Source organism: Pogoniulus pusillus, chromosome 15 (assembly GCF_015220805.1).
Source record: "Pogoniulus pusillus isolate bPogPus1 chromosome 15, bPogPus1.pri, whole genome shotgun sequence".
In the NCBI taxonomy this organism is placed as follows: Eukaryota; Metazoa; Chordata; class Aves; order Piciformes; family Lybiidae; genus Pogoniulus; species Pogoniulus pusillus.
The window spans coordinates 3,681,740-3,825,918 of NC_087278.1; the positions used below are offsets into that span (position 1 = coordinate 3,681,740).

Consider the following 144,179-nt stretch of genomic DNA (forward strand, 5'->3'; position numbering starts at 1 on the left):
GCCTCGTCCAACCTGGTCCTGAGCACCTCCAGGGAGGTTGTGGAGCACAGAAGCACAGAATGTGATCTTTGATCACATTCTGTGCTTCTGTGCTCCACAACCTCCCTGGGCAACCTGTGCCAGGGTCTCACCACCCTCACTGCAAAGAACTTGTACCTAACATCTTATTTAAACCTCCCCTCTTCCAGTTGAAACCCATTACTCCTCATCCTGTCATTACAAGACCTTGTAAATAGTCCCTCCTCAGCCCTCCTATAGACCCCCTTCATATTCTGGAAGGCTACTCCAAGGTCTCCTTGAAGTCTTCTCTTCTCCACTATAAATCAATCCAAGCTAAACCAATCCTGATTTTGGAAGCTCTTTTTTACTGCAGGGCTTGACCTTGAAACTTTGGTGTGAGGAAGTTGTAATCAGAGGAGTGTATACAGAAAGATGAGATGTGTCCACCTGGCCCTTTGGAGATTGGATGGGTGGTTGAATTACTCACCCCTTTGACTCAACCCATCTGAAAGAGTTGTGTGCAGCTCCAGGTAGAGTAAGAATCTGTGCTCCCTCCCAGGGCAAGCAACTGGATGCGCAGCAGCTCTTGCTGGAGATGAGCAAACAGAAGTCTGTCAGCCAAGCAACGATGGCAGAAGGCTTTCCTCAGCACTCTTCTTCCTTCCAGGTATCTCATAAGGCCCAGAAGATATTACACATTTGACAAAGGTCAGGATTCTGGCAGGTTTTGTGTGGTACTTTCTATTCCTGTAAATATCACACATGTTTCCTGGATTAATCAAGAGGCAGCTGCTTCATCTGTTCACTGCTTGCTTCTAACCACCTGAAGAAGAGAGACACATGCATGTATCTATCTATTTATAGATTCATAGAATCATTTAGGCTGTGAAAGACCTCTAAGATCAAGTCCAACCACTAACGCAACGCTGTGAAGTCCACGTCCATGAGCACCACATCTACACCTCCTAAATGCCACTTCCACCACTCTGCTGAGCAGCCTGTTCCAGCCTTTGACAACCCTATCAGTGAAGAAATCTTTCCAAATGTCCAAACTAAACCTACTCTGGTGCAACTGGAGGCCATTTCCTCTTGTCCTGTCCCTAGCTAGTTGGGAGAACAGACCCACACCTCCCCACGACCTCCTTTCAGGTCTTTGTAGAGAGTGCTAAAGTCTCCCCTCAGCCTCTTTTTCTCCAGGCTAAACAACTTTAGTTCCCTCAGCTGCTCCTCATAAGACTTACACACTTACAGACTTTCCACCAGCTTTATTCTCTGTGTGGACATACTCCACCACCTCTTGATGGCTGCAATACTGGAACATATCTTGATGTTGAGATACTGGAAGGTGTCCAGAGAAGGGCAACAAAGCTGGTGAGGGGCCTGGAGCACAGCCCTGTGAGGAGAGGCTGAGGGAGCTGGGGGGGTGCAGCCTGCAGAAGAGGAGGCTCAGGACAGAGCTCATTGCTGGCTACAGCTACCTGAAGGGAGGTTGTAGCCAGGTGGGGTTGGGCTCTTCTGCCAGGCAAGCAGCAACAGAACAAGGGGACACAGTCTCAAGCAGTGCCAGAGGAGGTCTAGGCTGAATGTTAGGAGGAAGTCTTCCCAGAGAGAGTGATTGGCATTGGAATGGGCTGCCCAGGGAGGTGGTGGAGTCACTGCCCCTGGAGGTGTTGAAGCAAAGCCTGCATGAGGCACTTAGTGCCATGGTCTGGTTGACTGGATAGGGCTGGGTGCTGGGTTGGCCTGGATGATCTTGGAGGTCTCTTCCAACCTGGTCCATTCTATGATTGTTTAGGGCTGGGTGCCAGGTTGGCCTGGATGATCTTGGAGGTCTCTTCCAACTTGGTTGAGTCTATTCTATTCTATTCTACTAATAGTATCTTTCCATGAAAAGAGTTACTCATCAAATCATTATCTTCAGCTCTTTAGGGAACCTCTGCCTCTTCACACAAGAATCTGTGACTTTAGGTGTTTGAACTCTGACAACTGTAGCAGAGCCTAGCCCAGATGTTGCTGCAGGTAAGGGATGGAAATATCTTGACTCACCAGCCACGCTGGATAAGGACAAGAGGACCAGAGCATCACAGTTTGCAAGAGCACTACAGTTTGCATTGCAACCCTGGACTCTGAAGGGTCAGGCAAGTACAGAGGTACAGCTGAGCCTAAGGGCTGACTGCCTGGGCTGGCCTCACTGATGCTCACTTGAAGTAGCTTGAAGCTACTGCAAAGACAGCCATGACAGCACAGGGCTTTGGATGGGCTCTGCATGAGCTGCCTGAAAACCTGTGAAAAGGCTTAGGTCTCTGTGCCAAGCTGTTGTCAGTGCTGCTTGTGCTCTCCCAGTGAAACAGTGCCACTCAGCTAACTCATTTCATCTGGGTTCAAGCACGTCTCTAGAGACTGCAGTCAGAGCAGTGGCTGTGGAGCAGAGCAATCCCAAGGATGTGCACATCTAGGGCTTGGGGTTTCAGTTCTGCTAATGAACAAAACAGGACATGAAATATGGAAAACTTGGGTGGGGATTGGCTGATTTCACAGAATCACAGAATGTCAGGGGCTGGAAAGGAGCTCCAGTCCAACCCCCCCCTGCCAGAGCAGCAGCACCTAGAGCAGATCACACAGGAATGCATCCAGGCAGGTTTTGAATATCTCCAGAGAGGGAGACTTCACAAACCCCTGGGCAGCCTGTGCCAGGGGTTCTGCCACCCTCACAGGTTAAAAAATCCTCCCCATGATTAAATGAAACTTCCTATGCTTACATCCATTGTCCCTTGTGCTGTCACTGGGCATCACCCAGCAGAGCCTGGCTCCAGCCTCCTGGCACTCACCTGCACACACTGATAACCACTGATGAGGTCTCCTTCAAGCAGCACAGCCCCAGCTCCCTCAGGCTCTTCTCATAACAGAGCTGTTCCATTCACTTGATCATCTTTGTGGCTCTGCACTGGGCACACTCAAGCAGTTCTATGTCCCTCTTGAACTGGGGGTCCAGATCCGGACACAGTGTTCCAGATGTGGCCTCAGCAGGGTAGAGTTAGAGGGGCAGGAGAACCACTCTCAACCTACTAGCCACAGCCCTTCTAATCCACCCCAGAGTGGCATTGCCCCTCCTGGCCACAAGAGCACACTGCTGGCTAATAGTCAGCCTCACATCCACTAGGACCCCCAGGTCCTTTGCCCTTCACTGCCTTCCAACAGGTCAGTGCCCAACCTACACTGACACCTGGGGTTGTTCTTTGCCAGGTGCAAGACTCTACACTTGCCCTTGTTGAACTTCACTGCAACTTTTCACCTCTGCTATCCTGTCTCTGTCCCTACCCTGCCAGTTTCCCCTCTTGTTCCCTTCACAACCTCTAGTTTTTAGAACAATGCACTCCCCAAGCCACACTTTTTCACTGGTTCACATCTAAGATTCCATAGTCCTCTATATCAGGTGGTTCTGAGAAGTCACAGACATGAGAATCCAACATTTGGTCTCTGACAATTGTCCCTACATTCTCCAAGCTGAATTTCAGCCAAGAGTGTTTAATCTCCAAAGTGGACAGAAAAAAAATGAGTTGAGATACCTGCAGAAGGGCTGCTGGAAATTGTTTGGCTTCTCTGTAGAGTACAGAAGAGGAGAAAACATCTTCCCTAGTCCTCATGTGATAGATGGTATGAATCTCACTACAGCAATCAAATATTCTGGCAGCATCTGAAGATGCATGACAGAGTCTATCATTTATTATTTCTTCATCCAGTCACAGCCATCATGAGATTATAAAGTGAAATTTATGTAGATCATATTTGGAGAATCACCCCAGCCAAGCATGGGGGCTATTTATGCTTGATCTATTAATGAGAGAACTCACTTGGCAGGCACAAAATCAGCCAAGAAAAACATATTTCACTCCTTTCTTGCATTCTAGACTTCAGAGAGTATCTACAGGCAGGAAAGTTTCAGAGCTTTAATTGTTTGAAGCCCTCATGAGAGAATCAGGCAGGGTTGGAAGGGACCACAAGGAGCAGCCAGTTCCAACCCCCCTGCCATGCCCAGGGACACCCTACCCTAGAGCAGGCTGCACACAGCCTCAGCCAGCCTGGCCTCAAACACCTCCAGCCATGGGGCCTCAACCACCTCCCTGGGCAACCAATTCCAGCCTCTCACCACTCTCCTGCTCAACAACTTCCTCCTCACCTCCAGCCTCACTATCCCCACCTCCAGCTTTGCTCCATCCCCCCAAGTCCTATCACTCCCTGATAGCCTAAGAAGTCCCTCCCCAGCTTTTTTGTAGCCCCCTTCAGATCCTGGAAGGCCACAAGAAGGTCACCTGGGAGCCTCCTCTGCTCCAGCCTGCACAGCCCCAACTCTTTCAAGTCTGTGCTCACAGCAGAGCTGCTGCAGCCCTCTGAGCATCCTCCTGGCCCTGCTCTGGACACTCTCCAGCATCTCCACAGCCCTCCTGTAATGGAGGCTCCAGAACTGGATGCAGTACTCCAGGTGGGGGCAGAGGAGAGCAGAGGAGAGCAGAGGAGAGCAGAGGAGAGCAGAGGAGAGCAGAGGAGAGCAGAGGAGAGCAGAGGAGAGCAGAGGAGAGCAGAGGAGAGCAGAGGAGAGCAGAGGAGAGCAGAGGAGAGCAGAGGAGAGCAGAGGAGAGCAGAGGAGAGCAGAGGAGAGCAGAGGAGAGCAGAGGAGAGCAGAGGAGAGCAGAGGAGAGCAGAGGAGAGCAGAGGAGAGCAGAGGAGAGCAGAGGAGAGCAGAGGAGAGCAGAGGAGAGCAGAGGAGAGCAGAGGAGAGCAGAGGAGAGCAGAGGAGAGCAGAGGAGAGGGGGAGAATCCCCTCCCTGGCCCTGCTGGCCACACTTCTGCTGCTGCAGCCCAGGCTCTGCTTGGCTTTCTGGGCTGCAAGTGCACACTGCTGGCTCCTGTTGAGCTTCTCCTCCAGCAGCACCCCCAAGTCCCTCTCCTCAGGGCTGCTCTCCAGCCACTCACTGCCCAGCCTGCATTTGTGCTTGGCATTGCCTCCACCCAGCTGCAGGACCTTGCACTTGGTCTTATTGCACCTCCTGAGCTTGGCTTGTGCCCACCTCTGCAGCCTGTCCAGGTCCCTCTGGCTGGATCCCTGCCCTCCAGCCTGGCTGCTGCACCACACAGCTTGGTGTGGGCAGCAACCTTGCTGAGGTTGAACTCAGTGCCTCTGTTCATGGCACCCACAAAGCTGTTGAACAAGACTGGTCCCGGGACTGATCTCTGAGGGCCTCCACTTGTCACTAATGCATTGTTTCAGAAGGGCAGGAGGGAAGAGCAGGAGGGCAGAGGGCACACCTTTCTCCTGCTGATCACAACCCCCTCCTTGGCAAGCTGGATCAACATGTGCACAGGACGAAATGGGGAGATGAGGTTCAGCTCAAAACCCTCTTTCCTTCTCTTGCTTTGTACTTCTCCCTTTTGCTTGCAAAATCTTTGTGCACATCACACAAAACACCAAGGAGAGGAAGCCCTCTAATGGAAACAGACACATCTCCATGGAATTGTTAACTGGTGATGCACAGGAGGTTTGAGTGCACTCATCCATCCCTGCCTATCGGGATACAGTTTATATAGCCCGCATGAGATTTCACTGTGTGGTTTTATCCTGCCCCTCTTCTCAGCAGCCTTACCCCACACAAATCCTTCCTCACATGATGCAAGATGACACTCTTTCTATGTGCTGTCCTGACTGATTCTTCACATAGCCACCAGGCAGTTACTGACTCTTTCTTCCCCTCAAATCAGACCCCAATGGGCCATTGCTTTCTTACTCCCATTCAGGTTTGGCTGCCTCTCTCCTCCTGCTCTCTGCCTCTTGCCCCAGCAGGCTGGGGTGACACTTAGACTGTCAGTGGCAGCAGAGAGCACTGTTTCAGGTCACAGCAGTGACCCTTTTTTGCTTCCTTTCATACATGAGTGGAGCCATGTGATTCTCTCCCAGCAAGCCATAAAGAAGCTGAAGCACCAGATGGACTGATCTAGCACCAGTCACACTGCACTTCAGTCCTACCATCCTATCCACTACCCCCCCCCCCCCCCCCCCAGCAGTAGCTTTATGAACTGGAACAAAAATATGATGAGTCTTTGAAGCCTCCTGACACTGCAGTCCTGGCTCTCTCCTTGCCTCTTGCATGCTTTCAGGTTTGCTCAGAATGGAGCCTGAGATCTGTGCCATGAACACGTTTCAAGGACTCAATAAGGGCAACACATTGCTGCAGCAAAAGCAAGGAGAAGGGCAGCACAAAGAATCATAGGATGTCAGGGGCTGGAAGGGACCTCGAAAGATCATCTGGGCCAACACCCTGCCAGAGCAGGATCACCCAGAGCAGATCACACTGCAACACATCCAAACAGGTCTTGAATATCTCCAGAGAGGGAGGCTCCACAACCCCTCTGGGCAGCCTGTTCCAGGCTCTGTCACCCTCACAGGAACAAAATTCTTCTTCAGGTTCACATGGAACCTCCTCTGCCTCAACTTCCACCCATTGCCCCCCTGTCCTGTCACTGGGCATCACTGAGCAGAGCCTGGCTCCAGTCTCCTGGCACTCCTTACATATTTATCAATGTGAATGAGGTCAACCCTTAGTCTCCTCCTCTCCAAGCTAACAAGCCCCAGCTCCCTCAGGCTCTCCTCATAAGGAAGATGTTTAACTTTCTTCATCATTTTTGTGGCTCTGTGCTGGACTCTCTCAAGCACCTCCTTGTTCTTCTTGAGTTGGGGGGACCCAGAACTGGACACAGTGCTCCAGATGAGGCCTCAGCAGGGCAGCACTGAACAGAGAAGAAAGGGACAGTGCATTGGCAGAATCACTGTCAAGGCCATTAAAAAGCAGCAAGTGAAACAAGCAAGGGAGAAGTGTGGATTTTCAAGAGGGAACCTGAGAACTATTAGTAAACCTGGGACTAAGCTTCTGCTCTGCTAATCTGGACACTGGTGGTGGCAAAGGCCCCTAAGCAAAGCTCCAGAGGAAGGAGTCATCTGCAGTGTCCAAAGAATCACAGAATCACCATAGAATCAACCAGGTGGGAAGAGACCTCCAAGATCATCCAGGCCAACCTAGCATCCAGCCCTAGCCAGTCAGCCAGACCATGGCACTAAGTGCCCCAGCCAGGCTTTGGCTTCAGCACCTCCAGGGATGGCAACTCCACCACCTCCCTGGGCAGCCCATTCCAATGCCAATCACTCTCTCTCTCAAGAACTCCCTCCTAACATCCAGCCTAGACCTCCCCCAGCACTGCTTGAGACTGTGTCCCTGTGTTCTGTTGCTGCTTGCCTGGCAGAAGAGACCAACCCCACCTGGCTACAGCCTCCCTGCAGGCAGCTGCAGGCAGCAATGAGCTCTGCCCTGAGCCTCCTCTGCTGCAGGCTGCACCCCCCCAGCTCCCTCAGCCTCTCCTCACAGGGCTGTGCTCCAGGCCCCTCACCAGCTTTGTCACCCTTCTCTGGACATGTTCCAGCACCTCAACATCTCTCTGCAATGGAGGAGCCCAGAACTGGACACAGCACTCAAGGTGTGGCCTGAGCAGTGCTGAGCACAGGGGCAGAAGAACCTCCTTTGTCCTGCTGCCCACACTGCTCCTGAGCCAGCCCAGGATGCCATTGGCTCTGCTGCCCACCTGGGCACACTGCTGGCTCATATTCAGCTCCTCTCTGCCAGCACCCCCAGGTCCCTTTCTGCCTGGCTGCTCTCAGCCACTCTGGCCCCAGCCTATAGCTGCTGCTTGAGGTTGTTGTGGCCAAAGTGCAGAACCCTGCACTTAGCCTTGTTCAGTCTCATCCCATTGGCCTCTGCCCACCCATCCGGCCTGGCCAGGTCCCTCTGCAGGGCTCTCCTACCTTCCAACAGCTCCACACCTGCTCCTGGCTTGGTGTCATTTGCAAACCTACAGATGCTGGACTCAATCCCCTGGTCCAGACCATCAATAAAGATATTGACCAGGACTGTGCCCAGCACTGATCCCTGGGAAGAGAGCTGGTGCAAGCACTGCTGCATGCACAGAGCATCTCCCCTGACCTCACCAGCTTACTGCATGCCACCAGTGACTGACCCCTTTAGGAAAGCAGTGCCCACCCATCTCAGAGGACAAACCCAGGCCAAAGCACATTTGGCAGCCTGCTGGCTTTGCCTGTCTGGAAGCTGTCTGGAGACAGCAATTTATCCCTGCAATGTTGGGTTTTTTTCCCCTCTGCTTGATTGGCAGACCAAAGATTAGGCCCCTTCCAATAAATTTCTCTGAGAATACAAATCCTAATTTGCTGTTTGTTAAATGCTTAACTGAAGTCTGAGGTGACTGCTTTAAAATCAGGCTGCTAGAATAGATGCTGTCAGGCATCCAGGGGCTCTAGAGAATGGCTCTTCCTGACAGCAAGCCGAGATGCAGACAGTCACTTTTTAATACCATGCTGTGAAAAGCTCACCCCTCAGCCCAGCCTCCTGGCTTTTATTTGCAGTAAACAGCAGAGCCTGGCCCTATGCTGTGGCTATGACTCCATTCTGCTTCCTGAGGTGCACTTAGCAGCAAGAGGGCCAGCGTGGGGGTGCTTTGTGCTGGCCACTAAAGAGGGTTTGCGGAGGAAGACAGGGAGAGAGAGAGAGGCAAATTCATTGGGTTTAGGGGGTTGGCAACAACATGGGGGGAGAAAAAAAATGAAGTCATTTTTGGGTTTGAAGTAGGAAGAGAGAGGTGTGGTACAAGCCAAGGACATGCACTTGGTTGCTGCTATGGCCCCTCCTGGTAGAGGAAGACATAGAGAAGCTCCTCAGTCTCCCCATCGCTCCATGGATCTCTTTCCCAGGGAAAATAGAACAGGTTATCTTTCCATGAGGAGCTGACTGAGCACTTTGATACAGACTTTGAGGCTTTCCTGAAATCTTATGCAAGTTTAAAAGCTTAGGAACTATGTATCTGGCCTTCCTTGCTGTACTGATAGCTCTATGAGCCAAACCCTGGTGGTCCTTTCCAACCACAGTGATTCACAGTGATCAGATGCTGTGCTGAGGGATTTGGTTTAGTCAAGGACTTGTCAGAGTGAAACTGATGACTGGACTCAAGGATCTGGAAGGTCTTTTCCAATCTAAGAAATTCTGTGACTCTGTGGATCTGTGATTCTGTGAAACCCTGTGCCAAGGATTTGCACCCCAAGGAAGTGAACAGCACTTCAGTATTTGCCTAGCAGGGAAAGCACAGCACTAAGATTATACTGATTTTCCAGTAAAGGTAACAAAACAGCCTCTCCATGTGTCCATTAAAGCAAGTTCCCAGTGGTTTTCAGAGCTGTAAGCCACATATTAGATATTTCCTACACTTAGAATCATAGAATCAACCAGGTTGGAAGAGACTTCCAAGATCAGCCAGGCCAACCTAGCACCCAGCCCTAGCCACTCAACTCGACCACAGTACCAAGTGTCTCATCCAGGCTTTGCTTCAACACCTCCAGGCACGACGACTCCACCACCTCCCTGGGCAGCCCATTCCAATGCCAATCACTCTCTCTGCCAACAACTTCCTCCTAATATCCAGCCTAGACCTCCCCTGGCACAACTTGAGACTGTGTCCCTGTGTTCTGTTGCTGGTTGCCAGGCAGCAGAGCCCAACCCCACCTGGCTACAGCCTCCCTGCAGGTAGTTGTAGACAGCAATGAGCTCTGCCCTGAGCCTCCTCTTCTGCAGGCTGCACACCCCCAGCTCCCTCAGCCTCTCCTCACAGGGCTGTGCTCCAGGCCCCTCACCAGCTTTGTCACCCTTCTCTGGGCACCTTCCAGCTCCCTCAGCCTACCTTCATAGCTGTATATATTGTAAATACCTGCTTGTACATTGTGCTAAGCTGTAAATATAAAGCTCCATTCTCATCTCCAGCTCAACTGAGCCTAGTTTGGGTGATTTCATAAGAGTGGAGGGGGCAGGTAACCCCCAAACCATCACATCCTTACTTTGGCACCCAACGTGGCACCTGTTCAGGAAAAGGAAACTGTCACTAAAAGGTTGCCTTATTGGTTGCCTTATTCTACCCTTCAGGAGGACTAAAACTGGCCTATGAGAATGACAAATTTCCATACATCTCTATTACAGTGCTCTCTCCTAATTGGTATTGATCTTCCCTGTGGTACATGGAACACAAGAAATTATATCTGAGCTAATACAAATGGGAAGCAGAGAGAAAAGATTGACACCAAAGGGGGTCGTGGGAATGGGTAAGGGCTGCTAGAATGTGTTTGTTCAGCAGCAAGGAAAAAAAAAGTACAACCCCAAACATGGTTTTTCACAAGAGAGGCAAGTATGAAACTGTCTGAGATTGAAACTGAGAGGATAAATAGCTTTACCAGAAGAGAAGTAGAATAAAATATGGAGCAAGGGGGGTAAAATGATACAGTTAAGAGCCTCTAAGGAGGAAGGACATCTTTTCAGTGAGCAAGCCAGGTGGGCAAGCTTTGGGAATGGACTTGGTTGGAAATGTAGCTCATGTCCAGTAAAATCAGATGAAGAGTAACAACTGACCTCAGTGCCAATGGAATGGGCTGCCCAGGGAGGTGGTGGAGTCACCATCCCTGGAGGTGTTCAAGCCAAGCCTGGATGAGGCACTTAGTGCCATGGTCTGGTTGACTGGCTAGGGCTGGGTGCTAGGTTGGACTGGATGATCTCAGAGGTCTCTTCCAACCTGGTTGATTCTATGCTTCTGTGAACTCCTCCTTGGCAGCTCAGAGGTTTAGGAAAGCAGCCTGGGTGTCCCAATTCTAATTTCAATTTCCCAGAGACTCCAATACAGTTGATAGAACCAATAACAATTTATAGGATGCCCTTCTCTCTTCCCCCATCTTTCCCAAAGAAAAAGGAATTAGATGGAGAGAGAGAGTGAGGAAAGGTAAAGCAGACCCAAAGAATTCATCTCACTGCAATTTGGAAGTTGAAAGAGGAAAAGTTTAACAATAAATAAAAGGTCTATGAGGTAAGGAAGTTAGAAAGGTATAGGGAGGGGAAACAAGACATAAAATAGGTAAATATACAACCAGATTTGATGGCAATGGGTTTGGTCTGCCTGTAGTGATGGCCACGTGGTGGAACAAGGAGCAGCTGGAAACAGGAATGGTGGTTGCTGGTGAGCAGGAAGGCAGGGGAGAGAGAGCAATAGGAAGTCCCCCTGCTTTTATGGCTCTTAGAAGGAAGGAGGAGTGGGCTAAACCACCATCACCTGGGAGTGTTCAGACCCACCCCTGGGGAGTGGTCAAGATCACCTGGGGTCAGGTTCAAGACCATTCCCCCAGGTGGGTTAACTCTGTACACTGTGCCAGAACCCTCCCAAGAAACACCCCTGCAGGGGACAGTGTCCTACAGAGAGGTAAGATTAGCTGAATTCCTGAGGTTAGCTGAAGCGTTCATGTCTTGGGCTTTTTGTTTCCTTGGTCTTGCATTCCCTTCAGTTTATGAAGTTCAGATCATCCTGAACTCCACTGTGCCAGGCAAGCTCAGCCACTCTCCCTCCTCTACATGCAAGCTGTGCTTGCCAACCCAATGGGCTGCATACAAGATGATGTTGTTTGCTAATTATGCAACCCCAAATGTATTTATCTTAGAATCATGAAATCATAGAATCATAGAATCAGTCAGAGTTGGAAGGAACCCCAAGGATCATCTAGTTCCAACCCCTCTGCCATGGGCAGGGACACCTCACACTAGATCACACTGTCCAGATCCTCATCCAGCCTGGCCTTAAACGCCTCCAGGGATGAGGCTTCCACCAACTCCCTGGGCAAACACTTCCAGGCTCTCACCACCCTCATGGTGAAAAACTTCTTCCTAACATCCAGTCTGAATCTACCCATTTCCAGCTTTGTTCCATTCCCCCCAGTCCTGTCACTCCCTGACATCTTAAAAAGTCCTTCCCCAGCTTTCTTTCAGGCCCCTTTAAGATACTGAAAGGTCACAATAAGGTCACCTGAGATCCTTCTCCTCTCCAGACTGACTGCAAAGAGCAGCAGGGAAGTAATTAATTAACAGTTGATACCTGCAGCTTCCTTCAAAGTGGGAGCAGCCATTTGTTCTGAACTGTGAGAGCTGCACTGCAGTGAAGATGCTCAGCATCCTCTGGGAAGCCTGCTCAATCACAGGCTTTCAAAAGCCTAGTCCCATCTTCCTAAGCAGAGCAGAGTAATAATGAGGCTCTCTGTCACTGTGTCATGCCAGAGCAAGGAGGGCAAAACTTCATTACGCTCCTTTGACTCACCTTCCATCAATGTGAGCGAGATAAACACAGGGATCCAACCTAGTCCCTCAGCTGCAAGGTGTGAAATTTAGTCCCTTGGTGGAAAGCTCCTCATTCTGCTCCAGCCAGTGTGGGGGAAGCCACTGAGGCAGCACAACCCTCAAACCTGAGCAAACTGAGCTGCAGACAACTTCTAACAAACCTCAGCCTTGAAGTGCAGGTCTTAAACTGAGAGGCTTTAACTTTTTTTGTCCTCTTTAACATTATTTAGAATCCTAGAATCGTTTTGTCCAGAAAAGAGCTCTAAGATCTTCAAGCCAATCTTTAACCTAAGACCTCCATGGTCATTAATCCATGTTCCAAAGTGCTGTGCCCACAGTCTTCTTGAACACCACCAAGAATGATGATGCCACTACCTCCCTGGGCAACCTATTCCAATGCCTGACCAAAATTTACATGTATTTATCCACAGCCTTTTGCAGTTGTGGAGCTTCTTGGAAGGTGACAGCCCAGCTAGACCACAGGTTTTGTCTCAGAAGCCTTCACAGGCTCACAGATGTCATGGGTTGGAAGGGACACAAAGACATCATCCAGCCCAACCTCCCTGCCAGAGCAGGACCACACAATCTTCACAGAATAAAAACTCAAGTACTTCACAGAATCACAGAACTGGAAAAGCCCTTCAAGCTCATCAAGTTCAATCATTGGTTTCACACTGACAAGTCCTTGACTCAACCAAATCCCTCAGCACAACATCCAATCACTGTGAATTGCTATGCTTGGAAGGGACCACCAGGATCAGCCAGTCCAACCTTCATCCCAGCAGCCTTCATCACCAGATCATAGCCTCAAGCACCACATCCACTCTCCTCTTAAACACCTCCAGGGATGGTGACACCACCACCTCCCTGGGCAGCCTGTGCCAGTGCCTGACCACCTGCTCAGTAAAGAACTTCCAACATCCAACCTAAACCTCCCCTGCTGCTACTTGAGGCAATTTCCTCTTGTCCTGTCATTAGTAATTGGGGAGAAGTAACCAGCTCCAGCCTCACTACAACCAGCTTTCAGATAGCTAAAAGTTTAGGTAGTTGTCTCAGAAACCTTCACAGGATCACAGATGTCAGGGGTTGGAAGGGACACAAAGAGATCATCTAGCCCAATCCCCCTGCCAGAGCAGGACCACACACTCTAGCTCAGATCATAGAGGAACACACCCAGACAGCCCTTGAAAGTCTCCAGAGAAGGAGACTTCCTGAGCTGAATTTGAGCACAGCCTGAACTGCCATCAAATAAATGCAGTTCTCAGTGTTTATTCTATATCCAACAGCATTAGGGCATGAAAAGTCTGAATTATTTCTCTTCTTGGCCAGGTAAACTTCAAAATCATTTCTGGCTGATATGAATATCAAGGAAACTGTTTTGATATGTGCACTTGAAAATGAGAAGTCCTCTTTTGCAAAGGAAAATGTTCTAAACCAAAAAGGTTCCTAAGGGTTGGAACAGGCTATGCAGGGAAGTGGTTGAATCACCTTCCCTGGGTGTATTTAAAAGCCACCTAGATATGGTGCTCAAGGATATGGTGCAGTAGTTGCCCTGGCAGAGTTAGAAAGTTGTTGGACCTGATGATCTTGAAGGTCTTTTCCAACCGTAGTGATTCTGTGTGAAAGGATTTCAAATCACAGAACCACAGAATGTCAGGGGCTGGAAGGGACCTCCAAAGCTCATCCAGTTCAAACCCCCCCCTGCCAGAGCAGGAGCATCTAGAGCAGATCACACAGGAACACATCCAGGCAGGGTTTGGATGTCTCCAGAGAGGGAGGCTCCACAAGCTCCCTGGGCAGCCTGTTCCAGGGTTCTGGCACTCTCACAGGGAACAAAAGTCCTCCTCATGGTTAAATGAAACTTCTATGCTTCAGCTTCCATCCATTGTCCCTTGTGCTGTCAGCAGGCATCACCCAGCAGAGCCTGGCTCCAGCCTCCGGGTACTCACCCTGCACATACTGACAAACACTGGTGAGGTCACCTCTCAGGCTCCTCCAAGCTAAAGAGCCCCAGCTGCCTCAGGCTCGTGTTTAAATGAAGCATCCTGTGCCTCACACCACTCCTTTTTGTGATGCTCCCAGGCCACAAGCAGTGACGATGCTTATTCAGGACCCAATTTGCATTTGCAAGACAACCATAACACTCTACTTCGGGTTATCACCTGTGCTCTAACTTTGCCAGAGCATCTCTCTAGTCTTGTCTTGTCTTGTCTTGTCTTGTCTTGTCTTGTCTTGTCTTGTCTTCTCTTCTCTTCTCTTCTCTTCTCTTCTCTTCTCTTCTCTTCTCTTCTCTTCTCTTCTCTTCTCTTTTCTCTTCTCTTTTCCCTTCCCTTCCCTTCCTCTTCCAATTTGCTTTGTTTTCCCGTTTCACTACCTTTCACTTTGCTATTCATTTCCCTTTGTTTTGCTTTGGTTCTGTTCCCTTCCCTTTCCTTTTGCTTTGCTTTTCCTTTCCTTTTGGTTTGCTTTTCTTTTCCTTTGCTTTTCTTTTCCTTTCACTCTCCTCTTCTCTTCTCTCCTCTCCTCTCCTCTCCTCTCCTCTCCTCTCCTCTCCTCTCCTCTCCTCTCCTCTCCTCTCCTCTCCTCTCCTCTCCTCTCCTCTCCTCTCCTCTCCTCTCCTCTCCTCTCCTCTCCTCTCCTCTCCTCTCCTCTCCTCTCCTCTCCTCTCCTCTCCTCTCCTCTCCTCTCCTCTCCTCTCCTCTCCTCTCCTCTCCTCTCTCTTCCATGCCTTTCCACTCCTTCCCTTCTCTTTTCCTCTTCTGTTCCAACAACCAATGCCATCTCCTGGCTGTGCAAGCCCTCGTTTGGTGGCTTTGACATCCAGCCATCAGAGGGAGCAACTGTTTAATTAGCAATCCCAGTTTGCCAGCCCTGCCAAGGCTGCTGCTGGCTGCGCAGATAAGAGGTCATTATGGAGCAGCCATGCAAGCCTTTTCCCCCCAGAGCTAGAGGAGGACACAACCATTAGCCAATGGCACAGAAAAATGGAACCTAGTGAGGAATGATTCTCAAGCCATTGTGAGGATCTGTCCAAAATAAAAGAGGAGGAAGGAAACAAAAGAAAGAAAAGGGGGGGGGGGAAGTGAAGTATTACCCATTAAAACAAAAGGCACCTCCCAGGGTGCAGCCCAGTCTGGGGTTCAGCTGCTACCAGTGAACAAGCAGAGCCCCCCCTGAGCCATTGCAACCTTGTATTGACTCCGGGGGCACCTGGTACTTGGTTTATTAGAGCTGGGTTGTTTGGTTGGGGGTTATTTAACAATAATAATAACTTAAATGCTTTTCAGAGAGCACTGCTGGTGAATTTTTGGTCTTCTTTTTAAGTGAGCATTTAACTGCAGATCTTATTTGGTCAACCAGTGGATCTGTGGCTCTCTGCCTATGTGCTAATATGGCAGCACCTTGTTAGTTATGAGCTGGAAAACCAAAGCAAGCCAAATCTTCCACCAGCATCACTAAGTTTGGTAGGCTTCTCTGGGGTTTTTTTCTTCCTAAAACAGGTCCCTGGCACTGCTTTGACAAGAAGTTTTACTCAAAGATTTGGTCTTCCTTAATACATACTGGGTTTAGGCATCTTATCATACAATCAAGCAGGTTGGAAGAGACCTCCAAGCTCAGCCAGCCCAACCTAGTAACCAGCCCTAGCCAGTCAACCAGACCATGGCACTAAGTGCCTCATCCAGGCTTTGCTTCAACACCTCCAGGCACAGTGACTCCACCACCTCCCTGGGCAGCCCATTCCAATGCCAATCACTCTCTCTGACAACAACTTCCTAACAACATCCAGACTAGACCTGCCCTGGCACAGCTTGAGACTGTGTCCCTGTGCTCTGTTGCTGCTTGCCTAGCAGCAGAGCCCAACCCCACCTGGCTACAGCCTCCCTTCGGGTAGTTGTAGACAGCAATGAGCTCTGCCCTGAGCCTCCTCTGCTGCAGGCTGCACACCCCCAGCTCCCTCAGCCTCTCCTCACAGGGCTCTGCTCCAGGCCTCTCACCAGCCTTGCTGCCCTTCTCCAAACACCTTCCAGCACCTCAACATCTCTCTGCAATTCAGGAGCCCAGAACTGGACACAGCACTCCAGGGGTGGCCTGAGCAGTGCTGAGCACAGGGGCAGAAGAACCTCCCTTGTCCTACTGGCCACACTGCTCCTGAGCCAGCCCAGGATGCCATTGGCTCTGCTGCCCACCTGGGCACACTTTTCATTTTCTTCTTCACTTCCAGGCTTCACTTCCCTACATCTGTAAACTCAGGTTTATTCTTTTCATGGCTGTGAAGAAGAAATTCAATACACCACTTCTGTACTTAAATATATAGAACCATGTGTAGAGACAGAAAGCTTTTTTAATTCCTGGATTAAGAGAATCATAGAGAACAGAAGTTTGATAAACACAGCCCCAATTACTCCATTTCCATATGTCTGTGTGTGTACATAGATATACAATCAGCTTTGTGCTCTCCAGCCTGACGTTTGCCAGATGAAGTCACACTCCAGTTAGAATCACAGAATGGTTTATGTTGGAAGGGATCTCAGAGCTCAGCCAGTTCCAACCCCTGCCATAGGCAGGGACACCTCCCACTAGAACAGGTCACTCAAGGCCTCATCCAACCTGGCCTTGAACACCTCCAGGGAAGGAGCAGCCACAACCTCCCTGGGCAACCTGTGCCAGTGTCTCACCACCCTCACTGCAAAAAAATCTTTCCTAACATCTAGTTTGAGTCTCACCTCTGCCAGTTTAAACCCATTCCTCCTTGTCCTGTCATTACAAGACCTTGTCAATAGTCCCTCTCCAGCCCTCCTGTAGCCCCCTTCAGATACTGGAAGGCCACTCCAAGGTCTCCTTGAAGCCTTTTCCTCTCCAGGCTGCAGAGCTCCAACTCTCTCAGCCTGTGCTCACAGCAGAGCTGCTGCAGCCCTCTAAGCATCTTGGTTGCCTCTTCTGCACTGCCTCCAACACTTCCATGTCCTCCTTGTGTTGAGAGCTCCAGAACTGCCCCCAGGACTGCAGGTGAGGTCTGAGGAGAGCAGAGCCAAGGGGCAGAATCCCCTCCCTTGCCCTGTGCCCACACTGCTCTTGCTGCAGCCCAGCACAGGGTTGTGTCTGGGCTGCACTCACACTGCAGGCTCCTGTTGAGTTTTGCATCACCCCAGACCCCCAGGTCCTATTCCTCAGGGCTGCTCTCAGCCATTCCCCACCAGAATGTATCCATACCCACACATCTGTGTATCCAGACCCACACATATGTGTATCCATACCCACACATTTGTGTATCCAGACCCACACATATGTGTATCCATACCCACACATTTGTGTCCCCATGCACACACATTTGTGTCCCCATGCACACACATTTGTGTCCCCATGCACACACATTTGTGTATCCATACCCACACATTTGTGTCCCCATACCCACACATTCGTGTCCCCATACCCACACATTCGTGTCCCCATACCCACACATTTGTGTCCCCATACCCACACATTTATGTATCCATACCCACACATTTATGTATCCATACCCACACATTTATGTACCCATACCCACACATTTGTGTCCCCATGCACACACATTTATGTATCCATACCCACACATTTATGTACCCATACCGACACATTTGTGTCCCCATACCCACACATTTATGTACCCATACCCACACATTTGTGTCCCCATACTCACACATTTATATCTCCTAAGAGCTATGGTTGCATGAAATGGAGAACTTTTAACAAAGCAAACTCTCTGCTCCTGAACCCTACTGTGGAAATGAATGGAGAAACTTTTCACAGAGCAGCCCCAACACTGCAGGGAGAGAAACTGGCTGCTGTCAAAAGAGTCCTGTGGACACTCATTTCTGCTTGCCTGGCTTTTTTGTTGTGGTGCAGCCACTGCAGAAAATAACCTGAGCAGGAGAAAAGGACCCTAAGATAATAAGACAAACTGCAAGTGGCCAACCCTGAGGAGAAGTTAGGTTTTATTTGGGTTTTCAGTCTTTCAGAGAAACCTTGCCTCCTACTGATTAAAGGCTTGTGTCTCTGGCTTCTCTAGAGCACAGCCAGGCTTTCCTGACTGCAAAGGCTGGCAGAGCCCTTAAAAACACCTGGGAAGGAGAAAAAGGGAAAGAAAAGTGGAGAAGATGCAAAAGGGGCTTGGGCAATGCAGGAAGCACCACCTAAGAAATTAAAATCGCAGAGAAAGCCATGGATAAAGTAAAACTGCATTGAAAAGGAGAAAGTAATCATCACATTGAACTTCTATTTCCCTTTATAATTGGTCAAATTGATTCCCTTCCTCTCCTGTTTGGTGATGTCCATGTTCAGCCCTGTTGTTTGATCCTATCTGTAGCTTCTCTGGCTCGCCTGCCTAGAAATACGATCAAAGGGCAGGTGTTTATCACTCTGCCAAGTTTCCTTTCACACAGGTTTATCGTTCTCCTTGGAGGCCAAGGACAGGGGAAATGCAGGCTCTGCCCAAGCTCACTTTATCACCCAAAGATTTCCAAAGAGAGCACTCACAAACAAGGTTTGGCTGCGTTCTTCCTGACTGACAGGCTGGAGCCGCTCTTTGATATCCACTCCAGCCAGTTCCCTGCTGATAAACCTGACCTCCAGTGTGCTGCTTTCAAACATCAATGCACACAGTATCACAGTATCACAGTATCACACAGTATCACACAGTATCACAGTATCACCAGGGTTGGAAGAGACCTCACAGATCATCAAGTCCAACCCTTTACCACAGAGCTCAAGGCCAGACCATGGCACCAAGTGCCACGTCCAATCCTGCCTTGAACAGCTCCAGGGACGGCGACTCCACCACCTCCCCGGGCAGCCCATTCCAGTGTCCAATGACTCTCTCAGTGAAGAACTTTCTCCTCACCTCCAGCCTAAATCTCCCCTGGCACAGCCTGAGGCTGTGTCCTCTTGTTCTGATGCTGGCCACCTGAGAGAAGAGAGCAACCTCCTCCTGGCCACAACCACCCCTCAGGTAGTTGCAGACAGCAATAAGGTCTCCCCTGAGCCTCCTCTTCTCCAGGCTAACCAATCCCAGCTCCCTCAGCCTCTCCTCGTAGGGCTGTGCTCAAGGCCTCTCCCCAGCCTCGTCGCCCTTCTCTGGACACGCTCAAGCATCTCAATGTCCCTCCTAAACTGGGGGGCCCAGAACTGAACACAGTACTCAAGGTATGGTCTAACCAGTGCAGAGTACAGGGGCAGAATGACCTCCCTGCTCCTGCTGGCCACACCATTCCTGATGCAGGCCAGGATGCCACTGGCTCTCTTGGCCACCTGGAAATTGTTGTTATTATTAATTAATTCATTTCAATCTTCTCCCATTGCTCTCCTCACCTTACCTCCACTCCACAGCCACTTTTGGGCAACAACATTGCGCCGGTGACCAAGCTGTGGCTGGTGGCTGTGTAAATCTTCTTATGCCTTCCCCAGAGGGGATTTCTTCCCCCCCCCCCCCCCCCCCCCCCCCCCACTGTGCTTTCTGGGTGGCATGGTCAGTTTGACATAACTAAATGCAAGTCATGTCTTCTGGGGACTCTGCAAAGATGCCAGCAGAATTTTGTGTTCCCAAGGGAAAAAGAGGAGAGGAGAGGAGAGGAGAGGAGAGGAGAGGAGAGGAGAGGAGAGGAGAGGAGAGGAGAGGAGAGGAGAGGAGAGGAGAGGAGAGGAGAGGAGAGGAGAGGAGAGGAGAGGAGAGGAGAGGAGAGGAGAGGAGAGGAGAGGAGAGGAGAGGAGAGGAGATAAAAAAAAGAAAAGAGAAAATAAGAGAAGGAAAGAGAAGAGAAGAAAATGAAGGAGAAGGGAAGGAGGGGAGGGGAGGAGAAGGAAGGGAAAGGAAAGGTGAGGAAAGGAAAGAAAGGAAAGAAAGGAAAGAAAGGAAAGGGAAGGGGAGGGGAGGGAAGGGGAGGCAGAAGATGTTGCTTGTAAGGTGTTTTTATGTTCCTGGATCTGAATGTACTTGAAGGGATGAAATTGGAGAACAGTTTAGATGTCTGTTTTAGGTTGTGGGTTGCTGAGGACATCTACTCCAATATGCTGTGTTTAGGAAGGGGTCCAAAGAAAGGAAGGTCAAGGTTGTGCATGTGGTCCCATCAGAAAGCAAAAACACCAGAAAGTGAGGCTAGACTGAAGCAAGCACTGCTGCTGCAGTGTGGGCAAGTGTGAAAATGCACCCTCCTGTGCCAGCCACCCTTACCTCTCATCGTTGTCTACTGCCAAATTCTTGGTGCTTGCTTTGTAGGAAGGGGAACAGATGCAGATGTGGAGCTCAGAATAAGTGCTAAGAAAGGCTTCTGAAAATCCACTCACAGCCTCCAAATATCTCAGACTCAGAAAAGCTGCTGCAGTTTAAAAGGTTGCAGAGTTAGATGGAAACTCTTTGGTAGCTTGCAATTTGAAGATTGCAGGCTTCTTAACAACACACCACAGGCTCACAGGATGTCAGGGGTTGGAAGGGACACAAAGAGGTCATCCAGTCCATCCCCCACCCTGCCACAGCAGGACCATACAGTCAAGCTCAGGACACAGGAGCACATCCAGACAGGCCTCAAAAGGCTCCAGAGAAGGAGACTCCACAACCTCTCTGGGCAGCCTGTGCCAGTGCTCTGGGACACTTACCGTAAAGAAGTTTCCCCTTGTATTGAAGTGGAGCCTCCTGTGCTGCAGCTTCCATTGCTCTTTGTCCTACCCCAGGGAGCAGTGAGCAGAGCCTATCCCCCCTCTCATGATGCCCAGCCCTCAGATATTGATAAACATTGGTGAAATCCCCTCTCAGTCTTCTCCAGAATAAGCAGCCCCAGGTCCCTCAGCCTCTCCTCATCAGGCAATGCTCCAGTGCCCTCACCATCCTCACAGACCTCTGCTGAACTCTTTCCAGCAGATTCCTGTCAATCTTCTACTGGGGAGCCCAAAACTGAAGGCAGTACTCAAGATGAGGTCTCACCAGGACAGACTAGAGGAGGAGAACCTCTCTTGATCTGCTGGACACACTCTTCCTAATACACCCCAGGCTCCCACTGTCCTTCTTGGCCACAAGGACACATTGCTGTGCCATGGGTAACTCTCAATGTATTGTTTAGGAAGCAGTGCATTCCCTGGGGAACACAGGAGCTACCTTCCTATGACTGAAAACACCATGTGCAGATCAGTACTGCAGCCCTTCACTCAAGGGACTTGAGCTTCTTGCCAATGTGGACTTTGCAAACTGCCTCCACCTTGCATCTCAAGAGAGATGTTGAGATACTGGAAAGTGCCCAGAAAAGGGTGGCAAAGATGGTGAGAGGAGCCTGGTGAGCCTCTCCCTGTGAGGAGAGGCTGAGGGAGCTGGGGGTGTGCAGCCTGCAGAAAAGAGGAGGCTCAGGGCAGAGCTCATTGCTCTCTACAACTACCTGAAGGGAGGCTGCAGCCAGGTGGGGTTGGTCACTTCTGCCAGGCAACCAGCAACAGAACAAGGGGACACAGGCTCAAGCAGTGCCAGGGGAGGTCTAGGCTGGATGTTAGGAGGAAGTTGTTGGCAGAGAGAGTGATTGGCATTGGAATGGGCTGCCCAGGGAGGTGGTGGAGTCACCATCCCTGGAGGTGCTGAAGCAAAGCCTGGATGAGGCATTTGGTGCTATGGTCTGGTTGATTGGCCAGGGCTGGGTGCTAGGTTGGCCTGGCTGATCTTGGAGGTCTCTTCCAACCTGCTTGATTCTATGATCATATCTAACCAGCCTCACGATCTTTCTTCTGCCAGGGCTGCCTCACGAATCCTCTTTGTACCACATAAATGGCTGGTGTGAGGGAGTTAAGGCTCACATACACTGTTTTGGTCTTTGCCACCTCATCTGAACTCTGCCATTTCAATGCTTTTGATCAGATTGAAACAAATCCTTGCAGTGAATCTTCTTTAAGAGGAGCCTGTTTGGTGAAAGCTGAGGGAATAAGCTAAGGAGTTAGCACACCCACTCAGCAGCTGATCTTGACACTGGCTCACACAAAAGTACAAGGGAATAAAACTGCCTCATTTTCTGCTAGTTTCTAGAGGCTTTGGGACGGTGGCTCATGGGATTTGCTTTGACACTCTGGCTGTCACAAAGACACTTGTGTAATCACTGCACATATTATCAGGGTTTAAAAGATTCATATTCTCTGCTCTTTCTTATTATTGTTATTATTGATTGGTAAAGGGCTGATTTTATTGAAGGCAAAGCAACTGCCTCAAGCTACTGAGTGAACAGGAAAAGGAATGCAGCTATGGGTAAAGGAAGTCTACTGGGTCCTCTGTGATAAAGTTGCAGGCAGGCAAAGCTGGGAGAGAAGGAACTTTCCTTCCAGACTGTGATGGTAGCAAGAAAAATCAGCTAATGATTTCAGGGAGCTCTCAAAAGCCTTGGAGCTTCCAACAGTAGAAATATTATGAAGGATGCACTGACTCTTCTTCCTTTTGCTTGCTTGATTTTTCAACCTGATGAGCCAAAATATGTTCAGGTTAATGAAATTCTGCCCTTGGAACGTAGATTGTACAAAGCAAAGTCAAAAGCGCTAATGGTGGCGTAGAAATGAGGTATTCAATCTGGCTGCCTGTGAGCTTAATTTCATTTCACAAGTGATTACTGCTTGTCTGCTCTCTGGTTTCTTAGACAGGAAGAGTCACCTGTTCATTTAGATTATAATAATAAGCAAAGTCTATATCTGATGTTATTCACAACTTGCTTTGGACTGTTAAATGGTCAACAGCTACCACGCAGCTGGAAGGAAACCACTTCCCTGTGTGATTCTTGTTTTAAAGGGAGAGAAGTGCTGTGGGTTTAATTTTAGTGATCCTGCTTGTTAAACATGAAAGGCCTGGAACACAAACCCTGTGAGGAGAGGCTGAGGGAGCTGGGGGTGTGCAGTCTGGAAAAGAGGAGGCTCAGGAGTGACCTCATTGCCATCTACAACTACCTGAAGGGAGGCTGTAGCCAAGTGAGATTGGTTTCTTCTCCCAGGCAAGCAGCAACAGAACAAGGGGACACAGTCTCAAGTTGTGCCAGGGAAGGTCTAGGCTGGATGTTAGGAGGAAGTTGTTGGCAGAGAGAGTGATTGGCATTGGAATGGGCTGCCCAGGGAGGTAGCAGAGTTGCCATCCCTGGAGGTGTTGAAGCAAAGCCTGGCTGAGGCACTTAGTGCCATGGTCTGGTCGACTGGCTAGGGCTGGGTGCTAGGTTGGGCTGGATGATCTTGGAGGTCTCTTCCAATCTGCTTGATTCTATGATTCTGATTTCTATGCTATGAACATTCAGCTAAAGGTGTGAGCTACGAAATTCCCAGGGTGAGGATGAAGAGTCAACAAAAGTTGCAACCATGCAGGGTCATTGAGTCACACATGAAACAAAGCCTCTCTGGCTCTGTCGAGGGGATGTGTTCAGTGGGCAATAAGCAGGTTAAAATAAGAGAAAGACTTCATCTCATTTTTTGTAGCCCTTGCAGCAGAGCTCAGTGCTGTGCAATGAAGCAGGAAGAGACCAGCAATATGAAAATCTTATCTGCAGAGAATTTGTGTCTCCAGGCAAACTCACTGCCCAGAAATGAAAGCAGGCATGTGTAGTTCATAAAGGGCCAGGGACCCCTTTTGATGAATAGATAATGGGGCTACATCAAAGTAGGTTCCTCAGAATTATGGAACACCAGATGCAGGTGTCTGTATTTTGGAGATTTCACTATGTGGGCTCTCCAGGGAGGTGGTGGAGTTGCCATCCCTGGAGGTGTTCAAGAAAAGCCTGGATAGGACACTTAGTGCCATGGTCTGGTTGATTGGATAGGGCTGGGTGCTAGGTTGGCCTGGATGATCTCAGAGGTCTCTTCCAACCTGGTTGATTCTATGATTCTTTGACAACATGAAGTCACAGTATCACAGTATCACCAAGGTTGGAAGAGACCTCACAGATCATCAAGTCCAACCCTTTACCACAGAGCTCAAGGCCAGACCATGGCACCAAGTGCCACGTCCAATCCTGCCTTGAACAGCTCCAGGGACGGCGACTCCACCACCTCCCCGGGCAGCCCATTCCAGTGTCCAATGACTCTCTCAGGGAAGAACTTTCTCCTCACCTCCAGCCTAAATCTCCCCTGGTGCAGCCTGAGGCTGTGTCCTCTTGTTCTGGTGCTGGCCACCTGAGAGAAGAGAGCAACCTCCTCCTGGCCACAACCTCCCCTCAGGTAGTTGTAGACAGCAATAAGGTCACCCCTCAGCCTCCTCTTCTCCAGGCTAAACAATCCCAGCTCCCTCAGCCTCTCCTCGTAGGGCTGTGCTCAAAGTCTCTGCACATCTGCAAGAGATCCTGCCTGCACCTCTGCAAACCTCTGTGCCAAGAGGAACCAGGATCAGGTCAGAGATCATCTGTCCCTTTCTCAGCACCTTGCTAGAGCCTGGGAAGATCTAGAAGCCTTTCAACAGCCATCAAGACACCAAGCAGTTCCAACACTGCCACAAAGGAGCCAGGGACTGTCTTTGAGTTCTACTCCACCACAGTGAGTAGCACAGACTTTCCCTCGGGCTCCAGGCTGCCTATTAGTAAGTGAGGCAGAGCCATTTTGTGGCTAAACCTTTTCCAGTTTTCTGGTTCTCCTAAGTGAATGAATTTATAGAATCACAGAATCATAGAACCAACCAGGTTGGAAGAGACCTCCAAGATCATCCAGTCCAACCTAGCACCCAGCCCTAGCCAGTCAATAAGCATCCTTGTGAAGCTTTCCCCAACCAAAATAGACCCCAAATTTAACTGGTTTGTATAGAGTTTGTGGGCAGGACTTTTTGGAAGTAAAATAACTACATTATTTCATATTCCCTGCCTCATTAATTGCCCCAGCTAAGTCACACCCTCATCATACAGAGTCCTCCTTATAGTCAATCTAAATCTTTCAGTTCAAAGTTGTTGTCCTTTGTCCTGTCCTTACAGGTCCTGATCAAAAGTCTTTCTCCATGGTTTCTATAAGCCCCATGTATATATTGAAAGGCAGCAATAAAGTCTTCCTGAAGCCTTCTCTTCTTCAGGCTGAACAAACCCAACTCTCTCAGCCTTTCTTCATTGGAGAGTTGTGTCCCCCTTCATGGCCCCCATCTAGACCTGTTCTAACAGATCCTCGTCTTTCTAGAGCTGGTGACCCAGCAGTGTTTCTGGTGGTGGTCTCACTAGGGTGGAGTAAAGTGGGAAAATCACTTTTCTTGTCCTGCTGGCCACATTTCTTTTGATGAAGCCCAGGCTACAACTGGCTTTCTGTGCTGCAAGAGCACATCACTGGCTCATACCAGCAGCATTAACCATTGGGAATGTGATCACAGAATCATAGAATCAACCAGGTTGGAAGAGACCTCCAAGATCATCCAGGCCAACCTAGCACCCAGCCCTAGACAATCAACCAGACCATGGCACTAAGTGCCTCAGCCAGGATTTGCTTCAACACCTCCAGGGACAGCGACTCCACCACTTCCCTGGGCAGCCCATTCCAATGCCAATCACTCTCTCTGACAACAACTTCTCCTAACATCCAGCCTAGACCTCCCCTGGCACAGCTTGAGACTGTGTCCTCTCCTTCATTTGCTGGTTGCCTGGCAGAAGAGCCCAACCCCACCTGGCTACAGCCTCCCTGAAGGCAGCTGCAGGCAGCAATGAGCTCTGCCCTGAGCCTCCTCTGCTGCAGGCTGCACACCCCCAGCTCCCTCAGCCTCTCCTCACAGGGCTGTGCTCCAGGCCCCTCACCAGCTTTGCTGCCCTTCTCTGGACACCTTCCAGCACCTCAGCATCTCTCTTGAATTGAGGAGCCCAGAACTGGACACAGCACACAAGGCATAGCCTGAGCAGTGCTGAGTACAGGGGCAGAATAACCTCCCTTGTCCTGCTGGCCACACTGCTCCTGATCCAGGCCAGGATGCCATTGGCTCTCTTGGCTACCTGGGCACACTGCTGGCTCATCTTCAGCTACTATCTACCAGTACCCCCAATTCCCTTAAATGATAAGAAGCTGTAAAATTCACCTTTCTATGCTTTACATGGGCATGCTTCCTGAAGCTATTTTTCTTGCATTTTCTTTTCTCCCCTCCTTTGAATCTTGCTTCCTTTCCACCTCTGCTTTTTCCTCTCCACTTATCACCTTTCCAACAACTTGGCCTCCATTAAAGAATGAGCTCTCATTTCTTCCTCTTCTAACATGTAGCAGCATTTTGTTGTAAAGGAGGTTTGTAAAGGAGGCATTTTCCTGCAAGGGAAAGTTGAGCCACCCAAGCAGACTGAGCTGCAGACACACACAGATAATAGCTGCTGCTCATCCTGATGACTTGATGAACTATCTGGAGTGATAGCTCTGCGATTTAGTATCACCGAGGCTTTGGGGGAAGATTACCACAATAATGGCATTCTTCTCCTAATGCTTTAAGCTCTTTGTCTCATCCAGGACGTGGGCAAAACAGGCTGGACCTGTGACTAGAGATCCACCTCATATCTAGCCACGGAGATTAAAGGTTGCCATCCTTTTGCATAAAGGTTAACTGTTAGGAGGAAGTTCTTCACAGAGAGAGTGATTGGCATTGGAATGGGCTGCCCAGGGAGGTGGTGGAGGCACCACCCCTGGAGGTGTTGAAGCCAAGCCTGGATGAGGCACTTAGTGCCATGGTCTAGTTGACTGGATGGGGCTGGGTGCTAGGTTGGACTGGATGATCTTGGAGGTCTCTTCCAACCTGGTTGATTCTATGATTCTATGTAGTTTTGGCTGTGTTATGAAGCTGGTAGTTGGGTAATAGTGACAGAGAAATTCCCTGGGAGTTCATCACTGCATTCTTTAGACCTCCTGGAAGATGCTCAGTCACCCTTGCAGCTGTGGAACTAGGAGGACAACTCATCTCATCCAGCAAAGTCACACAGCATGAATGTGGTAAGATGTGCAGGAAGCCCAAGCAGGAAGCCTTCAGCTTTTGAAGTGCTGCTGAAAAGCTAAATCCATCTTACCTGTCCAGAGGTAGATTTGCCTTGTCTCATGTGGAGCTTCTCATCCTTTTCTTTGGAGTATAGCAGGTAGACCTTGGAAACAGTGTTTGAAAAGTGCCTGTCTCCAAGGCAGTGTCTCAGATTCGATGACTCAGATGAACTAATCTGCTTTCCTTCTCTTTCGTGGGGGAAGAAAAATAAATGAGCAAAAGTATCCTGAAACCCCCAAATAAAATGTCTCAGACAGAGTGGAAGCATGGAAAGAAAGAAATAGGAAGACACCTGAAGACAAACACTAAACCAAAGGGAGCCTGAAGAGTTATCCTCTCTGTGCCAGCAGAACAGAAAGGGATAACAGTGGGGCACATGGGCCTTCAGGGCAACATCTTTGATAGGGAAGAAATGTAATTACTTCTTATCTTGCTTTCAGTAAAGCATTTGACACTGTCTCCCACAGCATCCTTCTGGCTAAACTGAGACAGTGTGGTCTGGGTGATCAGGCAGTGACATGGATTGGGAACTGGCTGAAGGAAAGAAGCCAGAGAGTCGTGGTCAATAGGATGGAGTCTAGTTGGAGGCTTGTGACTAGTGAGGACCCACAGGAGTCAGTACTGAGACCAGTTCTCTTCAATGTATTCATCAGTGACCTGGCTGAGGACACAGAGGGCACTGGCAGCAACTTTGCTGGTCACACCAAACTGGGTGGAGTGGCTGCCACACCAGAAGGCTGTGCTGCCATTCAGCCAGGCTTGGACAGGCTGCAGGGGTGGGCAGTTTGAAACTGGATGAAATTCAACAAGGGCAAGTATAGAGTCTGGCACCTGGGAAAGAACAACCCCAGAGATCAGGATAGGTTGGGGACTGAGCTGTTGAAAGGCAGCAAAAGGGGAAAAGGATCTGGGGGTCCTAGTGGATAGGAGGTTGAGCATGAGCCAGCAGTGTGCTCTTGTGGCCAGGAGGGGCAATGCCACTCTGGGGTGTATTAGAAAGGCTGTGGCTAGTAGGTCAAGAGAGGCTCTCCTGCCCCTCTACTGGTGAGGGGGCCCTGGTGAGGTCATGTCTGGAGTGCTGTGTCCAGTTCTGGGCCCCCCAGTTCAACAGGGACATGGAACTGCTTGAGAGAGTCCAGCACAGAGCCACAAAGATAATGAAGGGAATGGAACATCTCTGTTAGGAGTTGAAACTGGGGGAGCTGGGGCTGTGCTGCTGGGAGAAGAAGAGACTGAGAGGTGACCTCATCTGTGGTTATCAATATGTAAAGATGAATGCCAGGAGGCTGGAGCCAGGCTCTGCTGGGTGATGCCTGATGCCAGGACAAGGAAATGGGTGGAAGCTGAGGCATAGGAAGTTTCATTTAAACATGAGGAGGAATTTTTCTCTGTCAGGGTGACAGAACCCTGGCACAGGCTGCCCAGGGGAGTTGTGGAGTCTTTCCCTCTGGTGATACTCAAAACCTGCCTGGATGTGTTCCTGTGCAATCTGCTCTAGGTGCTCCTGCTCTGGCAGGACAGTTGAACTGGATGAGCTTTCAAGGTCCTTTCCAGCCCCTGATATTCTGTGATTCTGTGATTCTCAGTGTTTCTTACAGGCCTCATCTCTCATCCTAGTTATGTCAAGAATGCAAAATGGCAAAGGGAATTACTGGAAGCTGCATCTGTTCATTAAGGTATTTCACTCAGTTTCCTACACTCTGCTTTTCAAAAGCAACCAAACAGCCCCAGCCAAAGGTTTCCATTCTGCACACTGTTACCTGCCCCCCCAAAACACTTAAGAAAATCGCCCAGACTAGACTCAGTTGAGCTGGAAATTAGCATGAAGCTTTGTATTTAGAGCTTAGCACAAGATACAAGCAGGTATTGGCAATCTATACAGCTATAGACAAGTTAAAAGTAATACAGAACCACAACAGCCCTCCCAGAAACCAGAGTCCCCAGGAGGGGCTCTCAATCACCTTCTTCCCACCCCTCTACCTTACTCCAGACTTTGCCTTACATTCAAGCTAAGTTTGGAGGGTTGGCCAGGGGGATTAGGAAGCAGATGGACTATTCAGGCAGCAAGTTAGGTTAGAGAGAGAAGTGCAGCCCAAAAAGCCAGAGAAAGACTCCCTTATCTATGTTTATGTTCTTGTTTTTATACATCTCAGCAAGCCTATGAGTGCAGCAGACATCAGCATTGTTTCCTTTTCACAGCCTATCACCTAATTCTTCTCCCCAAAATATCCCAGCTAGGCTCAAATTAGCACACACAGAGAAATGGCAGAGGTATTCACAAAGCTACAATTTGTTTGCACAGGTTAGCTGGCACCACCCATGCCCCTGGTGATTAAATCTCAACTGCAAACCCTCTGCCATTGTGGTGCACTATAGATTTGAATCGTGCCCAGGTGCGTGTGTCGAGAGCACTCCCAGGCATGCCCATGTAGTTAGCATCCTTTTATTGATTCCTTTGCACTTAAAAAGTCACAGCTGCTTCCATTTCAGGAGATGCTCTAGAGTTCTTCTTTTAAAACAGTATGACACAGTTCAGTAGCTGGAATGTGCTGCAGAGCTGGGACTGCCAGATAGCTTGGGTTTAATTTTCTCTGCAGGAAAGAGTAATGGGTAACTTCTCAGCAGAGGAACTGTCACAAAGAAAGAGGGGGGAATAAAAGGCATATTTTGACTCAAGTCAAGATAAAAACTGAACCTCAAATTAAACAAAAAAAAAATCACAGTTCTATCTTTTGTAACCCTGTAAATTAATTTCTATCAGGATTTCTGCTTCCAATAAATAACAACAAATCTCAGCCACTCACCAGAGCTATTAAGACAACTCCAACTTGCCAAGACTTTTAGCATGTTGGTTTCTAGGAATTTGATTCAAATAGAACTTCTTAGATTGGAAAAGACCTTCAAGAGCATCGAGACCAAACATTGGTTTCACACTGATAAGTCCTTGGCTAACCCAAACCCCTCAGCACAACATCTCACCACTATGAATTGCTATGGTTGGAAGGGACCACCAGGATCAGCCAGTCCAACCTTCACCCCAGCATCCTTCATCACCAGACCATAGCCTCAAGCACCACATCCACTCTCCTTTCAAGCACCTCCAGGGATGGTGACTCCACCACCTCCCTGGGCAGCCTGTTCCAGTACCTGCTCAGTAAAGAACTTCCTACCAACATCATAGAATCAACCAGGTTGGAAGAGACCTCCAAGATCATCCAGTCCAACCTAGAACCCAGCCCTATCCAGTCAACTAGACCATGGCACTAAGTGCCTCATCCAGCCAACCTAAACCTCCCCTGATGCAATTAATACTACTAATATACTAATATATAAATACTAGTTAATACTCTCAAAATATCCTGTAAAGAAAGCACTCTAAGCAGAGAGTGCTGACATAGGCACAGGGATGAACAGCTAATTGGGCAATAATTGGCCAGCAGGGCAAGGGAGGAGATTCTGCTCCTTTATTCTGCTTTCCTGGGACCCCACCTGGAGCCCTGTGTGCAGTTCTGGAGCCCCCAACACAAGGAGGACATGGAACTGTTGGAGCCAGTCCAGAGGAGGCCACAAAGATGCTCAGAGGGCTACAGCAGCTCTGTTATGAGGACAGGCTATGAGAGTTGGGGCTCTGCAGCCTGGAGAAGAGAAGGCTTTGAGGAGACCTTACAGGAGCCTTCCAGTATCTGGAGGGGGCTACAGGAGGGCTCAGGAGGGACTACTCACAAGGTCTTGTAATGACAGGATGAGGAGGAATGGGTTTAAACTGTCAGAGGGGAGATTCAAACTAGATGTTAGGAGAGGTTTCTTTGCAGTGAGGGTGGTGAGACACTGGCACAGGTTGCCCAGGGACGCTGTGGCTGCTCCCTCCCTGGAGATGTTCAAGGCCAGGTTGGATGAGGCCTTGAGCAACCTGTTCTAGTGGGAGGTGTCCCTGCCTATAGCAGGGGTTTAGAACTGGATGAGATCCTTTCCAACCTTAACCATTCTATGTATTTCATTGCACTTTTGCATTCTACAATCTGCCTTCCCCAAATACCTTGGCAGTAACCTTCACACGTGTGAGTAATGGCTAGGGTGGGGGAATGGGGGGAGCACTCTGAAGCAATAGGAAGTTGAGCTCAGTGTTTTCCTTTGCTGGAAATGTTGAACAACTGGTTTTAGATATTCTGCTAGCATTGGAAGCAGGGATTTGGTTTTAATTAAAATCTCCTTTAAAAGTGATAGGAAAGGATTCTCTGGAAGGAAAAAAAAAAAGTATATATATTAAACAAAAAAAAGAAAAGAAAAGAGGAAAGAACTGGCAAATTAATTAACTAAACTAGAAGGTCAGTTTTAAAACCCTGCTGCAGACTAATTAAATCCTAGACACTGACATTTTTGGCTAAAAATTGCAACTCCAGTAATTAGTGTTGCAGGAAATTTCCATACGCCATCCTGCCAAATGAATGAGAGTAGTTCCTAATTGTTCCTGTAGGACTCCTTGCAAATAGCTGGGAGGCACAGGATCCTGTTGTAGGGAATGTGCAAAGACACCCTAGTACTTTTGTTCCAGTCATAGAGGCTCTCCAGGTCAGTTGTGAGAAGGAGGCAGAATGTTAGGAGCGTTGTTGTGATGGTTTGGATGTTACCTGCCCCCCACACTTAAGAAACTCACCCAGACTAGACTCAGTTGAGCTGGAAATTAGCATGAAGCTTTGTATTTACAGCTTAGCACAAGATACAAGCAGGTATTTACAACAGATACAGAAATACACAAGCTTAAAAGTAATACAGAACCACAACAGCCCTCCCAGAAACCTGAGTCCCCAGGAGGGGCTCCCAACCGCCCTTCCACCTTCTTCCCACCCCTCTACCTTACCCCAGATCTTGCCTTACCTTCAAGGTAGTTTTGAGGGTCGGCCAGGGGGGGTTAGGAAGCAGATGGATTAGTCACACAGACAGCAGGTTAGGTTAGAGAGAGAAGATCAGCCCAAAGCCCAGAGACAGCCAGAGACTCAACTGCCTTGTCTATGTCTGTGCTCTTCTTTTTATACATCCCCCCACAATGCAACAGAGATGTTGAGGTGCTGGAAGGAGCCCAGAGAAGGGCAATGAAGCTGGTGAAAGGCCTGGAACACAAACCCTATGAGGAGAGGCTGAGGGAGCTGGGGGGTGTGCAGCCTGCAGAAAAGAGGAGACTCAGGGAGGACCTCATTGCTGTCTACAACTACCTGAAGGGAGGCTGTAGCCAGGTGGGGTTGGGCTCTTCTGCCAGGCAAGCAGCAACAGAACAAGGGGACACAGTCTCAAGTTGTGGTGGGGGAGGTCTAGGCTGGGTGTTAGGAGGAAGCTGTTGGCAGAGAGAGTGATTGGCATTGGAATGGGCTGCCCAGGGAGGTGGTGGAGTTGCCATCCCTGGAGGCGTTGAAGCAAACCTGGATGAGGCACTTAGTGCCATGGTCTGGTTGATTGGCTAAGGCTGGGTGCTAGGCTGGCCTAGATGATCTTGGAGGTCTCTTCCAACCTGGTTGATTCTATTCTATTCTATTCTATTCTATTCTATTCTATTCTATTCTATTCTATTCTATTCTATCTCAGCAAGCACTATGAGTGCAGTAGCCATCACCACTGTTTCCTTTTCACATCCTATCATCTAATTCTTCTCACCAAACCATCCCAGCTAGGCTCAAAGTAGCACAGTTATAAATGATGATTACCGGAGCAGTCTCTTCCTCCTGTTGCCCAACACACTAATAAATACCGCTATTTAGGGAAGCAACCACTACTTAAATAGGGCAAGCTATTAGTCAAAAGGCTGTGAATAAATACATGCTGAACATGCAATTAAAAATCACTGCAGTGAACAACTTCGTTGGAGAAAACAAAAGGTGCTGCTAATTGTTTGATTTCCATTTGCACGCAGCTGACTGTGCAGAGGTATTTCCTTTTCTTATAATCATTAAGGGGTTGTTGGGTTGTTGTTGGGTTGTTGTTTTTTTTCAGGACTACTAAGGATTTATTAAATGTCAGGCAGTAAAATTAAAATGTCAGTAAATGACATAAGGGTCAAGTAGACTTAATAAACCTGAGCTGCATTGGCCCCCATTTATTTCCAGGTTTTCTTTTTCCACTGGAAAATGTGTTAAAAAATGTGAAGTTTTCTTTGGTTTGGCTTTTTGGGGTTTGGTTTGTGTTTTGGAGGGTTTTTTGGGTTTGTTTTTTTTTGTACAGCACATGTTCCTTTTGCATACAACAATGGGTGAAGAACTGGTTGGACGGCAGAGCCCAGAGAGTGGTGGTGAATGGTGCCACATCCAGTTGGCAGCTGGCACTGGTGGTGTGACCCAAGGATCAGTGCTGGGCACAGTACTGGTCAGTACCTTTACTGATGATCTAGACAAGGGGATTGAGTCCAGCATCAGTGAGTTTGCAGATGACACCAAGCTAGGAGCAGGTGTGGCTCTGTTGGAGGGCAGAAGAGACCTGCAGAGGAACCTGGCCAGGCTGAATGGGTGGACAGAGGCCAATGGGATGACACTGAACAAGGCCAAGTGCAGGGTTCTGCACTTTGGCCACAACAACCCCAAGCAGTGCTCCAGGCTGGGGACAGAGTGGCTGAGCGCAGCCAGGAAGAAAGGGACCTGGGGGTACTGGTAGAGAGTAGCTGAAGATGAGGCAGCAGTGTGCCCAGGTGGCCAAGAGAGCCAATGGCATCCTGGCCTGCATCAGGAACAGTGTGGCCAGCAGGACAAGGGAGGTTATTCTGCCCCTGTGCTCAGCACTGCTCAGGCCACACCTTGAGTGCTGTGTCCAGTTCTGGGCTCCTCCATTGCAGAGAGATATTGAGGTGCTGGAAGGAGCCCAGAGAAGGGCAGCAAGGCTGGGGAGGGGCCTGGAGCACATCCCTGTGAGGAGAGGCTGAGGGAGCTGGGGGTGTGCAGCCTGGAGAAAAGGAGGCTCAGGGCAGAGCTCATTGCTGTCTACAACTACCTGAAGGGAGGCTGTAGCCAGGTGGGGTTGGTCTCTTCTGCCAGGCAACCAGCAATAGAACAAGGGGACACAGTCTCAAATTGTGCAAGGGGAGGTCTGGGCTGGATGTTGTTAGGAAGTTGTTGTCAGAGAGAGTGATTGGCACTGGAATGGGCTGCCCAGGGAGGTGGTGGAGCTGCCATCCTCGGAGGTGTTGAAGCCAAGCCTGGCTGGTGCACTTAGTGCCATGGTCTGGTTGATTGGCCAGGGCTGGGTGCTAGGTTGACCTGGGTGATCTTTGAGGTCTCTTCCAACCTGGTCAATTCTATGATTCTAACAGATTAAGTTATTCAGACCTTTCTTCTCTTCAGAACCCTGTGCAAACTTTGCTCAGAGGGAAAAAGGCTGCTCCCATCTTGAGGGGCACTGATACAGAGTGGTGGTTTGAGCAGCTTTTCCCTTAATAAATCTGTCTCTTCAAAGAAAATGAAAATGTCAGGAGGAGAAAATGACCAATTTACCCCATAATTAAAATGAGGAAATGATAAATTACTGTTTCAGATGGGAAGCAACAAGAGATAATGCTGCTGTGCTGAAAGACCAGCCTGAAGGACCAGGCAGCCAAGGCGCACAGACCTCGCACGCGTGTCTGAAACGATGCTCTCAGATGGGCCAGCATCATCCCCTTGTTCCAGGGCACTGCTCCTTCCTATTATGTCCCTCTTTTATTCTCCACAGAAGTGGCATGATTAGCACTTGGAAAACTAGTTGACAGTCTGCTCTGTGGTTAGCTAAACTGGAAAATGCTCAGCAGTGTGCTGCACCATGTGAGTGGGGAGAGAAACTTTTAGAGTGGCTGCAAGTCCTGCTGGCCTAATGTCCTCGAGTCTCTGCAGTCAGTCTGCAGTTTCTTCTTTCAAAGACTAATGTGATGGTCTGTGACTGACTGCAGCAATCAAAGAGCATTCAGGTGCATGTAGAGAACAATTTTCTGGTTGATGTGTTCTTTCAGGTGAACTCATTCAGCAAAGTGACATTTCATATTTCTCTTAGAAAATTTCAGTGGGCTTTATTTTATTGCAGGTGGTGAATATGTGTCTTGCAGGCTACTGTTTCAGGCTCTATGCAAGCTTAAGTCCTCAGTCTGGACAGCAAGGGGATCTGATCTGGGTGCATAATGGCAGACAGACTCCATTAATGTTTATAAAGATGTCAAGGGTGAGTGCCAAGAGGATGGAGCCAGGCTCTGATCAGTGATGCCCAATGACAGGACAAGGGGCAATGAATCATAGAATCATAGAATCAGGCAGGGTTGGAAGGGAACACAAGGATCAGACAGCTCCAACCCCCCTGCCATGCCCAGGGACACCCTACCCTAGAGCAGGCTGCACACAGCCTCATCCAGCCTGGCCTTAAACACCTCCAGCCATGGGGCCTCAACCACCTCCCTGAGCAACCCATTCCAGCCTCTCACCACTCTCCTGCTCAACAACTTCCTCCTTATGTCCAGTCTCAATCTTCCCACCTCCACCTTTGCTCCACTCTCCCCAGTCCTGTCACTACCTGAGAGCTTAAAAAGTCCCTCCCCAGCATTTTTGTAGGCCTCCTTCAGATCCTGGAAGGCCACAAGAAGGTCACCTGGGAGCCTCCTCTGCTCCAGTCTGAACAGCCCCAACTCTCTGAGTCTGGAGAAGCCTGGAGCCTGGAATGGGTTGCCCAGGGAGGTGGTTGAGGCCCCATCCCTGGAGGTGTTTCAGGCCAGGCTGATCTAAGGTAGGGTGTCCCTAGGCATGGCAGGGAGGTTGGAACTAGATGATCCTTGTGGTCCCTTCCAACCCTGGCTGATTCTATGATTCTAAGTGGTCTGGCTTTGGGGATGCTGCTGCTAACGTGATGGGCTTCCTTTTCCTTGTAGAAATGTAGCTGGGGGTAAAGACAGTTCTGTGTTCCAGTGGAGAATACTGCACAACCAGACATCTGAGCAGAAATAAAGATAGAACCATGACTTAAATACTGACTTAAAATCCTGACAAGCCTGGGTAGGCTTTACAAACATACCTGGTTTTTTATGACTCGCTCAGCAGTGCTTTTCCCTTTGGAGAACTTAGTTCAGCAATGACCTCCACTGCCATCCATCACATCCTCTGCTAGGTCAGTGAGGCTTCATCCTTCCACAAAAGAAAAGAAACACTAAGCTGCAATGAAATTTCGAGTCTTCTGCTCTTGAGGCACCAAAAGGAGACCTTGCTCAGAATAATTCATGCATTTTCACAGTAAGTCCACCCTTTTTTGTTTACATCAGCAAGTTGGCAGCTTTGTCCTCTTAGAGAAAAAAAACTCTTCAGGCTCTCTGAATATTCTGGCAGAGGTGAGGAAGTCTTTGCTTTCTCTGTGCTTATCTATCTCCAGAACTGGAGTCCTACACTTCTTTAAGGATTACAACAACAACAAAAAAAAGGGGGGGGGGGAGGGATGGGGGGTGGAGTCTGTGATCTGCAGAGGTACAGGAGTCCTGGATTCAGGACCAAATTTGTGGTAGCAGCTATTTATCCACTGCCAAATGCTGCTGTTAACTTTGTTTAGCTGTCTCTGTAGACATCTTCGATGTGTCAGCAAGTTCTGGAGCCCCCAACACAAGTAGGGCATGGAACTGTTGGAGCCAGCCCACAGGCGGACACAAAGATGCTCAGAGGGCTACAGCAGCTCTGCTATGAGGGCAGGCTATGAGAGTTGGGGCTCTGCAGCCTGGCAAAGAGAAGGCTTTGAGGACACCTTGGAGTAGCTTTCCAGTGTCTGAAGTGGGCTCCAGGAGGGGTGGGGAGGGACTACTGACAAGGTCTTGTAATGACAGGCAAGGGGTAATGACAGGGCAAGGGGTAATGGGTTTAAACTGGCAGAAGGGAGATTCAAACCAGATGTTAGAAAGAAGTTCTTTGCAGTGAGGGTGGTGAGACACTGGCACAGGTTGCCCAGGGAGGTTGTGGCTGCTCTCTCCCTGGAGGTGTTCAAGGCCAGGTTGGATGAGGCCTTGAGCAACCTGTTCCAGTGAGAGGTGTCCCTGCCTACAGCAGGGTTTTAGCACCGAATGAGTTCCCTTCCAACCTAAACCGTTCCATGATTCTATGATTCTATGATTGAGGAATATTTGATTGGGGCACAGAACAAGGAAATGTTGCAGAGATCTGCAGTGCCACTCTAGGACAGGCACTTCACATCTCTGGGGTTTATTTTCTCAGCCCTAAATATCAATACTGATGCTAAAGCCATCCCTGCAGCATACACAGTATGTGTGTGATGAGGGTACCTATATTGTTTTCACAGGTTCTGAAGTTTGGGAGGAGGAAAGGAGAAGACCAAAGCAGGTCTTTGTCGTGCATGCTTTGTCCTCCAGCAGCTTTCAGAGCCCCACAGCATATTGCCATGAAAGGCCTGTTGTATCAAGCTGCAGAGCTTTCCAGCACAAGTGTGTATCTAACACAGACCTGGTGCTAGGCTAGCTGGATTTGGAATGGATATCTAAAATTGAAATGGACTTTCAATATCTTCCAACAGCAGCAGGATGCTGAGTAATTTACATCGTGCCTCATGCAGGCAGACAAATAATCCAGCACCCTGAATTGTGCATGCCACATGAAGAGTACTAAGAAGTAGTATGTTTGAGAGGAGAGCCTGGCAAACTCACTGAGCAGCTGTGCTTTGCTTGAGACAGAGTTCATCCTCTCTAAAGGTTTTGGAGCAGATGAAGCTGAGAAACTCTCTAATCTCTGTCATTACTTAGGTTTTCATGTTAGGCATTGTGACAGCTTTTCCTCCTTGTCATCAGGAGCAGAAAGCAGTGGTTGGTGCTCTCTGGTGAGACTGGAGCCATTTGTGGCAGGCTGAGCTTTCCCAAGTTAGTATTCAGGAGTCATACACAGTCGGTGCATGGAGAAGCGACCTCAAAAAGGTGTTGAGAAGGGTCTGGTGCAATGATGGGGCTCACCTTGTGCTTCTCTTGCCTGATAGTCAAACAAAGGAAGGGCAAAGCACTACTGAAATGTATTAATTTGTGGATAAACACACAAATAAAGCAGCTACTCAGGGCACTAACTGTTACAGGCAGAGAGACAATGCAATAAATCACTGACACAAAGAAATGCAGCAAGAGGCACTGAAGACTGAGAAGAATTTCGTCCCTAAATTGCAGCATTAATAGTGTTTTGAAGCTTCACATTCAAATTGCCTATTTCTGACACTCAGAATGCACATTAGGAAAATGATGCTTATTTTATGGTTCCTCATTAAAAGGAAGGGGATAAATAAGATGGAGTTTGGAGCTATAAATCTCTTTCATAACGAACAACCGATAAGCAAGCGTGGGGCAGGCAAATAAACGGATGGTGAAGGGCTGGTGTTAAAAATGCTTTTGTAATCTGGAGTATAAATGAGCAACTGTCTCATTTGATCTGGGATGAGTCATTTTTAGGAGATCTGAGTGTGATCCTGAAGGTGGGAGATGTTCCTATGTTGCTGGATAATGAAGAAGAGCCGGAGATAATAGAAAAGGTTATTTCTTTTCCCTCACAATAACTCAGGCATGATCCAATTATGCTATTTGTCTCCTCTTTGCTTGATTGCAATCCTGCATGCATTCCCCCCACCTGCAGACACATCATCTTTCCCCACCTAACAAGGCATAACTTCAGGTTGCCTCACACAGCCTGCCTGACACACTCGAGGGAAGGATCAGAAGGAACTCGCACATCACCGTGGCATTTAGTCTCACCGGGAAGGTCTTTCACCATCACCTGTGTGTAACTTCCCAGCCCTCATTAATGGCTGCTCAGTAGCCCTGCTGCTGCTGCTGGACTATTTGCATAGCATCTGCATTTATCTAATCTTTAGTTGTTGGGTTTTTTTAAAGGCTGCAAAGTTACAGCTCATTTGCAGGGCTTCAGGATTTGAGTATTAAACAAAAATGCAAATGCAGCAGTAAGCTCTTAATGAGATGTATCCAGCTCGGGGTTTTTTTTTGTTCAGCATTAACTCCATTCTTTATCTTGCTGGAGCATCCACAGGGTGAACTATTCATCATCTCCAAAACTTCATTTTATGATAGTATCAGCCACTGCCATGTATTTTACAACTTTAAATTCTAATTTTACCCACAAGTAGAATAATAATGATGTTTCATGCTGTCATTTATTGTCCAAAGGAAAATATCTGCCAAGAGAGCCAATGGCATCCTGGCCTGCATCAGGAACAGTGAGGTCAGTAGGACAAGGGAGGTTATTCTGCCCCTGTACTCAGCACTGCTCAGGCCACACCTTGAGTGCTGTGTCCAGTTCTGGGCTCCTCAATTCAAGAGAGATGTTGAGATATTGGAACAGTTTGGCCTGGATGATCTTGGAGGTCTCTTCCAACCTGGTTGATTCTATGATTCTATGATCCTATGACACACAAACATCACCTGAATAAGGCTGCTGTCTAATAACAGCCTGATTTTACTTGGTGAGTAATTGAACTTTGTGTACCTCTAGTCCACTCTCCTGGAATATTTATTTAAGAACCAGTTTCTGTTTTCCTGGAGCCCTAGGATATTTCTTAGCCTGTGCAATACATGTCCAGACAAGGGCAACAAAGCTGGTGAGGGGGCTGGAACACAAACCCTGTGAGGAGAGGCTGAGGGAGCTGGGGGTGTGCAGCCTGCAGAAAAGGAGGCTCAGGGCAGACCTCATTGCTGTCTGCAACTACCCGAAGGGAGGCTGTAGCCAGGTGGAGTTGGGCTCTTCTCCCAGGCACCCAGCAACAGAACAAGGGGACACAGCCTCAAGCAGTGCCAGGGGAGGTCTAGGCTGGATGTTAGGAGGAAGTTGTTGGCAGAGAGAGTGATTGGCATTGGAATGGGCTGCCCAGGGAGGTGGTGGAGTTGCCATCCCTGGAGGTGTTCAAGAAAAGCCTGGATGAGGCACTTAGTGCCATGGTCTGGTTGATTGGCTAGGGCTGGGTGCTAGGTTGGCCTGGATGACCTTGGAGGTCTCTTCCAACCTGGTTAATTCTATGATTCTGTGATTCTCTTCTGCCAAGCCAAAATGCAATGATACATTTTCTGTCTCAGTGCTACTTGATTGCTACTTGCTCTGACTTGAAAGATGATAAAGTCACAAGGTAAGGGAGATGCTAGTTCCACACACTTCTGGCCACAAAAGGAGTTTTGCTGGAAGCAATTTAGATGCCCTGAGGGAAATTTCTACCTTTGGAAGTAGCAAACATACAGCACATTTTAGTTCCTAGTTTTAATATTCTGAAATGAGTGGTAGAAATCAAACTTTTGCTCCCAAGAACAGGAGAGTTTAGTTCTCTGCTCATGACTGCAGTGTGGACACAGTCTCAAGCTGCACCAAGGCAGGTTTAGGTTGGATGTTAGGAAGAAGTTCTACACGGAAAGAGTCATTGCCCATTGGAATGGGCTGCCCAGGGAGGTGGTGGAGTCACCATCCCTGGAGGTGTTTAAAAGCAGGCTGGATGAGGCACTTAGTGCCATGGGTTAGTCAATTAGGAGGATTAGGTGATAAGTTGGACTGGATGATCCTAGAGTTCTCTTCCAGCCTGGTTAATTCTGTGACTGTGGATAAAACCCTGAGATTGGGCCACTGGATCACTTGTGAAGAAGCCTGTGTCTGGCACCTGGGGCTTTGCTTAGCTTCCAGGTGTGTGGCAACCCTCCTCAGAGCCTTTGCAGACATCCTTCACCTCTTTTCATGTGTGGGCTGGCTTGCCAGGGGTGAGGAAAAGGAACACAAGGGAGAATGGCTTCCCTTCTCTGCATCTATTAATGGGATTAGTTAGCTAGTTAGTTTGTTTCTCCTGAAATCCTAACTGTCCTGGGCAGAACAGCTTGTGGTTCTGCTTGTATGACTTGTCAGCACCATTCAGGATCACATCCTCTCCTGAACACTGCCAACAGCACCCATCTTCTCTCACAGAATCACTAAGGTTGGAAAAGACCTCTGAAATCATCGAGTCCATCCATCAACTCAACACCACCACACCCACTAAACCATGTCCTGAAGTGCCACATCTATGCATTTTTGGAACACCTTGAGGGATGGTGACTCCACCACCTTCCTGGGCAACCTGTTCCAATGTTTGGCCACTCTTGCAGTAAAGAAAGTTGTAGAGAGTAAGAATGGTAAGGGTTGGAAAGGACCTTGGGAGATCATTGAGCCCAACTCCCCTACCAAAGCAGGATCTTCTTGGGCAGGTGACACAGTAACACATCCAGGTGGGTTTGAAAGGGTCCATAGAAGGAGACTCCACTACCTCTTTGGGCATCCTGTTTCAGTGTGCTGGGCACCCTCACAGTAAAGACATTTTTCTGCACATTGAGGTGGAACTTCCTGTGTTCCAGTTGGTATCCATTGCCCCTTGTCCTATCACAAGACACCACTGAAAAGAGCCTGGCCCCCTCTTCTTGACACCCACCCTTCAGAGATGTATAGATTTTGCTATGATCCCCTTTCAGTCTTCTCTTCTCCAGACTAAACAGCTTCAGGTCTCTCAGCCTTTCCTCATCAGATGTTCCAGTCCCTTCATCATCGTAGAATCACAGAATTATAGAATCATAGAATAAAGCAGGTTGGAAGAGACCTCCAAGATCATCCAGGCCAACCTAGCACCCAGCACTAGACAATCAACCAGACCATGGCACTAGTGTCTCATCCAGGTTTGCTTCAACACCTCCAGGGACAGTGACTCCACCACCTCCCTGGGCAGCCCATTCCAATGGCAATCACTCTCTCTGTGAAGAACTTCCTCCTAACATCCAGCCTGTACTTCCCCCAGCACAACTTGAGCTCTCCTTTGAACACGTAGCTCTCCTTTGAACAATCTCTAGTATATCCCTGTCCCTCTTGTTCTGGGCAGTCCAGAACTGGACACAATAGTGCAGATGTTTTCTCACTACTGGATGATCTTGGAGGTCTCTTCCAACCTGGTTGATTCTATGATTCTGTGATTCTAAACTACTTCAACAGTCAGTGAAATACATCCAGGCACACAGCTGCAGTGGAAGAATAAAGCATTGGCAGTTAGATTGAGGTTAAGAAAAGATACAAACTAGAATCATAGAATCACAGAATGGTGATGTCCAAAGGGAGGGAGGGAGAACTAATTCCTGCAGTGTTGTTGAACAGAGTACACTGTGTGGGGAGCACATTGCCCATTGCCCTGCATGCCTCATAGCCACTTTCTGTTCACATTCATTTCAAGCAAAGGCTGTAAGCCTTCTGTAGTTTTTTCCCTTGCAGTTTTAAAACGTGTTCACAGCAGATGCTGAATTTTATATCCATGTTGGCTTTATTGTTAATGGGTTCATTTGGGCAGCAAAGGCCAAAACTTTGTCACTGTGACATCTTTTTATAGCAGCTTGGGTGCCTGTCTTGGAAAAGAGCAAAGTTTTGCAACCTCAAGTTGTCAGGCTTAAAACTGTAGACAACAAAGACTTCCTCAACGCATCACCTATAAAGCTGATACTGTAATATATATGGTAATCTAATAAATACTATAACATAAGTGATACAATAAAGATGGTAATATAATACAGTCCTGGGATGTTTAATCTTCTACAATTTCCTTGGATGCCACAATGTTCCTGAGTTTTCACAGTGGAAAATGTTTCTGAGTGGCTTGGCTTTATTGTTAGTTCATTTGCACTAAAGAATTACCAAGCTTCGCAAACTTCTTTGTAGCTCCCAGTGGAAGCAGGGCAATTATAAAGTTGTGCCAATTTGGCTTCTTAGCAGAAGGTATCTATTGGAAGAAAACAAATCTCTGCATTAGATTCCATCACGAGCAAACAAATGGTTGTAATTGGCTGTGTAATGAGGTGGCCTTTTGTGAAGTGTGTGCTTGGAAAGTTCGCTGCCGGAGCGGAGTGGAGCTCAGGTTCTGCACAGGACGAAGTGGTGCAGCCAAACTCCTCCTATAGAAGTACAGCAGGGCTAGGTTTCAGCTTTTGAAATGCTGATCGTTCATCTATAGCTTTTTATTAGCTGGTTAGCTGGTTTTAATAATTTGGAAGGCTCTCTAACAATGTTTTGCACTTGGGTGTTGTGTGTTGAAAAGGCCAACCTGTTACGCTGCAGTTACAGGTCATAGAATCATAGAATCATAGAATCAACCAGGTTGGAAGAGACCTCCAAGATCATCCAGTCCAACCTAGCACCCAGCCCTATCCAATCAACCAGACCATGGCACTAAGTGCCTCATCCAGTCTTTTCTTGAAGACCCCCAGGGACGGTGCCTCCACCACCTCCCTGGGCAGCCCATTCCAATGCCAATCACTCTCTCTGTGAAGAACTTCTTCCTAACATCCAGCCTAGACCTACCCTGGCACAACTTCAGACTGTGTCCCCTTGTTCTATTGCTGGTTGCCTGGGAGAAGAGGCCACCCCCCACCTGGCTACAATGCCCCTTCAGGTAGTTGTAGACAGTAATAAGATCACCACTGAGCCTCCTCTTCTCCAGGCTAAACAGACCCAGCTCCCTCAACCTCTCCTCATAGGATTTGTGCTCCAGGCCCCTCATCAGCTTTGTTGCCCTTCTCTGGACATGTTCCAGCACCTCAACATCTTTCTTGAATTGAGGGGCACAAAACTGGACACAGCACTCAAGGTGTGGCCTGACCAGTGCTGAGTTCAGGGGAAGAATAACCTCCCTTGTCCTACTGGCCACACTGTGCCTTTTAAAAAGGGGCTACATTGAATTGCCTCTTAAAGCAGCTGATTTTAAACATAGGTTGATGGTTGGACTTGATGATTGCAGAATCACAGGATGTCAGGGGCTGGAAGCAATCCTGAAAGCTCATCCAGTCCAACCCCCTGTCAGAGCAGGATCTCCTAGAATCAAAGATTGTTTCCAAAGGCCTATAATGCCAGGATGAATCATAGAATCAACCAGGTTGGAAGAGAGCTCCAAGATCATCCAGGCCAACCTAGCACCCAGCCCTTTCCAGTCAACTAGACCATGGCACTAAGTGCCCCATCCAGGCTTTTCTTCAACACCTCCAGGGACAGCAACTCCACCACCTCCCTGGGCAGCCTATATCAGATCACACAGAAACACATCCAGGCAGGTCTTGAATATCTCCAGAGAAGGAGACTCCACAACTTCTCTGGGGAGTCTGTGCCAGTGCTCTGTGACCCTTACAGTAAAGAAGTTTCCCCTTGTATTGAAGTGGAGCCTCCTGTGCTGCAGCTTCCATCCATTGCTCCATGTCCTATCCCAGTGAGCAGTGAGCAGAGCCTGTCCCCCCTCTCCTGACCCCCAGCCCTCAGTTATTTATAAACATTTATTAAATCTCCTCTCAGTCTTCTCCAGACTAAGCAGCCCCAGGTCCCTCAGCCTCTCCTCATCAGGCAGTGCTCCAGTCCCCTCATCATCCTCGTAGCTCTCTGCTGCAGTCTTGAGCAGATCCCTGTCACTTTTAAGCTGGGGCACTCAAAATGATGCCTCAGCACAGCAGAGTAGAGGGAGAGGAGAATCTCCCTTGATCTGTTTGTCCTTGTGCTGTCATTGGGCATCAATGATCTTAGAGGTCTTTTCCAACCTAAACAATTCCATTGTTCTGTGATTCTGTAACTTCAGATTTCCTAGGACACTATGTTTAAACTGGTGAATCTTACTCCAGCTTTGATGCATATCCATATCTTCCGGTAGCAGAGCAGCTCTCACCACCAAGGTTGTGGCACAGAATCATAGAATCAACCAAACTATCACCAGTATCTCAACATCTCTCTTGAACTGAGGGGCCCAGAACTGGACACAGCACTCAAGGTGTGGCCTGACCAGTGCTGAGTACAGGGAAGAATAACCTCTCCTGTCCTGCTGGCCACACTGTTCCTGATGCAGGCCAGGATGCCATTGGCTTTCTTGGCCACCTGGGCACACTGCTGGCTCATGTTTAGCTACTAGCTACCAGCAACCCCAGGTCCCTTTGTTCCTGGCTGCTCTCCAGCCACTCTGTCCCCAGCCTGTAGCCGCTGTTTGGGCTTGTTGCGGCCATAGTGTAGAACTCTGCCCTTGGCCTTGTTAAATCTCATCCCAACAATATTTTCCATCCCCACAATATTTTCCTAACCCTTTGTGAAATTTCTCTTACTCCCCTCCTCGTGATGAGCTTGGCTGGTAGCCAGCATCCAGCTCACAACACAGCAGAAGTGGCAGCACACCCACAGTGGCCAATTCCCTGCCGTCCCCAAGGTCACAGATGCAGACATGTCCATGTGGCTTGGACTGAGTGAAAGGAGGCTTTTAGGATATAATTAGAAGGCCTCAAAGCCCCATCTGCCCTGTGATTTTTGTTGATGAGGTAAGTGGTACAAATTTCTTGTATCACAGAGTGCTTCAGCTGTCCTTTTTACAGCGATGCTGAGCAGAGTAGATTGCCTTGGTGTTGGAAAACAAGTTCAATAAATGCACTGCAGAGTTTTTGTGCATCTGTGTGCCTGAGGGGAAGGTAGCTCTTACTGGAGGTCTTCTTGCCTCTCCACAAGCTCATCAAGATGAGCATGTGGCATCTCTCCATTTTATTTCAAGAGTACCTGTTCCTGTGGTAGCTAAATGCAACACCCATCATCATACTTAGCACTTAGCAGATGCTTTCCTTGACCTCATCTCTTCAAGCATCCAAGGTTCATTGCTCTCCTTTATATCCACTGCACATCTCAGGTGTGCAAAACTCCAGCTAAGCTTCTTGCCTGAAAAATGCACCCTTCTTTGCTTCACTAAGGTCTAGACACAGGTATGAAGTCAGCATTCAAGCTGAAAGACTGTTTGAAGCACTCTAATACTGAGTTGCTGTATTGCAGAATCACAGAATTGCTTTGGTTGGAAGAGACCTTTAACATCATCAAGTCCAACTGTTAAGCCAGCACTGCCTTGCCAACACTTAGCTACATCTCTTTAGCATCACACCTGCATATCTTTTAAATTCCTCTGGGGATGGTGAGTACAACAATTCCCTGGGGAAGGAGTAGCCCCAGTCTTACTGATAGAATCATAGAAGCAAGCAGGTTGGAAGAGACCTCCAAGATCAGCCAGGCCAACCTAGCACCCAGCCCTGTTCAGTCAACCAGACCATGGCACTAAGTGCCTCAGCCAGGCTTTGCTTCAACACCTCCAGGAACTGCAACTCCACTTCCTCCCTGGGCAGCCCATTCCAATGCCAATCACTCTCTCTGCCAACAACTTCCTCCTAACATCCAGCCTGTACTTCCCCCGGCACAACTTGAGACTGTGTCCCCTTGTTCTGCTGATGGTTGCTTGGCAGAAGAGACCAACCCCACCTGGCTACAGCCTCCCTTCAGGGAGTTGTAGACAGTAATGAAGTCATCCCTGAGCCTCCTCTTCTGCAGGCTGCACACCCCCAGCTCCCTCAGCCTCTCCTCACAGGGCTGTGCTCCAGGCCCCTCACCAGCTTTGTTGCCCTTCTCTAGACATGTTTCAATATCTCAACATCTCTCTTGAATTGAGGAGCCCAGAACTGTACACAGGACTCAAGGTGTGGCCTGACCAGTGCTGAGTACAGGGGAAGAATAATCTCCCTTTTCCTGCTGGCCATAGTGTTCCTGATGCAGGCCAGGATGCCATTGGCTCTCCTCAGTGAAAGAAAATGAAGCCACAATGATTTCTTTCTTTCTGGACAAAACTAACTCTGGAAAAAAACACTGATAATGGTTCTGTTTGCAGCACATATGCAGAGGTCAGTTGGTGCCAAAGCTATGGCTGCAATCTGCCTGAGGCTGGCACAAAGCTGCCTGAGCCAGCAGGACTCTTCTTGACCCCAGAAGTTCCAAAAGCAGCAGCAGCCCCTGTTGCAGCCCTGGTGCTTCAGGAAAAGCAGTAGGCTAGGAGTATCCTAATCTCTGTTTTGTGTAAAATCACTTCTACAGGAGTTGGGACTTTTTTTTTTCCCTGAGCCAGATATCTCTGAATTATTTACAGACTGTGCTAGCTTCAAAGAACCTCATTTGAGAAGAGTAGCAGGGGTTTAGGACCTAAGAAAGCAAGCACTGCTCCTGTAATCACTGTTCTAATAAACTCAAGAGAGTGAAACGCATAAACAGATGGGGCACAAAATATATTTTTGAGTCCAAGGAGTCTGTTGGTGTAAAACCCATGGAATGCTTCAAATATTAGTGGCAAAAGAAATATCAGTGCTAAAATTTTATAGTGCAGCATCATCTCTTCAGCATCAAAGAGGCAAGTATCTTTTTTACCTTGCAGTATGAATTAACCCAACATTTACTCGTGCACAACAGAATTGAAATGCTTGCTGAAAATGCTACATTGGAATTTTACATCCAAATGGATCACATTTAGCCTCTGTGAATCACAGAATCATAGAATCAACCAGGTTGGAAGAGACCTCCAAGATCAGCCAGTCCAACCTAGCACCCAGCCCAAGCCAATCAACCAGACCATGGCACTAAGTGCCTCATCCAGGCTTTGTTTCAACACCTCCAGGGGTGGTGACTCCACCACCTCCCTGGGCAGCCCATTCCAATGCCAATCACTCTCTCTGACAACAACTTCCTCCTAACATCCAGCCTAGACCTCCCCTGGAACAGCTTAAGACTGTGTCCCCTTCTTCTGTTGGTGGTGGCCTGAGAGAAGAGCCTAACCCCACCTGGCAACAGCCTCCCTTCAGGTAGTTGCAGACAGCAATGAGGTCAGCCCTGAGCCTCCTCTTCTCCAGGCTGCACACCCCCAGCTCCCTCAGCCTCTCCTCATAGGGTTTGTGCTCCAGACCCCTCACTAGCTTTGTCACCCTTCTCTGGACACCTCCCAGCACCTCAACATCTCTCTTGAATTGAGGAGCCCAGAACTGGACACAGTACTCAAGGTGTGGCCTGACCAGTGCTGAGTACAGGGGCAGAATAACCTCCTCTGTGCTGCTGACACCTGTTATCTCCAGCTCTTTGTCTTCATTTCAGCAGTCACAAACTCTACCATAAACCTTAAGGACTTTTCATATTCCATAATTCAATTTACAGCAGCTTCGGTTACCATAAGAAGTGCCCTTATAAAAATGACATCCAAACATTGCCTACATATTTCTGCACCATAAACTCCATGTGAAACTCAATGGGTTTTAAAGTCAATTCGAGATTCTCTGATTGGGAGAGGAGATCCAGCCTGGGAGCTTCCAGATAAACTGTGTTATTTCTGCACTTTATGTATCATAAAACTCGTGGAATAAGAACTTAAGTGGCAATTCTCCAGGGAAGTGTTTGGAGCCAGCATGCAGCATGTTCCTGTGTTGCTGCATTGCCTCGACTCTGCTGACAGAAAGAAAAAGATGTTTTTCTCAGGCAACTGAATGCAGATCTCTCAACAGTCCTACAGGGAATAGCTATTTATAACGCTGAGATGCCATTTTCAGATGGGTGCTTCTTTCTTTCTTTCTTTCCTTCCTTCTTTCCTTGTTCCTTCTTTCTTTCTCTTTCTCTCTCTTTCTTCTTTCCTTCATTCCTTCCTTCCTCCTTGCACCCCCTCCCTTTCTTCCTTCTTCCCTTCCTCTCTTTCTTCCTCCCTTCCTTTCTCTTTCTTCCTTCATTCCTTCCTTTCTTCCCTCCTCCCTTTCTTTCTCTTTCTCTTTCTTTCTTCCTCCCTTCCTTCCTCACTTCCTTTCTTTCTCTTTCTTTTTCCTTCCTTCCTTCCTTCCTTCCTTCCTTCCTTCCTTCCTTCCTTCCTTCCTTCCTTCCTTCCTCTCTTTCTTCCTTCCTTCCTTCCTTCCTTCCTTCCTTCCTTCCTTCCTTCCTCTCTTTCTTTCATTGTTTCCTTGACTCTTGCCTGCCTTCCTTCCTTCTTCTCTTCTTTCCTCCCTTCCTCTCTTTTTCTTCTTCCTCTCTTCCTTCCTCCTTTCCTTACTTTTTCTTCCTTCCTTCCTTCCTTCCTTCCTTCCTTCCTTCCTTCCTTCCTTCCTTCCTTCCTTCCTTCCTTCCTTCCTTCCTTCCTTCCTTCCTTCCTTCCTTCTTCCCTCCCTCTCTTCCTTTCTCTTTCTCCCTCCCTCCCTTCCTTCTTCCCTTCCTTTCTTTCCTTCCCTTCCTTCCTCCCTCTCTTCCTTCCTCCCTTCCTTTCTCTCTTTCCCTTCCTTCCTTCCTTCCCTTTCTTTCTTTCTTTCTCTTTCTTTCTCTCTTTTTCCTTCCCTCTTTCTTTCTTTTCCTTTCTTTTCCTGTTGTTTCTGACTGCCAGCAAATTGGACCCCCTGAGTATTTCATCACTTCCATTGTTGTCATTGTTTCAGGAGATAATCTTGAACTTCTGTTGAGCTATTAAGGCTGAAATCTGGACCAGTTTAATACCCCTTAGTCTCCAACATATCCGGTCAGTAAATACACAGCTGTATTGGTGACCAAAAAGCCCTCACCTGTGGGCAGCTGTAAACCTATTTACTTATCTCTCTCCTTAAATCCCTGCAGGGTGAAAGAGAAATGAAAGATGTCACAGCTTTCCCCCTTCCCCCCTCCACACACACACTTCTTCTTTTATTTGTGGCGCATCTGACCTGTACCTCAGCCCTTCAGTTATGATTTTATGGTGCACTATTTACTAAGCACAGGTACCAGCAGCCTACCTTGTACACTTCCAATCAAAATCAAAGGACTTGCTGTATGTCAGGGATATTCTGTTATTAAAGCCCAACGTTATTAGAACGTTATTAGTTTTGCTTTCCTTTCCACAGCAGAAATAGAAACGTGGCAGTGAGAGAAACTCTTCAATTATCTAGTGGTTTGGGGTTTTTTTCTTCTTTTTTGAAGGGCAGATCTGAGCCTTCTGAACCTTATCCTGTTTTCAGCAGAGTTTGCTACAAATAGGGAAGAAGTGGCTTGGCTGCTTGCCAGATGCTCCCGATCCAGCTTTAAGCACCCCTTCCCTCTCACTGGCTTTGTCTAGACTAGGATCTGTAGGGGGTTCACCTCCAAATGTTTGCTCACCCTTTCTGACGTGTGTGAAAATTCAAGCATTTCTGCAGCAGATTTCCTTCGACAAATACTGACCTGACCTTGCTGAAACTTCCCAGATGCCCGTGGTTACCGGCAGGCACTGAAACAGGGGCTGTGAAGGCACTGGGCGTTGCTGCCAGGAACCAGCTGTTAGTTCCTCTGCTGCTGAAAACATCACGGTGGTGCATTTTTCTGCCTCTGTGTGCAGCATCAGCTCAAGGTACCACTGAATGTGGTCCAAGCTACAACAGCAAGTACAGTACAGGGGCAGGTATATCATGGGCAGTGAGTATGGACATCACTGCACATCATTCAAAGCATCATGTTGGTGTGTTTTTCTGCCTCTGAGTGCAGCATCAGCTCAAGGTACCACTGAATGTGGTCCAAGCTACGACAGCAAGTATGGTACAGAGGCAAGTACATCGTGGGCAGTGAGTATGGACATCACTGCACATCATTCAAAGCATCATGTTGGTGTGTTTTTCTGCCTCTGAGTGCAGCATCAGCTCAAGGTACCACTGAATGTGGTCCAAGCTACAACAGCAAGTACAGTACAGGGGCAGGTATATCATGGGCAGTGAGTATAGACATCACTGCACATCATTCAAAGCATCATGTTGGTGTGTTTTTCTGCCTCTGAGTGCAGCATCAGCTCAAAGTACACTAAAGGTGGTCCAAGCTACGACAGCAAGTACGGTACAGAGGCAGGTATATCATGGGCAGTGAGTATGGACATCACTGCACATCATTCAAAGCATCATGTTGGTGTGTTTTTCTGCCTCTGAGTGCAGCATCAGCTCAAGGTACCACTGAATGTGGTCCAAGCTACGACAGCAAGTACGGTACAGAGGCAAGTACATCGTGGGCAGTGAGTATGGACATCACTGCACATCATTCAAAGCATCATGTTGGTGTGTTTTTCTGCCTCTGAGTGCAGCATCAGCTCAAGGTACCACTGAATGTGGTCCAAGCTACAACAGCAAGTACAGTACAGGGGCAGGTATATCATGGGCAGTGAGTATAGACATCACTGCACATCATTCAAAGCATCATGTTGGTGTGTTTTTCTGCCTCTGAGTGCAGCATCAGCTCAAAGTACACTAAAGGTGGTCCAAGCTACGACAGCAAGTACGGTACAGAGGCAGGTATATCATGGGCAGTGAGTATGGACATCACTGCACATCATTCAAAGCATCATGTTGGTGTGTTTTTCTGCCTCTGAGTGCAGCATCAGCTCAAGGTACCACTGAATGTGGTCCAAGCTACGACAGCAAGTATGGTACAGAGGCAGGTACATCGTGGGCAGTGGGCACGGGCATCACTGCACATCATTCAAAGCATCATGTTGGTGTGTTTTTCTGCCTCTGAGTGCAGCATCAGCTCAAAGTACACTAAAGGTGGTCCAAGCTACGACAGCAGGTATTGTACAGAGGCAGGTGAAAAGCATGGACATCATGCTCTGTTCTAGTGGGAGGTGTCCCTGCCTATGTCAAGGGGTTGGAACTGGATGATCTTTGAGGTCCCTTCCAACCTAAACCATTCCATGATCACTGCACAGCAAAAAAATAGTCTTTATGTGGGCTCTTTGATCAGCCCAGTCAAATTCATGGATGGGTTTTCTCTGATGTAGAACTGCAGGACTGTACCTAAAGCAAAAATCTGGGGAAGGAAAGCTCTCAGAGAGCATGAGCACACCCGTGGCAGCTGCAGAGCAGACTGTAAAAGCACACAAAAAGACATTCAAGGTCAGACTTGATGGGGTCCTGAGCAACCTGATCTAGTTGGAAATGTCCATGTTCTCTGCAGGGAGACTGGACAGGATAGCCTTTGAGGGTGCCCCCAATGCACTCTATGATTCTCAGGGATTCATTTAGCCACCTTTCATGCACACCCAGACTTTGAGCCTTCCTAAAGTTGTATTCAAAGCCTGCAAGTGCCCAGCTTGTAGAAGTGTAAATGTTAAGCTGAAGGTCAGTTTCCATGTTTTACTGTGAATTTTCTGGTCTTTCTCCTGAAAACATGGCCTGGTTATTAAATTCTTATCACAGCTACTTGTTCCTCAGTGTTAGAGAGTGTTTATAGCTTCTGCCCAACACCATTGCCCTTAGGAGGCTGGTACACAGGGAGGTGCTTTGCAAGGATGATGCATTAGGTTTTTCTTCCTTATGAAGAATCTCACTAATGGGAGTGGGGAGATATTTATCACTACCATGTAGAAACTTTCCTACCAAAGAAAAAATTGCTTGCTGACTACCAAAGCTGGAGGAAGAGAGAGAGATCTATAGAGGAGTAAACAAAGGAAGAGGGAGAGGCCAAGCCCAGTTGTCCTTATCCATTGTGCAAGCCACACTCATTGTTTTTGGAGTCCAAAGAGTTACGTAGCAGGACATTCTCCTGACCATCACCTACCTCATTTTTAACATACAACTTTCATGAGGCAATAAAGCTCCTGAAATATTCATAAACACAATTGCCTGCATTGCTTCCCCTCTGACATAACCTTCAAGCTGCTCGAGTGGAATTAGGTTTTGTTCTTGTTGCTGGCTGGCATAACACTTGCAAATGGTACTTAGTGGATTTGCTGAGGTGCAGAAAAATTGGTTCTGCAGAACACATTTTCACTCCAGAAGAGAAAGGGTGAGCCAAACAAGAGATAACTGCCCCTCCAACATGAAATGTTGGCTCATAACCTGCTTTGGACAGGTGGATGGATTCGTTGAATCTCTGCTGAGACAAAAACTTACCTGATTCTGACTCATTACCTTGACTTAATTAAGAGTTTAAAATTGTTGGAATATAGGCTGGATGTTAGGAGGAAGTCCTTCACAGAAAGAGTGATTGGCATTGGAATGGGCTGCCCAGGGAGGTGGTGGAGTCACCATCCCTGAACATGTTCAAGCAAAGCCTGGATGAGGCATTTAGTGCCATGGTCTAGATGACTGGCTAGGGCTGGGTGCTAGGTTGGCCTGGCTGATCTTGGAGGTCTCTTCCAGTCTGATTGATTCTATGACATTAAAAAAAGCAGAGGCAATAATTTTATCCTGGTTTAATTGGACTACAATTAAACTACTAGAAACAAAGCAGCCACCTTGGCATCACAGGCACAGAAATCATCAGGATGTTCTGCTGCCCAGGCAGGTTAGCAGGCTGCTGCTTTTTTGTTTTCTTGTCATTTGATTAGGTATTTAGAACAGAAATCTCACATTATCTTCCTTTCTCTCTCAGACCTGATGATTTTTAATACCTTTTCTTTTTTCCCATGGGGTCTGAAGCCTGAGCTCTTTTCTGGAAGAAAGGAGCAACCATTGTCCCTTAGTGACTATTCAGGCATGTCTGCAGCGTGTGTTGCTGTACCCAAATTAGCCTGACCTGAGATGCTGGTCAAGTTCTTGAAATACCATACACTCATTAGCTGAATTTAAAATTCACTGGTGGTGGTTTAATTTATGCAGGCCTTTTTTTTATGCACAGATATTTTTATATATATATATATATATATATATATATATATATATTTATCCTGATGATAACTGAAAGGCGAGAAATAGCTGGAGTGTGAAAAGTGTGACTGAAGCTCAGGGGATCTGAGCCCTCCTCCTCCCCACTGCCACTCATTTCTCATTAGACTTTTGAGCAAGTTATTTACATCTCTCTGCATCAGCTTCCCAGTGTGCATAAAGAAGATTTTTTTTTGTGTGCAGCTACTTCAGAATAATTCATTAATAACACTAATATTATTTCCTGCCTTCACCTGCATTGTTCCATTGGGATAAAGACTCTGTGCCTGCACAGTGACTGGTAGAAGAAACCTTATTTTAATTGGGGCTGTTTAATTGCTTGTGAGTATCCAATTAGTGGAAGGATACTAAGCCCTTCACTAGAGTCTGCATAAACTATCCTGCTAGGCACATGGATGTTGCAAAGGGGAACCAGCAACAGAAGAAGGGGACACAGCCTCAAGTTATGCCAGGGAAGGTCTAGGCTGGATGTTAGGAGGAAGTTGTTGGCAGAGAGAGTGATTGGCATTGGAATGGGCTGCCCAGGGAGGTGGTGGAGTCACCACCCCTGGAGGTGTTGAAGCAAAGCCTGGATGGGACATTTAGTGCCATGGCCTGGTTGATTGTTTAGGGCTGGTTGCTAGGTTGGCCTGGAAGACCTTGGAGGTCTCTTCCAACCTGGTTGATTCTATGGTTCTATGAACCTGAGAAAGATGAGGATTCTTCACAGAATCACAGAAATATCCAGGTTGGAAAAACCCTCAGGATCACCAAGTCCATCCTATAACCCTACTCTACCAGATACACCTTAAACCAAAGCCCTAAGCACCACATCCAAACCACCCTTAAACATATCCAGGCTGAGTGACTCCACCACCTCCCTGGGCAGCTCCTTCCAGTCCCTGACCACTCTCTCCATGAAAAACTTTTTCCCAATGTCCAATCTAAACCTCCCCAGCCTGAGCTTGAGGCCATTCCCCCTTGTTCTGTCTCCAACTACCTGTGAGAAGAGTACAGCAGCAGCCTCTCCACAAGGTCCCTTCAGTTAGCTGTAGACAGCACTGAGGTCTCCCCTCAGCCTCCTCTGTTTCACATTACCCATCCTCAGCTTCCTCAATCACTTCTCATCAGATTTATTCTCCAGGCCCTTTCCCAGCTTCCTTGCCCTCCTCTAGACCCACTCCAGCACCTCCACATCTCTCTTGCATTGTGGTGCCCCAAACTGAACACAGTACTCGAGGTGTGACCTCAACAAAGCTGAATATAAGGGGGACAATCACCTCTCTACTCTTGCTGGCCACAGCATTTTTAGTACAAGCCAGGATGCCATTGGCCTTCTTGGTTGCCTTCAGCTATCACTCATCACTCATCTGCCTCCATTCCACTCCCAATCTCTTCTTCCTATGGCAACTTAGAGCAAACACAGAGCTCACACATTTCCAGTTTCCATGCCACAACTGCAAGGAGCAACTACTTCTGCAGTGCTGTGTACTCTTCACTCTCCACAGGGGTGCACAAAACTGCCTCCCTTTGGAGTCCAGCGCCTCTCAGGCTTGGCCCTTTGGCAACTAATGGATGGCTTGAAAGCTTGCTAGGAAAGGTAGCTCTTCAGCACCGCAACACTTCTTCATTTAGTAGTTTGCAAGTGAGTTGTAAAAGATTTGCCCTGGAGACAGGGAAATGCAAATATAAATTAGATGGAGCACTAATAACATTACATTACAGAACAATGCAAAACGTTTTGGGCACCCCACAGAGAAGAAATCCATGCATTCCTCTCTGCATCATCTTTATGGAAATTTCTGTAAGCCTGCCGTTATTAAAAGAGAGTAGCAATTATTTCCTTCTTTGCTTCATCAGTTGCAGAGAGAGGAGGGGGGGCAGGGGGAGAAGCAGCCAGGGAATTCATTTGGTTTTTTCTTCCCCCTTCTTTTCTCTTTTCCTTCCATGAGCCTGTTGGAGAGCTCTCACACAACAGGAACTGAGAGTGTGGAAGCCTCCGGTGGTAGGAGACAGCAAGAAGGATGGGAGAAGCGGTGAACATGGTTACAGATGGGGCTCAGTAGGTGGAAGTAGTTAAGAGAGTAGCAGAAGCAAACAAGGTTGCAGCTAACAAGGCTACTGAGGAAGCCAAAGCTATTAAGATATGTTGACATAACATTTGCAAGCTTCACAGGGACCATCGTTAGAAATTAGGTTTAGTATTGATCAGACAGTTCAGCATCGAGGCCAGAGGAGAACTGGACACAAGGTTCTTTCCAAAATTGGCACTTTGGGTTCTGCCTTCTGATTAACACAGAAGAGCAATACCCTCCCCTGGTCTGCTGGCCAGCCTCAGACGCTGGGGCTGCTGTCTTTTTCCGGGGGCAGGCAGAAAGTTGCAGTCATTTGGAGCTGGTATAATCTGTCAAAACTGCAGCCCCAGCCATAACAAGGACATTAAAAAGGTGCCTGTGAGATGCAAGGTAAACCCAACAGGTCTGCCAACGCCAGCAGCTCCTTGCTAATGAGGCCTACTGCAAGCCTATCACTCAGGATGAAAACCTGCTGGCTGCGTGTTGCAAGGTGCACTGGGGAAAGGCTCTGGTGATAGAAGACATGGGAGAAAGCAGCTTGTGAGGCTCGTTAGATCAATGGGCATTCCAGCCTTGGATCCCAGATTATCTGCCCTCTCTTCTAACACTCACCTCTTGCTGTGCAATGCACAGGCCTTCCATTTTGGTTGGGTTTGGGGTTTTTTTTTTTCCCCTTTATTTTCCTCTCTTTTCTCTGTCTTTTTTTTTTCCTCTCCTTTTGTCCCAGCAGTTTCTTTTCATGCCTTCCCAGTAAGCACCACCAGAGCAGAAAATACCTGAGGTTTCTAAGGAAGCTGTAGGTAATTCAGTGCAGCAAAAAAAGATCCTCTGCCCAAACTGAAGGTTTTGCTGCCCTCTCTGCCACTTGGCAGCATTTAAATTCCCAAAGAAAATTGCTGCTGGCAGCTTGACAAGCACACAGGGATCGGCTGCTCTCACCACATCAAACCCCAAATAAAGCACAGCTGGCAGGGGGAGATGATGGTGATCCACCTCGTCCTGCTCCAATTGCGGAGGGACGAAACTTGCCACCTGCACTGCTGAGGCTGGCTGAGGTTTTTAACTCTGTCCCACTGACTTCAATTCCAGCCCCACACCTCCCAAGGGTGTGCAGGAGTCTGATGGCAATTTCTCTGCTGGCTTCCTCACCCTGCAAGAAAACAGCAGTTTGGGCTTCACTGCTGCCCCCCTGCTTGCAGTGCTTCTGGCCATTTGTTTGGTGTCTCACCATGCACAGTGCTGGCCTTGGTATCTCACCATGCACACTGCTGGCCTTGCTGTCTCACCACACACACTGCTGGCCTTGCTGTTTCACCATGCACACTGCTGGCCTTTGTGTCTCACCATGCACACTGCTGGCCTTGCTGTCTCACCATGCACACTGCTGGCCTTGCTGTCTCACCATGCACACTGCTGGCCTTGCTGTCTCACCACGCACACTGCTGGCCTTGCTGTCTCACCACGCACACTGCTGGCCTTGCTGTCTCACCGTGCACACTGCTGGCCTTGCTGTCTCACCACGCACACTGCTGGCCTTGCTGTCTCACCATGCACACTGCTGGCCTTGCTGTCTCACCACGCACACTGCTGGCCTTGCTGTCTCACCATGCACACTGCTGGCCTTGGTATCTCACCACGCACACTGCTGGCCTTGCTGTCTCACCATGCACACTGCTGGCCTTGCTGTCTCACCATGCACACTGCTGGCCTTGCTGTCTCACCACACACACTGCTGGCCTTGCTGTCTCGCCACGCACACTGCTGGCCTTGCTGTCTCGCCACGCACACTGCTGGCCTTGCTGTCTCGCCACGCACACTGCTGGCCTTGCTGTCTCACCATGCACACTGCTGGCCTTGCTGTCTCGCCATGCACACTGCTGGCCTTGCTGTCTCACCATGCACACTGCTGGCCTTTGTGTCTCACCACGCACACTGCTGGCCTTACTGTCTCACCATGCACACTGCTGGCCTTGCTGTCTCGCCATGCACACTGCTGGCCTTGCTGTCTCGCCATGCACACTGCTGGCCTTGCTGTCTCACCACGCACACTGCTGGCCTTACTGTCTCACCACGCACACTGCTGGCCTTGCTGTCTCACCACGCACACTGCTGGCCTTGCTGTCTCGCCACGCACACTGCTGGCCTTGCTGTCTCACCACGCACACTGCTGGCCTTGCTGTCTCGCCACGCACACTGCTGGCCTTGCTGTCTCGCCACGCACACTGCTGGCCTTGCTGTCTCGCCACGCACACTGCTGGCCTTGCTGTCTCACCACGCACACTGCTGGCCTTGCTGTCTCACCACGCACACTGCTGGCCTTGCTGTCTCACCATGCACACTGCTGGCCTTGCTGTCTCACCACGCACACTGCTGGCCTTGCTGTCTCACCACGCACACTGCTGGCCTTGCTGTCTCGCCATGCACACTGCTGGCCTTGCTGTCTCACCACGCACACTGCTGGCCTTGCTGTCTCACCACGCACACTGCTGGCCTTGCTGTCTCACCACGCACACTGCTGGCCTTGCTGTCTCGCCATGCACACTGCTGGCCTTGCTGTCTCGCCACGCACACTGCTTTGGCCTTAGTGTCTCACTGTTGTGGAGTCTCCAGAGAGGGAGACTCCACAGCCTCCCTGGGCATCCTGTTCCAGTGCTCTGTCACCCTCGCAGGGACAAAATTCTCTCTCAGGTTCCCATGGCACCTCCTATGCCTCAGCTTCCATCCATTGCCCCTGTCCTGTCATTGGGCATCCCTGAGCAGAGCCTGGCTGCAGCCTCCTGCACTCACCCTGCACATAGTTAGAAACATGAAGGAGGTCTCCCCTCAGTCCCCTCCTCTCCCAGCTAAGGAGCCCCAGCTCCCTCAGACTTTCCTCCTAAGATGTTCAACTTCCTTCAGCATGTTCGTGGCTCTGCGCTGGACTCTCTCAAGCAGCTCCCTGTCCCTCTTGACCTGGGGGGCCCAGAACTGGACATAACACTCCAGATGAGGCCTCAGCAGGGCAGAGCAGAGGGGAAGGAGAAACTCCTTCGACCTACTAAGCACAGCCCTTCTAATACAATGAACCTTATGGGGCATTTTTAAGCATCCCTTGGCTTCAGAGAAGTGTGGAGTGCATGGCTGGTACACTGGTGGCCACAGCCAGGAGCCAGGGAGGGGACAATTACTGGGGCTGAGGCAGCCACTTCCCTGGGGAACCCAAAGTGCCTCTGCCCACGAGCAGCAGTGATCACAGTATCACAGTATCATCAGGGTTGGAAGAGACCTCACAGATCATCAAGTCTAACCCTTTACCACAGAGCTCAAGGCTAGACCATGGCACCAAGTGCCACGTCCAACCTTGCCTTGAACTGCGCCAGGGATGGCGACTCCACCACCTCCCCGGGCAGCCCATTCCAGTGATGATTTACAGCTGAGTGGCATCAGGAAGCAGAAGGGGGACAAAGGCTGGCAGCTGGAGAGAGGCAGCCAGCATCCTCCCACCACCTCATTGTGGTGACACCACCAGAGCCTGGCCACAGAGAGGGCTGGGAGAAAGAGGCTCTTTAAGCGAGCCCATTCAATCCTTTATGTCTTGTCTCTCCACCCGCAGTGCTTCAGTGAGGAGCGGAGACTGCCCATAAATTGCAGCTTAAATCCGTAATACCTCTGCCCTAAACTGTCAGCAAATGGTTACAGGTAAAATAACCAGCCAAAAAAAAAAAGAGGAGGGGAGGGGGCTGGAGAAAGATTTTGATTGCTTCCAAAAGGTCTCTCTTGCAAGCTGCTTGCCTTTTACTTCAAAGGCAGTGCTGAAGAGCACTAAGAAGGCGTGGAGGAACAGAGCCCCCACGTTTGAAGTGGGGAGAAAACAATGCTTTAATCACCACTCCTATTTATAAAGCCATGTTTCCTACACTTTGTTTCAGAGTGTTTTATTCAGTACCTCTTCTGCATGCATTTCTCTTTTGCCTTTCTGGAAGATTATGCTAAATGTCAAAATGTCTCTTTGGGCTCATAAAACGATGCCATAATAAAGCATCATTTTAACTTAGAATGGGGTAAAACAACCTATAAAAGCAAAACTGGAGCATTTTGACATTAATTGAACAAGTTACCCTCCTTTCCTTAGCTCCAGCAGATGCATGCCAGCATCACAAATAAATAATCAAATAGATCAGGTTAGAGTTTATTATGGCATCCAGTGACCTTTAAGTAACTTCATAGCACTTTATGGCTGTGTTGCAGCCTCCTAATCAGCATTGTGTCTGAAGGAAACAATAAGCAGACTTTCTCCTTCCTCCAAAAGTTAATCCTCATGCACAGAGCAGGATTTTTGCTGTAGCCAGGTGGGTCAGTTTATTTTACAGTTCTCTGAGTCTTGCACTGCCCCTCTGGTAGCTTTATTTTTATTTATTTATTAACTTTGGAGAGTTTCAGGGCTATTATTATTATTATTACTGCCAACTAAATGTGAATTAAAAAAAAGAAAAAGGAAAAGGAAATGTGGCCACTGCAGCCCTCCAAGCTGGCCCTCTAAATTTGAACACCAGTAAATAGCTCTGCTAGCAACTTTATAATTTCCCATTGGAAGACTTTATTGTACTGGTTGACATTTAGGCAAGGAATGGACCCTCAAGGTAAATTTATACTGGCAGTCTTGACATGTGTTTACAAAATGCACAAGCACATACACAGAAACACACACTGGGAGGGTGTTTTAATAAGGCTACAGAGGCTCAGAGGTGACCTCATTGCTGTCTACATCTACCTGAAAGGAGGTTGCAGCCAGGTGGGGTTCGGCTTTTCTCCCAGGCAAGCAGCAACAGAACAAAGGGACACAGCCTCTGTTGTGCCAGGGCAGGTCTAGGCTGGATGTTAGGAGGAAGTTGTTGGCAGAGAGAGTGATTGGCATTGGAATGGGCTGCCCAGGGAGGTGGTGGAGTCACTGTCCCTGGAGGTGCTCAAGAAAAGCCTGGCTGAGACACTTAGTGCCATGGTCTGGTTGATTGGCTAGAGCTGGGTGCTAGGTTGGACTGGCTGATTTTGGAGGCCTCTTCCAACCTGCTTGATTCTATGATTCTATCAGTAAGACTGGGGCTACTCCTTCCCCAGGGAAGTGTTGGACTCACCATCCCCAGAGGGATTTGAAAGATATGCAGGTGTGATGCTAAAGAGATGTAGCTAAGTGTTGGCAAGGCAGTGCTGGCTTAACAGTTGGACTTGATGATGTTAAAGGTCTCTTCCATCCAAAGCAATTCTGTGATTCTGCAATACAGCAACTCAGTATTAGAGTGCTTCAAACAGTCTTTCAGCTTGAATGCTGACTTCATACATGTGTCTAGACCTTAGTGAAGTAAAGAAAGGAGCATTTTTCAGGCAAGAAGCTTAGCTGGGATTTGCTCACCTGGATGGGGCACTTAGTGCCATGGTCTAGTTGATTGGACAGGGCTGGGTGATAGGTTGGACTGGATGATCTTGAAGGTCTATTCCAACCTGGATGATTCTATGATTGTAGAAAGTCTCTGTAGAAAGTTTCTTGCACTTTGCAAGTTTTCCTAAGTGAATTTTGCAAATTATTTTGTGTTTTAAACCAGTAGAGGGAAAAAAAATACATTAGCCAAAGGCTTCTAGCTAAAATGAAAAAGTCTGTCATGCATCGCTGGAGTACAATAAATTTACCCCTTCTGTTTTTTCCTGTATCTAGTTATAATTGTCTGAGAATACAACAAAAGATGCACAGTTTAAATTAAAGAGATCAGAACTGAAAGCTTTGGATAGCTCAATAAAAAGAAAAACAGTGCTGAAAAAAACAGCAAGGCAACCAAAAAGCCATCACAGAATCAAAGAATGTTAGGGGCTGGAAGTGACCTCAACAGATCTTAAAATCATAGAATCAGCCAGGTTGGAAGAGACCTCCAAGCTCATCCAGCCCAACCTAGTACCCAGCCCTAGCCAATCAACCAGACCATGGCACTAAGTGCCTCACCCAGGCTTTGCTTCAACACCTCCAGGGATGGTGACTCCACCACCTCCCTGGGCAGCCCATTCCAATGCCAATCACTCTCTCTGCCAACAACTTCCTCCTAACATCCAGCCTAGACCTCCCCTGGCACAACTTGAGACTGTGTCCCCTTCTTCTGTTGCTGGTTGCCAACCCCACCTGGCCTTCTTTCAGGTAGTTGCAGACAGCAATGAGGTCAGCCCTGAGCCTCCTCTTCTCCAGGCTGCACACCCCCAGCTCCCTCAGCCTCTCCTCACAGGGTTTGCATTCCAGGCCTCTAACCTCCATCACAAGACTGGTGCCACTGCATTCATGGTACGGCCAGGCAGCAGCTCCAATGCCAAGGGGAAAACCTCGGCTGACTACTCAGATCATACTTCTGGTGTCTGGGCTCTTTTTTTTCCCCAGCTTGTATCTCACCACTACTCTTCAACTGTTAGATCTATTATTATAAAGCAGTATATTTTCCACTGTCATACAACTAAGAGATTACACTTCTAAAGCTTACCAGTTCCAACCTGCAATAGCTTAGATTTTGTTGTCGTCTTCAACCTGCTGAAGCCTTTAATTCCTTTTGTTACAATGAAAATACCACATTTCTGTCACCCTGTCCAGAGAATTCTGGTAGAAATCCCAAGTTTTCTCAGATAAAAGTCCTATTTGACTATTTCTCTGATCAGGTGAAAGGTCAATTTGCTTATAGTTTCCGTGCTCCATTAGCATTCAGCCTCTGTGCTGTGTAGCGTGGGCAATATTAATTGTCTAAACATTGATGTACAGCAGCTGCTAACTGATTTCCATAATGGTTGTTCTACTCTAAGGGCATCAAACCTGAAACAAGGTGGATCCAAAGGGGGGGGGAGGGGGGGGAAAAGATGGAGATGATTACTGGCCATCTGCCAAAAAAGACGCTGAGGGATGTGAGATTTCTGGAACCACTGAAGGTTCCTTTTGATCAAATATTCATAATCCTGAGCCCTGTGTCAACAATTTTACTGTTTAAAGACAAGGAGGTTGTGGAGGGGAATATTGACACCATCCTTCAGGTGGGAGTTTGCTTTCAGATCCTGCATATAAAGGAGAATGTGGTGTTGGAGAAGAACGGAGCTAACATCAAGAACGATAAAGAGAAGAACGGAGCTAACATCAAGAACGATAAAGAGAAGAACGGAGCTAACATCAAGAACGATAAAGAGAAGAACGGAGCTAACATCAAGAACGATAAAGAGAAGAACGGAGCTAACATCAAGAACGATAAAGAGGTGCCCAAAGTGAGGGTGGAAAAGCAACAGAGACATAAATCCCTTCCCGTGGGAAAAGGGAGTGTGGGAGGTAAGAGGTCATAGTAATTGGCTCAGCTTTGAAGTCAGGCAGAACCATATGCATGACCATTTGGAAAGCGGTTCATGTATTTTCATTTCCACAGAGTCATTATACTAATGCCAGGAGACAGGACTATGTTTTTTAACTAAGGAAGCCACAGTCCTAGTCTCACATGCCCAGGTGAAGTCTCAGGCTTGGGAGGCACCTGAACAGCCAGAATCTTCTAATTGTATCCTCCTTGTGATACTTTGCTGCTCTGCTCCCAAAAGGCAGCTCCTTCTGGGAAAAATCACCTGCTGCATCCTATTCAGTCCCACTTTGCTTACTGCCAAATAGCTCACCCAGATCCATCTCTAATCAGCAAGGAATCTCTTCAACAGATTAAGTTCAATGAGTACATGTGAGGCAGGAATAAAAACAGCCACCAGTACATGTTTGGGCTGCCCTGCTGGAAAGCAGCTCCATGGAGAAAGACCTTGGAGTGCTGGTGGGCAGCAAGTTCTGCATGGCCAGCAATGTGCCCTTCTGGTCAAGAGAGCCAATGGCATCCTGGAGTGCATCAGGAAAAGTGTGGCCAGCAGGACTAGGGAGGTTATTCTCCCCCTCTGCTCTGCCCCAGTGAGACCACACCTGGAATACTGTATTCAGTTTTGGACTCCCCAGTTTAAGAGAGACCTGCTGGAGAGAGTCCAACAGAAAGCGATCATCCAGGCCAACCTAGCACCCAGCCCTATGCAGTCATCTAGACCATGGCACTAAGTGCCTCACCCAGGCTTTGCTTCAACATCTCCAGGGGTGGTGACTCCACCACCTCCCTGGGCAGCCCATTCCAATGCCAATCACTCTCTCTGCCAACAACTTCCTCCTAACATCCAGCCTAGACCTCCCCTGGCACAGCTTGAGACTGTGTCCCCTTCTTCTGTTGCTGGTTGCCTGGGAGAAGAAACCAACCCTACCTGGCTACAGCCTCCCTTCAGGTAGTTGTAGACAGCAGTGAGGTCCCCCCTGAGCTTTCTCTTCCTCAGGCTGCACACCCCCAGCTCCCTCAGCCTCTTCTCATAGGATTTGTGTTCCAGGCCTTTCACCAGCTTCATGGCCCTAAGTATCACACAGTATCACAGTATCATCAGGGTTGGAAGAGACCTCACAGATCATCAAGTCCAACCCTTTACCACAGAGCTCAAGGCTAGACCATGGCACCAAGTGCCACGTCCAACCTTGCCTTGAACTGCCCCAGGGACGGCGACTCCACCACCTCCCCGGGCAGCCCATTCCAGTGTCCAGGAAGCTCTGTGCACAAGCATAGTAGTGGTGAGGGCTCTTCTGTCAGTGAGGGATTGATAAGTGCCCCACCTACAGCAGCCCTGCTTTGTTATCACTTCCATTTTCTCAACATATGTACCACAAATAGAAAAGTGTGGGGAAATACATAAAAGGACAGCTACAAATGGAGGAGATTCTGCTGCAGGGAGATCCCTCTGGGCTTACTGAATGCAATTTTCAGGGCTGTCCTCTTTGGTAGGCTCAATGAGAAGGAAACTAAGAGAAGGTCAGGCATTTGCAGCTGTCCTTAGAAGAGGAGAAGGGCATTCCCAGTGCTTATTGGCTTGGTCTCCTCACCTTCCACATCAGACCGTGGGCAGAAATGAAGACTTTTATACCTGCTTCTGACTGTGCAGACTCATTCTAAACTGCCAGGAGTCTGCACATGGGAAATGTCAGGTGCAGCTCAGCAGTGTTCTCTTTTTCACCTTTAATTTCCTTGTAGTCTGACTCCCCTGGTTTCAGCCTTCTTCCTCCTCCCTTATCCCCATCCCAGCAGTGACTAAGCCAGCCATTGACAGGACTTGGCTGTGCATCACCCACAACACTAAAGTTTTAATGAATGTCAGGATCAACCTCCCAGCCTGCCTGCAACCACAGTCACCACTTCTGGATATTTCTGTGGCTATCTATCTTCACTTGCCAAGACCTTTCCCTGCCTGTGTGCAGACCTAATGAGAAGTCTCTTCACTGCCCATCTCTTTCTGTGTCTAACCTCGACAGAGCTGCATGTGCAGCATAAAACACACTTGATACCCTCTGCTCTTAGTGGTGTGTCCAGCAGTGATAACCTGACTCTGCTGATGCCATGCATGCCAGCCTCATCTCCATAATAAACACTTTAGAGAGGTATTTGTGGAGTCTTTGGAGCTCAGATTTTATGACATTCAAATGCCAAGCTGCATGAAGTGGTGCACTTAGACCAGCTCCATCAGGTTTAAATCAAGATTAAATCAAGGTAAGAATGAAGTAGTTTTAGTGACTCATCTTAGTAGTTTCCTAATTAAAAAGAGGGGGGGAAAGAGTTGGTTTCTTCATCATTAATAGCCCTTGATGGGTGTTTCTTTTGTTAATTGATCCAACTGCCTCTTAACTGCATTATACATGGGGCCCAAAGAAATGAAATGGGAAATGAAGACTGTCTTTACTACTGAGGATCTTCACTCTCTTAGTTTTTATGTTGATATAATTGAAACAGAAGTCTACTACTTGGTTTTTTTCCTTTGAACCTTTCAGAATAGCTCATTTCTACAATTAAGAGAAACAGAACAATTCCTAGGCAAAAAAAAAAACCAAAGAAAGAAAGAAAAGAAGTAGTGTTTTAGGAAAAGTAAACAGTGCTGTAAATAAAAGGGATAAAAGGAGACTTCTTAGCTTTAAATGTAGCACTGTAATGAAAGATTATCATGTAGAAAATGAATGACTGTCTTCTTTGAAGCTGAAACCTCCTTCTGCCCTCAGCATAGCCATTTGATTTTTAACCCTGATAAGATCATCACATTAATAATTTAAGCTACCAGTTGGGAGGAGACTGAATAAAGGACAATGAGTAGGCAGGACTGGGGATGCTGCTCTGGCTCTGCAGAGCTGCATCCCCGTTGCTTTCTTAGAATCATAGAATGGTTTAGGTTGGAAGGGACCTCAAAGATCATCCAGTTCCAACCCTCTGCCACCTCTCACTTGAACAGGTCACTCAAAGCCTCATCCAACCTGGCCTTGAACACTTCCAGGGAGGGAACATCTATAACCTCCATGGGCAACCTTTGCCAGTGTCTCATCACCCTCACTGTAAAGAACCCTTTCCTAACATCTAGTTTGTATCTCCTCTCTGACAGTTCAAAGCCATTCCTCCTCGTCCTGTAATCACAAGATCTTGTAAATAGTCCCTCCTCAGCCCTCCTCCAGCCCACTTCAGATACTCGAAGGCTACTCCAAGGTCTCCTGGAAGCCTTCTCTTCTCCAGGCTGTAGAGCCCAAACTCTCTCAGCCTGTGCTCAGAGCAGAGCTGCTGCAGCCCTCTCAGCATCTTGGTGGCCTCCTCTGCACTGCCTCCAACACTTTCATGTCCTTTTTGTGCTGGGGGCTCCAGAACTGCACCCAGGACTCCAGGTGGGGTGTGAGGAGAGCAGAGCCAAGAGGCAGAATCCCCTCCCTTGCCCTGTGCCCACACTGCTCTGGCTGCAGCCCAGCACAGGGTTGTGTCTGGGCTGCACTCACACTGCAGGCTCCTGTGGAGCTTTTCATCAGCCCAGACCCCCAGGTCCTGTTCCTCAGGGCTGCTCTCAGCCATTCCTCACTCAGCCTGGAGCTGTGCTTGGGATTGCACCGACCCAGGTGCAGAACCTTACACTTGGCCTTGTTGAATGTCCTGAGGTTGGCCTGGGCAAACCTCTCCAGCCTGTCCAGGTCCCTCTGGATGGATCTCTGCCCTCTAGCAAGTTGACTGTGTCACACAGCTTGGTGCCATCTGCACACTTGCTGAGGCTGCACTGATTCCTCTGTCCATATCACTGACAAAGATGTTAAACAGCACTGGTGCCCGCTCTGACCCCTAAGGGATGCCAGATATAGAATCATAGAATCAGTCAGGGTTGGAAGGGACCACAAGGAGCAGCCAGTTCCAACTCCCCTGCCATGCCCAGGGACACCCTACCCTAGAGCAGGCTGCCCACAGCCTCATCCAGCCTGGCCTTAAACACCTCCAGCCATGGGGCCTCAACCACCTCCCTGGGAAACCCATTCCAGCCTCTCACCACTCTCATGCTCAACAACTTCCTCCTCAAGTCCATGCTGAACCTACCCATCTCCAGCTTTGCTCCATTCCCCCTAGTCCTGTCACTACCTGATATCCTAAGAAGTCTCTCCCCAGCCTGGGACCTTAATTCACTCCAGTGGCCCTTACTATAACTTCTCTCCCCTTGGGGCAAGTCAGGTCTGTAAATAACATCCCTATTTTTTATAAGGAGAAGGAAATTGAGGTTTTGATGTTTATCACAGGAAAACAAGGATGAGCCCCACAGGCATTATTTTGGTAAAGAATAGAAAGTTCTGCCATGGTCTACTTGATTGGATAGGGCTGGGGGATAGGTTGGACTGGATCATCTTGGAGGTCTCTTCCAACCTGGTTGATTCTATGATTCTAAGAAGCAACAACCAGAACAGGAAGCCTTCTGTACTGCAATCTGAACTTCAAGCCCCATAATACCTTAGTCCAGCTAGCACTTTGAGAAGTTGGCATGACTGCATGGCATGAGTAACAGCAGCAGCTTCAACTCCATCCATGACACAAGATGAATAGTTTAATTATCAGATTAGTCATTAATATTAGATAGTAATAGAATGGGGGGAAAATAATTTGATATCTACTCAACAGCAGTATTGGTGGTGCAACCAGTACATTCCTGCTGTGATGAAAATCTCTGCTGCTCATCTGAGGGTGACAGAACACTGGAACAGGCTGCCCTGGGCAGTGTGGAGTCTCCCTCTCTGGAGATATTCAAAACCTGCCTGGACACGTTCCTGTGTGATCTGGTCTAGGTGATCCTGCTTTGGCAGGAGGGTTGGACTGGATGAGCTTTTGAGGTCCCTTCCAGCCCCTGACATTCTGTGATGATCTACTGAAAACAAAGCTTTTGGCTCTGAAAGGAGAGGGAGAACAGGGTTGTGTGCTCTCCAGTCAAAGTGCTGTTATGGAGCTCTCTGTTCTGTTACACATTTTATTAGGATAATAACTTCAGTAAACTCCATCTGGCTTTTCTGCAGGCTGTCCCCTCAGGTTAAACAGGCTGCCTAAAAATACCTCTTTTTGTAGGTTTTTTGTTTTTGTTTAATGTTCCTCCTTTTTATCTTCCCTGTGATGGCTTTTCATTTGAATTATTTCCCTCCTTTTCCTCTTCTCTTAAGATTACATTAGCACATTCCCTCCCCCTCCCCCCTTAATTCTGTAATCTTTCAACTCTAGGCTCCTTTGTACTTTGTGCTTTTGTGCCCTTTCCTTCGCAAGTCCTTTTCATGTTTCCTGCCTTTTGTTTTTCCCTGGGAGCCTTTATTGTCATTTTATCCTTTATTTCTTCTCTTTTTTTCATGTCTTCAGTTGTACAGTAGGAAGTAACTCTAAAGGAAAGTGAAAAGCAAAGAGCTGCATAAGGCAATATGGTAAAGAACAGTCCATGTGCTGAGCCATAGGAGAACTCAGAAATAAAGGCACAGTGGTGAAGCCCATCCACTTTTGGTCTCCGTGGTGCAGTAGTCATGAAAAATAAAACAGTGACATTTCCTTCAGCAGCCTAAATAAATAAATAAAGGGCAAGCCAATGAACATATAAAAAGCCTCACACCTGTCTGCACCTAGGTCTTTGCTATAACAATGGACTGGAAACCGACTGCTTTGTGATGAGAATCTGAGCTAAATTCCCCACCTCTTGAGAAAAAAAGATCTATTTTTAAGGTCTGGATGTGAGAGAATTCACCCAGAGACTCCTACCAAGTGAGCAGAACCTGCCAGTGACTGATTTTTGACTCATGCTGGAAGCTGACTTGCTGTTTTATGAGTTAACAGTGTATTGGTTAAATGCTTTAGTGCTGACTTATGTCAGGATTGCCTGCTTTGTATTAAAGAGGTATAAACCCAGCCATCTCTTCCATAAATCACATTCCTCAGAAAGTCTCTTTTCAACTGAGGAGATAAACATGACCAATTAACAGCAGGAATTTGACAGACTGTAGTCACCATTAAACCAAACCCACTCTTGTAGAATCAGAGCATGTCAGGGGCTGGAAGGGACCTCAAAAGATCATATCATAGAATTATAAAATCAAGCAGGTTGGAAGAGACCTCCAAGATCATCCAGTCCAACCTAGCACCCAGCCCTAGCCAGTCAATCAGACCATGGCACTAAGTGCCTCATTCAGTCCCTTCCTCCTATTTAACTATTGCATGCTGCAACTAAAGTTGAAGAAAAATGGAAGTTAGAAAGGGGAGGTTGAGAGCAGCAGCTCCAAGGGATGAATTTTGTGTGGTGTTGAGTGTTTGTGCAGGCTCCATCCACATCCATCATATGCAGATCAAAAAGGAGCTGAGGACACCCAGCACCAGGATTAGGCTCTCATTGGTTCTGATCTCAGCAAGGCTAAGGGAAACACTTTGATTTCTTTCTTTATTGGTTTTGTGTTTTTCCCTATGGATTGCTCCATGGGTGCTATGGTTACCATCGAGACATGACATAGAATGAACCAGGGGGGAGGTCTAGGCTGGATGTTAGGAGAAAGTTGTTGGCAGAGAGAGTGATTGGCATTGGAATGGGCTGCCCAGGGAGGTGGTGGAGTCACCATCCCTGAAGGTGCTCAAGCAAAGCCTGGATGAAGCACTTAGTGCCATGGTCTGGTTGACTGGCTAGGGCTGGGTGCTAGGTTGGCCTGGATGATCTTGGAAGTCTCTTCCAACCTGCTTGATTCTATGATTCTATGATCATTTGAGGTCCCTTCCAGCCCCTAACATTCTACGATTCTACAATCCCTGGTGGTATTTAGTAGACATGGAGATGTGGTGCTTAAGGACATGGTTTAGTGGTCGTAGCTTAGCAGTGGTGGTGAGACTGTGAACTCCAGGCTTGCCGAGACTCAAAGGTCTCTTCCAAGCTCACTTCTATGATTACACGATTCTAAAACTACTAGTTGAAGCTAGGAACTAGGAGGGAAGAACAGAATTGGTTTGTGGAGTAAAGCCAATACAAGTGTTTTAATTGTAAAGATCTGACAGGTTCTAGACATGCCTAAGGAAATAAGCAGAGGGCCTGGACTGCAATTCAGTTTCCAATGACTAGAGAGAATCACTCACCAGCACCAGCACTTGTTGCCAGGCAGGGCAATTCTCAAGGTAGAACTAGTTTCCCATCCCTAGGCTTCAGTTGGAGCTCAAACTCAGGTTTGTAACCACTCTACTGCTCATTCTTTTCTGCATCCAGGCCACTGTAAGAGGCAGTAGGCATAAAACAGCCTCCCAAAAGTGTCAGTGTTTGCTGCTATGGACATGTGGGGCTGATGTGTTAGCCAGCTGCATCCAACTCTTGACAAATATCTCCCCTTCAACTCAAAAATCACACAAAATCCTCCATCTAAGTGGAATTCTTCAGTCATAAGCCCTGGCAAGATGATGCTGCCATAAATTTTTATAGAGATACAAGCAGGGCTGATGAGGTTTTGGGTTGTGGTGGTTATTAAAGTGCTGATTGGAACCTTGCGGTACAAATGGTATCATAAAACAAATTGGGATGTTTCTAATCAGCACAACAAGACAAAACTGAGGCAAATACATTTTTTCCCCCTTTCAATTTCTATTGCATGAAAAATTACTGATAAACTGCTGAATTTCTTTCAATCACACTGAATTTAGAGCAGTGTCATTGCAAGAATGTCCTTTGTCCTAGCCTGTATATTTCAGCACCTATTCTGTCATGGGTTTGGTCTGGTTTAGAGGTGACACATTCCTGAGATCAATCCCTCTGACTTTGTTCTGAAAGCCTAAAATTTGCAATGCTTGTGGCTTATTCATTCAAAGGAGACTCCTGTGGATATTTAAGACCTCTTAATACTTTATTCAGACTGCAATGTCCTAAAGTGTTTTTCTTCTGAGCTGGATGTTTAGAGGCTTAAATTCAAACTTTTTGAGGAGCCCATGGTCAGTCATAAAATCTTAACAGCTCTGCTTTCTGTGAGTGATGGGCTTGTACCCAAGCCCTGCTCTTTTCATAGAATCAACCAGGTTGGAAAAGACCTCCAAGATCATCAAGTCCAACCTAGCATCCAGCCCTGTACAGTCAACCAGACCATGGCACTAAGTGCCTCATCCAAGCTTTGCTTGAACACCTTCAGGGACAGCGACTCCACCACCTCCCTGGGCAGCCCATTCCAATGCCAATCACTCTAACAACAACTTCCTAACAACATCCAGCCTAGACCTCCTCCAACACAACTTGAGACTGTGTCCCCTTGCTCTGTTGCTGCTTCTCTGGCAGAAGAGACCAACCCCACCTGGCTACAGCCTCCCTTCAGGTAGCTGCAGGCAGTAATGAGCTCTGCCCTGAGCCTCCTCTTCTGCAGGCTGCACACCCCCAGCTCCCTCAGCCTCTCCTCACAGGGCTGTGCTCCAGGCCCCTCACCAGCTTCGTCACCCTTCTCTGGACACCTTCCAGCACCTCAACATCTCTCTTGAATTGAGAAGCCCAGAAGAGGAGATGCAGGTCCATCTTTGCACATCTAGTTCTGAAAGACATTACTGATGTCCTTTGTGTTGAACTCTCCTACTTCTTCTCACTGCTTTCCCATTTTCCACCTCAATAAACCTTTACTCATTCTGTCTACTGAGACTACAAATTCTCTGTAGCAGTGGCATTCTTGGCCAGTGCTTTTGTCAGCTTTGCCCAGATGTCACCACAGTGCTGCGGGGCAGGAGCACAGCTGATAGCTGTACTTTGCTCCCCTGACTTCACAGTAAGACTATAGGAGACTTTTGGTGGTGCTGGTTGATGACACTGATCTGCTCCCTTCTCCTCCCTTGTGCCATGAATGTGTCCTCTTGCACAAAGAGTATAAAGAATGGGGAGAAGTTAAAGATTGGCAGTGCAATGAGCCTGTCCTGCTTTTTCCACCCTGGAGATATCCCCTCCCTAGCACCACACCCTGGCCCCAGCCACAGGGCAACAGTGCAGAGGGAGAGAGATGGCTGCTCTGAGGGTTGCTCAAGTGGCTCAGCCAGGCAGTCCCTATCCCTTCCAAGAGAAAGGGCAGCCAATCATAGGCAAAAAGATTCCAAGCTATGTCAGCAAGGGCCAGTATCAATTTTGCAGCCACCAGCAGTTCACTGTCCAAAGCAGCTACCTGCTCTGCCAGTGCCTGAACTTTGCCCAAGTTGATCTCAAGGTGAAAGGATGATTCAAAATGAGTGATGTGTAGCTACCTCTAATGAGAGATATCTTTTAGCTCTAGAGACTGGTGAATAAGCTGAGGAAAATCACTTCCAAATAACGTGAGCTGTTGAGGCATCTATCATCTGTTTATCAGCATTTAATCTAAACCTACTGATGCCTATTTCTGAAGAGCTACAGATGCAGAACTGAGGCTTGGAATGAGTAATGGTTTAGACTGAGTGTATTTGTCTTTGAACACTTCATCTTCCCCACAACGACTTCAAAATGCAAGAATGGAAAGAAGGTTATGCTGGAGCAACTGCCACAGCTCCTGCCCCTATACTCTGCCCTAGTGAGGCCATAGCTGGAGGACAGTGTTGAGTTCTGGGCTCCCCAACTCAGGAGAGTCAGGGAACTACTGGAAAGGTTCCAACAGAGGGCTAGAAGACTGAGGGAACAGAACAGTTCTGTTATGAGGAATGGCTGAGAGACCTGGGGCTGCTTAGCCTGGAGGAGAGAGGGCTGAGAGGGGATCTGAGCAATGTTTACAAAGACCTTAAGGGTGGGTGTGAAGAAGAAGATGCCAGGCTCTTTTCACTGGTGCCCTCTGATAGGATGAGTGACAATGAACACACACTGGAACAAAGGAAGTTCCACCTCAGCATAAGGTAAAACTTTTTTCTTGTGAGGACTAAAGAGCACTGGAGCAGGCTGAGCAGAGAGGTTGTAGAGTCTCTGTGCTAGTTTGAGCCTAGTTGGGATAAAAGCCTAGATGATAGGCTGTGAAAAGGAAACCATGCTGATGTCTACTGCACTCATAGGCTTGCTGAGATGAACAAGAACATAAATATAGATAAGGGAGTTCTCTCTCTGACCTAATTTGCTGCCTGACTAATCCTTCTGCTTCCTAACCCCCCTGGCCAACCCTCCAAACTCACCTTGAGCGTAAGGCAAAGTCTGGAGAAAGGTAGAGGGGTGGGAAGAAGGTAGAAGAGTGGTTGAGAGCCCCTCCTGGGGACTCTGGTTTCTGGGAGGGCTGCTGTGTTTCTGTATTACTTTTTAACTTGTGTGTTTCTGTATCTATTGGAAATACCTGCTTGTATCTTGTGCTAAGCTGTAAACATAAAGCTTCACTCAATTTCCATCAGCTGAGTCTAGTCTGGGTGATTTTCTTAAGTGTGGGGGGGCAGGTAACACCCAAACCATCACATTCTGGTTGATTCTATGATTCTCCTTCTCTGGAGACTTTCAGAACATATACCTAGATGAGATCCTGTGAAACCTGCCCTAGGTGATCCTGCTTTGGCAGGGGAATTGGAATAGATGATCTCCAGAGGTCCCTTCCAATCCCTACCATTCTGAGATGCTGTGATCTCCAGCCACAGTCTTTCAGGGGCACATAATCTTCTCTAAATATTTTCTCCCTGCCCCAATGCAGTCAGTAACTTATTACCCTCCAACAAGACACAAAAGTGACCTGTTTGGGGTTTACCACCACCTTTTTTTTTCCCCTCCACAAAATGGGATCAGGGGATGAAAAGCAAGCAGATAAGTGACAAAAAAATAACAGAGAAAGGCTGCCCAGGGAGGTGGTGGAGTCACCATCCCTGGAGGTGTTTAAAAGGAGAGTGGATGTGGTGCTTGAGGCTATGGTCTGGTGATGAAGGATGCTGGGGTGAAGGTTGGACTGGCTGATCCTGGTGGTCCTTTCCAACCACAGCGATTCATAGTGATTGGATGTTGTGCTGAGGGATTTGGTTTAGTCAAGAACTTGGCAGTGTGAAACCAATGATTGGACTCAAGGAGCTTGAAGGTCTTTTCCAATCAAAGAAATTCTGTGATTCTGTGAAGCTGAAAGCTGACTCCATACACAGGCAGCAAGGCCAGAGCTTGCAGAGGCATCAGAGAGCCAGAGGATGCTGCAAGAGGTGTTGTGGGGAGGGGCATGGGTGAACCAGACAGGCCTAAACAGCTACATTTGAGATGGTCCAGAGGGGAGGGAGTGTAATCAGTGTTAATTAATTACACTCTGTTTATTTTTACTCTGTTATTCAGTGCCCCAGGTGCTCTACTGGTGAAGAGGGAGGGCACACTAATAAATTGGTATTGCTGCTTATTATCATGTACTAATTTGTAGCAGCGGATTGTGGGCTTGCTTTTTCTGTCTTAAAGCAAGTCAATAAAGATAATATTCCTCCAAGGTGATTTCCAGATAAGAAGGCAGTTTATCAGTACTCCCAAATTTCAGCCAGCTGTCATTAACGGTGTCTCCTTGGCTTGTGAAGGGCTTTGTAGCTGGGTCAAGGCTGCTGGAGCTGGCTGCAAGGTTGCTAAGGGAACCGCTCTGTCCTGAGATTCTTCTTATGCATCAAACTTTCATCTTGCAAAATTCCTGTAGGCAAATTGCTGTGAGATGAATGTTAATATGCAGCACAACTGGGACAAGTGGGCTGAGGTGACTAGAAGGACTGAGCCACATTTGTTTGGTTTCATTTTCATATTGGGTGTATGCGCAGATGCAGATCTAAGAGGCCATAAACACATGGGAATTGCATAGAATCATGGAATCAGCCAGGTTGGAGGAGACCTCCAACATCAGCCAGGCCAACCTAGCACCCAGCCCTGGCCAATCAACCAGACCATGGCATTAAGTGCCCCATCCTGTCTTCTCTTGAACACCTCCAGGGATGGTGACTCCACCACCTCCCTGGGCAGCCCATTCCAATGCCAATCACTCTCTCTGACAACAACTTCCTCCTAACATCCAGCCTAGAGGTCCCCTGGACAGCTTGAGACTGTGTCCCCTTGTTCTGTTGCTGCTTGCCTGGGAGAAGAGACCAACCCCACCTGGCTACAGCCTCCCTTCAGGTAGTTGTAGACAGCAATGAGGTCAGCCCTGAGCCTCTTCTCCGGGCTAAACTACCCCAGCTCCCTCAGCCTCTCCTCACAGGGCTGTGCTCCAGGCCTTTCATCAGCTTTGTCACCCTTCTCTGGACACCTTCCAGTATCTCAACATCTCTATTCAATTGAGGAGCCCAGAACTTGACACAGGACTCAAGCTGTGGCCTGACCAGTTTTGAGTACAAGGGGAGAATAACCTCCTTTGTCCTACTGGCCACACTGCTCCTAATACAGGCCAGGATGCCATTGGCTGTCTTGGCCACCTGGGCACACTGCTGGCTCATCTTCAGCTACTATCTACCATCTACCAGTATCTTCAGACATACTCTGCTACAGGCACTGCTGTTAACGTTTGTGGCTTAGTGGTGGGGACATCTTAGGGGTTGTTTTGGAAGGTGCTACACCCCACCAGAAAAAAATCAATACAAAGGTTACAAGAGCAACTGTGATGGTTTGGGAGTTACCCACCCCCTCACTCTTATGTAATCACCCAGACTAGACTCAGCCAGCTGGAAGTTAAAGAATGAAGCTTCATATTCACAGCTTGGCAGATATTTACAGTATTTACAGCTGTGTGCAGAAATAGACAAGTTGAAGGTAATACAGAAACACAGCAGCCCTCCCAGAAATCAGAGTCCCCAGGAGGGGCTCCCAACCACCCTTCCACCTTCTTCCCACCCCTCTATATTATCTCAGAGTTTGCCTTATGTGCAAGGTGAGTTTGGAGGATCAGCAAGGGGGATTTAGAAGCAGAAGGATTAGTTACACAGATCTAATCAGTAGGGCAATACACATTGCAAGAGACAGACACACACACACACTGTCTTATCTACATTTGTGTCCTTGCTGTTATACATCTCAGCAAACCTGTGAGTGAAGTAGACATCAGCATTGTTTTCTTTTCACAGCCTATCCTCTAATTTTCTCACTAAAATATCCCAATTTGCCTCAAACTAGCCCAGCAATCTTAATTTTGCTGGGCTTTGGATCAGGCTAAAGTGCAGGCAGTCTCACTGGAGCATTTCTGTCCCTAAAATGGGAGGCAATAATCACTCAGACAAACAATACAGGCAGAGCCACACAACTTTCTGAGATGAAAAAATTTTGGCCAAGAGTTTGAAAGAAGCTTACCCTTAAGAAGAAGGCAGTAAGCCCTTTCATGTGCAGAGAGAGAAGCTCACATGGCTCTTCTTTCAGCTCTCATGTTATCAGAGAGGGCCATGGATAGTCTTGCACACTGCACACCATTTATCTGCCTCAAAAAGTGGAAGGGTTGAGTCAGCCCTGCTGGGATTTAAACCTTTGTTTCCAGGGTGTCTGGATATTTCAAAGCTGATACTTAGACTACTAAGCCAACCCCTCTGGCTTAGTTCATTATACAGTGGAGCAGCTCATAGTGAACTCTGACCTAGAGTGAAACTGCTGAAAGTGTCTTCCTAGAATAGTTCCAACGATGGGGCTGGCTTCCAGCATGACTATAAACAACTACCAAAGTTTCAGATTGTACTGTGCCTTAACTATGGCTTGCTGCAATCCTTCTTTAATGCAACATTTGGGTTTAACAAAAGCCTTCATCAATTAATCTTAGATTGAAAAGCCATCTCTGTGACATGGGGATGCAGGCCATGAAGAGGACTGTGATCCTTTCTGGCCTCAGTAGATCCCTTGTGCTTTCAGCAATCACATGATGGGTTGATTTAATATCAGCAAAACAATAAAAGATGACTGTTCAGAAAGATTTTTTCCACCCATGATCACTAGTTCTGAAAAATACAGGCTTGACAAAGCATTTGACTGCAATTTTGCTTTAGAATCATAGAATCAACCAGGTTGGAAGATACCTCCAACATCATCCAGGCCAACCTAGCACCCAGCCCTAGCCAGACAACCAGACCATGGCACTAAGTGCCTCATCCAGTCTTTTCTTCAACGCCTCCAGGGATGGCAACTCCACCACCTCCCTGGGCAGCCCATTCCAATGCCAATCACTCTCTCTGACAACAACTTCCTCCTAACATCCAGTCTAGACCTCCCCCACCACAACTTGAGATTGTGTCCCCTTGCTCTGTTGCTGCTTCTCTGGCAGAAGAGACCAACCCCACCTGGCTACAGCCTCCCTTCAGGTAGTTGTAGACAGCAATGAGGTCAGCCCTGAGCCTCCTCTTCTCCAGGTTAAACAACCCCAGCTCCTTAGGGCTGGGTTTTTATTGTAACACTGAAAAGTAGCTACACCTAAGGTATTCACAATATGTGAGGGAGGCTGTAGCCAGGTAGAATTGGTCTCTGCTGAGGTTGAGGGAGCTGGGGGTGTGCAGCCTGCAGAAGAAGAGGCTCAGGAATGGGCTGCCCAGGATGGTGGTGGAGTTGCCATCCCTGCAGGTATTCTAGCAAAGCCTGGATGAGGCACTTAGTGCCATGGTCTGGTTGATTGGACAGGGCTGGGTGCTAGGTTGGGCCTGGATGATCTTGAAGGTCTCTTCCAACCTGGTTGCTTCTATGATTCTATGTTGGGTATATTTTCAGCTGCAAGATCTGGGGATTTGCAGTGCATGTAAGGTAAGAAGAGTATGACCAGTAGGTTGAGGAAGGTTCTCCCCCACCTCTACTCTGCCTTAGTGAGGCCACATCTAGGGCACTGGGTACAGTTCTGGGCTCCCCAGCTCAAGAGAGACAAGGAACTGCTGGGGAGAATCCAACAGAGAGTTATAAAACTAATGAGGAGACTCAAGTGTCTCCATAATGAGGAGAAACTCGGAGACCTGGGGCCGTTTGGCACAGAAAGACCAAGATGGGATCTTATCTATATCTGAAGGTGTCTTGGGTTCAAATGCAAGTTCCCAGAGACTCTTATAAATTTGGTAGACCCAATGACAATTTATAGAATTTATAGAGTTTATAGAGTGCCCTCCCCTCCTCCCCCTCCTTTCCCCAAAAGACAGGGAGAGAGATAAAAGGTAGGGACACCCCAATAAATCAATCTCACTCGATTTGGAAGTTAAAAAGGAAAAGTTTAACAATAACTTAGAAAAAAGGGATTGGAGGTAGGGGAGTTTACAAAGGATAAGGAAGGGAAAACAGCAAAATACAAAACAGGGATGGATACAACCCGAGTAGTGTGATGGTGTCTCTGCCTCGTGGCTGGTATGCAGTATCAGTGTGTGTGTGCGGTCATGAACGCAGGTAGTGAGCAAGAGGGCGAAAAGAGGAAGAGACAGGAGAACTCCTGTCTTTTATACCACAGGAAGTGGGGGGAGTGGGCTAACCATCACCTGGAGTGTGGCCCACCCCTGAGGAGGGGCCGAGACCCCTAGGGTCAGGTTCAGGGTCACTCCCCCAGGAGTGTTAACCCTATACATTCCACCCCTTGGTTAGACCACTTCCACCTTCCTATGAAACAGTCTTCTTCTCCAAAGATGGGAAAAGTGTCCATGGGTTAAGAGTTTGTGAAGTCCTTCTTGGTCCCCGGCTGTATCTCAAGGCGATGTGCTCCTCTGGCCCGGTGCAGGTTGGTGAGGTGTGAGCAGGGCAGGAACGGAAGAAAAGTCAGTGAAACAGGAACAGTTCTTGTTGGAACTCAGGGAAGTCTTTTCCCTCTGTGAAGAAAACATCAGGAACAGTCTCTCTTGGTGTCTGGCATCAGGGGAACAGGTGTAGATGAGATGGCTGTAGACATCCTCTGGAGGGAAGTCAGGAACAGTCTCTCACTGCAGGGCATCAGTGACGAATCAGATGCAGGGTTCTGGTTGGACGCCGTGGTGTGATGCGATGTTGTAGGACTCTGGATAGCTGCTGCTGTCATGTAGGTTCTGTTGGACGCCGTGTAATGGTGAGGGTATAACTACAAAAACAACTTGTAACCCCTTATGAACTATGATACAAGTATTGCACAACTATGATACAAGTATTGCACAACTATGATACAACTATTATACAACTATAATACAAGATAACCTGAAAGTATCTGGAACACATGGAATCAACTCTGAGATTTCAAAACCTTTTCAGCTAAAGAGAGATTTCTCTGAGGGACACACTCGATAACACCAGTTTCCATCATCACCCAGTATGTGTGACCAGGACCCTCTGCAGATACCACCCCTTTGATAGGTTTTCCCCCACCAGAGGCAGGAGCAACCCACACAGTCTTTCCCAGTAGATTCCTTTCACAGACTACAGGAACTCCATCTCCCTCAACTATGGGCAGTAGGGCAGACTGAGCAGGACCAGCTCTGTTAACTGATCCCCTGCTGTTCACCAGCCAAGTGGCTTCTGCAAGGTGCTTCTCCCAGTTTCTGAGAGTTCCACCTCCCATAGCCTTCAGGGTGGTTTTCAGCAGGCCATTGTGTCGCTCAATCTTTCCTGCAGCTTGTGGGTAGTATGGGATGTGATAAACCCATTCTATCCCATGCTCTTTTGCCCAGTTGCTTACAAGGTGGTTCTTGAAATGGGTCCCATTGTCTGACTCAATTCTCTCTGGGGTACCGTGTCTCCACAGGATGTGGCTCTGCAGGCCCAGAATGGTGTTACGGGCAGTAGCATGAGGTACTGGGTAGGTTTCCAGCCACCCCGTGCTTCCCTCCACCATGGTTAACACATACTGCTTGCCACTACGAGACCGAGGCAGAGTGATGTAATCAATCTGCCAGGCCTCCCCATACCTGTACTTTGACCACCTTCCCCCATACCACAAAGGCTTCATGCGCTTGGCTTGCTTTATGGTGGCACAGATGTCACATTCATGGATAACCTGAGTTATGGCCTCCATGGATATGTCCACGGACCTGTCTCGGGCCCATTGGTATGTGGCATCTCTTCCTTGGTGACCAGAAGAGTCATGTGCCCACCGAGCTAAGAACAGTTCACCTTTGTGCTTCCAGTCCAGGTCAATCTGGCAGATGTGGGCAGCCTGGTCAGCTTGGTGGTTATGCTGCTGCTCTTCAGTGGCTCTGCTCTTTGGGATGTGAGCACTGATGTGGCGGATTTTAACTGGCAGTTTGTCCAGGCGTGCAGAAATGTCTTGCCAGAGATCAGCAGCCCAAATAGGCTTCCCTTTTCTCTGCCAATCATTTCTCTTCCACTCCTTCAGCCACCCCCATAAGGCATTTGCTACCATCCATGAGTCGGTGTAGATGTATAGCATTGGCCACTGCTCTCGTTCTGCAATGTCCAGGGCCAGCTGGATGGCTTTCACCTCAGCATACTGGCTGGATTCGCCTTCTCCATCTCTTGCCTCTGCAACCCTGCGTGTGGGGTTCCAGACGGCAGCCTTCCATCTCCGCTTGCTGCCTACCAGGCGGCAGGATCCATCTGTGAAGAGAGCATATGCCTTTTCCTCCTCAGGAAGGTCACTGTATGGGGGGGCTTCCTCGGCACGGGTCACTGCCTTCTCTTCTGCTGGCTTTCCAAAGTCAGTGCCCTCTGGCCAGTTGGTGATGACCTCCACAATGCCTGGACGCTCGAGAGTCCCCATCCTAGCCCTCTGAGTTATCAGAGCCATCCACTTACTCCAAGTGGCATCTGTGGCATGGTGCGGAGTCGAACCCTTCCCTTTAAACATCCAAGTCAGGACTGGAAGCCTTGGAGCTAAAAGGAGTGGTGACTCCGTCCCAATCACCTCAGAGGCAGCTCTGACTCCCTCATAGGCAGCTAGGATTTCTTTCTCTGTGGGGGTATACTTGGTCTCTGAGCCTTTGTACGCCTTGCTCCAGAACCCGAGTGGGCGGCCTCTTGTCTCATCAGGAGCTTTCTGCCATAGGCTCCAGCTAGGACCATTCTCACTGGCTGCTGTGTAGAGAATGTTCTTAATCTCTGGGCCGGTTCGAACTGGTCCCAAGGCCATGGCATGGACCACCTCTCGTTTGATCTGGTCAAATGCCACCTGCTGCTCAGGTCCCCACTCAAAGTTATTCCTCTTTCTTGTAACGTCAAAGAGGGGTTTCACAATTTGACTGTACCCGGGAATGTGCATCTTCCAAAAGCCCACAAACCCCAGGAAGGATTGTGTCTCCTTCCGGTTAGTGGGTTCCACCATAGTGGCCACTTTATTCACCACATCCATAGGGATGTGGCGTCGGCCATCCTGCCATCGAACTCCCAGGAACTGGATCTCTCTGGCAGGCCCTTTCACTTTGCTTCTCTTAATGGCAAAACCTGCATCCAACAGGATATTAATGATCTTCTCACCCTTCTGGAAGACCTCCTCTGCTGTCTCACCCCATACAATGATGTCATCGATGTACTGCAGATGTTCCGGAGCTCCACCCTTCTCCAGTGCAGTCTGGATGATGCTGTGGCAGATTGTAGGGCTGTGCTTCCACCCTTGAGGCAGTCTGTTCCAGTGGTACTGGACTCCTCTCCAGGTGAAGGCAAACTGCGGCCTACATTCTTCTGCAATGGGGATGGAGAAGAAAGCATTAGCAATGTCAATTGTGGCATACCATTTGGCCTCCTTTGTTTCCAGTTCATACTGCAGCTCCAACATGTCAGGCACGGCTGCGCTGATTGGAGGAGTCACTTCATTCAGGCCTCGGAAATCCACCGTGAGTCTCCACTCCCCCGTCTCCTTTCGCACTGGCCATATCGGGCTGTTGAAGGGCGAGTGGCTCTTGCTGATGACAAGCTGCTGCTCCAGGCGGCGAATCAGCTGCTGTATGGGTAGCAGGGAGTCTCTGTTGGTGCGGTATTGCCTGCGATGAACTACACGAGAAGCAATAGGTAACTTGACATCTTCCACCTTGTGGGTACCAACCACGGAAGGGTCATCCGACAAGCCAGGCATGATAGACAGCTGCTCTTTGTCTGCAGTCTCTACAGCTGCTATGCCAAATGCCCACTTGTTCCCCTTCGGATCTTTAAAGTACCCTTCCCGGAGAAAGTCAATCCCCAGGATGCAAGGTGCATCAGGGCCAGTTACTATGGAGTGCTTCTCCCACACATTCCCAGTGAGGCTTATCTCAGCCTGCAGCACAGTCAACTCCTGAGACCCCCCTGTGACTCCTGCAATTGTAACAGTATCTGTCCCCCTGTGGCTGGAGGGGATCAGAGTGCATTGGGCACCGGTGTCTACCAACGCTCTGTACTTCTCGGCTTCAGAAGTGCCAGGCCATTTCACAAACACGTCCCAATATACTCTGTTATCCCTGGCCTCCGCCTGGCTGGAGACAGGGCACCTCTAATTCTGAGCAGTGTGACTGCATGAGGCACATGGACCTGAGTTACTGGCTTCACCACCCCTTGAGCGAGAGCGCTGCCTGCGGGACACTGGGGCAACCCCTCTTCTGGAGGAGTTATTCCCTGTGTTTGTCCCCTGCAGTTCCCTTACCCTGGCCCATAGAGCTGAGGTGGGCTGGCCATGCCATCTATCCATGTTTTCCCCATGGTCACACAGTGTTCTCCAGAGTGACCCCCTGTGTGTACCCTGTCTGCTCTGGGCTGGTCTCCTGCGGGGAGGAGGAGGAGGAGCACGGCGGCGTGTGTTCCTTACAGCTGAGACTTGCACCCATTCTGAAGGTGAAGAGCAGTCATCCTCTGCCTTCTGCATTTCAGAGAAAGAGGCTTTCAGCTCGTTCATTTCTTGGGTGAGGGTCTCTACAGTGGCAATTAAGGTTTTCCTCGACAAACTGTCTTCAAACTGTCTTAGGTCATTCACAAACTCCCTGATTGTGGGAAGGTTGTTGGGGTCTCTGCCCAGCAGCAGTGCTCCCAATGTGGGGGCATATGTGGAAGGGGCACACTGAGTCAGTTTCTTTAAGAGGGCTGGCTTCATGCGGACATCATCAGGGTCCGAGGGCCTCTGGTCGGCTCCATAAATTATCTCTTGAACCGCCATTTGCCTCAGGTATGAGATACCCTGTTCCATATCTGTCCATCTAAGGGGATGGAAAATCATGTCATCCTTAGTCGGGTACCTGTACCTCACAGCTATCAGAAGCCTGGCCCAAAGTGAGTGGGTACCATCGAGCCTTCCCAGCTCCTTATCCACACCTCCATCCCTCGACAAGGATCCCAGCTGTTTCGCCTCCCTGTGATCTAGGTCCACTGTTTCTGCTCCTGCATCCCAGCATTTCAAAAGCCAGGCTAAAAGGGACTGTCCGTTTGCCCTTGCATACTCCTGCCTTATGTGCCTGATTTCCTTTCTGGGCGTGGAGCTGATAAGGATCACTCCATTATCAGGTCCATTTCCAGCTGGTTGCTGTTGCTGGGGGGTGCTGGTTCCCGAAGAGGTCCCTTGCCCTGGATCGGCATCTGCGGGAGGGTTTTGATTTGATCTTGCTGGCCGCGTGGTTATTGGCGCTAGGTGAAGGGGGCTGGGCTGAGGGGGCAGGGTCCGGGGGGCTGCCCTGGGCGGGACCGGAGGCGGAGTTCGGGGCGGAGCCGCGCTAGGGGCGGTCTGCCCTGTCGCCCATCCCCCGCAGTTGCAGCTGGGGCAGTGAGGACCACCCCTCCCCCTAAGCACCCTAATGGCGGCGCCCACTCGATATTTCCACGTGTCCCAGTTCACCGCTATCTTATTAATTCCCAAACCCACATTTACACACAGTGAAATAACAGCTATCCAGTACCATTTCTCGCCCAAAATATCTGGAGCTTCTGTGCTCCAATGCATATACTCAGATTGATTCCATGTTCCAGAAACATTTCTAAACACAGTGATATTACTAACAGAATTCAGGAAATAGGCATAGACTCGGGCAGGCAAAAGCTTAGAATATTCCCAGAGCATATCAATGACAATCCAGAAGACATGGTAACTTATAAACTTTAACAGCCAGCCCCACAACAGCCATGCAAAAGCGTTAATGATTAAGACTTTCAGAATATCCATTTTTTAACTTCCAAATCTTCTCTGAAAGAATTCTTTCTACCTAGCCCCACGTTGGGCGCCAAATAAATTGTCTTGGGTTCAAATGCAAGTTCCCAGAGACTCTTATAAATTTGGTAGACCCAATGACAATTTATAGAATTTATAGAGTTTATAGAGTGCCCTCCCCTCCTCCCCCTCCTTTCCCCAAAAGACAGGGAGAGAGATAAAAGGTAGGGACACCCCAATAAATCAATCTCACTCGATTTGGAAGTTAAAAAGGAAAAGTTTAACAATAACTTAGAAAAAAGGGATTGGAGGTAGGGGAGTTTACAAAGGATAAGGAAGGGAAAACAGCAAAATACAAAACAGGGATGGATACAACCCGAGTAGTGTGATGGTGTCTCTGCCTCGTGGCTGGTATGCAGTATCAGTGTGTGTGTGCGGTCATGAACGCAGGTAGTGAGCAAGAGGGCGAAAAGAGGAAGAGACAGGAGAACTCCTGTCTTTTATACCACAGGAAGTGGGGGGAGTGGGCTAACCATCACCTGGAGTGTGGCCCACCCCTGAGGAGGGGCCGAGACCCCTAGGGTCAGGTTCAGGGTCACTCCCCCAGGAGTGTTAACCCTATACAGAAGGGCAGGTGCCAAGAGGATAAGGCCAGCCTCTTCTCAGTGCTGCTTAATGATAGGACAAGGGGCAACAGGCACAAGCTAGAACACAGAAGTTCCACCTAAACACAAGCAAAAGCTTCTCCCCTGCAACAGTGTTGGAGCTCTGGAACAGGGCTGTCCAGAGAGGATGTAGAATCTATTCTAGAGAGATTCAAAGGTGCTCCTGGGCCGCTTGATTTAGGTGCAGCTGCTTTACTGGAGATGGGGCTAGATGATCTCCAGAGCTCCCTTCCAGCCCCCACTGTTGTCTGATTCTCTGATTACAAATTGCTCAGCTCTGCAATATCCAGGAGCAGAGAAGCCTGCTACAACACAGTCTTGTTTGTGTTTGCACTGATGAGGCTGAGATTGATGCTGTTCATAAAGACAAACAGATAACTTGCAATGGCTGACTTACACCAGCCTTCAGCAGCTTGCAGGAAGTAATCCTCTGTCAGGATTGAGACCTGAAGCATTCCAAATTAAAGTCAATTAAACTTTGGCCATATCATCTGGCTCCAACAGAAAAATCAGTTTACAGGCAGCCTGGGTATGCACCTCCATGGAAAGAGATGGGTGGCAGTGGAGGAGAGGGTTATACATTTTATTTTGGAACCATGTTTCTTTGAAACTATGTCCTTCAGAAAAGTTGTTCTATAGTGCATGATAATCTAGGAGTATAAATGGGGCAAAGTTTGTAGGGCTAGATAGTATCTTTTATTAGATCCAGTAGATTGTTGGGGGTGGGGGAGAAAAAAAAACAGCCTTCTAGTTACAAGAACCATTTTTCAAGGCTGAAATAAAAGCAGCATTTGAGTGTTAAAGGCAACTGAACACTCAAGTCTGAGTTTAACTTGATTACATTAAATAGTTAGGCTATCTGGGAGAAAAAGTGGCTGGTACCTGCAGAGCCTAAGAGTGGTGTGAGGTAGGAAAAAGTTGGTAAGGTCATTAGCTCCTATTGGGCAAAAAGAGAAAAAGAGAGGCAATTCATTGCCTCTGAAAGGTGGAGGGGCTTGAGAAGGGAATTACAATGTGCCACAAAGCAAATCTCTCTCTTTAGGCTGTCATTTTTAGTGCCCAGCAGGGGTCTGCATTTTAGTTCCCGCACTCCTTGGCTGAAAGTGCTTTGTACATCATCTCCCTGGAGGGTTAGACCTGAGCAGCCACAGATAGAGTGGCTACTCTGGGAAAAAAACACGTCCTTCTGCTAACTGGGAGCTTCTGTCCCTTCCTGATGGGCTCTGTGAGATTTCCAGTGAGTGGTTATTGTTGTGGTACTGCCAAGGAAACTGTGTGGGCATCTGACTCACTTGGCCAATGCACAGTGTGCTCTGGGATGTGCTTCTGCAGGACTCAGAAGTTTAGATGCTTCTGCAACGGTGTATTGACCATGATGGTCCTGGAAAAGTGTTGGCAGGTCTGACATGTTGCTCAGACATGTTATGGTTCACAGACCATTGAAAGTTTGGTTGGCAGAATGATCAGAATTGGGCTTAAGCAACCACCAAATCCATCTTTGTGGCCATGTCTAACCAAACAAGTACTGAAGCTTGCCAAGACAGAGATTCACCACCCCTCTGGAAGCCTGTTTGACTGCTTCTTTATGCTCCTAGTGAATAAGTAACTCCTGGCATCCACTATCAACCTTCACAACTCTTATTTGTGGCCATCACACATTTTTATACCATCTGCTGCCTATTAGGGAGTGACTCTGTTGGCTTCCTAATTTCCCATCAAGCTCTGGAATCCTTGATTCAAAAGAGATGTTGAGATACTGGAACATGTCCAGAGAAGGGCAACAAGGCTGGTGAGGGGCCTAGAGCACAGCCCTGTGAGGAGAGGCTGAGGGAGCTGGGGGTGTGCAGCCTGCAGAAGAGGAGGCTCAGGGCAGACCTCACTCCTCACTGCTGTCCACAACTACCTGAAGCTTCGTAGACCTTTGATGTGCCCTCTTCAGCAAGCCCCTGTCCTTCTACAACTACCTGAAGGGAGGCTGTAGCCAGGTGGGGTTGGTCTCTTCTGCCAGGCAAGCAGTAACAGAAGAAGGGGACAGAGTCTCAAGTTGTGCCAGAGGAGGTCTAAGCTGGATGTTAGGAGGAAGTTGTTGGCAGAGAGAGTGATTGGCATTGGAATGGGCTGCCCAGGGAGGTGGTGGAGTCATTGTCCCTGAAGATGTTCAAGCCAAGCCTGGCTGGGACACTTAGTGTCATTGTCTGGTTCATTGGCTAGGGCTGGGTGCTAGGTTGGCCTGGGTGAGCTTGGAGGTCTCTTCCAACCTGCTTGATTCTATGATTCATGAACTGGAGAAGATGAGAGCCGGACCCAGTAGCCCACCAGTGGCCTCACCAGAGTATAGAGGGAGGAGAACCTCCCTCGACCTGGTGGCCACACTCTTCTTTTTGCACCTCAGAAGACTACCAATTAGCACACATTACTGGCTCATGGCCATCCTGCTGTCCACCAGGAAGGCCATGTCCTTTTCCCCAGAGCTGCTCTCTAATAGATTGGCCTCCTATGATAACTAATGGGCAAGAATATTGAACCTCTATGGGGAACTGCCAGGAAAAGAAAAGATGAACCCTCATGAAGAACCCCTCCTGTACCCAGCACTAATGAGGCCCTGTCAAAATTACTGTGTCCAGTTTTGGACACTGCAGCATAAGAAGGACCTTGAGGTGCTAGAGCAGGACCAGAGAACAGCAAAAAAGCTGGTGAAGGGTCTGGAAAACAAGGCTAGTAAGGAGCAGCTGAGGGACCTGGGGGTGTACAGCCTGGAGAAAAGAAGGCTGGAAGGAGACTTCATTGCTCTCCACAGCACCCTGAAAGGAGGTTGGAGGCAGAGGGGGGTTGGTTTCTTGCCCCTGGTATCAGGCAATACAATCAGAGAAAATGGCTTGAAATTGTGCCAGGGAAGTTTAGGATGGACACAAGGAACAATTTCTTTGCTGCAAGAGTGGTCAGGCACTGGAACAGGCTGCCCTGGGAGGTGATGCAGTCATCATGCCTGGAGATGTTCAAGAAAGATGTGGTAACAGCACTCTGGGACATGGTTTAATGGCCATGGTGGTGTTGGGTTGCAGGTTGGGCTTTATCATCTTAGAGTTGTTTCAGTTGCAGAAGCCCTCTACAACAACACACTGCTGCTTCCTCACGAGCTTCCACTTCAGCCAGCTAATTCAGCTGCTCAGAGGCAAGCAGAAAGAGGCAGCTAAAAAGAAAAGGAGCTCAACCCAAGCAATGATACCCAGCCAGCACCTGTGAGTGATGTTACAGCGTCCATCAAGCCTAGCCCTGCTTAGCCGGGGGGCCACCAGGCCCCCCGGCCTTTGATCCCCTCCACCATTCACCCAGTGCACACCAAGGGGACTCACCAGTGACAATGGGAGGAGGATCCCTCTGCCCAGTTGGGCAACCTTAGGGCTTCTGCCCTTTCTGGGGCTGAATATAAAGGGGAGTGGGCTGGGAGGGCAAAGTGGTCACACCTGGGGTGGGAGGAGACTCCAACAGAACCCAGGTGCTGTGAGTTTGGGGGAAATGCAGTGTGGGGTTGGGAAAAGGGCAGACACGGTGGGAAAGGGGAGGTGCTGAAAGGACAGAGATGGAGAGAAAAAGGATGGAGATGAAAGGAAGGATGGATGTGCTCCTCTGTGATCTCTGTTAGACAGTACTGTCCTGCTCTGGAAGGGGGGTTGGACTCAATGATCTCCTTGGGTCCCTTCCAACCTCTAACATCCTGTGAGCCTGTGATCAGACAGGGCTGGGTGCTAGGCTGGACTGGATGATCTTGGAGGTCTCTTCCAACCTGGCTGATTCTATGATTCCATGATTTGCTGTAGGCTGTTCCCTGGAGGTCCCTCTAACCACCATGACTTTTCCAAAAGAGTGGCAGCCTCAGAGGTATCAACCACATCTTTCAGGCCCTGCTGAAGAGTCTTCTCCAGCTCTAGAGATTTCAGTGTACTGTTGTCTGTCTTCCATCCCATATAGCACTGGGACATGAAAAGATATGGGAGCAGCTTTTCCCTGAGACAAAAAATCATTGAGTCCTACATCCTTGTCTACATTGTCCATCCCCACTCCAAAATGGACCCAGATATTCTCTGAGTTTATTCTCACTTCTGCCATGCTCATAAAATCTTCACTTGTTAGAATCATAGAATCAGCCAGGTTGGAAGAGACTTCCAAGATCATCCAGGCCAACCTAGCACCCAGCCCTAGCCAGTCAACCAGACCATGGCACTAAGTGCCTCATCCAGGCTTTGCTTCAACACCTCCAGGGATGGTGACTCCACCACCTCCCTGGGCAGCCCATTCCAATGCCAATCACTCTCTCTGACAACAACTTCCTCCTAACATCCAGCCTGAACCTGCCCTGACACAGCTTGAGACTGTGTCCCCTTGTTCTGTTGTTGATTGCCTGGCAGAAGAGGCCACCCCACACCTGGCCACAGCCTCCCTTCAGGTAGTTGTAGACAGCAATGAGGTCACCCCTGAGCCTTCTCTTCTCCAGGCTAAACAACCCCAGCTCCCTCAGCCTCTCCTCATAGGGTTTGTGCTCTCAAGTTTTACCTCCAACTGGGCTTTGGACTTTGGGGTTTTGTCCTCACACATCTGAGCAGCACACTTTTACTTTTCCTTTGTTGTTTGCCCTTGTTTCCACTAGCTATGTGCTCTGCATTTCAGTTCATTAAGAAGTTCCTTGCTTAGCCAAGTGGGCCTCCTGCCAAAATTCCCAGTCTTCCTGAACAATGGACTGAACAAGCACTGCATGCTGATCTCCATGAAATTTGCTTTGGGCAATGAACTTAGTGAGACTGGAGGGAGCTGGGGGGGGGTCAGAATCTGCTGCCCATTCTTTTTCCCCCCAAGGAAGGAAATAAATTCCCATTTTCTCCAATGTATGAATGATAATGCAGTACAATTTTCAAGGCTGGAGTGTTTTAGCCAGGCAGCTGGATACAACTGATGGGATTTTTCAAGTGAAGAGACTGTGATCAGCAGGGCAACTGAGCTGATTCATACCCTCTACTCCACTCCCATCAGACCCAGTGTGGAGTATTGTGCCCAGTTCTGGTGCCCCAAACACAAGTAGCACATTGAACTGTTGGAGTGGGTCCAGAGGAGGGCCACAAAGGTGATCAAGGTGCTAGAGCACCTCCCCTGCAACTGGAGTGGTTCAACATGGAGAACTGAAAGCTCTCAGGAGACCATACAGAGGCCTCCCAGTACCTGGAGGTACCAGAATGAGGTCCTACAAGAAAACTGGAGAGGAACTTTTTACAGTGACAAGATGTGAGCAAATGGATTGAAGCTGGAAGAGGGCAGATTTAGACTGGGAACAAGGGAGAACTTCTTGACTGGAAGTGTCCCAGAGCACTGGCACAGGCTGTCCAGAGAGGTTGTGGGGTCTCCTTCTCTGGAGACTTTCAAGGCCTGTCTGGATGTGTTCCTGTGTGATCTGTGTTAGATAGGATTGTCCTGCTGTGGCAGGGGGGTTGGACTGGATGATCTCCTTGGGTCCCTTCCAACCCCTAACATCCTGTGAGCCTGTGGATATGAGGAAGAAATTCTTTAGAGTGAGGGTTATGAGACACTGGAACACAAACCCTATGAGGAGAGGCTGAGGGAACTGGGGGTGTGCAGCCTGCAGAAGAGGAGGCTCAGGGGTGACCTCATTGCTGTCTACAACTACCTAAAGGGACATTGTAGCCAGGTGGGGGTTGGTCTCTTCTCCCAGGCAACCACCAAGAGAACAAGGGGACACAGTCTCAAGGTGTGCCAGGGGAGGTCTAGGCTGGATGTTAGGAGGAAGTTGTTGGCAGAGAGAGTGATTGGCATTGGAATGGGCTGCCCAGGGAGGTGGTGGAGTCACCATCCCTGGAGGTGTTCAAGAAGAGCCTGGATGAGGCACTTAGTGCCATGGTCTGGTTGACTGGATAGGGCTGGGTGCTAGGTTGGCCTGGATGACCTTGGAGGTCTCTTCCAACCTGGTTAATTATATGATTCTATTGTCCAGGAGGGTTGTGGATGTCCCCTCCCTGGAGGTGTTCAAGGTTAAGCTGGACGAGAACTTAAGCAGCCTGGTCTAGCAGAAGATATCCCTGCCTGTGGCACAGGGGGGTTGGAACTGGATGATCTTTAAGGTCCCTTCCAATCCAAACCATTCTATGACAGCATGAGTCTGGGTGGTGGTTTGGTGAAAGATGGGATATGATTTCACAGGTGGTGATCCTTTGTTTCTTTGGTAGCTCTGAAGGGATTTGGGCAGAGGTAAAATTTCCCTGGAGCTCCAAGGTCGGTGTTTCAGGGTCCCAGTGTGCACCCCAACTTTTTCTTTCGTTTGAAATGACTGATTGGCAGTTAAATGACTGCAGCTAGATGCACTGCTCCTTGTTCTGGCTGTGTTCTCTCTCTTCTTTATATTGCTGCTTGTGACTTGGAAATTAGTGTTTGGGCCCAAAGTGATGAATGAAGCTGTGGTGGAAATCGATAAGGATTCTAAGTTTTCAGGCCAGATGATGAAGCTTTCTTAGGTGTGCTAAGAGTTGTTTAGAATCTCTTTTTCATGGTGACTCCTGAGGCATATTGTGGGAGCGAGTTGTTCTTCCAGCTGTGAAAATGAAGGAAGTGTTTGCAATTGAAGGCAAACTTTGGGGGACTGAGGGTAAAATTCACGAGGTGGTCTGAGGTGGAGGTGCTCTTTCAATCCTGTGGGTGCTTCTCTGCTCTATCCAGGAGTCTTCTTCTGGAGGGCCAACCAGATCCTGGGCTGCATCAGGAGAAGTGTGGCCAGCAGGGCCAGGGAAGTGATTCTCCCCCTCTACTCCACTTTGCTGAGATCCCACCTGGAGTACTGCATCCAGTTCTGCAGCCCCTATTACAAGAGGGATGTGGAGATGCTGGAGCATGTCCAGAGAAGGGCCAGGAGGATGCTCAGAGGCTGCAGCAGCTCTGCTGTGAGGACAGACTGAAAGAGTTGGGGCTGTGCAGGCTGGAGCAGAGGAGGCTCCCAGGTGACCTTCTTGTGGCCTTCCAGGATCTGAAGGGGGCTACGAAAAAGCTGGGGAGGGACTTTTTAGGCTGTCAGGGAGTGACAGGAGTGGGGGGAATGGAGCAAAGCTGGAGATGGGGAGATCAGACTGGATGTGAGGAGGAAGCTGTTGAGCAGGAGAGTGGTGAGAGCCTGGAATAGGTTGCCCAGGTGGTTAAGGCCCATCCCTGGAGGTGTTTCAGGCCAGGCTGGATGAGCCTGTGGGCAGCCTGCTCTAGGGTAAGGTGTCCCTGGGCATGGCAGCAGGGTTGGAACTGGCTGCTCCTTGTGGTCCCTTCCAACCCTGACTGATTCTATGATTCTTTGTTGCTCTGAAAGTACCTACTATTTTTTCCCCCACTTCTAAATACAAATGTAAAATTTAGAGCAATTGTTCTCTACTTGTTTTCAGCTTTGGGGAGCATCACTTCTCCTTCAAACCTAATAAAAGATATAGCTCTTTTTCTCTTCCAGCTGTATCCCTTGATCTAGTAAAATATATTACTTCTCTCTACAATCCTCATCCTCCTCTGACTCAGAGAACATAATGGGATGGATTTGAATAGCTGCTCCAATCTGCTCCTTCATTTGTGTCTCTTCTCATTTAGCCACTTGCAGGGCAAGAATAATAAAATCAGAGCATTTTGGCATAATTTAGATTGGGAGATTTCTTGAGGTCATCTATTCCAATCAGCTGCTCAAAGCAGAACTCACTCAGGTTAACTAAAGGCCTCGTCCAATTGTTTTAAATGTCTTCATTTTTCTCCATGTTCCACAGCTTTCTGAGCAACCTCTTCCATGTTACATTACTCTTAACTGCAGATCTTTTCTTCTCTCATACCCAGTCAGAATTTGCATTATTGCAACTTGTGTCTATTGCTTCTCACCTGTCACTAAACATCTCTGACAAATCTGATCCAGCTACTCTAAATGCTTCCCCCAGGGACCTGAAGGCTGCACTAAGATCTCCAGGTAGCTGCCTTATCTTCAGACCTGACAAACACATTTCTCTTAGCCCCTCATACATTGTGTGCTCTAGCATCCAATTCACCTTGGCAGTCCTTCTCTGTAGTATCTGAGACTGCAAAACTGGGACAAGCATTGAAGATGTGGTGTCACTGGTACTCAAGTATGGACAGATGAAGGGGACCTACAGGAAGGCTGGGGAGGGACTATTGACAAGGTCTTGTAATGACAGGATAGGGGCAATGAGCTTAGACTGGAAGAAGGGAGATTCAAACTAGGCGTTAGGAAAGGGTTCTTTACAGTGAGGGTGGTGAGACTGGCACAGGTTGCCCAGAGAGAGGTTGTGGATGCTCCCTCCCTGGAGGTGTTCAAGGTCAGGTTGGATGAGGCATTGAGTGACCTGTTCTAGTGGGAAGTGTCCCTGCCTGTGGCAAGGGGTTGGAACTGGATGAGCTTTGAGGTGCCTTCCAACCTAAACCATTCTATGATTCCCATTCTAGTCTTGCTACATACACCACTGCTGTTACAGCCTCTATGTGGTAGGTCTTTCAGAGCTCTCTGAGGACTCCTGATCCTATTCACCAAAAACCACAAGCCCTTCCCTACACAGTTGCTTTCTGCCTATTTGTTCCCAAGCCTCTGCTGGACTTGTGCAAAGGATTATTTGTTCTCAGATGCAGGACTTGGCACTTGACTGGTTTGAACTTCATAACATAGCCCTCAGTCCAACTCTCCAGCCTGCCCAGGTCTCTGGGTGGCAGGCCTGCTCCTTGGCATATCAACCACCCTTTTGCTCCCTGTTTATAAATTTGATGAAGGTGCCCTGGTGACCAGGTTGTTACTGAAGACATTAAACAATCTTGGCACCAGTACCAATCCCTGTGGGATTCCATATAGCAAGAAAACAGTCTGGACTTAGAATCACAGAATCAGTCAGGGTTAGAAGAGACCACAAGGATCATCTAGTTCCAACCCCCCTGCCATGGGCAGGGACACCTCACACTAGATCAGGCTGTCCAGAGCCTCATCCAGCCTAGCCTTGAACACCTCCAGGGATGAGGCTTCCACCGCCTCCCTGGGCAACCCCTTCCAGGGTCTCAACATTCTCAGGCTGAAGAACTTCTTCCTAACATCCAGACTTCACACAATCTAAACTTGGACTTCACTAAGCTGTCCAAACCTAGCAGCCCAGTCATTTTTTATGCACCATTTATCTCATCTGTGTTTCACCAGATTGACTGTTAAGAAGTCTATGGGGGACAATGAGAACAAATTCCACTGCTTTTAGTCCATGAACAGAGCTCTTCATGTTTTTTGCTACCAATATATGTCTTGCTGCCCTTCTCATCTCTTGCAAGTTTCATATCTAGCTCAAGTTTCATAAGTTTCTTTCTGCCTTTCTGCAGGTTCAGGAAATGTCACCATACTATGATGGGGACACCAGAACTGGACACAGTATTCATAGAATCAACCAGGTTGGAAGAGACCTCCAAGATCATCCAGGCCAACCTTGCACCCAGCCCTAGCTAATCAACCAGACCATGGCACTAAGTGCCTCATCCAGGCTTTTCTTGAACACCTCCGGGACTGCAATTCCACCACCTCCCTGGGCAGCCACTTCAAGGTGGAGTGTCACAAGAGCAGAGTAAAGAGGCAGGATCCCTGCTGGCCACACTCCTCTTGATGCAGCCCAGGATATGATTTGCCTTCTGGGCTGCATGAGCACACTTCTGGCTTGTGATGAGCTTCTCATCAATCAATACACCCAAATCTCTTTCTTCAGAGCTGCTCTCAACCCACACTGCACCCAGAAGAATGATCTTAAAAACACAGGTGAATAAAAATCAACAAGATACCAGAGATACTTTTAGGAACTGAGCAGTGAAGTAGTGTCCTCCTAGCTCAGCTCCCTCAGATGCTTTCAGAGAAGAGTGCCAGGGGAAAACAGTGAACTGAAAAAGTGATTTACAACCTCATTCTCATAAAATGACTGTCATTGTTCTTGCAGGCTTAGGAACTACGACAAGCACAGTGGGCCAATGAGCTCAAAATACAGCACAAATGAACGTCCATAATCGCAGCCAAAAGCATCCTGCAGCTGGGAATGTCTAACTTAGTCCTGCAGAGTATTGGGCTACCTTTGGTACATGTATCATAGAATCGACCAGGTTGGAAGAGACCTCCAAGATCATCCAGGCCAACCTAGCACCCAGCCCTAGCCAGTCAACTAGACCATGGCACTAAGTGCCTCATCCAGGCTTTGCTTGAACACCTTCAGGGATGGTGACTCCACCACCTCCCTGGGCAGCCCATTCCAATGCCAATCATTCTCTCTGTGAAATTGTACTTCACAAAGTATCTTTTTAAGATAGAGAGACCACAGGCAGGACTTGGAGATAAGGGGGAAACATTAGAATTAATTTGGTGTCCTTTCACCTTCCTTTCATGTACGTTTTCTTTGCCATTCTTCTCCTACTCAATGGCTTGGGCACTAACAGGCAGCGTTGCAATTAAGATGATTTTGGTATGGTTTGCACAGCTTTTTCTCTCACTCTTCATAATCTGCATGTCTCAGACAATGCCTGAATCCCAAACCCTTCCTCTCAACAGCACAGTTGGAAGAAAGAAATGAAACAACTACTTGAGTATTGCTTTATGATGCGTGTCAAGAGGGTTTAATCCACTGCCATCCATCGAGCTGATGAATTCAGGCTTAGAAGAAGAAATTGTATTATCTGGTGTAAAACATATGAACCAAACAGTAATGATAACAAGGAAAGAGCATCAAAAATACCCTCGAGCAAATATTTCCCTATGGTCTCTACAGAGCTTCTGCTCCTCCAGCTTCACCAGAGCCTTTGTTTTCTGAGCCCTTCCTGCAGCTTACATCGGTTTACGGCTTCAGCTCTGTGTGGCACAGCTATTCCTGTTGCTTCAGATCCTGCTGATTTCTTATTAGTGCACCTGCAGATCTTTAAGTCTGCCATCACAGAGGCCCAATGAGCAACTGATTGCTTTGCATATTTGCAAACAGACCTTTATTTTAGGTGGCTAAAAATGCAGATGGGTATCTAGTGGGATTTCCAACTGCCCGTCACCGCCTAGCTCCCATTGCTTTCATCATTGCTGCTGCATTTTCAGACCATGGTTTTATCTCTCTGGCAGGCCTTCAAGGTCAAGCTGGTACACAAATTAAGAACACAGGGGGGAATTAAAATCCACTTCTGCAAAAGCTGATGATATTTGAATGTTGGAGCTTCTATTTGGGCACAGTTAAAAATGGAAATGCCCTACTTCTATTGCTTGCTTAATAAATAAGCTGAAACTTCTGGGTTTAGGAGAAATACTTCCTTAGTTTCTCATAATATCTGACTTCCCTGCAGAGCTGCTGCATTGTTCATCCAAACTCCAAACCCACAGAAAGCAGGAAAACAAAGCATGAGTAATCAGGACTGCTCTTATTAAATCACTAGAGATTATTCATCTGCTGATGGCAAAGAACTGCTGTAACTTGGAGGGCTGCACATGCCATGAGAAGCCAGGGTGTGAGCTTATGTGCTGCAAGTTTGTATGTGTGCAACTGGAACCCCTTACAACAGTACACACAAACCCATGAATACATTTGTGCAGATCAGAACCACATAAACAGCACAGATTTGTGTAAGCTCTCACAAAAGGGATGCTGTTAGCTTGTACTGCAGTCTGTTGGCTACTGCAGTGGGCAGGAGGTTGAATGCATTGTGGGCAAGCAGAACTTTACATCAATCATTGCACTTTTCATAGCATGTCAGGATGGTACCTGGCAAACCCTTGTAGTTAGCTAATAGCAGCCACCTCATCTAATTTTATAGAGAATCCCTGGAACCATAGAATCAACCAGGTTGGAAGAGACCTCCAAGATCATCCAGGCCATCCTAGCACCCAGCCCTAGCCAATCACAGAATCAAGCAAGTTGGAAGAGACCTCCAAGATCATCCAGGCCAACCTAGCACTCATCTCTAGCCAATCATAGAATCAACCAAGTTGGAAGAGACCTCCAAGATCATCCAGGCCAACCTAGCACCCAGCCCTGGCCAATCAACCAGACCATGGCACTAAGTGCCTCATTCAGGATTTTTTTTAACACCTCCAGGGATGGTGACTCCACCACCTCTCTGGGTAGCCCATTCCAATGGCAATGGAATGCTGTGTTAGGCCCTGAGCACCAGTTCAGCTGGCAGGTCTTTCCTTTGACATCTTCTTCTTCCTCTCCAGCCAGCCACCAAGGAAACTCTGTTGAGCTCAGTATTAATCATGCACCAAATGAAAGAGATTCATACAATGCAGTAGAAAACAAAAATGCAACTGAACACAGTAGTCTAGCCTGGTGGAGGTGCAGCTCTGGAGGTCCACTCTTTGGCAGGCATTGCTCAGTCTTTTTATACAGGTTTTAGATGGGTGTCCAGGTGCAGCTCCCCAGGAAATCTTCCTGTGTATTCATGCCTCCAGCAGGGGTCTGGCGGCAGCATCAGGGGAAGGTCTCAGTCCCCTCCCTGCGCTGCTTACCTGTCCATACCCCACATACACATCAGCCTTTTCTCTTCGGGGTAGCTGACATAAGATGCACACATCCTGGGCATTCAAGCCAGGCTGAGGTCCAGGAATTTCCTCAAAGGCACTCTCTGTTGATTTGTACCCCTGAGCTTTCAGCCAAGCACCTCCTCTGAGCCTGGGAGGTTAACAAAGGCAATCTTTATGGATTAGGGAGAGCTGATGGCTATCTTTATCTTTGTTGATGAACAAGAGAGAGAGGATTTAGACTCTCACAGGTCTGCAGCAGGAACCCCACACTTTTTTCTTCACCCTATTTTTACTAGCCCTAGACCAAGTGTCCACTTGCCATTTATACTGGGTGTGAAGAACCCAGCTGACCACCAGCCCAATTCCCAGAATGGGCTTCCACGTGAGTCAGTACATGTGTGGAAAATGCACCTTTGCTGTTCCCCCTTGGGCTGTTCCCATTCTATGATGATGATCTGATCCCCCTTCAAGCGTGGGTGGGGGTAAAGCAGGTTTTTGTGCCTTCTTGCCCCATTCACACCTCTGAGCATGGGCTGGAGAAGGGAGGGAAGAAGGAATTTGGAGTGCCCCACAACACTGCAATTGGCAATTTCATTCTCTGTACATCTTGAGCAAGTGGAAAGGTCAGTATTGAACTCTTTTCTGCCAAAAGAACACAAAGAATGGAAGCAAAACAATTCAGACGGAGCAGAAAACGCTGCTGTGTTAGGGACATCCCTTGCAGGCCACCGGCAGCATGATTGCATTTCAGACAGGGTATTGCAAAAGAAGAATACAGGAGCTCATCCCTAATTTTCCCTTTGCCTCTTGGCTTGACTGTTCCTTGTGTCATCCTTCAGTTTCCTTGCACAATTACAAAATGGGGTGCAGCAGATTACCTCCACCACCAGACAGTAAACTCCAGATGCTAACAGCTACTAATTAGGACGGGAGAAGGGGAGAACACTGGTTTGCTACCTGTTGCCATAGCATTTAATAGACTCTGCTCCCTCAAACCCCACAGTTTGCCAGCCCTCCTGCTCCCTAGGTGCCATTAGTAGAGAATAATGGTTCCCAGGCTGAGGTCTGCAGATCACAGATGGCTGCAAAGCCACACTTTGAAAGCTTTCCTAATTTGTAGCACACACGTGTTTTCCCAGCTGCTGCAGAGCATTAACTCTCCCTCCTGGGCTGGGTGCAAGCAGGTATACCCTCCAGCACGTGAAAAGCCCAGGTGAGGTCTAGCTGCTACTTACTGGGCTGAAGAACTAATAGCAGATGTGTTCAACAGATTCATTTCTTGTTGAGCAGCAATATGTTGCTTCAGTCAAAACTTGTGTATAGAGACAGTACTTCACAACTTTCCTGGTCCTCTTATGAGCTTTCAGTCCTATCAAGGCATGCCAAAAAAATAATCTCTCTTTTGTTATCACAGAATGGTTGCAAGGGACCTTAAAGATCATCCAGTTCCTTGTGTGTGTTTGGACTTTGTGACTGTTTGCTGAAGATCTATTTGTACCCAGGGAAAGAGATATTCATTTGAAAGAAACTTATTGATGAAAGTCAAGGGAAACCTGCCAGATGTGGAGACTTCAAGACAGAAAAGAAAGAGGCAGCTATTACTGCCATATCCAGTGACACCATGAAATCCTTCTTGTACAGAACTGGCTCCCGTGGCAAAGATTTATTCTGTGCTAAGAAATCCAGAGGCTGGCCTGTTTTCTCTATTTATTGACTGATGCTGGCCCCTGCTCCCCTTTTCTACCCAGAAGATGGAACATGCCTGTTTGAAAATGTTTCTCTTCGTTGCATTTGCACAGTAGCAAGAATATTGTGAGAAGTATTAGCCACAAAGAAACGCTGGAAAAGACCAGGAAAGCCTTAACAACTTTTATCACCAGCAAGAACTGGACAGCATGCAACTCTAATAAACCTATTTTACTATTCTGAAACGTATCTGCTGCAAACAGAACTGCTGTAAATGGAGGGCATTTTATTCATCACTCTGCATGAAGCAATTTGCTCCTCTTGTTTTCCCCTGCATCAAACGCTGAAATTTCAGGCTGTATTTTAACATTCCTGTGGCTAGCTGAGATTTGCATCACTTCAAAAGAACATTTTAAAGAGAAGTTGTTGAACAAAACAGTATCATCCTCTAAAATCCTTCACCTTTTTTTTTCCCTTCTCTATTAAAGGAGTAATTAGGGCAAGAAATGTCCTTCTTCCTCCAGTTCCTACAAGCACAATTTGGATGCATAGCTGCAGCTCTCTCTGTAGTGACACAGGCACAGCAGTGTTCCTGGCATAAAATCAAACGGGTTGGAAGAGACCTCCAAGCTCATCCAGTCCAACCTAGCACCCAGCCCTAGCCAATCAACCAGACCATGGCACTAAGTGCCTCATCCAGGCTTTGCTTGAACACCTCCAGGGACGGTGACTCCACTCTGGGCAGCCCATTCCAGTGGTAAATGACTCTCTCGTGGCAGAGGATAGAGGAATTATCATCTCTCCCCATCCTTTTTTCACTCTGGGTTTATGTCTCCAGTTCCCAGTTGATTAGACTATTTCAGTCACTCTCCTTTGCCTTACTGTAGCTATTCCTTATTTTCTCCTTCTTTTCCTTCTACTCATCTCCACCTGAGTCCGCCATCACTCACACCTTTTTTTTTATCACAAACCCATGGGACCTGGCATGTTCAAGCTCCTCTCATGCCTTCAGCAGATTCCAATCTCTCAGCACCTATCCATGCAACCCTGAGGACACGAATGATCACCATGCATTGTGAGAAGCTGAGGCACATAAGCACAGGAATTAACACCACCGTGACATTAGTTTTAAGAGTCAGCTGCTAACAACCCCCTCTTGCCCTCCCCAAATCTCAGACCCACATGTCAGCTGAAATAATTGATTGATTAGCTAACTTTGCTGAAATGGTCCAAGACCAAAAGGAAAGGACACCAATGTTCCCTACCTGAATGTCTAAGCCGACAAGGAAAGTGGGTTTTCAGGATACACTTCGGCTATTGTAAAGGAGAACAAGCCCCACTCATCACAGCAATGCAACCCTGTGCTGAAAATCTCTTTCATACATTATGGGGTAGGCTGATGAGCTGCCAAGAGAGAAGCAACCAGTGTCAAATTCAGATTCGCTCTCCAAATCCCCATCTGCTAGGAAACTTTTCAAGATGATGACAAGTGGTCACTCCAAGACACAGGTTTGGGATGAGAGTGAGGAAAGACAAAGAAAGATCAGCACTGTAAAGTTCAAGAGTCCTCTTTTGTTCACTAGATGCCTGCAATCCTGCTGAAGAGAGTAGGTGCAAAATGGTGCTGGCTGAATTGGGTATTGGCCCCAGGGGTTTCACCCCTAGCAAGAAGCAATACAGTGCAGCTAGAAACATCTACCAAGACAGAAGTCAAAAGCTTCTTACCAAATCTCCTCATGTAGGTACCAGGACATCAATCTCTTGCAGTCTTCCTTTTCAGTCCCACTCCCACCTGCAGAAGAGCACAGGCAGTCCTCAGTCACACATGGCTTTGTTAAATCAATTTAACTACCCACCTTGCACCAGGAGTTCCCACTGCACCCAGCAGTTCAATTCCACCTGTGTGGCAGGTGTTGTGCTGCCATCCCATGCCCTAAGGTTTAAAAAGAAAGTAAACAGCCAAAGTTGGGGGGGAGGGGGGGGGGGTGTAAAATTCATTTCTGGAGCGTTGTGGCTGCATATAATACACTGAGGAACAAAAATCAAGTCATGCTCTCACAGAAGAAGAAAAACTGTTCCTCATCTGCTGATTTAAAGACACATGTTCTGCCCCCTCTTCCCCTCTCTTTTTTTTTCACTCTGGTGTTGAATAGATGAGCTCAGATTTCAATTAAAATGTTTCACTTATTTCTACTCACTGCTTAGAAATAAAAGCAATGTGTTCTATCGATTTAAAGGGGGGGGGAGAAAAAAATCAAGCCAAAGCTTGACAAGCGCAGGACTGTCGAAATTAGTTCATTAGGCTCCATTCAAATTATGTTTCTTGTTATGCTAAGCAACCAAAGCGGTTTAAGGCTTTGAAATGAAATTGTTAATTGTTGCTTTCTCCCTCCCTTCTTCTGATACATTTTTGCTTTGATAGTTTGGGAACACGGTGCTAATTAAAAATCTTTCAGAGGAGCTCAGCCCTAGTCTATAGTCTGGGAAGCTGAGACAGACATTTAAACAAAGTGAAATGGAACACATCCAGTTGGGGAAAGGCTGTTATTCATTACAGCAGGGATTTCGAGCACCACATGACCACCCATCTCCAAAATCCTCATTATCTGCCTGGAGGATCTGTCAAAGAATGTTTTCTCTATACAAGTTACTGGGGAAGGAAATCACAGGGACTGATCAGATACTGCTGCTGTTGCAAAATACTCGACGGAAGAGAGAGAAAGGAGCAAGGATCCAAGAAAGGAGTAAGAAGAGAGAAAACAAAGGAATAAAGAGCTGAAGACTATTGTTTAGGAGTTACAGAAAAAGGCAGAGCAGAACAGCAAAGCTGAAAGGCATGGCAGTGATGGCAGCAAAACCATGCACAGAGAGAGTATAAAATATTCAGGGTTTTTCTGGGGGAGCTGAAGAGGAAAGGCTGTGTTTGGAAGAGCATTTTAAAATGTGCTTCATCAAAAGCATCTTGGGCTCTTAGAACCAAAAACTATTGACTCTTTCCAAGGGCTGAAAAGGCTGAGTTCTTACTCTGCAGGGTGGGTCCAACAGTGAGGCCTAGGATGAATAAGAGGCTTTCAAAAGGTGAAAATTCAGAACAGCACTACTGAAAACACAGAAAAACAGATTTTGAACAACTGTGTGCACCCATCCTAATGGTGTGCATCTACCTTGGAACAACTGTGTGCACCCATCCTAATGGTGTCTGTGTGCACCCATCCTAATGGTGTGCATCTACCTTTGAACCACTGTGTGCACCCATCCTAATGGTGTCTGTGTGCACCCATCTTAATGGTGTGCATTTACCTTGGAACAACTGTGTGCACCCATCCTAATGGTGTCTGTGTGCACCCATCCTAATGGTGTGCATCTACCTTTGAACCACTGTGTGCACCCATCCTAATGGTGTCTGTGTGCACCCATCTTAATGGTGTGCATTTACCTTGGAACAACTGTGTGCACCCATCCTAATGGTGTGCATCTACCTTGGAACAACTGTGTGCACCTATCCTAATGGTGTCTGTGTGCACCCATCCTAATGGTGTGCATCTACCTTGGAACAACTGTGTGCACCCACCCTAATGGTGTGCATCTACCTTGGAACAACTGTGTGCACCTATCCTAATGGTGTCTGTGTGCACCCATCCTAATGGTGTGCATCTACCTTTGAACCACTGTGTGCACCCATCCTAATGGTGTCTGTGTGCACCCATCCTAATGGTGTGCATCTACCTTGGAACAACTGTGTGCACCCACCCTAATGGTGTGCATCTACCTTGGAACAACTGTGTGCACCTATCCTAATGGTGTCTGTGTGCACCCATCCTAATGGTGTGCATCTACCTTTGAACCACTGTGTGCACCCATCCTAATGGTGTCTGTGTGCACCCATCCTAATGGTGTGCATCTACCTTTGAACAACTGTGCACCCATCCTAATGGTGTTCATCTACCTTTGAACAACTGTGTGCACCCATCCTAATGGTGTTCATCTACCTTTGAACAACTGTGTGCACCCATCCTAATGGTGTGCATCTACCTTTGAACAACTGTGTGCACCCATCCTAATGGTGTGCATCTACCTTTGAACAACTGTGCACCCATCCTAATGGTGTTCATCTACCTTTGAACAACTGTGTGCACCCATCCTAATGGTGTGCATCTACCTTTGAACAACTGTGCACCCATCCTAATGGTGTTCATCTACCTTTGAACAACTGTGTGCACCCATCCTAATGGTGTGCATCTACCTTCGAACAACTGTGCACCCATCCTAATGGTGTTCATCTACCTTTGAACAACTGTGTGCACCCATCCTAATGGTGTTCATCTACCTTTGAACAACTGTGTGCACCCATCCTAATGGTGTTCATCTACCTTTGAACAACTGTGTGCACCCATCCTAATGGTGTGCACCTACCTTTGAACAACTGTGTGCCCCCATCCTAATGGTGTGCATCTACCTTTGAACAACTGTGTGCCCCCATCCTAATGGTGTGCACCTACCTTTGAACAAAACAACCTGATATGCAAGGGCAGAGAGGGTCTGTACATAATAAGAGAGTAGAGAGGGCATAGATACAGAATCACAGAAACATCCAGGTTGGCAAAGCCCCTCAGGATCACCAAGTCCAACCTAGAATGCTACTCTACAAGATTCACCTTAAGCTATAACCCTAAGCACCACATCCAAACCACCCTTAAGCACATCCAGGCCGGGTGACTCCACCACCTCCCTGGGCAGTTCATTCCAGTCCCTGACCACTCTCTCCATGAAAAACTCTTTCCTAATGTCCAACCTAAACCTCCCCAGCCTCAGCTTGAGGCCATTCCTCCTAGTTCTGTCTCCAACTACCTGTGAGACGAGTCCAGCAGCAGCCTCTCCACAAGGTCCCTTCAGTTAGCTGTAGACAGCAGTGAGGTCTCCCCTCAGCCTCCTCTTTTTCAAACTAACCATCCCCAGCTCCCCCAGCTGCTCCTCCTCAGATTTATTCTCCAGATTCTTCCCCAGCTTCGTTGCCCTCCTCTGGACCAGCTCCGGCACCTCCACATCTCTCTTATATTGTGGTGCCCAAAACTGAACACAACACTCAGTGTGGCCTCACCAGAGCTGAGTCCATGGGGATAATCATCCCCCTACTCCTGCTGGCCACAGCATTTTTAATACAAGCCAAGATGCCATTGGCCTTCTTGCCCCCCTGGGCACACTGCTGGCTCACATTCAGCTCCTGTCTATTACAACTCTCAGATCCCTTTCTGCCAGGCAGCTCTCCAGCCACACTGCCCCACGCCTGTAGCTCTGCTTGGGGTTCTTGTGACCCAAGTGCAGGACCTGACATTTGACCTTGTTGAAACTCATCCCATTCATGTTGGTCCATTGGTCCAGCCTATCCAAGTCCCTCTGAAGAGCCTCTCTACTCTCACTCAAATCAACAATACAGCTGCCCATGATTCTTTCCCAGCTCTGGAAGCACAAACTCCACTGCATAGCACCAGAAACACCATAGAATCACCTGGGTTGGAAGAGACCTCTAAAGGTCATCTAGTCCAACTATATCACCAAACCTGGCTATTCTGACTCTGAAAGCACCTTGGAATTCGAAACTAGGGGGGAGAAAAAAAGAACAGGGGAAAAAAATAACCTGCATTATTTCCAGCTGCTGTGACTAACCCAAGCAAACGCCACTCAGAAACATTTCCTCTTTTAACACAGTGTTCAATGTTAATCTGCTTCTCTCCTCACTATATGGTGTTAATGGACACACCATCTAGTGTGCTTTATGGTACATTTAAACCAGGCACCTGGAGAAATAGCCATCAGAGTACTTATCTCTAACAGCTATTGTAAAAACAGGCTTAATAAAATGAGAACAAATAACAGTGCTGGCAATTACCCTTATCGTGTGTATTCTGGCAAGAAAGGTCAGGAGGTTGCTGGGCTGTATATATATGAACTGATTTTCTCTAATACACTTTCCCACCTGATTTCCCATAGGTTGTTTTTTTTAGAGGCTTTTTTGCTTGAGAGGAATGGGGGAGGGAAAGTTGGGGTAAAGTATAATATGCTAGGAGATGATGATGTTACTAAGGGGAGAATCTGCTCTCACTGCCAAGAAGTTACGTTAAGAAAGAGAGGAAGGACTTGTCAGAGTGTCAGAAAAGGAAAAGTTGAGCAGTTTCACAGGTTTCCCAGATAGGGACAGATGTAGAATGGGAAGAAAGCTTCAGCTGCTCTGCACTACTACACACACCAAATCTCAGCTACGACTTTGATGTTATTTCTTGTTCTAGATCTGCTACAGATCAGGAAAGAGAATACTGTTGTTTCACCCCTCCCCCCACTTTTTTATTTCAGATGGATCCAGTGCAGAGGTTCTGCCTACTGTATGCAGCCCTAAGCATGCTGATGCTCGACGACAAGTTGTGCCGGGGGAAGTATAAGCTGGATGTTAGGAGGAAGTTGTTGGCAGAGAGAGTGATTGGCATTGGAATGGGCTGCCCAGGGAGGTGGTGGAGGCACCATCCCTGGGGGTCTTCAAGAAGAGACTGGATGAGGCACTTAGTGCCACGGTCTAGTTGACTGGCTAGGGCTGGGTGCTAGGTTGGCCTGGATGATCTTGGAGGTCTCTTCCAATCTGTTTGATTCTATGATTCTATGACTTAAGGTGCTTGATAACTTAACTATCACCAGACATTGTTTCAGGAGCTGAAACATTAAATTCAAGGAAATCAGTTTAAATCACTATAGAGGTAGAATCATAGAATGGGTTAGGCTGGAAGTGACCTCAAAGATAATCCAGTTCCAACTTCCAACCACAGGCAGAGACAACTCTCACTAGAACAAGTCGCTCAAGGCCTCATCCAACCTGGCCTTGAACACCTCCAGGGAGGAAGCAGCCACAACCTCCCTGGGCAATCCATTCCAGTGGCTCACCACCCTCACTGCAAACAACTTCTTCCTAATGTCCAGTTTCAATCTCCCCTCTGCCAGTTTAAACCCATTCCTCCTTGTCCTGTCATTACATGACCATGTCAATAGTCACTCCCCAGCCTTCCTGTAGTATCCCTTCAGATACTGGAAGGCCACTCCAAGGTCTCCTCAAAGCCTTCTCTTCTCCAGGCTGCAGAGCCCCAACTCTTGTAGCCTGTCCTCATAGCAGAGCTGCTGCAGCCCTCTCAGCATCTTGGTGGCCTCCTCTGGACTGGCTCCAACAGTGCCATATCCTTCTAGTGTTTGGGGCTCCAGACCTGCACACAGGACTCCAGGTGGGGTCTCAGGAGAGCAAAGAGTAATTCTCCTAAAAGTAATTCTCCTTTTTCTCACAGTTCTGACCCAGGTGTAGAGGAAGCACTGTAAAATCCTTCACCTGAAAAGATAAAGTCTGCTGGGTTTTTTTTTTTCCAGGATGCCCGGAAGAAAATTATTCTGGCATAAATTCAAGCATGAATATCATGAGTGTGCTGGTTTGGGTGTTACCTGACACCCCCACACACACACTTTGGAAATCACCCAGACTAAACTCAGCCAGCTCTGAAAACTTCAATGAAGCTTTATAGTTACAGCTTAGCAGAATATACAAGCAGATGTTTACAGTATAGACAGTTATAGACAGGAATATACAAGGTAAAAGGCAATACAGAAACACAACAGACCCCCAGAAACCTGAGTCCCCAGGAGGAGCTCCCAACTGCCCTTCCACCTTCTTTCCACCCCTCTACCTTACCCCAGATGTTGCCTTGTGCCCCAAGGAAGAATGGAGGCTTGGCCAGGGGGGTCAGGAAGCAAGTGGATTGATCAGAGAGATGGAAGGTGAGGTTAGAGAGAAAATGCCCAGAGTCCAGACAAAGAGCAACTCCCTTATCTATGTTTGGATTCTTGTTCTTACACATCTCAGCAAGCCTATGAGTGAAGTAGACATCACCCTTGTTTCTCTTTCACAGCCTGTGATCTAACCCTTCTCACCAAAATATTCTAGCTAGCTTCAAACCAGCACACACAAGGCAGGTTTGCAAGACTGTTTCCCTTATATACACACTCTAATTGTGGAATAAGGCTGTCCTATTACTGAAATCCTTCTTCATTTGATATTAACCAAGCAGCTCTGTGGAGAATGAATCCAGAATAGCTCTCATAGTTAATTTCCCCTGATAGACATGCCCCAAACAAAAGAAATTATCTTTTTTTTTCTCATAAGTTGCAGCTAAAGTGACAAAGAGATGGTTCTTCCCATGTATCACAACTTAGAACACTTCAGCCCTCCACACCTTGAGTGCTGTGTCCAATTCTGGGCTCCTCAATTCAAGAGAGATGTTCAGATACTGGATCCTGTCCAGAATAGGGTGACAAAGCTGGTGAGAGGAGCCCGGTGAGCTCCTCCCTGTGAGGAGAAGCTGAGTGAGCTGGGAGTGTGCAGCCTGGAGAAGAGGAGGCCCAGGGCAGAGCTCATTGCTGTCTACAGCTACCTGAAGGGAGGTTGTAGACAGGTGGGGTTGGGCTCTTCTGCCAGGCAACCAGCAATAGAACAAGAGGACACAGTCTCAAGTTGTGCCAGAGGAGGTCTGGGCTATCCAGCCAGTTAGGATTAAGTTGTTGGCACAGAGAGTGATTGGCATTGGAATGGGCTGCCCAGGGAGGTGGTGGAGTTGCCGTCCCTGGAGGTGTTGAAGCAAAGCCTGGCTGGGGCACTTAGTGCCATGGTCTGGTTGATTGGCTAGGGCTGGCTGCTAGGTTGGCCTGGATGATCTTGGAGGTCTCTTCCAGCCTGGTTTATTCCATGATTCTATGATTTGCTTCTCTTCAGAACCCACCCAGAATACAAATGCTTGTCTGGTTCATGCCTTACCTTTGTTTTTCAAACAATCCTACAAAGATTGCAGAGGATTCTCATATTGCACAGGCTAAGAAATATCCTAGGGCTCCAGGAAAATAGAAACTGGTTCTTAACTAAACATTCCAGCAGAGTGGACTAGAGGTACACAAAGTTCAATTACTCACCAAGTAAAATCAGGCTGTTATTAGACAGCAGCCTTGCCCAGGTGGCCAAGAGAGCCAGTGGCATCCTGGCCTGCATCAGGAATGGTGTGGTCAGCAGGAGCAGGGAGGTCATTCTGCTCCTGTACTCTGCACTGGTCAGACCACACCTCGAGTACTGCGTTCAGTTCTGGGGCCCCCAGTTTAGGAGGGACATTGAGATGCTTGAGCGTGTCCAGAGAAGGGCGACGAGGCTGGGGAGAGGCCTTGAGCACAGCCCTACGAGGAGAGGCTGAGGGAGCTGGGATTGGTTAGCCTGGAGAAGAGGAGGCTCAGGGCAGACCTTATTGCTGTCTACAACTACCTGAAGGGTGGTTGTGGCCAGGGGGAGGTTGCTCTCTTCTCTCAGGTGGCCAGCACCAGAACAAGAGGACACAGCCTCAGGCTGTGCCAGGGGAAATTTAGGCTGGAGGTGAGGAGAAAGTTCTTCCCTGAGAGAGTCATTGGGCACTGGAATGGGCTGCCCGGGGAGGTGGTGGAGTCGTCGTCCCTGGAGCTGTTCAAGGCAAGGTTGGATGTGGCACTTGGTGCCATGGTCTAGCCTTGGGCACTGTGGTAAAGGGTTGGACTTGATGATCTGTGAGGTCTCTTCCAACCTTGGTGATACTGTGATACTGTGATGTTTGTGTGTCATAGGATCACAGAATCGTAGAATCGAGCAGGTTGGAAGAGACTTCTTAAGATCTCCAGTAAAACCTGTTCCAATATCTCAACATCTCTCTTGAATTGAGGAGCCCAGAACTGGACACAGCACTCAAGGTGTGGCCTGACCAGTGTTGAGTACAGGGGCAGAAGAACCTCCCTTGTCCTAGTGGCCATACTGCACTGTTCCTAATCCAGGCCAGGATGCCATTGGCTCCCCTGCCCACCTGGGCACACTGCTGCCTCATCTTCAGCTACTGTTTACCAGTACTCCCAGGTCCGTTTCTTCCTGGATACTCTCCAGCCACTCTGGCCCCAGCCTGGAGCGCTGCTTGGGGTTGTTGTGGCCAAAGTGTAGAACTCTGCACTTGGCCTTGTTCAACCTCATCCCACTGGCTTTTGCCCACCCATCCAGTCTGGCCAGGTCCCTCAGCAGGGCTCTCCTACCTTCCAACAGCTCCACAGCTGCTCCTAGCTTGGTGTCATCTGCAAACTCACTGATGCTGGACTCAATCCCCTCATCCAGATCACCAATAAAGATGTTGAACAGGACTGTGCCCAGCACTCATCCCTGGGGCACACCACCAGTGACAGCTGCCAACTGGATGTGGCACCATTCACCACCACTCTCTGGGCCCTGACCTCCAGCCAGTGCTTAACCCATATCAGAGTGAATCTGTCCAAGTCTTAAAATAACCTTCTTCTTTTTCTTCTGTTTTGGTTCCTGTGTTATTTTCCTTGATTTTACAGAAAGGAGGCATAAGAGCTAGATTAAATTTGGGGAGTATTCTCATCATTGCAAGGAAACATCCTGGAGGACAAATGAGCTATTGACATTCTCTCTTCAAGCAAGAAGCTGTCCCAGGAGATCCATAAGAAACAAGAAATAACAACAAAGACCCCAAAACAAATTGATGAAAGCAGAGATGGCTGCAGATCTGTAAATAGCTTTCCACACTGGCAGAGTTATTGTCCAAATTGCATAGTTTAGATTTGCAAACTGATGGAGAAATCCACTCATCTCTTCTAAAGACAGAAGTCCTTGTGAAGAACAGACCTGACATCACGTTCCACTTTGAAATAAGCACCTCTGCTTGTATTTACTCTGAAGAATCATACCCAGAGTGTTGAGTGTTAAAGAGTGTTGAGGGGACAAACAGAATTTGCAAAGTTGCTTTTAGTACTTCAGCTCAGATTGGTTGTTTCAGTGCTCACAAGTTTGGTTTGGAATGTTTCACATAGGATTAGACTGTAAATTGTCCAGGCATCTAAATCAGATTCTCCTCTAACCTGCTTTACATCAGTTTCAGGTATCAATGGCTGGGCAGTGAGTGGCTGGAGAGCAGCCCTGAGGAGAGGGACTTGGGGGTGCTGCTGGAGGAGAAGCTCAACAGGAGCCGGCAGTGTGCACTTGAAGCCAAGAAAGCCAAGCAGAGCCTGGGCTGCAGTAGCAGAAGTGTGGCCAGCAGGGCCAGGGAGGTGATTCTTCCCCTCTGCTCTGATCTGGTGAGACCCCACCTGGAGTACTGCATCCAGTTCTGGAGCCTCCATTACAAGAGGGATGTGGAGATGCTGGAAAGTGTCCAGAGCAGGGCCAGGAGGATGCTCAGAGGGCTGCAGCAGCTCTGCTGTGAGCACAGACTGAAAGAGTTGGGGCTGTGCAGTCTGGAGAAGAGGAGGCCCCCAGGTGACCTCCTTGTGGCCTTCCAGGATCTGAAGGGGGCTACGAAAAAGCTGGGGAGGGACTTTTTAGGCTCTCAGGAGGTGATAGGACTGGGGGGAATGGAGCAAAGCTGGAGGTGGGGAGAGTCAGCCTGGAGAGACTCTGGAATATGCTGCCCAGAAAGGTTGTGAAAAGACTCAGACTGGACATGAGGAGGAAGTTGTTGAGCAGGAGAGTGGTGAGAGGCTGGAATGGGTTTCCCAGGGAGGTGGTTGAGGCCCCATGGCTGGAGTTGTTTAAGGCCAGGCTGGCTGAGGCTGTGTGCAGCCTGCTCTCGGGTAGGGTGTCCCTGGGCATGGCAGGGGGGTTGAAATTAGATGATCCTTGTGGTCCCTTCCAACCCTGACTGATTCTACGATTCTATTGATACTCTGTCTTGGTTTATTATTCTCCCACCAGTCCTATTTCCAGCAATGAAAATTCTAACCCATTACATAAAGGATCAGCAATGGTACAGATTATTGTACATACAGATGTATTTAAACCTACACACCATTACAGCAAATCTGGGAAATCAAAGAGCTTGTAACTATGGAAGTCTTTAGCAGACATAAAAATGCAAATATTTCATGAGAATTCATTTTTTAAAGAGCAGTCATTAAGCCATATTGGGATTTGTCCTTGGTGAAACCTGCACACCCCTCCCCCCTTTAATTCTCACTTGCTCTCATTGCTGCAAGCTGCTGTTGATGCACAGGTCTGAGTCAGAAGCTTTAGCACCACTTTGAACATTTCCCTCCTTCATAAAGGACACCCTCACGTAAGAAATCTTCTCAACATCCCAAAATAATACAAAGCAACAATAATTATGGCTAATTACTCACTCCAAGTACACTTATTTGTGGTCTGCAATTTCAAAAGAGTGAATAGTAGACAGGTGCATAAAACAGACTTAATGAGAGCACCACAAAATAGTTGCTTTAGCTGTAAATTACTACTTTTACAAGCTGTATTTTATGTTTTAAAGTGAATATATTGCTCATAAAAGATATAAAACCAGTAGGAGTGGAAACTGAGATCTTTTATTTCACCCCAGAAAAAGCAGAGCATACTGCCAGTGCAACTGAAAGCTTGTTAACAGCATAATATTAATATTCACTAATACCTGGTGGGGTAAATTAATATTGCTTGGCATTAGCTGGAGCAAGCACTGAGTCCCACTGCCTCTCTTCGAGAGTCCCATTCAGCTTCTATATTTAGTGCTGGCTGTTATGGTGCAAACTGCATCATTGCTCCTCTCATGATTAGTTTTCCATCCCTAATTGAGCAATTCTTTCTTGGCCTATCTTTCATTTTTGGTTGTATCTTCTAGGCAGGGATGCCACTTCCTTCTGCTTTTTCCTTTCCACGAAAATCCTTCACTCGGGATTACATTTCTGCCTTTCTCTTGCTTTGAACAGAAGATTCCTTCCTTCACGATTTCTAATTACCCTTCCTAATTCTATGGTGCCTACAAATAACAGACTCGTCCTCAAAGCTCCCACCTCCAGGCACCTCCTTTCTCACCTAGAAAGAACAAAGCCTTCAGACTATGCACCCATGCATTTCTCTCCTCCCTGGCACTAAGCCACCGAAGTAGAGGAAAGCATTCCCCTCTGTCTCCTGGCTTTGTTATGCCTCGTTTTGCAGGGTGTCTCCAGCCATCAGATAGATGCTAGATCAGACAACATGAGATCAGAGACAGGAGCTGAAAGCAAAAAAGCTTTAACTTGTGTTGAGAGGCTTGCCTTTTAGCTGCAGACAATTCCTCCTTGCTTTCCTCCTTCTCCTGTTCGAGCACTTCTGCAGCCTCAGGTCAAATCTGTAGATACAAAAGCCTAACCTTTGTCATCCAGCAAAGGCCTGAGACAAAAGCATCCTCTTGCCTTCAGAGGATAAAAATGTATTTTGATCACAGTTAATCTGAGACAGACTCAAAACTACTTCCCAAAAGATTAAAAACTTCAATTTCTCAGCTATACAGAAACTCTCTTAACGTTTCCCTTTTTATTATTTGATTATGTAGTTACTAATAAGGCAAATTAACTTTTTTTCCCCTTTGGAGGAAGGTGCTAACATCTGGAATCATTGTGAAATTCCTCACTACCAACTTTACTGGATGTCTCAATCACAGAATCAGAGAATCAAGCAGGTTGGAAGAGACCTCCAAGATCATCCAGGCCAACCTAGCACCCAGCCCTAGCCAGTCAACCAGACCATGGCACTAAGTGCCCCAGCCAGGCTTTTCTTGAACACCTCCAGGGACAGTGACTCCACCACCTCCCTGGGCAGCCCATTCCAATGCCAATCACTCTCTCTGACAACAACTTCATCCTAACTGGCTGGATAGCCTAGACTTCCTCTGGCACAACTTGGGACTGCGTCCCCTTCTTCTGGTGCTGCTTGCCTGGCAGAAGAGCCCAACCCCACCTGGCTACAGCCTCCCTTCAGGTAGATGTAGACAGCAATGAGCTCTGCCCTGAGCCTCCTCTGCTGCAGACTGCACACCCCCAGCTCCCTCAGCCTCTCCTCACAGGGCTGTGCTCCAGGCCCCTCAACACCTTTGTCACCCTTCTCTGGTTCCAGTACCTCAACATCTCTCTTGAATTGAGGAGTCCAGAACTGGACACAGCACTCAATGATATCCTCTGCTCTAAGGAAGGATGAAGGATCTTAAGACAGGGAAGTACTCAGTGAAACTCCAAGTCTTATGTACTGGTGTTGGCTTAAGTGACCAAAATGCCATTGCACTGGGCTCCACATTTGTGAAGGTACACACAACAGTGCTTGAGTGAAAAGAAACTATTAATTACTAGGAAAATTATGATGGCTGCAGCCTGGTTTAGTACCTTGAGCTGTGGCCCACACACTCCTGCTTAGCTGATATATCACACAGAATCACAGCATCACAGAACACTAGAGGTTGGAAGGGACCTCCAGAGATCATCCAGTCCAACCTCCCTGCCAAGGTAGGATCCCATAGGGTAGTCTGCACAGAAATGCATCCAGGCAGGTTTTGAAAGTCTCCAGAGAAAGAGGTTCCACAACTTCTCTGGGCAGCCTGCTCCAGGGCTCTGTCACCCTCACTGTAAAGAAGTTTCTCCTCATGTTGAGGAGAACCTAAACCATTCTATGATCTCCAACTAGATCAAGTTGGTCAGGGCCCCAACAAGTTCAACCTTGAATGTCTCCAAGGATGGGGCCTTCATCCCCTCTCTGGGTAACCTGTTCCAGCATTTCACTACCCTCACTGTAAAGAACTTCTTCCTAATGTCCAACTTAAACCTAACTTGTTGCAGCTTAAAACCATTGCCCCTTGTCCTTTTGCTACATAGCCACATAAACAGCCCCTCCCCAGCTTTCTTGTAGGTCCCTTTCAGCTACTGGAAGGCCTCTATAAGGTCCCCCTGGAGCCTTGTCTTCTCCAGGCTGAACAATGCCAACTGTCTCAGCCTGCCATGACTACACAGGTTCTGGTAACATTTCAGCAATGTTCTCTGACCTCAGGTGCTATTTAGCTGTGGTACATCTCTGATACCCTCGTTGGTATCTTCTCTGGAAGAAGATGAGGCTCAGGGAGGACCTCACTGCTGTCTACAACTACCTGAAGGGAGGCTGTAGTCAGGTGGGGTTTGGTCTCTTCTCCCAGGCAACCAGCAACAGAACAAGGGGACACAGTCTCAAGTTGTCCAGGGGAGGCATAGGCTGGATGTTAGGAGGAAGTTCTTCACAGAGACAGTGATTTGCTTTTGGAATGGGCTGCCCAGGGAGGTGCTGGAGTTGCCATACCTGGAGGTGTTTGAGAAAAGCCTGGATGAGGCACTTAGTGCCATGGTCTGGTTGACTGGATAGGGCTGGGTGCTAGGTTGGCCTGGATGATCTTGGAGGTCTCTTCCAACCTGATTCATTCTATGATTCTATGATTCTAAGATCTCTTTACTAAACACATATTCTCTCTTATTTCCCATTGCAAAAGCAAGCCAGATCCAAATTCTTCTGCATGTCATTTCAGGATACATTTTCCAGATGTCATGGTCACATGCCCCTGATTCCTTCACAGCTAAAGGGGAGATCTGTCCTGTTCTGAAGGTTTTTGAGCCCCTGGGAAATGATATTAAAGTCTGAAGGACAAGAACTGTCCTAGCATACACTAGAGGATCTCTTAATGCAGAAGTAAATACTCAAGGTTGTACCAGGATCTCAACCCAAACAGTATTAGATTTGTGCAGGGCATCCTCACCTGTGCCCACAGAGAGGCAAGCCTGGTTCTGCCTTCTCTACACACTGCTGAGCTGCAGCAAGTTAGGGTCTGACTATTTGACCATTTTCTTTCATGGCACTGTGTTTTACTGTCTGATTTACTTTACTGTGCTAAGTACATTTGCTGTTCTTGGGACCAGCAAGAGGATTTCCTATAAGGAAAGATAAAGGTTATGGGTGCAATAAAAGGCAACACTAAAGGCTGTACAATACTCCATAATCTGCCTATCTGGACACTGGCACCTATTGAATGTCCCTTCAGCAGCTTGTAAACAGCACATGGGCTCTGGCTTCTACATGTCACACAAAAAGCCATGTTGGTGTCTGTGCTGGTTTGAAGCTAGCCAGAATGTTTTGGTGAGAAGGATTAGATCACAGGCTGTGAAAGAGAAACAAGGGTGATGTCTACTTCACTCATAGGCTGGCTGAGAGGTATAAGAACAAGAATACAAACATAGATAGGGGAGTTTGAGCACAGCCTGAGCTCTGAGCTGCATTTCTCCCTAACCTCACCCTCTGTCTGATCAATCCACTTGCTTCCTAACCCCCCTGGCCAAGCCTCCATTCTTCCTTGGGGCACAAGGCAACATTTGGGGTAAGGTAGAGGGGTGGGAGAAGGTGGAAGGGCAGTTGGGAGCTCCTCCTGGGGACTCAGGTTTCTGGGAGGGCTGCTGTGGTTTTGTCTTCCCTTTTACCTTGTATATTTCTGTATATAAATGTATATACTGTAAATACCTGCTTGCATATTGTGCTAAGCTGTAAATATAAGCTTCATTCAAATTTCCAGAGCTGGCTGAGTCTAGTCTGGGTGATTTCCAATGTTGGGGGGGGGGGGGAGGCAGGTAACACTCAAACCATCACAGCATCACAGAAGGAAGCAGCTGAGATCTCCCAGCTACTCAGGATGGACAAGAACAAGGATGGATTCAGAGACAAGCCCTTGTAGCCATGGCTGGGTCAAGTCCCAGGTTGTAAAGGGAGGGTTCACCTCTCCTCCAGCCTCTCCAAAATACTCCTTCCTGGGCTTGACCTGCCCAGCAGAGATACTCAGACAAGCAGGTGGGCAGCCAGCATAAGGCTCATGCTCCTGCAAAGCAGCAGCCCCTCCATTCCGGTCCTGCCTCCAGCATGGCAGCATAATAATGAGCCGTGCTTCACTGCAAGGGCATGCCAGAAACCACAGAACAAAAACACATACAGGAATGTAGCCCAAAAGGAAAATTCCCTTATTTACCTTGCAAGTGAGCATCTGAACTCCAGCTTTTCAAAACCATTTCTGCCTGCCTGCGGAGCTGCAAGCACAAGAGCCCAAGAGGGAGGGGGAAAATAAGAGGGTCATGCTTCCACAGGTCCCACGGCCAGAAGAAATACCCCAGCCCACCTCTGTCCCTTCATAAAGAAACCAAAGCAAGGCGTTTTATACTTTGTGTTTTATCAGATGATCAGTTTGAAACAGAGGCTTGAGCTGGAGGTAGTCGTGTAGAGGAAGAAAGGGAATTAATTTCTTTCTTTCTCCTCCATGTGCCACTCAGGAGTTGTTTCAAATAGGATTATTTTGTCATTCAAGTTTCAAGGTTAAGATTTGCTCCTGTTTATGACTGCAGCTCTAAAAAATCCTTCAAACCAGTAAACTATCACAGTAATTCCAGAAACAAAGAGGATGCATAATGAAAAACTGAACAGCAACAACAGAAAAAAGAAAGAAAGAGCTGAGAATGGAGAATCCTTTAGGCCAGAAGGAGTGGAATATATTAACATTCACCTCTAACCAATTTCCTTGGTTGTTTGTGTATTAAAAAACATAATAATAATACTAAAAAGAAGAAGAAGAAAATCCTTGAAGCAACTCTGTGCTTGTGTGTCACTGCCCTTTTGAGGCATACAAATTACTCTTGCCATTTCTTCTCTGCAAGGGTTTGCAGCACAACAAAGGCTCAGGAAACAGAGATGAATGGCTCTGCCTTCTTGCTGGGGGAGCACCTAGGGAGAGCTCACATGCTAATCCTGCCCTTACCTGGCTGTAAGACAAATCGTGGGGTGGAGATTCTCTGACTTTCATAGAATCATAGAATCATAGAATCAAACAGGTTGGAAGAGATCTCCAAGCTCATCCAGTCCAACCTAGCACCCAGCCCTAGCCAATCAACCAGACCATGGCACAAAGTGCCTCCAGACTAAACAGCCTCAGGCATCTCAGTCTCTTTGGTGCTAGGCCTTTGATAAAAGTGGCCTGCCATATCTTTTGTGCATTAATTATATTCTTATCCATAGTCTAAGTGAGGGCAATCTGTGTATCAGTAAGGGTTCAAATGTAGGAGTGTGAAACAGTAATTTCATCCTTCTGCCATGTGCTGTCAATATCAGCCCCATGCTTTTTGCACACATGTAAAATTCAATGGAAACCATCTTAGCCCCTTTTCTTCTTTCATGGAGTGGAAATTCTCTGACTTTCATAGAATCATAGAATCAACCAGGTTGGAAGAGACCTTCAAGATCATCCAGGCCAACCTAGCACCCAGCTCTAGCCAATCAACCAGACCATGGCACTAAGTGCCTCAGCCAGGCTTTGCTTGAACACCTCCAGGAACGGTGACTCCAGCACCTCCCTGGGCAGCCCATTCCAATGCCAATCACTCTCTCTGACAACAACTTCCTCCTAACATCCAGCCTAAATCTCCCCTGGCACAGCTTGAGACTGTGTCTCCTTGTTCTATTGCTGGTTGCTTGGGAGAAGAGTCCAACCCCACCTGCCTACAGCCTCCTTCCAGATAGATGTAGACAGCAATGAGCTCTGCCCTGAGCCTCCTCTGCTGCAGGCTGCACACCCCCAGCTCCCTCAGCCTCCCTTCACAGGGCTGTGCTCCAGGACCCTCACCAGCTTCACTGCCATTCCCTGGACATGTTCCAGTATCCCAACATCTCCTTAGAATCAAGGATCCCAGAGCTTGATGGGAAGTTAGAAAGCCAACAGAGCCACTACCTAGTATAAAAAACTGCAATGGCCACAGATTAAGAATTTTGAAGGCTCATAGTGGATGCCAGGAGTTATTTATTCACTAGGAGCATAAAGCAGCAGCCAAACAGGCTTCCAGAGGGGTGGGGAATCTCTGTCTTGGCAAGCTTCAGTACTTGCTCTCACCAGCTTCATCGCCCTTCTCTGGAGGAACAAGCCACTTTTTGTTCACATGGGAAGTTGTTAAAGCATTTCATTTTCCCCCTTCCCTTTTTTATTAGTTGCCTTTGAAGAGGAAGTAAATTGCAACTACCCATGCCTATTATTAAGACCTGAAGAGAAAATGTTTAAATTAAAGGTTGTACAAACATTCAGCAGCAGTGTAATAAGCTCCATTTGGAAGGCAATGTAGCAAGTTCTGTATTTTTTATGTGGTTCATTACTTAAAACTAAATAACAATTGCTGGGTTTATTGCTGCCATCTAACAATGCTGGGATTTTCTCTGTTGCTGCTGAAATGTAGTATGATTTTGAGTTGGGTTTCTTCCTTTTTTGCTTTCCCTTTCCTCTTTGACATTTTACTTTACCAGTTTAATATTGATCAGCAGATACATATTGAAATCTTTGCTTTCTGCCAGTTGTAACAAAGAAAGCAAACACAAAAAGGTGCCCTCTGTGCTGTTCTGTATTGTAAAATAAGGCTTACATTTGAGACTGCTCTATCCCCTCTGGCTTTATTTCACTGGCTACCTCGAGTGAATTACTTAATGATAGGAGGCAAGCCTTTGCTAAAAGGTAATGTGATGATTAAACAGACCAAAAGTCCAGCAAACTGCACTTATTATTGTTGAGGGCTGTAAAAGGAGTGCTATCTTCCAAAGCTGCTATTTTTGAAACAGATCAAAGGACCAATGTTATCATCCACCCATTTGTCTGTCTAATTCTCAGAAGCCAGTTTCATTCTAGTCCTCAGAAGGTAAACAGAACTATAGAATCATGAAATCAGTTAGGCTTGGAGGGAACCTCAAGGTTCCATCTAGATCTAACCTCCCTGCCTTGAGCAGGGACACCTCACACTAGATCAGGCTGTCCAGAATATCACAGTATCACAGTATCACCAAGGTTGGAAGAGACCTCACAGATCATCAAGTCCAACCCTTTAGCACAGAGCTCAAGGCTAGACCATGGCACCAAGTGCCACATCCAATCCTGCCTCAGATAGCTCCAGGAATGGGACTTCCAACACCTCCCTGAGCAATCTGTTCCAGGCTCTCACCACTCTCACGCTGAAGAACTTCTTCCTAACATCCAGTCTGAATCTCCCCATTTCCAGCTTTGTTCCATTCCCCCTAGTCCTATCACTACCTGACAGCCTAAAGAGTCCCTCCCCAGCTTTCTTGTAGGCCCCTTTAAGATAAATAACATATGCTCACTCAGAAGTGGTGTTTGCATCAACCATTTGTTGTGACCTCAGACATTTAAACAGAGACCTCAAATATTTAAACAGAGACACTGAAATGATTGTGATGCAGTATTACTTTGGCTTGGGTTCTGAAATGAAGTGCCACCAAGCAGCTGCCCAGAATAGCCCCTCTTTCATGCAAGGTAACCCAAGGATAGTTTGTGCCCTCAGTGAGTCCTGGAGAGCTTCAGAGCCCACAGGAATTTTGTCACTTTCATGAATGTCTTAAAGATGGAAAAGCGAAACTTCAGCACAAGCCAAATTAGACAGGGAACTGGGATAGAAGAAAACATTCCTGCATCTCTTTATTGGATTCCTGGTGCCTGGGACTGTAAGAAAGACATTGGGTGTGTGTGGTGCTGGGGGATATTTGGAGGAGAAAGATGCCAGGAGAGTTGGTCTGGGTGACCTCCAGAAGTCCCTTCCAACCCCTACCATGTTTCTATGAGGTGTCACCTGGGTGCCCAGAAGTTAGCACCTATTTAACAGGAATTAATTAGCAGGCAGGAGACAGCAGTCTGTTCAGAAGTCAAACTTCCTGAAACCTCACAACTGTGGGGCAAATCTTCTAGAAGAGTCCTGCACTCCTTCTCACCTTTTTCATCTGCTTGTCAAAATCTCAGCGCCAGAAAATGTTGCAAAAGAAGCAAAGTCAGTTTGGTTTGCCCAAACTTTTGTTCAAATAGAGCACAAGCAAAATTTCTCAGAACATGTTCCCTTCCTGAAGACTTCAGAAGCAAGCACCTTAGAAAGCATGCTTTGATGTGGTACAAGAGACCACGGTTTGGGAATTACTGGAATAAGGATTACATTTTAGATAAAGAATGAATGAACAACAGCTGCAGCTAAGAACTTGCTCTAGATAAAAGGCAAGCCGGCCAAGAGAGAGACCTAGAGCTACTCTGCCCTGGGAGCTGTGAAGTCATTCCTCTCAGGACTTCTCTGGCCTGCAAATCACTTTATAAATGCAAAACGCCTGGGCACGGTCCCAAAGCAGAACAGAGCTTGCTGTGAGGTGCTATCAGCTTGCTTTGCAAAGGAGAACTTGACGTCTGGGGTAAGCACCCAGAAGAACAAGCTGGGAGCGCAAGCAAAAGCACAAAGCCATTCTTGTGAAGTACAGATGGGACCTACAAAAATACCAACCCAAAAGAGCTGAACGAGTAAGTCGCTTCTCCCTCTCACTCTCTCCCCCTCTGTCTGTTTCTGGTTGTAACAATCCTGAGCTTCAGAAATGCCAGCTTTTTTCATCTATAAAACCATCTGGGTAGCTTTTCTGGGTGGTAGCCTTTCGCTTCCATCCTGTGTCGTTGGTTCGTCTGTCTCTCTTGATGTTGATAATGTTGCTGACAGCCTCTCTCTCAGCTTTCTATGAGCATACTTTGAATGACAAAGAGGTTGGGGTCGGGGGGAGGGGGAGTGACTGGCAATGCAAGCAAGTAGAGAGCTGATTTTTATAGCCTTGTGCATATAGAATAGTTTTCATCTTGGTCCATTTTAGTTCAGCAGCAAAAACTTTTAAACCACTGGAAACTGCAAGAATTGGTGACTTACCCCCCCCCCCCCCCCTCCAGCTAGTTCCCCTAACCACCTGAGGCAGGGGGATGCTCTTAAAATCAGGGTGGGATTTTGAAATCATTGAGTAACAGGTTAAGTTTTCCTGTAATCCTGACATTTCAATGCTTCCTGAGCCATCCTTCTGCAGCTGAAGCCTTTCTCTTTTTTGTTTTTAAACAAACTAAGTCCCCCAAAGCCAATTAATGGTAGCCCAAAGTCTAAGGACACTAAAATCTCTTATTCCTCCTCGACTGCCAGGAAGCCACACTAGAACTTCCCCTTGAAAACAGCTCAATTTGCTGCTTATGTCTCTCTGGTGCAGAAACTGTGCTGGTTGTGTGAGGAGTGGTTATTTCCACAGTTAACCTCTTTGCTCTTTCTGCCACAGCAGAGCAGTCGGCCTCAGGATCAGGAGGCCAGAGAATAGGATGCTGAAGCAGCTATCAGGTTTAAAAACACTCTCAGCTCAGCTCTGCTCTCTTCATGTCATGCCATTCCTGTGCCACCCAGTCTGTATTACCAGCCTGGTGACTTAATTCTTCCTGATCAAGCTCCCTTTACCCTTTTTAGCCCTTGGTAAAATTAGCAACCCAGACAACTGCAGTCAGTCCAGAAATAGTGTCAGGGCTGAGCAGCCTCCTCCAAAGGAGCAAGAGCGAAGTTGTTGAGCAGAACAGCTGAGCATCTTCAGCAACGGATGCCCAGAAAGGTTGTGGCTTTTTCTTCTCTGGAGACATTCAAAACCCTCCTGGACCCATTCCTGTACTCTAGGGTCTAGGTCTGTGTACAGTCCTCCTCTAGGCAAACCTGTGTTAGCAAGAGAGTTGGGCCAGGTGATCTCCAGAGGTGCCTTCCAACCCCTACCGTTCTGTCATTCTATGATTCTATGATCTTTAGTGCCGATAGTCCCAGTTTCAAAGGATAACAGAGGGCAAGACCCATTCATGGTCTCCCATCCTGGCACTGGGAGGCCTGTGCACTCCTGGAGCAGGAATGTGCTGCCTGGAGCACTGGCTACAATCTGGCAGCAAACAGGAGGTGCCCTGCCTGGATCCAACACTACAGGCAGCCCCTCCACTCACTCTCCCATCCTTGCAGCACCAGCAGCTAGGACAGATGTTCACTGCTGGATGTGGATGTTGCTCCAAGGCCATCCCCTTGCTGCTCCTGGCATGTGTGAAGTGTGTCTTACTGTGTCTCAGCCTGAATTTTCCCTGACAAGAAGCAGACATTGCTTTGAGGAAACAATAAACTAGCTGTTTTCTGTGTCATCAGCTGGCTACATGCAGCTGAAAATGAACAAAGCCAAGAAAAGATCTGGCCAGTGTTTGCTCTCTTTCAGGTATTCCCCAGTATCCTGTAATTTCCATGCTGGCTGTAAGGAGTCTGAGGCTGGATGGACAGGCAGAAGGACTCCTTGCTTTATCTCTATGACATTCATATTTCCCCCAAGATTTATAGTAAATGTAAGGAATTCTTTCTAATTCATTGGCTAGGAAACCAGACCTGGGAATGACCTACCACAAGGTCTTCAAACTCAGTGACCCAGGAGGTGAAGATTAGCTTTTGATAGCAGAGATTTACAAAGGGTTTCCCAAGGCCCCCTCAGCAATGGCAGAAACCAGGGGAGTGACTCAGGAAGTGACTCATCTGTCCCTTTGCACAGCTGCTGATGGCCAAGATCATGAAGCCAAGGAGGATGCCTGTGAGGTGCCAACAGTTCACAGAGAAAGACACTTACCTTGAATTATGTATCCACAAATTCAGGAAGCTCAAGAACGTTTCTCCAACACACAACAACAACAGCATGGCTTAAGGTTATTCAAAGCCACTGCACTGCCCTGAAGGATACCACAGGGATGTCTCGTGATGGACAACTGCACATTAGCCTACACCACAGGAGGCAGACTGGTAGGATGTGTGCACATAATGCATGATTGTTGGAGAATGAACATTTTTCCTCCCTGGTTTTTATCTCAGAAATTGCCACACAAAGGGTAAGACTTTGTCTGGTCTTCTTCCCTGCAGAGCCTAAAAATAGACAAATGCTTCTCATCTCCCAAAGTGAAAAACTGCAGTAATCCTGAGCAGCTTTCTGAGGCAATGCAAGGCACAAGAAGGACATGGAACTGTTGGAGCAAGTCCCAGGGAGGGCCAGGAGGATGGCTGGGGGGCTGGAGCACCTCTGCTATGAGGACAGGCTGACAGAGTTGGGGCTCTTGAGCCTGGACACAAGAAGGTTTCGAGGAGACCTTGGAATGGCCTTCCAGTATCTGAAGGGGGCCTGCGGGAAGGCTGGGGAGGGACTGTTGACAAGGTCTTGTAATGACAGGACAAGGAGGAATGGGTTTAAACTGGCAGAGGGGAGATTTAAACCAGATGTTAGGAAGAAGTTCTTTGCAGTGAAGGTGGTGAGACACTGGCACAGGTTGCCCAGGAAGGCTGTGGATGCTCCCTCCCTGGAGGTGTTAAAGGTCAGGTTGGATGAGGCCTTGAGTGACCTGCTCTAATGGGAGATGTCTCTGCCTACGTCAGGGGGTTGGAGTTAGGTGACCTTTGAGGTCACTTCCAACCTAAACCATTCTATGAATCCCATGCCCTAACATTTAGGAACATCTCCTAAAATGAAGTGCTCTTCTTTGTCTTCAGCTGCAGCAATCTATGCACTTCCCAACCTGTTTCCTAAGAACTCTCATCCAAACAGGGATAGTTGAAAGTTGCAATTATTGCACACAGAGGCTGCCACTCTGTCTCCACAGTATTCCATCGTGGGAACAAACTCTTTTTTCTAAACCAAGGCACAAAGCTGAGGCCCTGAGACCTTCCTGTCATGGCATATTTAGAGTCCTTGCAATCCTCCACTGTCAGAAGTCCATGGCCCTTCTTCTTGCTCCCCATTCATTCTCAAAGCCTCGGTTTTTGCAGTTGAAAAGACTTCAGCTCTCCTCACAGACATCACAGAGTGCAGAATTTCAACCCTCAAGTTATCTTCACACCATGTCTTCAGACACCTGTCTGATCTTTCCTGACAATACCATTGTTACCAGTCTCCAGTTGTGTAGTTATCAGCTGTGCACTTAATTGGAACATGCTGGTTGAAACCCAGCTTCTATCTGCTTGCCTGCCATTGTACTTACACAACTAATTGTGAACACAAACCCTGCTGCTCAGCAGTTCACAAAACTGACTGCACCAGCACAAATCCCTTTTAAAAGTCATTTACAATCAGGATCATTAATGTGTTGCATATTTTTTGCACAGCCTGGAAACCCTTTGCTGCCACAGGGTTTTGCTGAGTGAAACAAACTCCATACAACAGCTTCTGTGACATATCTGACTGGTCCTTCCTCCTGCCTGCAAAACTGCACTCCTAGCTCTGAGGTGATGACCCTCGAGCAGAGGAGCAGATGAAACAGCTCAGATTTGTAAGGGAAGAAGGGAGGGAGGTGGAGCACTTCCCTGTAAAAGGCAGACATTTACAGATGGTTCTTGATAGGGATTTCAGCAATATTTTGCTGGAAGTGAACAAGCTGAAAAATGAAGGTACAGAAAAGCAAGTTTCTGACTTGCAAGGAGCAAAACTCATCTTGGTTTCAGTACCACAAACTGACCCTAATATTACTGATACAGGCTCCTTCTACTGACAGTATCCAAACCCATGGACTCAGAATTGTTTCAGTTGGAAAAGACCTCTAAGGTCATTGAGTGCAAATGTCAACTTAACACCACCATGGCCATTAAACCATGTCCATAAGTGCCATGGCCACATGTTCCCTGACCACCTCCAGGGATGAGGACTCCACCACCTCCCTGGGCAGCCTATTCCAATGCCTGACCATTCTTGCAGCAAAGCAAGTTTTACTAATAGCCAATCTAAACCTCTCCTGGCACAACTTCAGGCCTGATACTAGGGAGAAGAGATTGATCCCCACCTTAACCCAACCTCCTTTCAGGGTCTTGCAGAGAACAGTGATGTCCTCCCTCAGCCTCCTCTTCTCCAGACTAAACAATCCCAGTTCCTCCAGCTATCAGGATCTCAGTTCACTTGAAGTCCAAAGAGAAGGTCAGTGTCTGTGACCAGAGGCTTATTAGCAAATAAATTGCATGAGGGGCAAAAATTGTTAGCATTCTGCACAAACAAGACTCCTAAAGTGCATTGATTGTGTTAGGAAGATAAGGGGAAGTGTAGTGTCAAGATCCGATCTTTCTACCTCATGTTTGCAGCCTGCATTGCTAGCTGACACTTCAGATTCAAGGGTTTAGTCTGCCTTTTTAACTCACAATTCTCTAATATACATGCATCTCATTGATTATTTGAAATCTCCCATCAGAACTTTGTGATTTTTATCCTACTCATGTCTCACTGTTGTTACAGCTTGGGTATGTTCATCTGCAGGAGATAAAAGCGTGCAGGCACTTAGTGAGAGCCACTTGGACTTGAGAGCATCTCAACAGATCTTTGCATTGAAATCTCACAGCTGCAATCCAAACTAAGGTTTTAAAAGAGTGAACAACTTTATTATTCTTCAGTTTGTTTCATTAGCAGCAAAATGCAAGTTCTTGCATGTAGGGTTATTGATAACAAAAGCCGACTAGTGCCGAATGCCCTGCTGAATTCACAGTGGGGCTCGTGAGATGGGATTGTAGAGCAACAAATGGTAACTGCTTAATGTCTTACTGAATTATAGATTTTGGGAGGCTGTTTAATAAGAATGAAAGCAGCTAAGATGGTTTCCATTGAATTTTACATGTGTGCAAAAAGCATGGGGCTGATATTGACAGCACATGGCAGAAGGATGAAATTACTGTTTCACACTCCTACATTTGAACCCTTACTGATACACAGATTGCCCTCACTTAGACTATGGATAAGAATATAATTAATGCACAAAAGATATGGCAGGCCACTTTTATCAAAGGCCTAACACCAGAGACTGAGATGCCTGAGGCTTTTTAGTCTGGAGGCACTTTGTGCCACGATCTAGTTGACTGGATAGGGCTGGGTGACAGGTTGGACTGGATGAGCTTGGAGGTCTCTTCCAACCTGCTTGATTCTATGGAGAAGACTGAGATCTCATCAATGTCAATAAATACCTGAGGGGTGGGTGTCAAGTGGCTGGGGCCAATCTCTTTTCAGTGGTCTGCAGCAGTAAGACAAAGAGCAACAGCTACAAACTGGAACATGAAAGTTTTCACCTCAACGTGAGGAGAAACTTCTTTATAGTGAGGGTGACAGAGCCCTGGAACAGGCTGCCCAGAGAGGTTGTGCTGCCTCCTTCTCCAGAGACTTTCCAAACCCACCTGGATGCATTCCTGCATGGACTACCCTGGATGATCCTGCTTTGGCAGAGTGCTTGGACTGCATGATGTCTCGAGGTCCCTTCCAACCTCTAATGTTCTGTGATTCTGTGATTTCTTTTTCTTCTCCATGGCTTATCACATCCCCTCCAAAAGAATGTGCTACTTTGAGCCCAGCTGGGATATTCTGGTTAGAAAAATTAGATGATAGGCTGTGAAAAGGAAACAATGCTGATGTCTGCTGCACTCATAGGCTTGCTGAGATGTATAAGAACAAGAACATAAACATAGATAACGGAGTTTGCTCTCTGGCTTTTTGGGCTGAACTTCTCCCTCTAGCCTAACTTCCTAACCCCCCTGGCCAAACCTCCAAACTCATCTTGAACGTAAGACAAAGTCTGGGATAAGGTAGAGGGGTGGGGAGAAGGTTTAAGGGTGGTTGGGAGCCCCTCCTGGGGACTCTGGTTTCTGGGAGGGCTGTTGTGTTTCTGCATTACTTTTTGTCTATTTCTGTCTACAGCTGTATATATATTGTAAATGTCTGCTTGTATATTGTGCTAAGCTGCAAACATAAAGCTTCACTCAATTTCCAGCAGCTGAGTCTAGTCTGGGTGATTTTCTTAAGTGTTGGGGGGGCAGGTAACACCCAAACCATCACCAAGTGTTCCCACACTCCCAAAAGAGGACTGACTGCAGTGGGTTCCTTCGCTTTGTACTTCAGTTGTTTGCATGATTTGGTGTGCACCATTTCAATTTCATCAATTTGTACGAGGCCAAGAAGCTTTAAACAGCTCTGCCTTGGTGAAACATGAGAAGGTCCTGGTTCATTCCAGATCCCATTCATCACTGGAGCGGGAGTCACCTTCTGCCGCAGTAGGTATGCTCAGCACGGCGCACAATTAACGCCACGCTGCTGCTCTGGATTTATTCAGTGCTGCCTTCTGATGGGTTCTGCTCTCAGTGGCTGAAAACTTGCACCAATTTTATACAAGCTCCTGCCGTTTCCAGCCACCTGGGATTAAAGCAAACTGTCTGCAAGATTAAGCTGTACAGAAAAGAACAAGTGAAAGGAGAGGGCAGACAGAACCCTGCTAATTGTTGTGCTCGCATGTGCACATGCAGCCTGCGTGGTGCAGAGGTGTGGATGTGCCTTCCTGGGTGCAGCAAGGCCACTGCAGGAGCTGCTTAACAGTGAAACCATCCAGGATTTCTCTGCTGTTTCTACCTACATAGAAACACAGAATCATAGAATGGTTTAGGTTGGAAGGGACCTCAAAGCTTGGCCAGTTCCAAACCCTCGCCACAGGCAAGGACATCTCCCACTAGAACAGGTCACTCAAGGCCTCATCCAACCTGACCTTGAACCCTCAACCTCCCTGAGCAACCTGTGCCAGTGTCTCACCACCCTCACTGCAAACAACTTCTTCCTCACATCCAGTTTCAATCTCCCCTCTGCCAGTTGAAACCCACTGCTCCTCATCCTGTCGTTACAAGACTTTGTCAATAGTCCCTCCTCAGCCTTCCTGTAGGCCCCTTCAGATACTGGAAGGCCACTCCAAGGTCTCCTCAAAGCCTTCTCTTCTCCAGGCTGCAGAGCCCCAACTCTCTCAGCCTGTCCTCACAGCAGAGCTGCTGCAGCCCTCTGAGCATCTTGGTGGCCCTCCTCTGGACTGGCTCAAACACTTCCATGTCCTTCTGGTGTTGGGGGCTCCAGAACTGCACACAGGACTCCAGGTGGGGTCTGAGGAGAGCAGAGCCAAGGGGCAGAATCTCCTCCCTTGCCCTGCTGCCCACACTGCACTTGCTGCAGCCCAGCACAGGGTTGCTGTCTGGGCTGCACTCACACTGCAGGCTCAGGTTGAGCTTTTCATCACCCTGGACCCCCATGTCATTTTCCTCAGGGCTGCTCTCCAGCCATTTGCCACCCAACCTGTAGCGGTTCTGGGCATCACCTGCCCCACATACACAATGAATTCACCCAGACTAGAGTCAGACATCTGGAAGTTAAGGAATGAAGCTTTATATTCACAGCTTGGCAGAATATACAAGCAGATACTTACAATGTATTACAATTATTTACAAGCCTATACAGCTATACACCAGTTAAAAGGAACACAGAAACACAACACCCCTCCCAGCAGCCAGAGTGCCCAGGAGGGGCTCCCAACCACCCTTCCACCTTCTTTCCATCCCCTCCCACCCTCTCCCTTATCTCAGGATCTCTCTCTTATATGCAAGGTGAGTTGGAAAAGGTCAGCAAGGGAGGTTAAGAAGCAGAATGGTTAGTTGGAAAGTGTGCAGGGTCAGGCAGAAGGGGTGATGCAGCAGAGGCCAGGCAGAGACTCTCTTAGCTATGCTTGTGCCCTATGTTTCGTACAGCTCAGCAGAATGAAGGGGCAATATAGACATCACTTTATTTTCCTTTTTCACAGCTAATTATCTAATTTCTCTCATTAAAATATTCCAATGAGCCTCAAACCAGCAACACCACATTTTCCTAGACTTTAACATCTTGAGCTGAAGTACTCTTGGCAGACTTTCCTGCAGGTCACATACTCAGAGAAATATCCAGCTCCATGCTGTTGAGATTCTTCTAAGGAGGGGTTTGAAGAAAAATATATACTGTAGGCTCATCTTCTTCAAAAATTAATGAGTCATTTGCTATTTCTGTGCAAACTGAGACCAATGATGGGCACTGCCTGCCCAGAAGGCAAATCACATCCTGGGCTGCAACAAAAGCAGTGTGACCAACAGATGGAGGGAGGTGATTCTGTCACTCTGCACTGCTCTGGTAAGACCTCACATGGAGTACTGTGTCTAGCTCTGGATTCCCTAACACAAGAAGTATATGGACCTGATGGAGTGGGTTGAGAGAAGGGTCACAAAGATGATCAGAGGGCTACAGGGCCTCACTTACCAGGACAGGCTGAGAGAAGTGGGGTTGTTCAACTTGGTGAAAAGAAGGCTCCAGCTAGCCCTAATAGCTGCACTTCAGCATCTAAAAGTGATGTACAAGAAGGCTGGGGAAGGACTCTTCAGAAAGGCTTGTAGCAATAGGACATGGGGCAGTGGACATCAGGAGGAAGTACTTTACAATGAGAGTGGTGAAATACTGCAACAGGTTGCCCAGAGATGGGGTGAAGGCCTTGCCCCTTGAGACATTTAAGATCAAGCTTGATGGAGCCCTGTGCAACCTGATCTAGTTGGAGACATCCCTCCTCAGTGCAGGGAGGTTGGACAGGATGACCTTCAAGGGTCCCTTCCAAACTGATGCCTTCTGTGATTCTGTGAAATCAACCTAATTTGCTCATGTTACACCTTCCTAACATCACAGTCTGGGCACACTCAGCACACGGAAGCATTAGAGTCCTGAGTCTCTGCTTTCTGGTTACAGTCCTGAGATGCCTTGGCATACTCTACAGGTGCTGCCAAAGGCTGATGCCACTCAGCTGGTGACAGTCACCAGTGCTGGCAGCAGAGCACCTGCTTGGCTCAGTCTCAGTGACATGGGGATTAAACTACCCTCTTTAGCTGTCAGCAAGGGCATGGAGAGGGAGAGCTGCTGCCCACAGATCATTTGCTGTGAAGTGGTTGAGTAGGTGAACCTGTTTCTGTCAATGGCAGATTTCCCTCAAAGAGTCTGGGAGACATTTCAGTCTCCAGTGCCTCCCCCAAGAACAAACAGCTGTGACAGTGGCTGTTGAGGCTTTGTTATCATTGGGCCACATAAAGTCTATTGCTAATGCTATCAGCTTCCACAAGAGTAATTAGCAAAGATCTTTAGTCTCTGAAATTAGTGGGACCTCTGGACTTCAATCTTCCTGTGTCTCTTCATTCCACCTGAAAAATGAAGATAACAATGTCCCCTCATCTCAGAGAGGCAAAACAGAATCCAGTGCTATTCATGAGCCACTTGAAAACAATAGCAGTGACTGACACCAAAAAAAGCTGCTGATCAAATTAGTAATTATGTATCCAGAACACAGCTTGAACAAAGTGCAACACCAGAGACATTGGGCCACGTGCTGAAATATGGAGATAAAACAGAATATTGAAAAGCTGCCCAGCAAGTGATCCTAATCCAGCCCAGGCACCTGTGGGTAAAAAACATGTTAGCTGAGCAATCAAGCACTCACAATGCAAAACCAGGCCAGAACTGTATTAAATGTGCCCAAGCAAACTTGATTCTGGCATTACCTATGTTTTAAGGCTTGATTTTGTCAATTGTAGCCTTTCAACGTGTATCCTTGAGCATGGTGTATGCACATGTCTTGTGCTGGGTACAGATACAGGTATGGACACACAGCTACGCTTCTGGGCTGGCTTTCACCTCATTCTGGCAAAAAAAAAACCTGCCTACAAGTTATTTAGGAAGGGAAGAGAAAGAGAGAAGGAAAGAAAAAGAGAGAAGGGGAGAGAAAGAGAGGAGAGAAAGAGAGAATGTGAGAAAGAGAGAAAGAGAGAGAGAGAGAGAGAAAGGAAGAGAGAGAAGAGGAGAAAGATAGAAAAGGAGAAAGGGAGGGAGGAAAGGAGGAAGGAAAGGAGGAAGGGAGGGAGGAAGAAAGAAAGGTAGAAAGGGAGAGAGAAAGGAAGTGAGGGAAAAAGAAAGGGAGAAAGGGAAAGAAAGAAAGAAAGAAAGAAAGAAAGAAAGAAAGAAAGAAAGAAAGAAAGAAAGAAAGAAAGAAAGAAAGAAAGAAAGAAAGAAAGAAAGAAAGAAAGAAAGAAAGAAAGAAAGAAAGAAAGAAAGAAAGAAAGAAAGAAAGAAAGAAAGAAAGAAAGAAAGAAAGAAAGAAAGAAAGAAAGAAAGAAAGAAAGAAAGAAAGAAAGAAAGAAAGAAAGAAAGAAAGAAAGGAAGGGAGAGAGAGAGGGAGAGAGAGAGGGAGAGGGAGAGGGAGAGGGAGAGGGAGAGGGAGAGGGAGAGAGAGGGAGAGAGAGCGAGGGAGAGCGAGAGGGAGAGGGAGAGAGCGAGGGGGGGAGAGTGGGAGAGGGAGAGGGAGAGAGAGAGGGAGAGAGAGAGGGAGAGAGAGAGGGAGAGAGAGAGGGAGAGAGAGAGGGAGAGAGAGAGGGAGAGAGAGAGGGAGAGAGAGAGGGAGAGAGAGAGGGAGAGAGAGAGGGAGAGAGAGAGGGAGAGAGAGAGGGAGAGGGAGAGGGAGAGGGAGAGGAGAGGAGAGGAGAGGAGAGGAGAGGAGAGGAGAGGAGAGGAGAGGAGAGGAGAGGAGAGGAGAGGAGAGGAGAGGAGAGGAGAGGAGAGGAGAGGAGAGGAGAGGAGAGGAGAGGAGAGGAGAGGAGAGGAGAGGAGAGGAGAGGAGAGGAGAGGAGAGGAGAGGAGAGGAGAGGAGAGGAGAGGAGAGGAGAGGAGAGGAGAGGAGAGGAGAGGAGAGGAGAGGAGAGGAGAGGAGAGGAGAGGAGAGGAGAGGAGAGGAGAGGAGAGGAGAGGAGAGGAGAGGAGAGGAGAGGAGAGGAGAGGAGAGGAGAGGAGAGGAGAGGAGAGGAGAGGAGAGGAGAGGAGAGGAAAGGAAAGGAAAGGAAAGGAAAGGAAAGGAAAGGAAAGGAAAGGAAAGGAAAGGAAAGGAAAGGAAAGGAAAGGAAAGGAAAGGAAAGGAAAGGAAAGGAAAGGAAAGGAAAGGAAAGGAAAGGAAAGGAAAGGAAAGGAAAGGAAAGGGGAGAAGAGAAGAGAAGAGAAGAGAAGAGAAGAGAAGAGAAGAGAAGAGAAGAGAAGAGAAGAGAAGAGAAGAGAAGAGAAGAGAAGAGAAGAGAAGAGAAGAGAAGAGAAGAGAAGAGAAGAGAAGAGCAAGCACTACTCAGCCTACCAAAGTGAACAGTACAGCTAGTGACCTCCAGTGCTTTAAAGCAAATAAAGGATTAACAGAAGCGCTTCTTTGCACGTCCAGCCTACTTGCAAAGCCGTATCACATGCCTGTGCATGTCCTTACCAATCTGACTATCAGAGCAAACTCAACATCTTGAGTTTGGTGCAAGTAGCATGAATATCCCTGTGTGCACAGTTGCTTATGGCAATAATTTAGAACTTCAACACATCTGCAATTTCAGTGCACTGAAGACCAGTTCCTACCAGTCGTAGGGACAGCTCACCCTGTGCCATCACATCCACCTCAACAATTGTGTTTGCAGCCCTCCTAAAAATTCCCCAAATTGGGGTGGTTGTCTTAGCTATGGGGAAAAAATCATTCTTGGGGAGAAATTCAGCCTGGTTTTGCTGCAGGGCAGCAGTGGTAGATTAGCCATCTGCATCAGCAAATTGCCAGCCACTGCAGCTAAAGCAGCAGTAACGTGGGGGGGGTGAAGTTTGAAGGAAGAGCCCAAGTGGGCCCGCAGGGGCTCTGAAACATGTAGCTTGATGGACTACAAATCAGTAAAGCACTTGCTATCCACAGTCTGCCTCAGTGGCTTTGATGGGTTTCACAAGCTGCAGAGAAGAGACTTATTTTTGACTTGACCTCACTTCTGTCAGCTCTGCAGAATCCTGCTTTAACATGCAGCTAAGTATCTCATTAGTGGCCACCCCAAATGCCATGGGGATACGCTCGCTCTGCTGCCCACAGTATATTTGTGGAAGAGGACACCTACAGACACACACCAACCTAAAATACCACACCGGTGGGACCTGAGAAAATACCATTCCAACATCATTTCATCCTTGCCAGAATTCTCTGACTGGCTGTAAATGAGATTATATTAATGCAAATTGCCCAACATAAAGATTCAAAGTCGTTATTTTGAATGTCATAATTATTTAGGATTACTAAGCAATTTGCACAAGTTAATTTGAGGCAGTCATTTAAATGTAGTTTTCTGCTATTGAAACATTTCTGGTCACAGGATCACAGGATGTTAGGGGTTGGAAGGCACCCAAGGAGATCATCCACTCCAACCGCCCTGCCAGAGCAGGACAATACTATCTAACACAGATCTCACAGGAACACATCCAGACAGGCCTTGAAAGGCTCCAGAGAAGGAGACCCCACAACCTCTCTGGGGAGCCTGTTCCAGTGCTCTGGGACCCTTAAAGCAAAGAAGTTCCCCCTTGTATTGAGGCAGAACCTCTTTTGCTGCAATTTACACTCATTGCTCCTTGTCCTATCCCAGGGAGCAGTGAGCAGAGCCTGTCCCCCCACTCCTGGCAGCCTTCAGATACTTATAAACACTTATCAAATCCCCTCTCAGTCTTCTCTTCTCCAGGCTAAGCAGCCCCAGGTCCTTCAGCCTCTCCTCGTAAGCCGTGCCCTCCAGTCCCCTCATCATCCTCCTAGCCCTCTGTTGGACTCTCTCCAGCAGATCCCTGTCCCTCTTAAACTGGGGAGCCCAAAACTGAACACAGTATTCAAGATGAGGTCCTCTGGTCAGGGAGAATTCACAAATGCATGTGACAAGCACTTCCCTGCCTTGCAATCCTATGTTCCATCCAGGACTGAAATATCTCAAATTGAAGTGATGTGGCAGTGCTGTACTTACTGAAAATTACTACCTGAGTAGGTCTGTCTTAAGTCTCCCAGTGAAACTGCTGACCAGCCTATCATCCAAATATGCTTGCATTAAATCCTAAAGCCACCTTTGTTACTGGGAAAAGAAGAAATCCTTCCATTTCCTCCTGGACAGGAATTAAAGCTTACCTTGCAAACAGCACTGAGGATTTATTATCTAAATCAGTTCTTCCTGTGGTGAACTTCTCAGTGACCTGCCTGCCAATAGTAATGAAATCAACCCATCTTTCTTGGTTTGAGCAGTGCCTTTAAATTCCTAATTGAGTCCTTACAGCCATGTACCATGCCTGACCAGTCAAACCTGTCTCTAATGAGTTTAGACCACCTCAAGCTTTGAAACAGGCTACAGTAGCTGCCTCTGAACTTGGCGAAGGCAATGAAGTTAGAAAAAGAGGCTAAAATACATCTGCTTGCTTTATCTGCCTGAAACAATTCATCATATTACTACCATGATATTTCAAAGGTGATATTTCATTTTGAATACTGTGTTCAGTTTTGGGATTCCCAGTTTAAGAAGGACAAGGAACTGTTGGAGAGGGTCCAGCGGAGAGCTATGAAGATGATGAGGGGACTGGAGGGCATGGCTTGTGAGGAGAGGCTGAGGGACCTGGGGCTGCTTTGTCTGGAGAAGAGAAGACTGAGAGGGGATTTGATAAATGTTTGTAAATATCTGAAGGCTGTCAGGAGGGGGGGGACAGGCTCTGTTCACTTGCTCCCTGGGATAGGACAAGGAGCAATGGATGGAAGCTGCAGCAAAAGAGGTTCTGCCTCAACACAAGGGGGAACTTCTTGACTGTAAGGGTCACAGAGCACTGGCACAGGCTCCCCAGAGAGATTGTGGGGTCTCCTTCTCTGGAGACTTTCAAGGCCTGTCTGGATGTGTTCCTGTGAGATCTGTGTTAGATAGTATTGTCCTGCTCTGGCAGGGGGGTTGGACTGGATGATCTCCTTGGGTCCCTTCCAACCCCTAACATCCTGTGAGCCTGTGAAAGGTAAAAATACAGACTATTCATTGCAAGACTCCTTCTAAGGCAGCTAATACTCCATGCTAAAGCACTGGAGCAATCTTTACACCCCAGTAATGAACGTGGGCAGTGAGAACACCTACAAATCAAGAATATTTTCTTGGGCAAACACCTTCTGATTAAGGCAGAGATTACACTCATTTCTGACTTCACTCACTATACCAAAGTATAAATGTAATGTGAGAGTGCCTGATTTAGAGTTATTTGGGTCTATAATTGATACCCCCTCCAGCAAAGTATTCATATAACAGAAGAAAATGAAAAGGGCATTTGAAACACAACTTTTCTGAGTTGTCAAACTCCTTGTTCCATATGTTGCTATTACAAAAGCCTGCATAACGTGCATTAGAGAAAGGAGAGCTGCATTCACATCCAGACTTCTAAGTGTTGCCATTTAAAAGGGCCATCAGGCACCTGTAGGTGCAACTCATTCTTTTTTTCCACCAGTGCATTTAGTGGCTTATTCATCTTGGGGAGAATTTATTTGTTATTTTGCAGGCTGAACTGTGCTGGAACTTTATGGGTCGCTGTTCTGAGTGGAGTTTGATTTCCTGCTGTCTCTCTTCATCATCTCTCTCCTTTTGTAGATTCCCTGGCCATTCTCCTGCTTGTATCTCTGAGCAGTGGGCATGCTTTTCATTTCAAAAATTACTCCTACTGTGAGCTCACTTCACAGGATTGAGCATTCGTGATTTTGCTCTTCAGCAGGTCTTTCTGCTTTTGAAGAAAGAGGGCAAGGCTAACCACTGTGTCTTGATCATTGCTGCTTCTCTCCAAAATGAACTTTATTTACACTTCTTTTCCTTACTGCCTCCTTGTCTCATCAGTTTTGAGATGTGTGTAAAGGGTTAACTCTCCTGGGGGTGGTCTGAACCTGACCCCAGGTGTAGCAGTTAGCCCACTCCCATTTCCTCTCTAGGCCCCCTATAAAAGCAGAGGAGCTTCCTGTTTCTTTTCCTCTTTGCCCTCCCTGCCTGCCTAGTGGCACTGCCCTTGTCCCTGCTGCTCCTGTGTTGCCACATGGCTGTCCTACCACATGGTGGGATCACCACTTCCTGACTCTGCCTCCATCCATTGCCATCAGTATGGTTGTACATATATATATATATATATTTGTAGCTTTTTTCCCCTTCCCTATACCTCTTTGTAACTCCCCTTACCTTGAGTACTTTTTATTTACTGTTAAAGTTTTTCTTTCAACTTCCAAATCAAAGCAAGACCATTCTTTGGGTGTTTTACCCCTTTTTTTTTCTCTCTACATCTAATTCCTTTCTTTCCAAAAGGGGGAGAGGGGAAGGCATCCTATTGTTGTAATGTTCTGTTAAGGTATTTGGGCTCAGGGAAGCTAAATCAAACAAATACAGATGTGACACTGTTTCTGGAAGGCTCTACACACAGATAATGATTTGCCCTTTAATTCTAACCTTCCACCCAAGAGACACAGTGAAATGGAGGTGCTCAAGAAATGTGTGGACATGGGGACATGATTTAATGACCATAATGGTCTTGTGCTGACAATTGGATTCAATCACCTTAGAGATCTTTTCCAACCAATACAATTCTATGATTCTGTAACTTGTGGCAAACACCTGCTTAGCCTGGCAGCCAGCAGCACTGGGGTGTCACTTCAGAGGTCCTGTGCAGGGAGTCTTTTCAGTTCAGAATCCCATGGACACAAGCACAGAATCACAGAATTTCTTAGGTTGGAAAAGCTCTTCAAGCTCATCGAGTCCAATCATTGGTTTCACACTGACAAGTCCTTGACTAAACCAAACCCCTCAGCACAACACCTAAGCACTATAAATCGCTATGCTTGGAAAGGACCACCAGGATCAGCCAGTCCAACCTTCATCCCAGCATCCTTCATCACCAGACCATAGCCTCAAGCACCACATCCACTCTCCTTTTAAACACCTCCAGGGATGGCGACTCCACCACCTCCCTGGGCAGCCTGTTCCAGTGCCTGAGCACCCACTCAGGAAAGAACTTCCTCCCAACAGCCAACCTAAACCTCTCCTGCTGCAACTTGAGGCCATTTCCTCTTGTCCTGTCAGTAATTCTGGAGAAGAGACCAGCTTCAGCCTCACTACAACCTCCTTTTAGGTAGTTGTAGAGGGCAATAAGGTCCCCTCTCAGCCTCCTCTTCTCCAGACTAAACACCCCCAGCTCCCTCAGCCACTCCTCATAGCTCATGTTTGCCAGACCTCTCCCCAGCCTCATCATTACAATGCTGTAACTAGTTTTGGGCTGGCTCACCACTGCACCTAGGTGTTCCCTCTATGAGGGAGCCTGTATCAGGCAACGCCTGTGGTGGCACTTTTTTTGCCGGATGTTGCATTGTAGCCCTGCTATACTTTGATGCCCTAAGCCCCCCAGGCACTGCTGGTTTTAAGAAGCAATATCCCTTCCCAAATGAGAGTTCGTGGCCATTCCTCAATGTATTCTATCAGGTAGTGACAGCTGGCAAAATTACTAGTATTTACTCATTGGATTCAGTGCCATGCTGGTGGTTACTACAGCCTGGTAAAGCACCTGAGCCCTCTCTGACTTTTAGTCTGCTCTTCTGGTCATTCCTTCATTCACTGTGAAGTCTACCACATTCCTTAGTCAATGTTCAGCTGTCCTCCTCAACCTGACATGCTTACACAGGATGAAGTGTCTGATGAACTGCATCTACTGAAAAACTGACTGGAACCTTGGAGGAGAGATATTATCCTTTCACCCTGCATTTTACTTATTGCATGGCAATGCCATTTCCATGGGGACACTGCAGAAATTGGAGTTTCATTTTGGATCTTTCAGTTAGGAACACTCTCCTGGGAACACACAAGCCTCACAGGGAGTGCAACACACTAAGATCTCTGTGATTAGGCAGGTTTCAGTCCTCAGTATCAAGAGCTCTGAATTGTTATGCCCTAGTCCTGAATAGGAAATTAGAAATATGGTAGCACTATTCCAAGTGGAGTAATTTAATTCTCTTAAATATCCTGCTGTTGTCTCATACTTTATGAAAGGGGAAGCTTTTCTAACAATTAGGAAAGTGATAGATAATTAGAATGCAGAAGATGAAGGACAATAGAGGAAATCTCAAGTAATAGTTTATCCCTTTCATCTTCATGGAGTGATGTGTTCCCTCCTGATGGAGGTGAAGGATTGTCACTGCCCTTGTTTGCACAAATGCTGGGGGAGTAGCACGGGCAAAGTCCTCTTCCACAGCCACAGAGAGACATGACTTCAGGGCTTTCTGAACCACCCTTAGATGGCAGCTCTCCTAAATAATGTTCTTTATGGGAAGAGAGTTGTCAGCTACATTATCAAATACCACAGAGAAGAGTGGAAAGAAATGAAGTGGGAACTGTGAATTACATGTTACTTGTCACCTCCAGGCCACATATTCAGGCTGTTCTTGAGCTTATCTATTGGTGTCTGAAAGGTCAAAATTAAGCTGGCTGTTTCCACCCCCTTTACAGTCATATTACAAATTTCAGTGTGATTTAAGGGGATTTAGCCCTTCTCTCTAAAGGCTGAGGATGCAAAATTATAGTATTTTGCCTTTTATATATCAATTCCATTAGAAGTAATGTTGGTTTAGTGACACTGTTTCTGAAACCTTCTGCTGGAAGGTCTCAGGACTACAGACTCAGGCAGTTATCAGGCTTTTGTATTACACCAGAGAAAAGTAACTACAAATGTAGAACTACAAGTTGTTGTTAGGGATGAGATCAAAAGAAAAGCCCCTAATCTCCACTGCCTTCTCAGCTGCTGCCTTTAAGCAGTACTCATGCTAAAGAATCACTCCCTGAGTCTTTATGACACGTGGGAGGTAAGAAAGATGTGTGAGGACATTGAATCATGTCTTGGCTAGAGGTTACAACAAATGAGAGTGGTATCAAGCCACAGAAAGATACACCGAAAAGCTGAAGATGGTGGGGGGAAGAGACATACACAGCAGAAAGCTGCCCCCTAGCATAGTGTCACATGGCAAAGAATATTGCACAATTAAAGTTCCAAAGAATAAGGCAAAAGTAGCTTCGTGGGCTTCCAGTTAAAGCTACTGTCCATAATCAGCACTTACATCACTCCTCCCTGGAAATAAGCATTGATGGAGATTTCGAATAGGTCTGCTCTGGAGCCTTCTGCTAAACTAAGCACAGAGAAATCAGGTTGTCCTGGCTTTTTCAGAGGTCCTCTTGCCTTTTCACAGAAGAGCACTCCTTGTTCTTCCTCAAATTGCTATTGTCTGTCATCTGGCCACTGCCATTTAAAAAGCAGAATGTTCCTCCTAAGTGGTTTTTGTTCCCTGAGCACCTTGAACCTAAAAGACATGAAGGCCTTTAGAAAAACGAAAGGAAGTTTGAGGTGTTCAGCATCTATGAGGAGAAGGCTCTGGTTTTGTAGTTCATCTTCACTCCCTTTGAAGCTATCTTCAATAAAAACATCATGTTTAATTGCTTTGTTCCTTATGTCTGTGACACAGCCCTTTACTTCTCTTTCAGAAAGCTGAGAGGCAAGAGCAAGACCTCCTGTAACACCACAGAAAAGACAGGGATGTTAAAGGCTGTACAAGAGATTCAAAGTCACCTGATGCCTGTTCCACTCCTGGATTTAAGCTGAAATATAGGGGAGAGTGCCAATGCATTCACTGAATGCATAAAATCTCTGAGGCTGTCTGTCAGGTGGGAATCAGTCAGGGAGCCTGGAGCAAGGATACCCATAATCACACCGTCAAAAGACTTGCAATAAGCAGCAGAATATTTTATTTGCTGTCAATCCTACAAAAAGTCTTTTATAACACCTGTGTCAGCAGATTCCAGGTCCCAAGAGGTGGCACTTCTTGAAAGCAGCAGAGAACTCAGTTAAGAATTTGTGGTGGTGCATTTGGCAAGCATATTTAAAAGCAAACCTTACTGGTTTAATGAAGTTATAAGTGGGAGAGGACATCCCAGTTTGGTTTGTGTCTGAGACACTGTTTCTCGAGGTGGGTTGGACTTCCATGTCGATTCCTGCTCAGTTCATTTTCCTTGTTAGTATCTTATTATTATCTATTACTTGTGCTTTAATAGCAGCTAAATCATAGAATCATATAATCAGTCAGGGTTGGAAGGGGTCACAAAGATCATCTATTTCCAACTCCCCTGCCATGGGCAGGGACACCCCACCCTAGATCAGGCTGCCAGAGCCTCATCCAGCCTGACCTTAAACGCCTCCAGGCACGGGGCCTCAACCACCTCCCCGGGCAACCCATTCCAGGCTCTCACCAATCCCATGTTGAACACCTTCCTCCTTACATCCAGTCTGAATCTCCCCACCTCCATCTTTGCTCCATTGCCCCTAAAAACTCTCTCTGCAGCTTTTTTGTAGGCCCCCTTCAGATCCTTTGGTCTGACTCCTGTGCTCTTCATTCTGCAAACATCCTAGAAAAGTCACCTCCCAGCTGACACAGAAAGCCTGGGGAAGGAAGTGCTGGTGAGGCACTGCACCACATTGTCCTTTCCCCCATCTAGCAGAGACCCAAGCCAAAACGTCCACACGGGGATGCTGTCACTATTATTTACTAGCTAAGGTTGCTCCCATCAGCTGCAGTTACATGGCATCACCTACAGGTGCAAGCTACCTCACATCTGACAAGCATACTCCTCACCAGACATCACTCTCTTCTGCACATCCAGCTCAGAAAACAGTCCATGGGAAGACAGCATTTCCAAATTAACAATGATTCACCAGAGTGCAGTGCTCCAGCATAGCCACCATGAAATAGCCAGGAAGTCCAGATACCAGTGCTGGTAGACTATAGAGAGTGTCCAACAGAGGGCTACAAGGATGATTAAGGGACTGGAACATCTGTCTGATTAGAAAAGTCTAAGAGATCTGGGGCTGTTTAGCCTGGAGAAAAGACCACTAAGAGGAGATCTTATTAATGTTTACAAATTGCCCAGGGAAGTGGTGGAGTCACCATTCCTGGTGGTGTTCAAGCATGTAGATGTGGCACTTCAGGATATTGTTTAGTGGTTGTGGTAGTTGGGTCATGCTTGGACTTGATGATCTTAAAAGATCTTTTCCCACCTTAATGATTCTGTTCTATGAAATATCTGAAGGGTGCATGTCAAGAAGGTGCTGGTCTCCTTTCAGTGGTGTCCTGTGACAGGACAATAGATACAAACTATAACAAAGGAAAAAGTTCTTTGCTGTCAGGATGACAGAACATTGGAACAGGCTGCCCAGAGAGGCTGTAAAGCCTCCTACTCTAGAGACTTTCAGAATCTGCCTGGACACCATCCACCCTGACCACTTTATGATTCTATGAACACCATTTACTATAATGTTGGTTTTGGTGCAGAAACCACTGCACTTTGCACTTTGTTGCCCTCTCTCAGTCTGATATTGCAAGGTGTATCCATATGGGTAAATAGGAAACATTCTGCCCTGAGATCCACTGGCACAGCACCACTCTCATCCTTGTGGCTAGACTTCTCAAAAGAGTGGGCCACAATCTGGTCTGCAGCCAGCCAAGTCCTTATCTTGTGCTAACCCTCAGGCTGTGCCTGAAAGCTGAGAGGAATCATAGCTGGCACAGGTCAAAACCATGTCAGGGACTTTGCTGTGCAACTTCCAGTATGGGTGGAGAGCTGCCTGGCAGAAAGGGATCTGGGGATTGTAATAGACAGGCAGATGAATATGAGCCAATAGTGTGTCCAGGCAGCCAAGAAGGCCAATGGCATCCTGGCTTGTACTAAAAATGCTGTGGCCAGCAAGAGTAGAGAGGTGATTGTCCCCCTTATACTCAGCTTTGCTGAGGTCACACCTCGAGTACTGTGTTCAGTTTGGGGCACCACAATGCAAGAGAGATGTGGAGGTGCTGAAGTGGGTCCAGAGGAGGGCAAGGAAGCTGGGAAAGGGCCTGGAGAATAAATCTGATGAGAAGTGATTGAGGAAGCTTGGGATGGTTAGTTTGAAAAAGAGGAGGCTGAGAGGAGACCTCATTGTTGTCTACAACTACTTAAAGGGATATTGTGGAGAGGCTGCTGCTGGGCTCTTCTCACAGGTAGTTGGAGACAGAACAAAGGAGAATGGCCTCAAGCTGAGGCTGGGGAGGTTTAGATTGGACATTGGGAAAAAGTTTTTCATGGAGAGAGTGGTCAGGGACTGCAATGAGCTGCCCAGGGAGGTGGTGGAGTCACCCAGCCTGGATGTGTTTAAGGGTGGTTTGGATGTGGTGCTTAGAGATATGGCTTAAGGTGAATCTTGTAGAGTAGGGTTCTAGGTTGGACTTGGTGATCCTGAGAGGCTTTTCCAACCTAGATATTTCTGTAAGTTCTGTGATCCCAGTCCATGCTCAGGCCTGGTCCACTGGCACAGACAAAGGCATATACTGTCATTTTGTGGACTTTCTGCCTCTGCTGTGCTCACACCTGACAGTAGCTTGAAAGTCTGAACTTTTCACTTTGGTAACTTCAAATCAAAGCATCCCAACTGATCTCAAGCAAGCTGAAAAGAAGTTGGAAAATGCAGCTCACCATTTGTATTCCAAGTATTAGTATCTCTTAATTTATTTCTCCTACCCTGATAAATCACTCCGAGGTCAGCAGCATCTAATTCAGCTAAACTGTGCCATAAAAGGTCTCTTATGACAATTTGTAGTTACAATGCAATTATCTTAATTTTGTCTCTGATGAGTCTCTTTCATTGATCGAGGTTTTGACTGACTGACTTTATGTGCCTCAAAAAAAAAGAAGGAAGGAAAAAAAAGTCATGGCCATGCCTTGCTGAAGGTTTTTTCCCTGGCTGTTTCCTATGGTACCTGCTCACTGGAGCTCGGTAAGTGATACGTGAAGCAAAAGACTCTGCTTGTCAGCCTGCTTCACAGATTCACTGAAAATAAACACATCAGACACCGAGCTGAGCTAATGGTGCACTTGCTTCTGGTTGCTCATTTTTGTTTCGGGTTAATGTCGTGCCCCTGCGTGTACCATCTGGAGAGGGGAAAGAAAGATTTCATCAAAAATAAAAATAGCTGGTTTAGGTTTAAGTTTTTCTTTTGTACTGTGAAGTACAGGAAGGGAAAATGAAAGGGTGTCATTTGCTGTGACCATTGAATAGAATAAGAGCTGTGAATAGCCAGCAGGTCTGCTTCTCACCCATGAATCCCGAGCTTCATTTGTTTGGGGGGGAAAAGCTCTGCACACCTTTCCACTGAACCTCAGCAGTGCTTCCCGGCATAAACAATAGCTCATATTGTTGAGGAGGCTTATCGAGAAAGTTATGTCAGTAATGATGGGGATATTCACCTGGCGTTCCCTGGGATTTGTGAAGCATTTTCTGCCCCTAAGTGTGCTGATAAGCTGCTCGCTGATTAGAATATTCTATCTGTAGTGCATTCAGGCTCCCATTTCTCTGACATGCCTCCTCTGTGTCTTAAAAATACCACTAGCACATCAACAGCTTATCACAAGAAGCTATACGAATTCAGAACATGATTCTTTTGCAAGATCGTTCAGGTTAGGTGTCAGCACAGACTGAAAAAACAAGGAGCTAGCAAGAGGTGAACATAACAAGCATATCTCATCATCTTCCAGTGTTCTAGCCTTCATTCTCTCATTCCTCTGCCTTTTTTTTCCCTCCAATATTTGTATCTTTCACTACCCTGGTGTCTGCTTTTGACTATAGGCTCCTCAGGGCAAGTGTGACTTTTGTGCCAGTAATATGTTCTACCCACTAATGGCACTGCACAAGCAGTAATGAGTGAGTCCATTACAAGCAGCTGTAAATACAAATCCCAGCAACAGCCTGGATGTTCTGTTCCGTATCAAGATGCTAAAAACAGGAAATGAATCACTCGATTGCTCATCTAAACAATCACATGGAGGACCTGCATATTTAACAAATCTAACACAAACCTACCAGCAGCCATACAGGAGACTCTTCCATCCTGATGATGTTGTCTAATGAGGAGAAGAGCCACGAATGACTACGCAGATAACCCCCACGAGGAAAGCTACCACACCTGGAATAAACCAGAAGTGTTGGAAGTCACTCAGATGTTGTAGTGGGCACTGCTGGGCCTTCTCTTAGTAAGTGGGGAGAGCACAAAGGAGAAAAAGAAGTGCACACCGACACAGCCTTGGTGCTTGTCAGTGTTTTCAGCTGCAAAGATGAAACGTCGCCAGCGTTGGAGCCCTGTCTCAGGAGCTAATAGCTGCTCTCAGTTAGGGTTTTCATTCCTTCTTTATAAAAGCTCTTTTAAAATTGGTGTAATTTTGCTACAGAATTGAAACTGTCATAATATCTTCATTAAGCAAGGAGCTTAGTGACTGAGCTTTCCCGTGTTGTCTTCACAGCAAATGCCTTGTACAGCCCTAGTTAAAATACATTGAAAACACTCATTTTAACTACATGTATGTTTAACAACTCTGCAATTACCATATGTGTGCACAGATAAACAAATTAGCCTAGCCAGACACTTATGGCTCCATTTTATCAGCTGTATTTTAGCTGCCATGTTTATATTTAAAGTAATTTGTGCAGTTTTGGATGTTTCAAATTCTCGGAAGCCTAATTTGGACCACTTCAGATCAGTCTTCTTTTGAGGACACTGAAGTCCTAACTCAGATAATGTGGAATAGCCTTGGGGTTATGTTGTGACTTGGGCAACTTCAGATCAGTCTTTCTTCAAGCAGAGATATTTTGGGCCAACCCTGAGAGCAGTGAAGAGGATTTCCCATGTCAGACCAGCAGAGACAGCTGTCATAGAGCAGCAACCTGAATCTAACTCCCTTTGCCCAGCTGTTGTGCAGAGCCCTGATGTGCAAGCTGCCCTGCCTCCCTCCTCCAGCCAGCGAAATGAGGAACCCACAGAGGAAGATACCCTGATCATAGAATCATCACAAGCAACCAGGTTGGAAGAGGCCTCCAAGATCATCCAGGCCAACC

The 144,179-nt window shown here is 47.6% G+C and overlaps 1 long non-coding RNA gene across 1 annotated transcript; it reads right to left on the bottom strand.

Moving 5' to 3' along the window:
* Positions 1–29,633: 29,633 nt before the first annotated feature.
* Positions 29,634–100,742, bottom strand: LOC135181529 (uncharacterized). Its single transcript, XR_010304910.1, has 3 exons — positions 100,553–100,742; positions 36,193–36,302; positions 29,634–29,816 (listed from the first exon to the last, which is right to left on the bottom strand). It is a non-coding gene; the product is annotated as an uncharacterized LOC135181529 (long non-coding RNA).
* Between the last annotated feature and the right edge of the window lie 43,437 nt (positions 100,743–144,179).